The sequence below is a fragment of the Dipodomys spectabilis genome, unplaced genomic scaffold, assembly GCF_019054845.1.
Source record: "Dipodomys spectabilis isolate Male_0828 unplaced genomic scaffold, ASM1905484v1 ptg000054l, whole genome shotgun sequence".
Classification (NCBI taxonomy): domain Eukaryota; kingdom Metazoa; phylum Chordata; class Mammalia; order Rodentia; family Heteromyidae; genus Dipodomys; species Dipodomys spectabilis.
This window is the reverse complement of record NW_024870731.1, coordinates 6071080-6182512: the sequence shown is the minus strand read 5'-3', so window position 1 is coordinate 6182512 and position 111433 is coordinate 6071080. Positions and strand designations below refer to the sequence as shown.

Genomic DNA, 111433 nt, shown 5'->3' with positions numbered 1-111433 from the left:
TTCTGTTCTTCCTCAACATGCCTCAAGTGGTAGCCCTCCCCTTTATCAATAACTTACCAAAAAAGGTAAGGGGAACCATCAAGGTCCTGAGCCAAAGCCTCACTACTAGCACAAAAGGAAAGAAAGAGTGAAGGGGGGAGGGAGAGAGAGGGAGAGAGAGAAAGAGAGGAAGAAAGAAAGAGAGAGAGAAAGAAAGAAAGAAAGCGCAGCAGCCAAATTTAATCATGGTGGTGTCCCAGCTCCTGAAATCATCCCTCACCCACTAGACTTGCTTCATACTAGTATAGGAAAATAAACAGAGCTTCAGATATATAGTGTCATGTTGCTTCATCTACCAGAAAGGCCAGAAAACAGGTCAGAAGGTTATCCTGGACTAGGGACAATAAACCCTTTCCCAGAAGCTGCTCTGTGCGACAAAGTCCAGGACAAGCAAACAGAGATTAGTGAGGTCTCCTCAGCTCTTCAGGAACACAACAACCAGCATGTTCCTTACTAGGCCACACTGGACTCACCAAGGGGCTGTGTTTGCCCAGTGTGTTGTGGTTTGTAGGGAACAGGAAAGGTTGATCCTAAAAGTTAAAAAGCCATGCCAGGCACTAATGGCTCATGCGGTAATTCGAGCTACTAAGGAGATTGAGATCTGAGGGTCACAAAGACAGATTTGGCAAATTTGTGAGAGACTCTTGTCTCCAATTAACCACCAAAAAGTCAGAAGCAGAGCTGTGGCTCAAGTGGTAGAGTGCCAGCCTTGAAAGACAAAACTAAGGCACAGCCCCTAGGCCCTAAGTTCCAGTATCAGCACATAAAAAAGGAGGGGGGGGGGAGGAAGGAAGAAAGGGAGGGAAAGGAGGAAAGGAGGAAAGGAGAGAGGAAGGAAGGGGGGAGGGAGGGAAAGAGGGACGATGGATGCACCTGTATTAGAACGTGTATGAGAGGGCTTTCTTCCTCTGGAAACTTTGACTCTCCTCTTTCCTCCTTCATAAGGCAGAGAGTACTGTCATCACACAATGGGCTTTGGCGTCTGAGTTGCCTGGATTTGAGTCTTTGTTCTGTTACTTAGTGTGGAACCAATTTCTAGTTATGAGAATAGAAATTAAATATTAAAGGACTTAGAGAGACATGTGAGGTACATTTGGGTCATTCACCATTGTCTCCCCTTCTTTTGTCCAGGTATAATCATAATGAAGCTACTTTCTGTCCTTTCCCTATCTGGGTAAGAATGTCCAAGGAGATGAAGCAACTGGCAAAAGCCTGCCTCACCCCTTATACCTTCCTCAGACTTCCCAGATAAAACTATTGCCTGGGTTGACACCATTAGAACCCTGGGTGCTGTTACAAGTCATAGTACTTTCTAAACCACCATGTCTGCCTCACTGGCCAGAGTATGACCAAAAGGCTTAAAGAGTCTTGAAAGTAAAGCTTAATGGTTTACAAATCTACTTTTAACTGATTTCTTCCAAATGTGCACTGTATGACTGGTGCTAGACCCAGGATAGGATGAGCTGTTGGGAGTCTTCATAAAGTGCAGTTCTATATTTAAGGGCATAGTTTGGAGGGTAGTATAAACCTAGTACAGCCCAGACTCAGGAGGTCCAGAGCCCTGCCCCGCACCCCCCCTTCCCCGCTCCAGGAAGAAAACTTTTCTTGCCATTTTTTGTATGTGTGTGACATTCTTGGGGCTTGAACTCAGGGCTTGGGGACTGTCCCTGAGCTTTTTTGCCCAAGGCTGGTCCTCTACTACTTGTGCCACAGCTCTATTTCCAACTTTTAGGGGTGGTTAATTGGAGATAAAAGTCTCACCGACGTTCCTGCCCAGGCTGGCTTAAAACTATAGTCAGCCTCCTGAGTAGCTAGGACTATAGGTGTGAGCCACCAGTGCCTGGCTTCTTGCCCACTTTTTGATTCTCCTAATTGTGCTGTTTGCCTTCACTGTGTCTAATGTTTAATCCATGTTTTTCCAGCACAGTATTGACTAATGGTCAGAGGGAAGTGACAGGACAGTGGGAGTCTGAAGACCATGGATGGTGCCATGGGGCTTCGAGTGCTGTTGTGCGTGTACCTGATGTCCCTCCTTGCCCTGCAAGCCATTCCCACTCTGGGCCTGGAGACTCGCAGGCCCAAGGGCAGTGAGGTACGTGGCTAAGTCCTCAGGGAAGAGACAGGAAGCTGTGCCTTGACAGGGCCCTGGAGAGACACAAGGCCTCTACTTCAGGGTCTTGGGCTATCTCCCATTGGCCAGACCACCCTTGGAAGAGGTGACCTCCAAGCAGCAGGGAGTGAGATTGGGGGGGCAGAGGACTGAGACTGTACCTCCTCCCTTAATAGACGGGCCACGGTCCCCAGCATTCCCACTCTCACTTAGTCCTGGCTTTGTTTTGCAGAAACGGCAGGCTGTGGACACAGTGAGTAAGATCTTGGCAAAAGGGTCTGTATGGGGCCCCAATTACAGGTTTGTTCTCTATCACCCCTCAGGAGTAAAAACCCTCTTGTCAGTGCTGGTGGAGGTGGGCAGCTTCCAGCTCCCCGAAATGGGAGATCGTTTCCACCTTACCGTGTGTTCGACTGCACAATCTCAAGAAAATATATCCTTCTAGCAGGAGGTCTGTTCTGTTCTTTCTGCCTCTGGACATCCTGTGTCAGAGCTGGGTGCAATGAGGTCTCTCACTGGTTTAGAGGCTCCTGTCCCAGGTTATATCACCTCTCTTTCTCCCCCTCTTATTTCAGACAGTCAATGGTGTGATCATCCGGAGTTTGAAAGTCAACTGTAAAGTCACCTCTCGCTTTGCCCACTATGTCATCACCAGCCAGGTGATCAACACTGCTAATGAAGCCAGAGAAGTGGCCTTCGATGTGGAAATCCCCAAGACCGCCTTCATCAGTGACTTTGCCATGTGTGTGTCCTGTGTGACTCCCAACACCTCATTCCAGTGGTGTTCATTCACTAGAACCAGCCTAAGGCCAGAGAGGGCAGGCAGTGCAGGCCATTTCCTCACTTCTGGAAGGGCTATGGCCAGCCCTTGCTCTGAGGGGAGAGGGGAAAAAGCCCTTTAGGGCCAATCTTAGCTTCCACCTTAGAACGCAAAGTGAGGACTCTTGGGATCTTAGGCTCCAAGGAGCAAAGGCTAGCATCTGAGCTGGCCTCTGTGACTGTGGCTTTCCACTACACTGCTATGGGTCTCCTGGACAGTGGGCAGTGGAAGGTGAGTTGGGAGACACTCCTACAAGGGTTCACATGGACAGGGCCTTCTCAGGCTCTAGGCTCAGTACATCGCCAATATAATGGACCTATGTGGTCAAGGATTGGTCCCTCCCCTCCTGAGGAACTACTTCTTTCCCTGCAGCACAACAGATGGGAAGGCATTCATTGGGGACATAAAGGACAAAGTGACTGCATGGAAGCAGTACCGGAAAGCAGCCATCTTGGGAGAGAATGCTGGTCTTGTCAGGTAAACTCTGAGCCCTGCTGGGCTAGCTCCTGGTTGGCAAGGACAGCCAGGGCAGAGCAGAGGACTACCAGGTAGAAGGAAGAGTGAGGAAAACACCTAATATGGGCACACTGGGCGAGGCTAGGTTGCCCTTGCTCTTTTCCCAGATCTGCCTCCAGGAAGAAGTGAGAAGTCATCTTTGATCCTTGACCCTGGGTGGCCAAGCTAAGCCAAGTGTGAGAGTTAAGGAACCTTGGGATCAGAATGGAAAAAAGAGAAATTGATTCTAAAGTCTATGTTTTGGTTGACAATGATTTGTATATCACTTGTTCTCTGTCTGCTTATGGTTGCCTGTTGCCTATTATGGCATGTCCAGGGCCTTAGGGAGAAACATGGAGCAGTTCACCATCCACATCACCATCGGTCCCCAGAGCAAGGCCATATTTCGGCTGACATATGAGGAAGTGCTGAAGAGAACACTTACACAGTACAACATTGACATCAAAGTCAAGCCCAAGCAGCTGGTGCAGCATTTTGAGGTGGGTTGCAGGCCCAATGCGGAGCTTCTCTTTCTCTCTTTCTCTTTCTTTCCTTCTCTTTTTTTCTCCCCCTCCCTTCCTCCCCCTCCCTCCCCCCTCCCTTCCCCTCCTCACCAGGTCTACCAACACTGGCTCAACATACACTATCTGCCAACCTAGGCCTGAGAACATAAGCAAGGGGACTGACACTCCAATATGGGCCCCATTGGAGCGCCCCAGATCTTGTAGGGGAGGGTGCGCCCTAGATCCTATCACTCCTTCCTTGTTTCGGAGCCTTTGCTTACCTGCTAAATAGGGGTTCCTGCATTTCTCAGGACTAACAGACAGATCACCAAAGATATTAAATATTCAGGTCACTGGTAAGCCAAAAATTCCTGGGAATCCCTAAGGGCTGCAGCTATTGCTGGCACCTAAATAGTAGCAGAGTTGAGGGGTTTGGGTCTGCACATCTTCATTTGATAGACATTTTTGGACTGCCTATGATGATGTTCCAGGCCTCATGTTAAGGTCTGGATGGGCAATGCACACAGTAGGTAGTCAGATCACACGTTGGCTCTTGGCTGAATCTTGATGCTGTCCTAAATGAGGATTTGGTACCTAACTGGCTTCAATGGTGCAGATTGAGGTGGACATCTTTGAGCCCCAAGGGATCAGTAAGCTGGACGCTCAGGCCCCTTTCCTCTCCACGGAACTGGCAACTCAAACTATCAAGAAGTCTTTCTCCGGGAAAAAGGTAGGTGAGATGGCTGGGGATGGGGACGTCCCTCAGGGATCAATCACTCATTAGGAATATTCAGGCTTAGCACCCTCACAATGGCTGCATGCTTCCCTCAGAATGAGAGTATTAGACTTTTCATCATTGTGACAAATCCCTGAGAGGAACAAGTTAAAGGAGGAAGAATTCATTTTAGCCCAAAGTTTCAGAGGTCTCAGTATACCATCATGGAGCTCTAGTGTTTATGTGCTATGATGAGACAGAACCCCAGGAAGGAACAAAGTTGCTCCCCTCCTGGCAGCCATGCAGCAGAGAGAAGACAGATGAAGGGAGTTGAAGAAAAATACTTTTTTTTGGTTGTGGGATTTGAACTCAGGGCCTGGGCACTTGAGCCACAACACCACTTCCAGTTTTTGAGTGATTAATTGGATATAAGAGTCTTATGGAGGCTTTTCTGCCAGGGCTGGCTTTGAATTGCAATCCTCAGATCTCAGCCTCTTGTGTAGCTAGGATTTCAGATTTAAGTCACTGTCGCCTGGCTAGGGAAAAATACTATTCAAAAATGCATGCCCATGATCAACTTCCTCCAACTAGGTCCCACCTTTCATAGTTCTACCACCTTCCAATAGCCTATTCAATCAATTTTGAATTCATCAGTATATTAATCTTGTTTGAGCCAATCATCTTCCCACACCCTCTGAATACAGCCTACATTAGGGAATATGCCTTCACTGCACAGAACCATATAAGATATAACAGCAAAAGAGTAATTTAAAGGAAGAAGACTTTATTTTGGCTGAAAGTTTTGGAAGGGTTGGGATCCCAGAGTAGTACAATTTCCTACTTCACACAGCAATTTAGTAAAGTCTGTGTCCTGGGGTGAAGAGCTCCAGATCCACCATTCATGAGCTGCCCGATCTAGGTTGAATTACTGGCTTGCTTGAGCCTCAATTTCCTCCTTGCCTACCTCATACTTTCTATGGCTCTAGGGTCACGTACTCTTCCGCCCCACTGTGGGCCAGCAGCAGACCTGTCCCACATGTTCTACATCCTTGCTGAATGGGGACTTCAAGGTGACCTATGATGTCAATAGGGGCAAACTCTGTGACCTCCTGGTAAGCCTAAGGTTCCTGGCCCAAGCCCCAGAACACAGGCAAGGAGTACTCAAGAAGATTCACTTGTTCTCTTCTGTTTCAGGTGGCCAATAACTACTTTGCCCACTTCTTTGCCCCACAAAATCTGACAAGCCTGAGCAAGAACCTGGTTTTTGTGATTGACATCAGTGACTCCATGGAAGGCCAGAAAGTGAAGCAGGTATATTACAGCCTTGAGCAGCTCATCTAGCAGAAGCTTTTTGTCCTCCAGTGCTGGGGTTGAACTAACCACCTAGTGCATGATAGGCAAACACAATAGCACTGAGCTACATCCTCAGGCCCAGAAGAAGCTTCTTCTACCCCTTTAATTTTCTTAGAAACATAATTAATTTGGAGCCAGGCTGTCCTGTGAAGTGGCGATCTCCTTGTTACTGGAGGTGGTTGACACTGGAATCCTAACCATTGGAAATGCTATTGGGGGCAGAAAGACTCAAGGTGAAAGACCGGTCTAAACAGCCTATTTGTCTGCCATAGTAGTTAGAACTTATGCTCTTCATTGAAAGCAGGGTGATTTGTCTGGGAATCTCAATGGTTAGAGACTGTGGGATCAGCCATCACTTCCTCACTGTGAAACATGACTGAGTACATTCACTTCTCTACAGTGTGAAAACTAAGCCTAATCATAGCCAAGGGCTCATGGAATTTCCTGACAGAGAAGAAGAAACCTAGGCATAGCCAGGGTGCCAGTAGCTCACATCTGTAATCCTAGCTACTCAGGGAGCTGAGATCTGAGGGTTGTATTTCAAAGGCAGCCCAGTCAGGAGACTCTTTGAAATTCTTATCTCCAATTAACCAGCAAAATGCCAGAACTAGAGCTGTGACTCAAGTGGTAGAGCATTAGCCCTGAGCAAAAACATTCAGAGAATTCAAGCCCTGAGTTCAAGCCCCGATAATGGCAAAGAAACAACAAGAAGCAGCAGCAACTTAAGCATGACAAGTAGTGCTGGGAGTAATTAAAGTTAGTCTGTGGGGAAGTGACTTGTAGCAGGGCCCAGCCTTCAGCATGTTCTCGGAGTGTAGTGAAACCATGGCCTCTAACCACTGAGATTCCCAGCTAGATCACCCTGCCTCCAACCAAAAATATAAGTAATAAACCACTATAGCAGATAAACAGGATGTTTAGACCAGTGTTGGACTTCACCTTGAGTCGTTCTGTCCCCAATGGTATCTCCAGTGTCACCTTCAATGTCAACTTAGCCTCCAGTAACATTTAGTCATTTCTCCCATGCTGGGTCCCTTTACTATCATGCCCTTCATCCGCCAGGGCCAGCAGGATGCTCCTCTCTTAGGGTCTTCTGGATGTTCAGACTGTCCCTCTGCTTGTCCACTTTGTGGATCTCTGAAATGGCTATCTGAAGTCGGCAGGAAGCACTATCCTGCAGTTATTCTGAAGTCATGCTGCTCTACTAACTGCCCTGTCCTTACAGACCAAAGAGGCACTCCTTAAAATCCTAGAGGACATACGGCCAGAAGACTACTTTGACCTGGTTCTCTTTGGGTCTCAAGTGAAATCATGGAAAGGTTCACTGGTGCAAGCATCGGAGGCCAATCTGCAAGCAGCTCGAGAATTTGTGAAGCGCTTCTTCCTGGCTGGGGGTAAGGATGAGTATCGTAAGACACTGACATCACCTCTTTTTCCTTGGAACATGAGCATACATTGGTTTGATTAATTTCCTACACAGCTACCAACCTGAATGGAGGTTTGCTTCGGGGAATTGAGATTTTGAACAAAGCTCAGGAAAGCCTCCCAGAAGTCAGCAACCATGCCTTGATTCTCATCATGTTGACAGATGGGGAGCCCACTGAAGGTAAGCACCTCGTAGGCTGCCCTGGGAGGTGATGATGTGTTACTGGAGTGGTTAAGTTGACATTGGAAACTCAACCACTGCAGATGCCAGTAGGGCGAAAAGACTCAAGCTGAAGTCAAACACTGATCTAAAAATACAATTCAGATCATAAAATCCATGGGAGTTTTAAAGTGTACCTCTGTCTTATGAGTTGGGAACTGGGGTTGTTTCTGCATGACATAGGGCTGAACAGGCTCCTGGAGGATCCACAGGATCTGTAAGTCAAGTTTAATCAACTATTTTCTTTTCTTTTTTTGGGGGGGGGGGGTCTGGTTGTGGGCCTGAACTCTGGGCCTGGGCCCTGTCCCTCAGCTCTTCAGCTCAAGGCTAGCGGTCTACCACTTGAGCTACAGTGCCACTTCCGGCCTTTTTTTTCTGCTTATGTGGTGCTGAGGAATCGAACCCAGGGCCTCAGGCATGCAAGGCAAGCGCTCTACCACTGAGCCAACTTTCCAGCCCACCCAACTATTTTTTTAGTATCTACTTCATGCCAAACCTAGGATGAGGGATTGAGAAAAAAAATACCAAGAGAATGAGATGTTTCTCTGCCCTCAAGAAGCACAGTGTTCAACAGAGGCTCTGGCAAGGGCCCAGAAGGAAAAACATGCTACTGGGTTGTAAGACACCAAACAAGGGGCACTTCCCAGGTGAGATCTGGGAGGAGGTAAGACAGTATCTCTGACAGAGGGGACAGCTAGAGAAAAAAAAAAGTGCTGCAGAGCCTGCCCTGGAATTATAGGGGCATGTATAGAATTGGGTAAAATGAGGATGGAAAGGTTGGCAGGGCCCCTCACAGGCCACAACAAAGAGCCAGAATCAGATCTGTCTAGAATGAAGCCATATGGATGGGCGGGGTCTCTGAGGAGGTCTATTTCCAGCTGTTGCCATGGACAATGTGAATAAGGGCTGGAGGAGGTCTGAGATGGGAGACTTGACCTTCCCCAGACAGTGTTCTGCAAAGTCTCCAGTCCCTTGTCTGGATGTGTGGCTGCAGGGGAAACGGATCGTTCCCAGATCCTCAAGAACGTTCGCAACGCCATTCGGGGCAGGTTCCCGCTGTATAACCTGGGCTTTGGTCACAACCTGGACTTTAGCTTCCTGGAGGTCATGTCCAGGGAGAACAACGGATGGGCCCAGAGAATCTATGAAGACCATGATGCCAGCCAGCAGCTACAGGTTTCTCCTTACCTCCCTTTATCTCTTACAGCAAGCCACAGGGAGGGCGGTATTCCTGGCCATTTGGCCACTCACTTAGAGGAGAAGATAAAGCTCTGATACAGAGTTCAAATCAGTTTTATGGCCTTGAGCCAGTTACTGACACTCTCTGGGCCTCTGAGTGAACTCCTCTAAAATGGGGACCACAATACTCCATTTTGTTAGCCACCTTCCTAAGATACCAGGTACTCAGTACTGAGGCTTCTACCCCTTATTCCTGCAGGGTTTCTACAAGCAGGTAGCCAGCCCCCTGCTGACAGATGTGGAGTTGCAGTACCCTCAGGATGCCGTCGTGGCTCTGACCCAGCACCGACATAAGCAGTACTATGATGGCTCAGAGATTGTGGTAGCTGGACGTATTGCTGACAACAAACTGGGCAGTTTCAAGGCTGATGTGCGGGCCCATGGGGTAAGTGATGGGCAGAGTAGGGTGGGACAGGACAGAAAGCATTACAACTGTACTATTCTCCACTATATCCATTCCCAGGATCCTGGTTTTTTTCCCCCAGAATAATGTCCCCACCCCCACCATGCTACAACAGGTTAAGCCTGGAGCTGCATGGGCTGGAATGGGACCAACATAACCTTAGTTAGTAGCGATCCCTTGGTCTTAAATGGATCATGTGTTACTCCTCATATCATTCCCCTCAGGAAAACAAGAGATCAAACTCTTGTTCTTACTTGACACCCACTTCCTGGACACCTCGTGTGTGCCAAGCTTGGTGCCATAGTGCAGTGTGTGCACATATGTTGTACAGTGTGTGTATAGACTCAAGACCACAGTGGAGTTAAGGGCTCAGAACCAGGACTTTGAGTGAGGAGAGCTGAGCCAGATCTTGTCTCTGGCTTGACCAAATGACTGGCCTCGGGCAAACAGGTCCTGCTCTCTGCATTTCTGTACCATGTGGCTAACTCTGCCCTCAAGTGTTGAGTGAGGTACATGCAATAATCCATATGATGCCCTGATAGTTCCTGGTGCATAGAATGAATACCTTGGGGGAAAAGGACCCATTCATGTGCTATGGCAAGCTAAACGGCACCTGGTAGAACTTGGTGGGCATTTGGACAAATAGATAACAGTAGAAACAGCTGGGTGATTGATGGCTTTCCTAGAGACAGTAATTCCATGAAGGCAGGGCCTGGTCCTCCATTCCAAAAGATCTGGATCTTCCAGGATTTAGGAGCCCAGCTCACAGGGCATACTGGGCCAGCATCTGAATGAATGAATGAGGATGAGGAAAATGGGCTTGGAAAAGAAGTGATGCTGAAAATGCACTACAAAGACCAAGTAACACTGGGGCTCCTTAGAGCCTCGGACACAAGCCAAAATTATGCTCTTCATGGGGCATAGCCTTTTCTCCTTATCTCCAACCTCAGGGGGGACAAGAATTCAAGGCAACCTGCCTTGTGGATGAGGAAGAGATGAAGAAGCTGCTCAAAGAACGTGGCCACATGTTGGAGAACCATGTGGAACGCCTCTGGGCATACCTCACCATCCAGGAGCTGCTGGCCAAACGGTAGGGTGCTGCCTATAGATGCCAGGAATGAGCACCTCAGAGTCCCTTATCTATGGGAGATGAACAGAAAGGGGTGATGATTCTTGGCCTTTGTGGTTGTGAGGGAATCGATTCTTCTGCTTTGCTCACAGAGTTCATAGGAACCAGTTGGTCAACAGCATGGATGGCATCCGTTGGGGAGAGGGCCCCTCTGAGCATCCATGGCAGAAGCTGCCATTTGCTGTAGGGATACTGCATCTTTTTTTTTTTTTTTTTTTGACTAGTCCTGGGGCTTGAACTCAGGGCCTAGGCACTGTCCCTGAGCTTCTTTTTTTGTTCAAGGCTAGCACTCTACCACTTGAGCCAGCACCATTTCTAGCCCTTTATGTTTATGTGGTACTGAGGACTCGAACCCAGGGCTTCATGCATGCTGGGAAAGCACTCTACCACTAAGCCACATTCCCAGCCTGAGGAATACTCCATCTTAACATATTCATTTAGTTCTCCCAATGTGTGGGAAGATTCCTTATTGTCTCCCATTTAACGGAGAGCAATCTGCGGTTCAGAAAAGTTAGACTACTTATCCTAGATCTCACAGTTGTTATTTTTGCTGTGTATCTCTAAGATATACCCTCTCAACCCTGCCAAATCTCTGCAAACATTCATGAAAACTTGAGGACTCTGAGACTATTGCTGTTGAGCAGGGTACCTGGTTCAGTGTGTATCGAATGAGCAAGTGAGTAAGAATTGCATTGGTGGCTCATGCCTGTAATCCTAGCTATTCAGCAGGCTAGGATATGAGGATCACAGTTCAAAGCCAGCCGAGGCAGGAAAGTCCATGAGACTCTTATCTCCAATTATCCACCAAAAAGCCAGAAGTGGAGAAGTGCTCAAGTGGTAGAGTCCCAGCCTTGAGTACAAAAGCTAAGGAGCAGCACTCAGGCTCTGAGTTCAAGCCCCAGTTCTGGCACACACAAAAAAAATAGAGAAAAAGAATTGATTAGAAGATGAGGGAAAATAAATTCATCTCCACCTGAGTTAAAGTCTTAGAGCAGTATCTGTCACACACACACAGGATGAACATGGAGGGGGAGGAGAAGGCCAACCTGTCGTCCCAGATCCTGAAGATGTCTCTTGCCTATCAGTTCGTGACCCCCTTGACCTCCATGACCATCAGGGGCATGACAGATGAGGATGGGCTGGAGCCTACCATTGACAAGCCCCCAGAGGGTATGGGCAGCAGGGGTCTGCCGAGGGGAAGGATGTGGATCAAAACCTTCTGGGCTTTAATTCTCTTCCTCTTTTCTCCCTTCCAGATTCTCAGCCCTTGGGTGAGTTTAAATTATGCTGATTTAATATGGGGCTTCTGGTGGTCGTGCAGATAGCACATGCTCCAGAACCTAGGCACACAACTCCTCATTTCCATATCTGCCCTAACTCCTGTCCTTCCCACATTTCTTCCTTTCCGACTTCAAACTACAAAGCATTGCTTTGTGCTATGAGAGTCTTTGCACATCCTGACCCCTCCACCCTCTCCTTGGGCTTGGCTGGGTCCAAATGTGTCAGTGAGGGGGTCAGAGGCCCCCTGTGGAGACCCTCCAGGAACCAGTATATGGATGGGGCCATATGCCTTGTGGGTAAGAGAGGTGGGCAGGGAAGGTGCCATGGTAACACTGTGCTTTGTCTTCTACAGAGATGGTGGGACCCAGAAGGAGTAAGTGGCAGCCATCCTGGGAGCTCTCATGTCCGCTCCTCTCTACTCCGAGCCCTCAGCCCTAACCCAAGCCCTGGATCACCACCAGTTCCAGCCCTCTTCCTTGCCTCCCTAGAAGTGTTTAGAACCATTCCCTGACCAGGGCTTGTTCATCTGAACTTGGATCTCCATGGCAGGAGGCAGAGGGGACCAGTCAACCACACAGAACCAGATCTAAGTCCCACTCTCCTGAGGGGAAATTGAGAGCGTGTGATCTTCTATAGACCTTGACCCCTACTCCTGCAGCCGCAGGCCAGCTTACTGGGTACAAGGGCATTCCAGAAAGGCCTAGCCATCTCCCTCTTCAATGCCATTCACTCTTACCCACAGCGTTCGTGCTGTCTGCATCACAGCCTTCTCCTACTAGTAACAGCCTCATTAGTTCTCATCTGCCAAACCAAGTGACAGGTGGTAAGTCCTTGGGAAGGGTTGAGGATGCCCCTGCTTGGCACCCACCTTGCCTGTCTCACTTGTCTCTGGGATCTGCCTCATTGAACACTTGCCCCAGCTGCACAATGCCTAATCTAATGGATTCCATGTTGTGCTCCCAGTGGACACTGATCCCCACTTCATCATCCATGTGCCCCAGAAAGAGGATGCCCTGTGCTTCAACATCAACGAGAAGCCTGGTGCGATCTTGAACTTAGTCCAGGACCCTGACACAGGTATGATGGTATCATGCCCTGAGCCAGACAGAGCAGGATAAGGCCTCTTTCACCTTCTAGGTGCAGCCAAGGTCAGGACTATGGTGTAGTCTCCATTGCCCACTGTTCACTTTGCTGGGGTCCCCTTGCCTTCTTCTCTGTGACCCAGGCTGCCCTATTCAAGGTCCATCTAGTCTCACGAATGTGTGACTCACAGACGTATCGGACCTACATTTAAGGGCCTCATAATTAGTTTAAAGCTCAGCTCTTGCTTTTTTTTTTTTTTTTGGTACTGATTATGAGACTTGAACTCAGTGCCTGAGCACTATCCTTGAGCTTTTGTGCTCAAGTCTACCACTCTGCCACTTGAGCCACAGCTCTGCTTCTGGCTTTTTTAGTGATTAATTGAAGACAGACTTTCTGCCTGGGTGGACTTCAAACTATATTCCTCAGATCTCAGCCTCCTAAGTAGCTAGGGTTGCAGGCATGAATCACCAGTGGCTGGCTTACCATTTTAAAAGTGATTCTTATTTCCATCTATTAGAATGTAGTATTCTATGGGGGTCCTGCCCCATCTTCCCTACTGCATGGCTGTGCAGAGCCTCCAAGTACAGCTCTTTAGGAGAGACTGGGGCAAGGAACACATCTCCTGCTCTCTCTAGCCCATGTGAGACATGTCATGTTGGGAAAGTGAGGCTATGGATGTGGCTCTTGGTTGTTCCATGAAGAGACTTCAAACAAACACTTCTAGCACTGTGAGTCTGCCCTGTGAGAAGGAGCAAGTCCTCTGTCCTGGCCTCAAAAAGTCTAGACCGCTGTCAAAGCTCAGAAGGGAGAGCTAAGTAGGGAATGTCTAGCATATCCAGGAGAGGTAGATAGGGAGGCAGGAAGGAAAGAGAGGTGCTCTTGTGAGCAGGACCAGTTTTGAAGGTCAGGTACCCAGTAGGGGCCTCCCAGAAAATTGGCACAGCATGAGCAAAGTATTTCGGCTCCCTCCCCATCCCCCAACTGGATGGATCTTCATCCTATCACAGGCTTCTCAGTGAATGGGCAGCTCATCAGCAGCAAGGCCAAAAACGCTGGGCAGCATGAGAGCACCTACTTGGGACGGCTAGGGATTGCAAACCCTGCAACAGATTTCCAGCTGGAAGTTACTCCTCAGAACATTACACTGAACCCCAGCTCTGGTGGGCCTGTGTTTTCCTGGAAGGACCAGGCTGCTCTGCGACAAGATGGGTAACTAGGCCCAAGCAGGGAAGGGAGGTGGGAGAGGTGTGGCCTTGGTTAAAGCCCAAAGCTCCTAGTGCCAGCTCTGCTGTCTGAACCTATAAAATTCACATCCCCCGAGCAATGTCAGGGGGGTGATGCCCACGGGGCCTGTGCACACAAGTCGGAATCAGGAACCATCCCATCTCATTTTCCATGTTGATGGGCCTGCGTGCGCTCCCAGGACACCCTCACCCTGAATTCCACTGCATCCCTGCCACTCTTTTGCTCTTTTGGCATCTGTCCCCGTTTACCCTGTCCCCTGCTGTTCCTTCCTTTGTTCATTCATTTATTCAACAAATGCTGCTGAGCACCACTGCATGATTCTGAGCAGCAGAGCCATGTGAAAGGGGTATAGATAAGTAACACTCAGCCCTATGGAGGTGAAGGCCTTCGAGGCAAGGTCGTAAGAGCTGTGTTGAGAGGATGAGCTGAACGGACAGGGATGCAGTGCAGTTACTCATACATAATAACCACTTGGCCTTGCAGAATTGTGGTGACCATCAACAAGAAGAGAAACTTGATGGTGGCTGTGGATGACAGGGCCACCTTTGAGGTTGTCCTGCACCAGACGTGGAAGGGGAGTGCAGTCCATCAAGACTTCCTGGGCTTCTACGTGTTGGATAGTCACGGGATGTCAGCTCGGACACATGGGCTGCTGGGTATGGCGGGCCAGGAGGGCAGAGCTATGGGTTTGAGTATTCATGAGTCTTGAGACAGTTATACAAGCCAATCTTTAACATAGTCTCCAAGACTCAGACCTCTGAAGATGAGCTGTCTTGATCTGAATCTTGCCCTCTACAAAACTGTGATCAAACATGCAATAGAACAAAACCTCAGTGAGCTTGCAGTGTGATGTGAGGAAAGGCTTGATTAGCAAGCAGAAGGGTTTGGTCGCTCCAGCACCTCGTGAGTGGTATCGGCCTCTCTGTTCCTGTGTGACCTCTCTGTTGGTCCTGCTCTCTAAGGGCACATGTACCTCTAACCTCTCTCCCAGCCAGATCCCTTTGGAACTGGATTAAAAAAAAAAACAGGAGTCAGGACCACCTGGGACTATACCTGTTTCTCTACAGAAAGAATTAAGGTTGCTTTTGATGGATAGCAAGACTTCTCAGAAATAAGCCCTTGAGAAAAATTCAAACAATTCGCTCAGCTCCTCCAGGACAAGTACAAGGTAAGAAAAAGTCTCTAGCAGTAACTGTTGCCTGTGATCTCTCTTTTCAGGACAATTCTTCCATCCCTTTGAATTTGAAGTAACTGACATCCACCCGGGTTCTGACTCTACAAAGCCAAAGGCCACGCTGGTATTGAAGAACCGCTGGTTAACAGTTACCAAGTAAGTGGGCTATTCTCCAGCACTTCTGCCCCTGGCTGCTTTTTTGTTTCCTGTCATTGGTTTGGGCCTTCCTGCAGGTATTACTATGGTGGGGGTGAGTTTAGTGGGAGTTGCAGCCTTACCAGGCCCAAGGAGTGATTCTAGCTGACTTGTTTGTTCCAGGGGCTTGCAAAAAGACTACAGCAGGGACTCCCGACATGGAGCAGAGGTGTCCTGTTGGTTTGTCCACAACAATGGAGCTGGACTGATAGATGGCATTTACACTGACTATATCGTCCCCGATATCTTCTGAGCATCAGCTGGCATCCAGGAGCTCTCTTGAGACATTGCAGAGAAGGACACCATCCTGACCCACTATACCTCCCTGTCTGCACTGGTCCCTTGTGTTAAAGCATTCTGTAACTTCCATTAAAGAGAAGCTGTGTCTATCCCAGAGCTGGGTGGGTACTTTAGGGGAGGGAGGATGTCAGAGAACAATCCAACACGTTGCCCTTCTGGGTTACTCCGGGATCAGGAGACCCAGAAGTGAGAGGGCAACTCATTAGTCCTGCCCCACGGTCCCTGAAGCTGCCTGGTCTCCATGTCCTCTGTATAAAGCCCCCCTTGAAGGCCAGGGACCTGTGGGGTATCTGGCAATGGTGAAAGTCACAACTGATCCAGACTTTCCTAAAGGCAGGTACAAAATGCTTTCCTTGTATCCCCTAAATGTATGCTCCTTGCAGCCCTTTGGTACACTCTTACCAAGGCTATTCACAGTGGAGGTATCCAAAGCCACTCAGCTTACCAGTGGCAGAACTGGGATTTGGTCCCTTGCTGCTTGTCAAACTTCAATAATATGTGAATATTCCACTCTGCTGAAGGCGAATGGTTCAAGCTTGTTGGAACTCAGTTTTACATAACTTAAAATATGAAAACGCCTATTTCCAGGTAGACTTAGGGTCCAGAAAAGGTTCTACCAAAAACAGGACGCTGTCCTGTTGAAGTCAAGGCCTCTACTTCAGTCTCATTTCCCAACATTCAGGCTGGTACTTCCCAAAAGCAGAGAGACAGCCATTGCTCAAGCCTGGGATTTCAGGTGTCCAGGTTTCGTCACCCTGTGTCTCTTTACACTGATGTCTAGAACTGTTGGCCTTTGGACCTGGTGGAAACGCAATATCACAAAGTACAAGGCAATGGAGCCGATGGTTTTAGAAGCCATTGACACTTCATGTAAAAGGGGATGGGTCTCTAACCACAAAGAGTTTCTGCTTTTTCCTCTGCTGGCTTCTGTCCAGTATCCACTACAACTAAGGCCTCTGAGGACCCAGATAGGACAAGAACTGGTTTTGAAGGCCCAGATGAATAACATAAACACTGAGCTCAAAGGTTGTCCTGGGTCTAGGAACACAAAGCCCCTTAGCAGCAGGCAGTGGGAAGCCTCACCATCTAAAGCATCCCGGCCTTCTCCAGGAAGAATGTGGGCTACCAGATGGCTAAGCTGGTCTGGGCAATGCTTTGTCCAACTTGGGCCTCATTTTCTCCTCCTGTAGAATAAGTTCACCCTGAAGATATTTGAGTCCATGTAGTTCTAATTCTGCACAATGACTATAGTTTGTTCCACATTCCTGAGCATCCCTCATAAGTAGCCACAGAATCCATATTTCAAGTTATTCCTAAGTCTCCAAGTGTCTGGGAATGAAGCAATGGTTCAGATAAAAGAGGCAGGAAAAGCTCCACAGGCAGCCATGAGGCCATGAGGAGGAGCCATTGGACCACATGGCAGAATCAAAGCCCTTTTCTTGCCCCAGCCATCTAATAGTAATCACAAGTAGGAAAAATGGCCATGTGAACCAGATGTCTCCAGAGATAGCAAAGAGGCCCAGCTGTAGTTCTGAGGGGTCTTCCCCCCACTCCAGGTATTAGCACATCCTGGGCTTGGTCTCTGTTAGTATCTATTGGTAGCTACTGCTACCAACGAACTCAGAACTCAGGAGGCCTTAGAACAGGTCCCATCCAGCTGGGCCTAGACAGTTGCTTATCAACAGTGATATCTATCACTTCATTTTTGCTGACTTATCAACTCTATTATTGCCGTGTGCCTCTTGCCACTTCCAGCCATTAGGCCAAATCCTGTGGAAATACTGCCTTACATGTTCTGCTTTCTACAGCCAACTTTCTGAACATCTCAAGAGTTGGGCTGAGAGTTTTCAGCCCCACACACGGCACCATCCACAACCATGGGCATATCACAGCTGCCCAGAAGCCACCAAGAATTGACAGGGTCCAGATATGGCTCAGGAAGCCTCAATCCCTATTGGGAGGTACTTTTAATCATTAAGGTTTAGGTCCTTCTCTAAAGTTGCCACTGCCCTGGGCACTGGAGCACCATTGTTATTAGAAACATTTAGGGGAATTACTCCCCAGAGGCCAAAGCCTGGGAGCACAGAGGGAGCCCTGGGAGTGATGTGGTATTGCCTCCAGGAGCTCTAGGTCTAGAAGAGTCCATCAGACCTGAGGACAGAAAGCTCAACATAAAGTATTGACCAGGTAGGCTGACAGAGGAAGGACGAGGTGCCACATGTAGCCAGAGGAGAATAAACCCAGAAAAAAAGCAAGTTGGAGCCAAAACCCAGAGAGAGCTGGGCTGCAGGACTTGCTCATGGAGCCCTGCCAGCTCTAGCAGGGTAATGAGTATGAGGCTCAACTATGAGCAAAAGATCCAACCTGAAGATGAGGGTCTAACTCTGTGCCCTGGATACCTTTAGTAGGCAGGGGCGGGGCTGTGATCTAAGGGCAAGAGGCAATGATGCAGAGATGCCTTTCACTCTAAATGCAAGTCACCTCCAACTCACAACCCCTACCCCCACCAGGGAGGCCCAGGGTCCACTTGTTGGCATAGTTTCTACTTTCCTCCATGTCCCTGGCCTGTCAGGAGTGAAGCCTCAACATTGTTAATACTCACAGGGTCTTCTCCATACAGACATACCCAGTCTGTTGTTCTACCTCTACTCAGCTTCCCACCTCCACTGCTCCAGCCCCATGCTGCAGGTCATTGACCCTGCTTGGAAAACACTGGGCTGGCTCATATAAGGAGAGTGAGCCAGGCCTCTGTGTTCAGCAATGGCGTTAGCTTTGTGGTCCTGTCTTGCGTTGGCTCTGCTACCTAATTTGGCAGCCTCCAGCTTTCCAAGAAGTCCCTTCCGGCTACTTGGGGTAAGTCTGTCCCCCACTTTGCTATCAAGAACCTGGGGGTAAATGGGCAGAAGGCACCAATCTGGGCAAGTCCTCTGAGTGGGGTGAAAGGAGACTAGGACCTATACTATACCTTCTAAGCCCTCCTGGACCCCAGTTTTCCCCATCTAGCCAGTTGCTTCACCATGCATTTCTTGCCTCACTGAGGACTATGAAGGTTCAAGTCTCAGACAGGTGCAGAGGCCTCTATAAAATGTGGAGCTGAGTCATTATGGTAGTGGGGGGTAGGGGTATTCTAAAAGTCTAAAGGTACAAGGAAATTCAGAAGGAGAAGGGGTTTGTAAGTCATAGAGAGAGCTCTGAGTCCTATTTTTCCTGCCTTAATTCCTGGATAACCTGGAGACCTGACCAACTGGACCACAGTGTCCCCAATTATTCAGTCTTTCCTACTCTGACATGTATCTGGAGACCCCTAGAAGCGTGTACATGGCAAGGCCCCTCACTCTGGGTTCTGGCCGCAGCCCAGAACCCGCTCTCAGGTTACACTGGCCTTGCTCGCCGCTTGAACTCTGTTTTTCTTTGTTTTTGCAGAAACGGAGCCTCCCGGAAGGGGTGAGAACTTTCACTGGAGTCCGGGCCAAGGGAGTAGGGAAAAATGAAGATGGTTACCTAATCACTAAACATGGGAGCCATAATGGCAGGTGTCCTACAGCTGCCAGGCCCCATAGCCTGCCAGACTCTCCTATGACACAAGATCCACAGGAAAGAGCACCATGAAATCACGTAGGAAGTAGCTCAGGAGTGCTCCGGTCAGTCATCCTTACTTTCCACAACACTGGCCAAGTACCAGCAGGTATTTGGCCCTGTGTGCGAAGCTAAGAACACAATGAAGTGCCCCCTGCACTACCCCTGCTTAACCTAGTTGTCTCTATTATCCCTGTTGGATACAGACTCCAGAGGTGTCCAAAGACTCCCTTTGGCTCAAGAAGTACTTGTCTCTTGTAGGACAGTGACAAAGGACAAAGGAAGTAGCCGAGTAGGTAGGGAAAGAGGTTGTGGCAAGAACGATGCCCAGGAAGAGCTGGGCAAGACCTTGGGCCTGGCTAGAGCTCAGGCTGAAGAAACAGGACTTTCCTGGAAGATCCTGGAGCTGAGGAAGATTGCTCTGGGGGCTATGTGGGAATGGTGGGAGGGCTTTACTTGGGAGAGGGGTCAGGTTCAGATCCAGGCTTTTTATGATATGTCATTGGCTGCAGCTATGTATAAACATATTCATGTTAAGGAGGCAGAATAAACATCAGGAGCAATGTTGGAGATCATTAGAATGTGGGAACTGGGGACATTGCCCAGACTTCTAATATAAGTGATCAGGAGGTCTAAGGGACCCTGATTTCAGAACCTGTCAGGTTGGAGAGCTGGCTGTCCAGGATCAGAGTCTAGCTGGTCACTACCCAATGATCCCTGCTCACCTCTCTCACAGGTGGTTGATGACATTGAGATCTACAGTACTACGATCAGTTGCAAGGTGACCTCTCGCTTTGCTCACAATGTTGTCACCACAAGGGCTGTGAACCGTGCAGATAAAGCCAAAGAAGTTTCCTTTGATGTGGAGCTGCCCAAGACAGCCTTTATTACCAATTTCACCTTGTAGGTACCACCATAGCTACTGGCTCTGAGCTTGGGAGAGGAGGTCTGGCCCAATGTGACAAGTCTTTCCTCACAGGACCATTGATGGTGTCACCTACCCTGGGAATGTCAAGGAGAAGGAAGCAGCCAAGAAGCAGTATGAAAAGGCTGTGTCCCAGGGAAAGACCGCTGGTTTGGTGAAGTAAGTGTAGACCTCAGGTCCGGTGGAGAACTCTGGGATGCAAAGATCTTCAGAGAGGCAAACAATAGCTGTTATGATTAACATAGCAAAATGGTTGCATTTTCTCATTTGGAAGTTGAGGCAACTGAGACTCAGAATGCTGAGGGAGCTCCCTAACTATAGAACTAGAACTTGAACCCAGGGTTGAAGAAGGGTGAGTTCCTGCAGTCTTTGGGGGCAGACACTGATTTAAACACCATCCAGGGCCTCGGGGCGGAAGCTGGAGAAATTCACGGTCTCCGTTAATGTGGCAGCGGGCAGCAAAGTCACCTTTGAGCTAACCTATGAGGAGCTGCTGAAGAGGCGCAAGGGCAAGTACGAGATGTTCCTCCAGATCCAGCCCAAGCAACTAGTCAAGCACTTTGAGGTAACCAGTCACTCCTGCCACTACTGCAGCCTCTGCTGAAACTGTAGAGGGGCCCAGGGAAGGACCTATGTCGCAGAGCTCAGAGCAAGGCCTGGGATCTAAAAGTTCTGGCCTTACCACTTCTTTGAGGAGGCTTGGGGGTGATTACAATGCCTTTAGCCACAGCATCTGGGGGCCAGGGACAGGAGGCTGAACTGGACCCAGCCGACCACATTTGGTACTGGGCCCTTAGGGCAATACCATTAAAGTACCTCTAATGTTTTATAACTAAGTCATAGGCATTTTACCTCTGCCAAAGCTGCAAGGCAAAGGGAATGTTGTAATGGTTGAACTTAGGACACGTGGCAGATGGTGGAAACACTTTGGGAAGAATGTCTCTGTGATCACTTTCCTAGTGGGTGGCAGCAGGGTTGGCCCCCAGCATTGTTCAAGGGGGTCCCTGAGTAATCATGAGCCCACATAGGTCTTTGTCCCAGAGCCTCTGTACTCTCAGAGTGACAAAAACCTTCTCCTTATTTTGATCCTTTCAGATTGATGCACACATCTTTGAACCTCAGGGTATTAGCACGCTGGATGCCACGGCCTCGTTCATCACCAATGACCTCCTGGGCAGTGCCCTCACCAAGTCTTTCTCAGGGAAAAAGGTGGTATAGACGCCTCAGGGACCTGGGGGTATGGGGCAAGGGCATTGGCTGCAACAGGACAGGCTTACAGGTATGGGGCTGAGGGACTCAGGTTCCACCTGACACTTTTGAGTTTGGCCACCAGGGTCAGCAGTGAGGATGATGAAGACAGGGAATGCTGATGGCCTGGCAAAGGATTTAAAGGTCTTATATACTGCATAGGAAGGGACAGATAGAGCCCAGTAGACAGGGCAGAGGTTGCTGCTCCTGTTCATAAAGGAGACTGAACTCAGATCCAGACTGAGCTCCAGCATGGAGCACACACTACAAGCTACTGACTTCTACAGGGCAGCAACCCTACACTAGGGTCCCTACCACTCCCACTCTTCTCCCTTCTGACACCAGTACTCCAGTTTGCAAAAGCCCAATGTGAAGTTTGCTTACATGAGGCAAGGATCGCTTCTCTAAGTAGCTTCCAGTGCTGAGCTAGAAGATCCTGATCATGCAGGATAAAAGATGTTCAGAAAGAGAGAACATGATGAGCAGCTATGTCCACCAGGCTCTGACATCGTACGGCATAGTGGGCCTCCAGCTTCTGCCAGACTCTGTGTACTTAAGCGCTCCTCAATGTGAGGACTCTCCAGGACTGTCTGCCAGTGGGCAGCCAAACTGAACAAGGTCTCCAATCTCCATTCCTCAGGGCCATGTATCCTTCAAACCCAGCTTAGACCAACAACGCTCATGCCCATCTTGTACAGATTCCCTTCTCGATGGAGATTTCACCATCACCTATGATGTGAACAGAGAGTCTCCAGCCAATGTGCAGGTAACCACCAATGGTAAAGATAGCCAAATCACCACCATTAGTGGGAAGCAGGATGGTGTCTGAAGGAGCTACAGCTGTACCTTGTACTACCCTCCTCAATCTTCAACCCCAGCTGTTTCTCTACTTTTGCACAGCACCTCCTTGTGTGTTAAGTAAATGTCTAAGTCAGGCGCTGGTGGCTCCTACCTGTAATCCTAGCTACTCAGGAGGCTCAGCTCTGAGGATCATGGTTTGAAACCAGTGAAGACAGAAAAGTCATGAGATGCTTATATCCAATTAACCAGCCAAAAGCCAGATGTGAAGGGTGGCTCAAGTGGTAGAAAGTCACTTGAGTGGAAAAAGCCAAGTGAGAGACATAAAGCCCTGGGTTCAAGTCTCAGTATGGCACAAAATGAATGAATGAATGAATGTGTGGCTTCTCCCTGAAAGAGAAGCCCACCTGGTGTTGCTAAAGAGACCATGGTCCCCATCTCTCTCCTCCCTTTGCAGGTGGTCAATGGCTACTTTGTGCACTTCTTTGCACCTGAAGGCCTTCCAGTGGTGCCAAAGAATGTGATCTTTGTGATTGATGTCAGTGGCTCCATGCATGGTCGAAAATTAACACAGGTAGCTTTGTGGGGGTTGGGGACTGTGAGGAGGAGGGGATTTTCTTTTTTTGTCAGTTGTGGGGCTTGAACTCTGGGCCTGGGTGCTGTCCCTCAGCTCTTCAGCTCAAGGCTAGCACTCTACCACTTGAGCCAAAGTGCCACTTCCAGTTTTCTGAGTGGCTAATTGGAGATGAGAGTCTCACGGCCTTTCCTGCCTGGGCCGGCTTTGAACCTCGACCCTTAGATCTCAGCCTCCTGAGTAGCTAGGATTGCAGACGTGAGCCACCATGCCTGGCATGGATTTTTTTCCCCCCACACTGAAAATGCTGGTACTTCTGGTGAAAGAGGAGGAAGCAAACAAGGCATCAGAAGGATCAAAGTTTCTTCCCACTTTTGTAGAGAGTCTCAGGCAGCACTGGTCTGCTTGAGGAGACCAGCAGAGCCCCTGTTGCCAGCGTAGGTGGAAAGAGACTTTACCTGCTGCTGCTTTGACTCTCAGGTTCTTGTCCATATTATCCTTAGACCAAGGATGCCCTTCTCAAAATCTTAGAGGATATGAGAGAGGAAGACTTCTTGAATTTCATCCTGTTCAGTGGAGATGTGACCACTTGGAAAGACCACTTGATCCAAGCCACTCCAGAGAACCTGAAGGAGGCCAAGACATTTGTGAAGAACATTCGTGACCAGGGAAGTAAGAACAGAGGGAAGAGCAGACACTACCCTCCAGTCGCCCCCTCTCCACAGGCAGCCTGTCTCCCTCCTTCCTTGAGGCAGAGTGTACATCATTCAATTATGTGCCAGTTCTATACATATGTACATACTAGTAAATACAGGCAGATGGGGTCTTAGGCACAAGAGCAAGACCTGTTGTCTACTCTGACATCCTTATATCCTGAGGACCCCCTCCCACAGTGCTGCCTTTCTGTCTCTGTCACAGTGACCAACATCAATGATGGACTGCTGAGAGGTATCAGTATGCTGAACACAGCCCAGGAAGAACACCTTGTCCCTGAGCGGAGTACCTCCATTCTCATCATGTTGACTGATGGTGATGCTAATGTCGGTGAGTGGGGAGGCAGTTCTGAACCACGCTGAGGGTCTGGTTGCTACCCTGGCTGCCTTCCTAGCTCTGAAGCTGGCTCACTGCAAGATTTCAAGCAGTTCTTCCCAGAGGGTCCTACTTCCTGTGAGCCCCTTCAGGACAGGGTCCTGCCCTCTGCCTCCACTAACAATCTGTACTATCTGCCCTGGCAAGAGCTTGGTGCCAACTCCACCAGCTGTGCATGTGCAGGAGTTGGACTTCCTTAGACAGTCCCCAGCACAAATACTCCCTGCTCTTCTGTAGGAGAGAGCAGACCTGAAAAGATCCAGGAGAATGTACGGAACGCTATTGGAGGCAAATTCCCCTTGTATAACCTGGGCTTTGGCAACAACTTGAACTATAATTTCCTGGAGAGTATGGCCCTGGAGAACCGTGGACTTGCTCGGCGTATTTATGAAGACTCTGATGCCCACTTGCAGTTGCAGGTACACCTTGCCCTGTGCACTTCCAGGAATGAGGAGCTCACTGCTTCTTCAGGCAGCTATACCACTGTGTAATAGCTTGAGGCATTAGAAAGATTTGGGGTTTCGAAAGACTTAGAGTGGAAATCTACCTCTGGCTGCCTCTTGTTATGATTTAGTCCTTGTACTACACAGAACAGACTTGTTTCCTCGGTAGGGTTGCCAGGGTTAAGTACATGACAGTTAGATAAATATGAAATCCTTATAAGCAATATTGCATAAGACATTGAATTAGTTTACGAATTCTGCCACATTACCAGGGACTGGGTGGGTTAAATAACAGGAATCACTGTCTCACAATTCTGGAGGTTGCAAGTCCAAGTTCAAGATCAAGATGTTGGTGGGTTGCTTCTCCTCTGAGGGTGGGGACCTTCTTGGCTTGTCCATGGCATCTTCACCCTGTGCCGGCTGTCATTCCTCATTGTGTGACTGTATTCGGTTTCTCTCTTATATAAGGCTACAAGTCATACTGGATCAGGGCCCACCTTAATGACCTCACTGGATTATCTTTGTAAAAATTCTACCTCCAAATACGGTCACATTTGGAGGATCTGAGGATTAGGACAACAACAGACACTTTAGGAATGCAGTACACAATTCAACCCATAACAGACATATTTATACTTAAAAAAATTTGTTTGGGGGGGGGTGCCAGTGGCTCATGCTGTAATACTAGCTACTCAGGAGGCTGAGATCTGAGGACCACGGTTCAAAGCCAGCCCAGGCAGGAAAGTCTATGAGACTCTTATCTCTAATTAACCACAGCTCAAGGGGTAGAGTGCTAGTCTTGAGCAAAAAGGAGCGCAGGATCAGCACCCAGGTCCAGATTCAAGCCTCAGGCCAAAAAAAAAAAAAAAGCTTTTTTAAAAGCTGATATTAAAACTTAAATATGCCTGTTCTTTTGATCTTTTTGGGGGGGAGGGGGGAGTTCGTGGGGCCTGAATTCTGGGCCTGGGCGCTGTCCCTCAGCTCTTCAGCTCAAGGCTAGAGCTCTACCACTTGAGCCACGGCACCACTTCCAGCTTTTTTCTTTTTTTTGCTTATGTGGTGCTGAGGAATCGAACCCAGGGCCTCATGCATGCAAGGCAAGAGCTCTACCACTGAGCTACCTTCCCAGCCCCTTCTTTTGATCTGTTTCCCTAGACAGGAAACAGTATCTCCACCTCTGCAAGTGGGCCCTTATGCCTTCCTCCTCTCTGTCCAACTCAGATCCCCAGGATTTTTATCCCTTTCTTTTCTTCTTCTTGTTACTTCAACAATCATTTCTCAAATATTTTTATAGAACTCTGCCAAGAACTCTGTCTTATTATAGTCTTCCTACAGGGATAGGTCAGGAAAAACTTCCCTAGAATGAAGGGCACAGTTAGGGCTGTGCTGAAGAGTCAGGAGGCAGTGCTACCCAGACCTGAGGGCTTTGACTGAGATGACCAGATTTCTAATCTGAACTCTAGGGCTTCTATGATGAGGTGGCTAACCCGCTGCTGACAGGCGTGGAGGTGGAATATCCTGAGAATGCCATACTGGACCTCACCCAGAACAGTTACCATCACTTCTATGATGGCTCTGAAATCGTGGTAGCTGGACGTCTGGTGGATGAGAATATTAACAGCTTTAAGGCAGATGTGAAGGGCCATGGGGTAAGAGAACTGGGCCTGGGGAATGAAAAGTCAGCCTAATAAGCCCTAACTTTCAGGCATCATGATGGTCCAGTAGTGGCAGCCCCTGATTCTGGCCCACCGAGACCCAGACTCTAACCATTGTCTGTCCCCACTCCTGCCTAGGCTATCAATGACCTGACCTTCACAGAGGAGGTGGATATGAAGGAGACAGAGGAGGCCTTGAAGGAACAAGACTACATTTTTGGGAACTACATCGAAAGGCTCTGGGCCTATCTCACCATTGAGCAGCTACTGGAGAAAAGGTGACCTGGCCCACCTCTCACATTGCAGGGCCTTACCCTGGGTACCTGGCTCTGCCAGCACCACACCTGTACCTGCCTTTGTGCTGGTGTGCTCTGAGGGAAGCCAAGGGGAATAAGGCTTGGCCACACCCAAGGGAAGGGAACCTCCACACCCATCCTTACTGCTCTACTATGTTCTTAGCTCAGCCAAAGAAATGTTTATCTGTATCCCAATACAGAAAAGCTCCCAGCATAGAATCTGGCACATGCTGGGCACCAGGCACATAGATACTATCATGAACAATTGTTGAATGTCTATTTCAAGCTCTTTATATTCTAGAGGTGGGGAAATAAGGCCAGAGAGGAAACAGAGTTTATCTATATGTCCCAGGGAGCTGGTGGTGATCCAGTGGAGCCCCAGCAACAAGGAGCTACCTCTAGGGATCTTGTATTGTTTGAGAAGCTAGTACAGGGAGGGCAGGGCAGGGATGTTTGTGTAAACTCTCTTTGAGCAGTCTATCCTCACAGCAAGAAGGCCCATGGTGATGAGAAGGAGAACCTCACAGCTCAGGCCCTGGAACTGTCTCTCAAGTACCACTTTGTGACTCCACTGACATCGATGGTGGTGACCAAGCCTGAGGACAATGAGGACCAGACAGCCATTGCAGACAAGCCTGGGGAAGGTGGGAATAGAGACACTGAGCCTTGGGTGCCTAGCAGAGCAGGTGGCCAGGCTGGGGAGACCACACCTCGGGAAGTGGGACATGTCCAAGAGCATTAGAAGGAAAGTTGGCCAAAGGATAGGGAAGGGAGCGTGCCAGCAGTGAAACAGTCAGCAATGATTGGGGTGTAGGGTGAACAGGAACCTCTGGAGTCTCTCAGGGAAGATGGGCTCATATGGTACACTCTTGAAGGTCATTTTAAGGAAGTGATTTTAGTTGCAGTATCAGAAGGGTTTTGTTAGGCAAGAAGAAGCACTTCCAACTGAAAGTTATGCCTGGAGAAGTCTACTGGGTATCTTGAGAGCTGGACACAGAGACCAAGTCTGTATAACCAGGCCTCCAGATTGTACTCAGCAAGGGGAGAGGGTCTCAATGCTTGGTTGTGCAGGGGGGTAGGGGGAGTTGGACACAAAGAGGCATGGGAGGTGAAGAACTAGGCCAGGCAGCAGGCTCCGAGCCCTGCTTGGGCCACTCTCATTGGCTACAATATTCCTGACTAGTGACCTATGTCTTCTAACATACTTTTCCTCTTCCTTCCTTCCTTCCAGGTACAGAAGTTAAGCTGCAGAGAAAGGCCAACTGGGCATTGTGGGAGAACGATGGAACAGAACTGAGGGGGCATTTCCAAGCCTGCAGGGGTCACCAAAGTGGGGGCAAGGGGAGCTCAACACATCTGGACTTGGGTCTAGCTCTGTTACTGCCAAAAATGGGCTACATGACTCTCTGAGCCTGAGTACTCATCAGTTGCTTGGAAGAAGGCTTTCCCTGTCCAAGGAGGGACAATCAGTATGACAGTATCTTTTGGCCTGCAAAAAGAAATGATTATCTGTGAGGCCCTTATTTTAAACCCCACAGCATCCATCCAAGAGAGTCTTTTATGATTCCCATTTTACAGTGAGGGAACTGAGGCAGGAACAAGCTAAATCCATTTACTTAAGGACTCAGCAGGTAGTTGATTTGCGCTTAGGCCTAGGCAGCCTGGGCTAAGTACCTATCCTGGAAATCACTGGGATCAAAATGTTTGACACCAATCACCATGAAATTGTATCATTACTCACTGTCATCCAACTGCCACCAGGCAGGCTTCCCTGGCACCTGCCAGCCCATCCCACCTCCACCTACATGAGAAGCACATGTGAATTGGGCCAACCCTTTCCCCTCAGAACACCCCTTTCAAACGCAGTCAGTGATGTGGGGTGTGTGTGTGTGTATGCACATATGTATTATATATGGGTTATGGGTGTTAGGTGTCTTACTACCAAAGAACAACAGGCAACTGTGGGCCTCACTCTAGCCTAAGTAAGGGGCTGGTGAGTCCAGAGGTCTGAACATGTCTGCTGTGATCAATTCCCATGAAGGAGAAGCTAGTGACTGGATGGCTTAGTCACATCAAAATGTTGGGCTCCTAGCATTAACTATATACACCGATTACCACCAGCCTTATAATGGAGTTTCTGGGGCATGTCCCTAAAGACTGAATCTTGGAGTCCCATCCCAATATTTTGTGTCTCCAGTGTGAGAGCCCTCCTAGGACCAATGGCCTCAGGGCAAGCAGAAGGCACAAGGGGTAGAGGGACCTCCTAGACTCTCTAACCATAGCACTTTGATTTCTTTTTAGACACTTCAGTGACCTCCTCCAAGGCCTACCTGAGTAAGTACACAATGATTGCCACAACTCTCTTTGCCTACTCTCTGGAGCTCAGTCCAGTCCCACCCTAGTTTGTGGTTGTTCCTGTGTCAGGCAGATGGATCTGGTGTCCTGAGAAGACGGGGGGTGGGGGTGGGTTCTGGAGGCAGTATAAGGGTATGAGAGTAGTAGGAAGCAAGAAGGATCATGAGTCAAATCTGGGTGGAGGTCTCAGCCATCCTCAGAAGGGCTTGCTGGCTGAATTCTTCTTCCTTTACTCCACAGCCAGCTACCAGCCTCCTCAAAACACATACCACTATGGTAAGTCCATGGCTCCTCCCAGTTCAGGACTCAGGGCCCCAGGAACAGCACTGCCTGTCCAAGAGTTCCTCCTGGAGGGCCAGGAGGCCAGGGGAAGTCCTTGGTACAGAAGCAGCTCTGAGTACCACCCCCTTCCCTGATGTGCCCTCAGTGGATGGCGATCCCCACTTCATCATCCAAGTTCCAGAGAAAGGGGATGCCATCTGCTTCAACATTGACGAAGATCCAGGCACAGTGTTGCGCATCATTCAGGACCCAGTAACAGGTGTGAGCTGTGGCTAGGGGGCATTCTTGGGGGAACAGAGGTCCCTGGGAGGGTTCAGGGGTCTGGTGCTCCTCACTCTGTCCAGAAACAGATTCATCTTCATATGCAGAGCACTATGTGGGTGGTGGGGTGGGGCACTGAGAGCCAGACTCACTATGTCCTGAGTGTTAGGAGAGGAGGGGAAGACTCAGAGGGCAGAGAGGAGGACCTAGCCTGTGTATGGAGCACTTTGTCTTCTGAGCGACACTCCTTGGCACAGGCAGGGGACAGGTCTACCATGCCCTAACATAACCTAACCATATCTAGGCCTGAAGTGTCTACAGCCAACAGGGCTGACACCTGGCTCTTTCCTTGGGGCCCCATTTTGCTCCATACGGCAGGTGTGGATAAAAGGAAGGCAGATCTCTCAAGGGAAGCCTAGATTCAGAGGACTTCATTGGTCTCTCTCCCCGCTCATCCCTCTGGCAGGTCTCACAGTTAATGGGCAGATCATCGGAGACAAGGGAAGCAGCACTGATTCCAAGACCAGGAAGACTTACTTTGGGAAACTGGGCATTACCAATACTCAGATGGACTTCCGGATGGAGGTGACCACAGAGAAGATTACTCTGTGGAATGGGGTGGCAGCAAGTATTTTCAGCTGGCTGGACACAGTCATGGTCACACAGGATGGGTAAGGTCCTTTGTGTCTCTAAAGGACATACAAACTAGAAGGGTTTGAACTAATCCCAGCACAGAATATCTGCAGGGTTATAGGAGAGACTGGGAGTTTAATACCAGGGGAGGGTGATCATAGTAGGCCCCAGTCAAACTGGATCCCATTTCAAGAGCCAGACTTTAAACTGGGTGCTGGTGGCTCATGCCTATAAATCTAGCTACTCAGGAGGCTGAGATCTGAGGCTCAAAGTTCAAGCCAGTCAGGGTAGACATGCTTGAGAGAGTCATCTCTAATTAGCCAGCAAAAAGGCAGAACTGGAGGCAGTGTGGCTCAGGTGATAGAGCTGTGAGTGAAAAAGCTGAAGCATAAAGCTTTTGAGTTCAAGCCCCAGTATTCACACACACACACACACACACACACACACACACACACACACACACACACACACACACACACACACACACACACACACACACACACACACACAGCCAGAATCTAAATGGGGATAAGGGATGGATGATTCCATCCTATAATCTGTCCATTTGTGTTACTCAGCTTTCTGGACAGTTAATAAAAATCACTTTGAGGAGAGAGCTGAAAGCAGTAGATTGAAGCCAGATATGGTGGCATCAAGCTGAACTCCCAGTACTCAGGAGGCCGAGGAGATCCCATAAATTGAAGGCTAACCTGGGAAATGAAGCAAGAAAGCATTCAGTGACAATAACAACTATCTCTCTGTCTATTGGTTTCAGAACCTGTTGGTTCTGAAACATCCTAGCTCCTAGCTTTTCCTTTGTCTTTGAACCCAAGAGGCAGGACAGGACTACTACTCCCACTGAGGTCCAAAACCTATCCGAGGTCATACAAAGTTAATGTCTTGGCCCCATGCCGTTAGTTTCACAAGATAGCCCTCTTTCCTTCTTACAGAGGCAATTAGGTCCACTCAGTGGAGGGCATAGACAACCTACATGAGATGCCTTGTTTCCAACACTATTCCTCAGAAATCTGTATGCTCTCAGGTGCCATATACCCAGTAGGCTTTGCTGGAAGCCCTTGATCACAGTCCCTGGGACCCTACAGCCAATACCTTCTCTTTTCTTCTAGGCTGTCTGTATCAATCAACAGGAAGAAGGACATGGTAGTCTCCTTTGGAGATGGAGTTACCTTTGTAGTCATCCTACACCAAGTATGGAAGAAACATCCAGCTCACCAAGACTTTCTAGGATTCTACATGGTGGACAGTCACCGGATGTCAGCACAGACGCATGGACTACTGGGTATGCAATGTTCAGACTGCAGACTGTTTAGCCACAAAGCAGCACAGGAAACACACTCCTGCTCACATACTCAATGCAGCCTGTGCACAAACCCTGAAATCCTAGTGACCATGCTACTCATGGCAATAGACAGGGGCTGACAGTGTGGATATTTTCATTCCCAGGGCAATTCTTTCACCCCCTTGACTTTGAAGTGTCTGACATCCGCCCAGGCTCTGACCCTACGAAGCCAGATGCCACAATGTTGGTGAAGAACCATAGGCTGACAGTCACAAGGTGAGCATGCACCTTTGTCCAGCAATGAGGCAGGGGAAAACAAAGCCCTCTCTGTTCTGGTACACTGCCTGGTGAGCTCTTCTTTTCTGTGAGGTATCCTTGTTTCCCTTTGAGGTTTTGCCCCCCCTGATCAAGGAAAAGCCCATACTTGGCTCTTTATAAGGAACAATCATGTCACTTTATTCTTGACCTAAGAATTCTAGGCTTTTGAAATTTCCTGTTTCAGTAGCTGGGGATACTGCTTAGTTAGGTTTTTATTCTTAGCACAAAAAGGAGAAAAGACAAGAATTTTCACTGGGTGCTGGTGGCTCATGCTTGTAATCCAAGCTACTCAGGAGGCTGTTTTGAGGATCATAGTTTGAAGCCACTGTGGGCAGGAGAGTCCATCAGACTCTTACTTCCAGTAAACTACTCAGAAAAAGCTGGAAGTGATAGAGCATGAGCCTTGGGCATAAGCTCAGGGACAGGTCCCAGGCCCAGAGTTCAAGAATTTCCAACTTCACCCTTCTTCAACCTTAAGCCCATGGCCACCGTAGCCATTCCCCCACCTTGATATTGGGGGATTAAACTCAAGGCCTAGCACCTGCTAGGCACTCTGCCAGTTACCCAGTCCCATTACAGTCATCTTGCTTGCCATGCACATTATAGTTTCTCTCTCTCTCTTTTTCTTAGGGGTTCCCAGAAAGACTACAGAATGGATGCCAGTGTTGGTACCAAGGTTATGTGCTGGTTTGTCCACAACAATGGGGAAGGATTGATTGATGGTGTCCACACTGACTATATTGTCCCCAGTCTGTTCTAAGCAAATATATCAGCTCCTGTTGAGACAAAAGGCCCAGTCCATGGGGCATCTGGAATAGGGGCACAGAATGGGGCCTATGGGAGGGACTGGGACAATAAAGCCTAATATGGAAACCAGATAGCTACTAGCCTCTGCATGCCTTCATGAGCCACTGCTCCAAAGAACAGGCACAGTTTGGCAGCACTTCAAATGAGTGACAGCTGATAGGAAGGCAACTTCATAGGCTGATACAGCTGATACACCTGAGAGTCTGAGTTGGTTGGAGCAACACTTCAGAGTAAAATATATGACTTTTGAAAGGAAAAAAAATCTACTATCAGCTCTGGAACAAGAAGCTCTGGAAAGTCAAGAAGGGTTGAGTGCATTTCAGAGTCCAGTAATGTCTTTTTTTTTTTAAGTCAGGGGGCATAGCTCCTATCAGGACTGTCACAAGTAGAAAGTACTCCCTGGCAAACATAGTGGCACCTATCCCATGTGAGTAAGCTTTTTGTTCCATAACAAGAAACAAGAAATATCAACTTAGAAAAGAGATTTATTTTGACTCATGATTTTAGGTTTAGTCTTAAACCTAAAATGGCTTGGTGCCATCACTTTAGGCTTATGGTCGCACAGTACATCATGTTGAGACTGCATTGTGGAGGTTTGCTCCTGTTATTGTAGTGACCAAAAAGAAGCAAAAAGAATAAAAGGAAGGGCATGGTCTCCAGTGACTAACATCCTTCCTCTAGATCCTACCTCCTAAAGGACCAATCACTTCTCAGTAGTGCCATAGTCTGGCAACCATGCTTTGAACACATGGATTTTGAGGGCCATTCCAGATCCAAATTATCCATTCACTATCCTTCCAGCCATACATCTATTACCCATTCATCTATTCTACCACCAATCTGTGCCTCTTATCATTCCCCCCATTTACCACCTACCCAGCCACCCATCTATCCTTCCCTTGGGTTACCAAATTAACACAATATTGTAGGCCAAGATATGGGACACACAAATAGTAATCCAGTCCTTTTTTCATGACTCCCTGCCTTCAGCTGGGCCAGGTCTTCCTGGGATCCTCCCATCACTTCATGATGACCATTGGCTTCCCTACCAGTGAGCCTGGGGTGAGATAACAAGGCAGAGAGAGGTTCCTGGAGAAGCATTCTAGCTTGGATGGCTGCAGTTGCCTTACCTGGGTCTCACTGCCTCCTCTCCTGCCTCTCAGCGAGCTGCCCACAGAGCACCCTACAGGTGTCATCTCCTATTTATTGATCTTGGGATCAAGTCAAAAGGCCTTCTTTGACCTCTCCAGCTTCTTCTCATTCCTTTCCAGATGTTCCTCCTTGTTTTCTAGTCTCCAGACACACTGGCTGTTTCCAACTTCAAATGTGATATATTCTTTGCCTCTGCAAAGAGTATTCTTTGCCCAATCCTTTGCCTCTGCAGCACTCTGCCTGAGGGGCTAGGAGCATGCTGGGGGGAGACCCTACTGGAGGAGCAGTGGATTATTTGCTAAATCACAGAACATGGGGCACACAAAGGATGGAAGAGAATGGAATCAAATTGTAGAGCCCTCAATGTCAATAGGGGTGGTCTCTATCAGTATCTCCCACTGCAAAGGGCTCACAGCCACTTCCTTCTGCTGGAGCCCAAACTAGGCTTTTCTAGAGCTCACACTGGTCTGGGACATGGAGAGGGGACTAAAGGGAAAGGAACTCCCAGGAGGCTGTGGGGCACTCTTGCAGTCTGATGGCTGTTTATGATCTAGAGAGGGGGCACTAGAATGGCCCTCCCAATCTGATGGCCTTTCCTGGCTCTAGGATGAATGTAGCAGAGGTCTGGGTTAAATTGGCTAATAGGTCCAAACCTATGAAGGGATCCCTTAGAGAGAGCAGGCTGTGCAGCTCCATCTGGTCCTGAGTGGGTTGAGGAGCCATGTGCTGTAAGCTGTCAGCATTCAGCATGAGGTCCACATTTACATGTGTGCAATGGAGAGTTGTCCTGCCTAAGTGTGAAAAGGCATCTCCTAGCAGCAGAGCTGAGTGGGACTAAGAAAGGAGGAGGTGATCCCCAAACAAAATTCTGCCCAGAAGCCAGGTGCTGGTGGTTCATGCCTGTAATCCTAGCTACTCAGGAGGCTGAGATCTGAGGATCACAGTTCAAAGCCAGCCTTGGCAGGAAAGTCCATGAAACTTTTTTTTTTTGGTCGATCATGGGGCTTGAACTGTGGGCCTGGGCGCTGTCCCTCAGCTCTTCGGCTCAAGGCGAGCACTCTACCACTTGAGCCACAGCACCACTTTTGGTTTCTGGTGGTTTATCAGAGGTAAGAGTCTCACAGGCTCTTCTAGAGATTTTTGCCTGATGTTTTCTTGATTTTGATTGTTTTCTTCAGATTGTATTCTTCCCTTTAGTATTCTTTGTATGAATTCCATTAATTTTTGTTTGTCATGGAAGGCTTTAGTTTCACCACCAAATTTAAGTGATAGCTTCACTGGGTACACCAATTTGGATTGGCAGTTGTTGATCTTCATGGCTTGGATTGGGGATTTGTGTGGAGAGGAGGACTGCAGAGATTCTGCCTTCTTTGAATTTTTTTTTTTTTTTTTTTTTGGTCAGTCGTGGAGCCTGAACTCTGGGCCTGGGCGCTGTCCCTCAGCTCTTCAGCTCAAGTCTAGTGCTCTACCACTTGAGCCATAGCACCACTTCCGGCTTTTTTCTTCTTATTTGGTGCTGAGGAATTGAACCCAGGGCCTCATGCATGCAAGGCAAGCACTCTACCACTGAGCCACCTTCCCAGCCCGCCTTCTTTGATTTTGTAGCGTTTAAAATTAATTCCTTGCTATTCATGTCTAATGTTTTTACTGTGGTGTGTCTAGAATTGTTTCTTCTTGGATCCTGTCTACTAGGAGTTCAATATGCTTCTGTTGGGTGAGTAAGATTTTTCCTTCTTAAGATGGGGGAAATTTTCTGTTATTATTTTTTTGGGTCCGGTCATGGAGCCTGAACTCTGGGCCTGGGCGCTGTCCCTCAGCTCTTCAGCTCAAGGCTAGCGCTCTACTACTTGAGCCACAGCGCCACTTCCGGCTTTTTTTTTTTTTTATGTGGTGCTGAGGAATCGAACCCAGGGCCTTGAGCATGCAAGGCAAGCGCTCTACCACTGAGCCACCTTCCCAGCCCTTCTGTTATTATTTTACTGAATAGGTTTTTCATGCCTCTACTATTAAATCCTTCCCCCCTCACGGATCCCAATTATGTTTAGATTGATTTCTTGGCTGAGCCTGTCAATTCTTGAATTTCCTTTGGTAAGTTCTGAGGGTTTTTTCCATACCTTGACTCTGTTCTAGACCCTCTGTTTTATCCTCAACTCTTGATATTATATTTTCCATTTCACTTGTTCTGTTACCTATGACTACCACTGTGGGTTGCAAAAATTGTGGAAATTAAGCCTTTTATGCTTCTGATATCAGTTCTCAAAGTATTAATTTCATCTTTTTATGAAGTGTACAGTATGTCTATTTTTGTCTGTATCTCTCTTTTGGTATTGGATTTCCTTTGTCATTTCTTCGTTTTTGTTTTTTTTTTGGGTCTGGTCGTGCAAGGCAAGCGCTCTACCACTGAGCCACCTTCCCAGCCTCTGTCATTTCTTCTTTGTACTCTTGAAGTTGCTTTTGCATTTCCTCTTTTTTCACTGGGGTTCTTCCCTGGGCTGTTGTTGACTTTTTTATTTGGTTTGTTAACTTGTTAACTTGTAATCTTTCGTTGTGAGTTGTCCATTTGGGTTCGGGATTGTCAGGATCATGGCCCGAGGTTGGCCTGTTTGCACCTGACTAGTGGCAGCCCTTCTTGGTCTGGGCTAGTTTACACACTGATTGGCTAGCCCACACTGGTTCCCAGGGCCAGCAAGTACCTGTGTACATGCCTAGCCCTGAGCTAGCTGAAAGCAGCTCAGTCTAGTCTGCAGTAGGGGCTGGGAAAGTTAGATTTGGGCCTCCAGGATAGGCAAGGGCTTTGGAGGGTTGGGCTCCCCATGGGTGCACAGGATTTTATTTGCACCTTGGCCCTGGGTTGATTCTTTCCCAAAAGTGACTAGTGGTTGGCCCACCACAGCTTGTGCGCACGTGTGTGTATGCTTGGCAGCTCCAGGGATGCAGTCCACCAGCAGCTGTTTGATTGGAATGTCTGCTGTACAGTGCTGGGAGGAGCAGCTTCAGGTCTCTAGGATATAGCCATGAGGTTTCTGAAACAGCAGGCTCTGCCAACAGCTGGTGTGTGCAAATGATTTTTGGCTCATACTCATTTCTATGCTATTTATTTGTAAGCCATTGATTGTGTACTTTTTTCCAGAAGCAGGTAAAGACCAGTGGCACTTGGTATATTTTTACAATTGGTTTCAGGAACTTTGAGGCTATCAAACCCCACAGATGCTCAAGTCCCTCCTATAAAATGGCATATTAAGCCGGGCTGTAATCCTAGCTACTCAGGAGGCTGAGATCTGAGGATCATGGTTCAAAGCCAGCCCGGGAAGGAAAGTTCGTGAAATTCTTATCTCCAATAAACCACCAGAAAACCGGAAGTGGAGCAGTGGCTCAAGTGGTAGAGAGCTAGCCTTGAGCTGAAGAGCTTAGGACAGTGCTAAGGCCCAGTGTTCAAGCTCCATGCCTGACAAAAAAAAAAGGAACAGTAGCACATGTAACCTGTTCCTGTCCTCCTGTGTACTTCAAATTGTCTCTAGACTATTTGGCTGACCTTGGCAAAAAAAAAAACAACAAAAAAACAAAAAGAAAAACAAAAAAACAAGACTCTCTTTAAAAATAATGAAAGCAAAAGGGCTCAGGACATGGCTCAGGTGGTAGAATGCCTATACATCAGTGCCTATAGGGTCCTAAGTTCAAACATTAGTACCAACAACAAAAAAAAGTTCGAGAGTTGATCTATAAAGAACAAGCCAGAAAGGGGTGGGGTGGAGTCAAGGGAAAGGGTAGATGAATGAAGAGAAAAGGGGAAAAATAAAGTCAAGAACCCAAGATATATCCTACAAGATTAAGAAGAATGAGGGAAGGGAGGAGGAGGAAAGGGACGGGAGAGGATGTTGAAAAGGGTGACACTGATCAAGATATATTGTATTTATAAACTCCTTTGTTAAAAGGCAACTCCTTTGAATCGCTACGCAAATAAAAAACAAAAAAACCCCAGGCCAAACAAGAGCACTGGTGTTTCATGTTTGTAACAACATCTACCTAATGGCCTTCTCATCAACCTCTGCCTCCTGCTCAGACCTCATAGAAACCCAGCTCCTGTCCACCTCTTTACAGTCTCCACGTTACAAGGGAAGGCTGTGCCCCTCCCTGCTATATCTCAATAAACAGTCCTTGCTTGTGGAAGATGAATCTGGCCTATTTCCTTCCTTTCTCCTCCATTTTCCAGACATAAGAAAAGAAAGACAGAAAAGGTTAATCCCCACTTTTGGAGTCAAAACTGGTTTCTACCATCCAGGTAACAGTAAAGCAACCACAGTCTCTGTTCTAGGTGTAGGCCCCTGAGTGAAGGCTACATGAGTTTTACACTCCTATTTCAAATGAGTGGTTTAGTCTTCATTTTCTTACTTAAAAAAATAAAGAAATAATGCTAAAAGTTCTTCATGGGCCTTCCTGGCCAAAGGAGACGAATAGTGAAAATGTCTAAAGTTCCACAAGGGTAGGTATTCAGGATGGGATCCTGAGTTTACTCATATAAACCACAGACACATTCCCTGGGCTTATAGTTCCTTTCTTTATTCAATGATAGGATGCCCTCTCCCCATCATATCCAGGCCCTACCAGTGCCCCTCAGCCATAGATTGGAAGCTATCTTCCCATCACAAGATGTCATAGAGGGTACAGATACTCCCATGTGCACTACAGCTCCACCAACCAGCAGGAAATCTCTGTCCCTGGGGTCCCCTCTTGATAATCCAACTTGACCTCTCTGGCATGGAGAAAGAACAGACAGACAGAGATAGATAGTCAGCAAATCCGCAGGTGGGTGGGAAGAGGTGGGATAGCTAGGGACAGGAGGTTTGGGAGTATCCAAGTCCCTCCAAAATTCCCTCTACACAGGCAAAGGAGGCCCAGTCATCACTGGGTTACCAAAGTGACCCAGTGTCTGTGGTCTCTATGGTCTAGGGCTCCGAGAATTGGTAATAGAGACAAGACTTTCCTACTGTCCCCAACCAATCCTAGTACTCTTGGGCCTGAGCTGATTGTCCTTTGTGGGGACATGGAGAGCTGGCTCAGGTATGTACCTAAGCTATTGGCCTCCCAAGTTTCTAGTTCCTGAGCCAGGAAAGAAAGAATGGGGTTCTGCAAGAGCCTAGCTGCTAGCCTCCGAGATACCACCTGTCCCTGGCTGGGCTCTGGCTTGCTTTTACTGCATCACCTGGTAGCAGAATAGTCTGTTCCCTGGACCCTCAATGTCCTTCTGCTGTCATCTTCTGTTTCTGGTGGGCTCCAAACTGGGTCCTTATAAAACTGGCCTGAGATATAGAGAGCAAATCATCAAGGAGAGACACTGTGTGAGAGACTAGAAGAGGAGAGGGCGCTGCCTGTTCCCAGGCAGAGTAGTGTTTTAGGGCAGGTGGAATACCAAGGGTCCCGCTGATGAGGCTGGAGAAGCGGTCAGTGTCACGAAGAAGGAGCAGGAGCCCCTTCTCAGGGCCATGCCAGGACAATACACCAATGGTCGCTTTGTCTGGGCCACTGAGCAGTAGGAGGCCTTTCTTGTCCATGGTCATCTTCAGGCTGTGGAGAAACCCAATCACCTGAGCAGGAAGGCAGAGAAATCTGCATGGAGCCTCAGATGGCCACATGGAATTGACTGGGGCTCCTCTCTTGTCTGGGAAGTCATAATGTGGCGGTGGGCAGGAAGTTACTTAAATCTGAGCTCAGCTTTCTTATTGGTAGAAAAGGACCAACATTAGATTAATGATATCGTTTCCTTGGCACTGACTGAAGCAGGATAAATTGAGGGAAATGAGGCCTGATGAAGGTGACTCAGAAAAACAGAAGCAGTATCTTTGCTTCAGAGAGACAACAGGGTGCATTTCTCACCCCAAGAATTAATATCTTTTGGGGAGCATATATGCCTTCCTGAGAGAAAGGCTCCTCCCAAACCTACCATCTTACCCAAAATGTAGACAACAAGATGCCTTCCTTATCTCAAGAATAAGCATCTGTTTTTTGACCGGATGCATTCTTACATAAAAGAAATGCCCCCCAAACACCGAGGAACTGAGAAAGTATAAAACCAGGAATAATTAGAGCAAAGAGAAAACATCTACCTTTGCATAACTTAAAGGCAGACCCCCTGCCTTTACAAAATTCCCTAACAGCCAAAGAGCCGTGTGTCTCTCTGTGTCTCTCCGTAACCCACACCATTAGTGTGTCTGCCTTTCTGTTTGCTCATTTGTCTGCATGCCTACTTGCTTAGTAAAGTTCTGCCAAGTTTTCTTCCTGTTAGCCCAGAAGAGGCTTCTGGGTTAACATGCTTAACATGCTCTTTTCCTAGGCAACACTAGGCCCATGTAGTAAAGGCAGCAAATGATTAGTCCTACCCCTCCCTGAGAGATCACCCCTTTGGGATAGCTATGACCATAGAAGGCAGCCAAATTCCCCAAATCCCAGAGGTTATAAAAAGTCACCTGAGACAGTAGCTGGCACTTCTCACTTCCTCTCACCTGGTGAGAAGGGGTCTTGCCAGTCTCTTTACTAGCATAAACCTTTCCTTTGTTCTTCGTACCTGGATGTCCGTGTGGTTTTCTGGCAGTCTAATTTACTCTAACACTTACCATCATGACTTATCTAGAGATTCTTATTCTGTGATAAAAGTCAAGAACCCTAAGTGAAGAGTCCCTACTTTTAGAGGGAAAGTCACAAGACTTCACCTGCATTAAGTGACAGCACTACTTAAAAATCTTCTGTTTTTAAACTTAGTTTGTCATGATTTTTTTTTCCAGTCCTGGGGCTTGAACTCAGGGCCTGGTTCTGTCCCTGAGCCTCTTTGCGCTCAAGGCTAGTGCTCTACCACTTGAACCACAGCACTACTTCTAGCCTTTTCTGTTTATGTGGTACTGAGGAATCGAACCCAGGACTTCATGCAGGCTAGGCAGGCACTCTACCACTGAGCCATATTCCCAGTCCCTAGTTTGTCATGAATTATGAGAGTATATGCTTTAGGAGCTGTAATAGTTAATGCTGATTATTAACTTGATTAGATTGGGAAGCACCCAGGACCTTATTACTAAAGCACATCTCTAGGTAAATCTGGGAGGTTATTTCTGAAAAAGATTAGGGGAAGGAAGGAAGATTAAAGGGGGAAGGCCTACCCTGAATGTGGGTGTTACCATACCTCAGGCAGCAGGCTGGATGGAATAAAAAAGGAGAAAAAAGCTGGGCATAGGGACCCAAGCCTGTAATCCCAGCGACTAGGGTGGATCAGGGTTTGAGGCTAGCTCTGGCAAAATGTTATTTGCATCTCAACAAACTAACTAGGAGTAGTGAGTCACACTAGCAATCCCATCTACTTAGGAAGCATAGATAAGAGGATTGAGATCTGAAGATAGTCCCAGAAAAATGTGACAGACCTTATCTTAAAAAAAAAAAAAAAAAAAAGCTGGGCACCTGGTAGCTCATGCCTGTAATCCTAGCTACTCAGGAGGCTGAGATCTGAAGATCATGGTTCAAAGGCAGCCCAGGCAGGAAAGTCTGTGAGACTCTTATCTCCAATAAACCACTAGAAAACCGGAAGCGGCACTATGGCTCAAGCAGTAGAGTGCTTGCCTTGAGCTGAAATGCTCAGGGACAGCGCTCAAGCCCAGAGTTCAAGCCCCATGACCGACCAAAAAAACCCTTCAGCTAAAGGATTGGTTTGGCTCTACTGGTAAAGTACTTGTGTATCAAATACGAGGCCCTGAGTTAACAGTAAAATTCTATTTTTTAAAAAGTGGGGAGGAGGGAGGGTAAAGAGAAAGCCAGAGTGCTGAGGCATTCTCTCTCCTTGCTTCCTGGCTATCATGATTGAGCTACTCTGTTCCACCATATCGACATCATGTTGACTAAAAACTCTGAAACTGATTCAAAATAAATCTTCCTTCCCTTAAGTTGTTTCTCTCAGTATTTGGTCACAGAAATGAAAAAGTCTGATGAACAGTTTCTCTGATACACCTACTCTGTACCTTCTGTTTTTGTGTCTCATGCCACTTTCTTTTGATGATTAGTATTTAACAATGTGTTTTAATGGCTAGAGGGTAAGTCTCTTTTAAGTCCCTATCTTCCTTTTTTTACTTAAAATAATCTTGAAATCCTTGTCCCTTTGTTTCTTTATGAATGTTAGGTTCCCTTAAACTTGTGGAGTAAAACCCTGTTACTGTGAGGTGATGATGATGATGATGATGATGGTGATGATTTTGTGCCAGTATTGGGGCTTGAGTTCAGGGCCTTGGTGCTGTCCCTTTGCTTTTTCACCCTATCACTTCAGCCATAGCCCTACTTCCAGAGTTGGAGTGGTGAATTAGAGATAAGACTCCCATGGGTTTTCTTGTCTGAACTAGCTTTGAATTGTGATCCTTAGCTCTCAGCCTCCTGAGTAGCTAGGAGTACAAGTGTGAGCCACTGGTGCCCAGTACCTTGAGGTTATTTCAAGTACAGTTGCTCCACATTTATATTACCCAGTGATTTAATCTAAAAGATGTACCTTAGGAATGTGTCTTAGTGCTAGAGTGTTTGCCTAGCATGTATGAAGCCCTCGATTTGATTCCACAATACCACATAAAAAGAAAAAGCAGGAAGTGGCACTGTGGCTCAAGTGGTAGAGTGTTGGCTTTGAGCAAAAGAAGTTCAGGGACAGTGACCAAGCCCCAGGACTGGCAAAAATAAAATAAAATATGTATCTTGACTTCTTTATGTGTATTTGGGCTATCATTACTACAACTGAACAGAAATTCTTGATTTCATTTTCTAGTGTGGGTTTGCAAGACACAGAAATGCAACTTATCTTTGTGTATCTATCAGATAACAAAAAACTTGGAGATCTTCTATGAAATTGGAGGGTTTTCAAATGAAACTCCCCAATTTGTTGGGTCTGCATTCATTTATCTGTGGGAATGAGACAAAATAAACCTTGCTTTCTTTTAGTTGTTTCTCTCAAGTGTTTGTCACACGGACAAAACTGTGACTAACATGGCACACTAAGGATAACATTCACATCCCCCATCCCAGAAGACAGTGATCTTGTATTTGCATGATCATCATCAGGACCTCACAGGCAGACAGTGTTCGTCTCTGGTGTGCCTGGGAGGTGCAGCACCATCTGATGGCACATTTCTCCAAGACTTCCTCTCACTGAATCCTCTAGCTCTCTGGCTCAGGGATAGAATAATTAATTATCTGTAGTTTTTGCAGTGAAGAAACAGAGGCTCCAGTGGGACTAAATGGCTTATGCAGAGTCACACAGGATTAGTACATAGTTAGCTTCAAACCACACTGTACTGTCTGCACATGGGAAAGTGGCCTGAGTTAGGTTTGAGAGGAAGTAGAACCCAGAATGACTCCTGGGCAACCTCCAGAGTTACAGGGGCTCAGGGCTAGGCTCTGAATCTCTATCCCTATGGGAGTGTAGCCCACTAGCCCACTGCAGAAGATACCTGACCATTCCATTCCTAGGTCTGTGGTTACTGTCAGCCAGTGCAACTGAAGGTCATCGGTTTGGGACCCCAACCCAGGTCTTACCCAGGCAGCACCAAGTACAATGTCTCCTTCCACTTGTATGCAGAGTTTTTTCGGTTCTGAGTCACCACCACATGTTCAGGGGTTGCATGAACCCGCAGCTGGGGGTTCTTGAAGATCACCTTGATCCATGAGAATCCAGCCTTCTCTATTTCATACTGGCCAGTAACCTCAAGTCCTGAGAAGGTAGACTGAACAAGTCAGAACCAAGTCTGATCACTGACCTGAATCTGATTCCATGACCCTAGAATTGTTTTTCATCAACTAGTCTCCTAAGGAGGGTCATTACTTTCCCCATTAACTCTTTTTTTTTGTCAGTTGTGGGGCTTGAACTCTGGGCCTGGGCACTGTCCCTGAGCTCTTTCGGCTCAAGGCTATCACTCTTCCACTTGTCATAGCTGCCACTTCCAGTTTTCTGAGTGGTTTATTGGAGATAAGACTTTCCTGCCTGGGCTGCCTTTGAACTGTGATCCTCAGATCTCAGCGTCCTGATTAGCTAGAATTATAGGCGTGAGCCACCTGCATCGGGCTTCCTCAGTAACTCTTTACATAGCAGGCCTAGCTCTTATGATCTCTTTACTCATCTCTTGTCATATATAGTTCTGAAGGGGCTCCTGAATCCTTGGCAATGGCCATCCTTGGTAAGACTTCTGAGGAGCCTTGTCTCAAGTTCATAAACCTTTGTCTAGTCCCTGAATCTGAACTAGCTGGATGGCCCAGGGTGAGATGGAAATTTCTGCTTCAGGGAGCAGACAGCAACTATATCTCAGTGATGAAGCAGGGGACCATGTAGTCCTGAGAGGAATGAGGTTGCTGTGAATGTCCCTTAGCTCTTGGTATTTCTACTTGAATGTCCCTGAGAAGTGTTCATCCTCAGGGTCTGCCTTGCTACTTCCACTGGACCAGGCTCTTCTAGGACTAGAAAGTAGAATTTGGCTGGCACGCCCACTACTCCCACTATATCCCTCCCTCCATGCCACTTGGGGCCCATGGAGAGACAGGGGATCTGTACCCTGCAGCCATGATTCCTCCATCTTAGAACAAACACCCCCACTCTTTCCTCTGCTTGTCTGTCAAGGCCCAGCCTTCTGGGATGGCTCCAGGAAGCTCCCCTGGATCCTCAGGCTCTGGTCCCTCACTCTGTGATCTGATGCTAGCATACACAGATCTTGCAGACCTGCATGTGATGCCCAGAGAGAGACCCAAGTTGCTGTGGGAGTGTCATGTTTGGACACATGGTATCTGCATATGCAGTGTGTATATCTCTGTGAGTATATGGTAAATGGATGTGAGTGATATCTGGGTCTCTCTCTAGGTCAATGACTGGGGCACCTCTCACCTTGGCCTTGGTCTGAGAGGAGGTTCAAGGGTCCTTGAGAGTGCTTGATGTCCACACAGAGCCGGTCCACTGTGGGCCCAGGCAGCGACATGGTGACAGCAGGAGCCTGAAAGGGGACTGGGACAGCAAGGACACAGTTCCTAGGGCAGGTAAAGAGTTCTAGGGGGAGCAAGACACTGGTGGCTTGTGCCTGTAATCCTAGCTACTTAGGAGGCTGAGATCTGAGGATCACGTTCAAAGCCAGCCTGGGCAGGAAAGTCCGAGAGACTCTTATCTCCAATAAACCACCAGAAGACCGGAAGTGGTACTGTGGCTCAAGTGGCAGAGTGCTGCCTTGAGCTGAGAGCTCAAGGACAGTGCCAGGCCCAGAGTTCAGCCCCATGACTGGGAAAAAAAAAAGTTCTAGGGGGAAAGGATAGGGATGGGTATTGAGAGGATTAGCAACTTACCTTGGGAAGGGTGTATTTGGGTGGTTTCTAAAAGAAGAAAGAAAGATCTGGATTCATTCGGCCCTTTCCTGAGGAATAGGGCATTGTAGGATGGAGTACTAAACAAGTGTGGCCAGAACTCTCTTTCATTGAAAGCCTCAGAGTTCTCTCTTCCCTGGATCTTCCAGTTAGGACAAGAAGTTACTCCAGGGGTTCTGGCCTGGGAGTACCTTTGATTTGAACTTCCACACCATGTAATACAGTCTGATGGGGATCTGAGGGAGCCATCTGTGCAACAGTGGGGCTGGCTGCAAAAACTTTGGAAACAAAAAGGGAGCAGTCCGTCAGGACTCAGGGTTATCAGCACATCTTTCAGGCACCCCTCCCTTTTGCTACCCAGCAAATTCTAGTATACTCTGCCCCCCAGCAGTCATATCTGAGTCTAGACTACGGGGATAAAAAACTACAAGGGAGGATGTTAGCTTTAGGAATAGGGAAAGCATTCCCTTCCTAAAAAGCGTTATCATGAGGAATGAATTTCACCCAGTGGGAACAATAGGTATAAAGCAACCTAAGGACAGTAAGAAAGCCACGAGAGCTTACATCAAAGGAGATAAAATGCAGAGGACAAGGCAAAGGGGAAGCTGGTGGACAACTGGCAAGGGCAATCACAGAAAATTCTATGCTCCAACCGTTTAGGGCAGAAAGCTAGAAGAGAGGATTCCTGGATAGGCTGGACCCACACAGAATGGGTAACTTTCCCTTTCTGGCCTATGCTTAGTGTTTTTTTCTTTTTGCCAGTCTTGGGGCTTGAACTCTGGGCCTGGGCTTTGCCCCTAAGATTCTCTTGCTCAGGGCTGGGAAGGTGGCTCAGTGGTAGAGTGCTTGCCTTGCATGCATGAGGCCCTGGGTTAGATTCCTCAGCACCACATAAGCAGAAAAAGCTGAAAGTGGCACTGTGGCTCAAGTGGTAGAGTGCTAGCCTGAGCTGAAGAGCTGAGGGGCAGTGCCCAGGCCCAGAGTTCAATCTAAGGACTGGCAAAAAAAGAGATTCTTTTGCTCAAGGCTAGTGTTCTACCACTTATGCCACAGTGCTACTTCCAGCTTTTTCTGAGTAGTTTATTGGAGATAAAAGTCTCAGAGACTTTCTTGCCCTGGTTGGCTTCGAACCATGAGCCTCAGATCTCAGCCTCCTGAGTTACTAGGATTACAGGTGTGAGCCACTGGCACCTGGCATACTTAAGTGTTTTTTCTTACCCAACTCTATGGGGCAGGTTTAGTGACCTTCCTAGAAAAACTGAAGCCCACCAGGAGTCAGAAAGTAGCTTACGGAATGGCAAATCTACTGGGTCTCTCCAGGTCTTTGTTGGGAGTCTGAGACGTTTAGAAGGAAGAAGAAGAGGTCCAGGCTGTCCATTCATTTTAGAGAGACCTCTAGCTGCATCTTTGGAAACAGAAGAGACACTGTAAACTCCTAGTTTGGAAAGGTTGACACATAATAGCTTTCTCTGAGCTGGTAACATAGATCCTCATTGGGATCAGAGACCTTGTGCCATCAGTGAGATATAGAGAAGGCAGGTGGACCACTCCCAGCCTACCACTTTGTAGTGGGAATCATTCACTGCTAGAACTCCTCCCCAGACAGCACTTTTCAAATTACCTGGTCTAGTGATTCTTCTTAGGAGAGAGGGAGCATATTCATAGCTGCTGCCTAATCAAACACATCCACGTTCAACTTCAGGCCTGTTACCAGCCATGTTAGCCAGGCAAACAATTTCCCCTCCACAACGGCAGAACCTAGTCTATAGCCAGGGTCATAATTCCATTCACCATCCCTCCCCACAACAAGCCTCCTGTGCTACCTGTTAGTCTGGACAGTCTGGCTCCTTTGGCACGAAATCTGGAAGCATTATAACCTGGAAGTCAGTGAGACTTGGGTCTGTTCCTTGGACTTACCTTTCTGGGGTCCCAGATAGATGGGAACTATGTCCCCAGGACAAGGCCTAAGGGACAGCCAGTATTTCAATGAGCAGGTGACTAAATGCACCAGCATGTTTGGTCAGACACACTGTTTCTAGGAAGTGGCAGGGTAAGGACCTTTGCCACCCTAGTGAGCTTTTTGCCACACTAGGAACCCTACCCAGGCCAGCCTTTGGGCCCATTAGGTCTTACCTCCTGAGACGACTCTCTTCTGTTTGTTCTCTGGACGGTGGGGGAAGGAGGAAAGAAGGAAGAGGGAAAAGGAGAGGGGAGAGGGAAAAAGCAGTGATTTTGATCAATTTGAAATGTTTATGCTTAAATTTGCTTCTCAACACTGAAACTACATAGGCACATGCAATTAATCTGGGGAGCCAGGAAACCTAGCCTCAGTTTCCCTGCCAATAAAACAAGTTGGGGCTGCTCCTGAGCTCATGGGAATCTGTCGGGGGAGGGGACAGGACTTGGTCTTGGCCAGAATACAGAGGAGGCTGGAGTCTTAGCCTCACCCTCACTGTTTTCCACAGGCTTCTCAGCAACAGACTCTTTTTGGCCTTCAGGCCTGGTGACCACCATAGATGTGAGAGGAGTGACAAAGTTGTACTTGAGTGACAAGTTCAGAGCTTGGGTCTGGAGGGCCTGTGATTCGGTATCTGGTGCAGAAATACTGTGGATAGAGGATATCAAAGCTCAGGAGGTATTTGGGTACCTGGACAGTCTCCCTTCCAGTGGTCCCTTCTGGGGGAGTCTCACTAGGAGGAAGTGGAGTTGACATGATCCTTCTCTCCACACCCAGGAGAATCCCATGCCAGCTATGCCTGCTTCACCAGAAAATGGTTTGGGTAACACTGATACTAGGTGTACTCTACCCCAGTGGTCTGCAGTCAGGGCCACTCACATCTGCTCTAGCTGCTGCTGGATGGTCAGGTATGCCCAAAGTCTCTCCATGAAGTTGTGGAAGATGTACTTGGGGCTCCGGAACTCCTCCTCCTGCTGGGTCACGTTGGACTCAGTTTGGAAGGTGATGTTCTGCATGTGCTGGAAAAAGAAGCCCAACCAGGGCAGAAGCAGTAAGGGCCTGAGGACCATACCACCCTGCATGTACTTCTGAACCCTGATTGGAAGTAGGGCCATTGGTGCATTGACCAACTTTCAAGGGCTGCTGTAGGGAACTCTGAAACTGAGCTGTAAAACCTGGAAAAGGTTTGAGAGGTTGGAATGCTGCCTCAGTAGTACTCAGAACGCTGAGAACTGGTCATGGAAGGATTAAAACAGACAGCTCTGGAGAGGGTTAAGAGACTGAAATGCCACCCCACTTCCTTAGTGCTGGAAGAGCTAAGACAAAGATCTGAGAGCTTGACTATAAAGGCTAAAGTGAAATTCATGTCTGGATCTTGCCTGGGGTTATAGTCTCCTTTCTCAAAACAATAAGGGAACCAGTGTTTCTCACAAACTGTTTTGGCTCTGATTGTAATATTAGTACAGATGTTTTATTTTTTGCATGTATCCATGGTAACCTTCCCTGTTTGAACTCACATAAATATACCTGCTTGTGAGAACTCAGGGCCCAAGTGCCAGTGAGCCTTGGGACCCCTGGAGCCCTGCTATCTCTCTATGTCTCTGTGTTCTAATTTCTTCAGCTCTGGCATTCCCATCGTGCTGCCTTGGATTTCAGCTAGCAACAGGCTACCACAGGCCTCATTTCTTTTGAATTGAGATGAAATATAAAAGGGGCTTAGGGGTAAGGTCTCTAAAGACAGGGAGATGGAGATAAAGGATAGCAGCAACTAACTGTCCAGGAGCAGCAAGATAGATACACAGTCAAAAGTTCAGTGTTAGCTGACCCTTTAGGGGAAAAGGAAATAAAGATAGGACCTGAATCCCAGGCTAGCATCAGGAAGGACTTGCAAATTCAGTGAGGAGCAGAAAGAAACACAGCATATAGCACCCTCGCCTCTACAGATGGGGAAAAAAAACAGGAAGGAAAGGGCCTTCCATGGAAGTCAATGGAAGAGTTGAGAACAAAATGTGTGGCTCCAAATTTGGGGCTTCATCTATTCTAACAAACTGTCCCTAAACAAATTGGTCTCCATGTTGAGGCTCTGCATGGGGGAACAATGACAGAAAAGCATGCACCTAGGCTTTAGATGGACTAGCTACTTTCTTCTGTGAGAAGTGCAGGGAGTTATCGCCCCAAGCTGGCTCAGCTAGCAGCTTGGAAAATAGGGGATGAGGGCAAAAGAGCCCAGGTCTCCTTCACAGAGGTCTCTCCAGAAGCCAAGAGGCTCTTTACAATGCGACTCACTTCCTGCCTGCCCTGATGGCACTGGTCTCTCTGTTTCTCATCCAGAGCTTTGGCATATATAGATCACCTGCACAAAATTTCCCCTATCTACATGTTCAGGTATATATTTGGTGTTTTCCTTCCCTTAAATGAGCACTGAATAGACAAACATTGTTTTACTTGGACTTATCTCATACAATAATATTTTCAAAAACATAAGGTCTGGGCTTAGAAGGTGGCTTAGTGGTAGAGTACTTGCCTAGCATGCATGAAGCCCTGGGTTCGATTCCTCAGTACCACATAAACAGAACAAGCTGGAAGTGGTGCTGTGGCTCAAGTGGTACAGCGCTATCCTTGAGCAAAAAAGCAGCTCAGAGACAGTGCCCAAGGCCCTGAGTTCAAGTCCTAGGACTGGGGAAAAAAACAAACAAAAGCTAAGGTCTGAGATAGTACTACTGAAGTAACTACTAAAACAAAGACATATCTGTCCATGAACAACCTTAAATTACCTTGGGTTCCATGCTTTGGCACCTTTAGCCTACAGGCTATTATCAGCTATTGACATGTATGGAGGGTTTATGCTTGGCTAGACACTGATTCCACAGTAACTTTATGAAGTGGGCCATGAGTTATTCTCATTTTTACACAGAAGAAAACTGTGGCATAAGGAAGTTAAGGTAACTTTGTTATTTATCACCTCTGGGAGGTGGCAGAGATAACTTTGATGCCAAGGAAGCTGGTCTTACAGTCTACATGAATAGTCACCATACTTGGCTATGTATCCTGAGTCTAGGCTTAAGCCCCCCTTGACCACTGCCATTCTCTATAGACATGCTGCCCTTCTGCTACTCAAGTCTGGAATGCCTCTCTTTCCCATCTGGGTTTTGCCTGCTTCTTACTTATCCATCACTCTTAGCAAGCCTCCATTTCTAAGAAGACCATTCTGATCCTCAGCCAGCCTAGAAATCATGGAGGCCCTGGGTTTGTCAAGACCATCCCAGCTGAAACTCCATGTTTCTGCATAAGCTGTCTCTCTCAGAAATTCAAGGATAGGTTAGTCTCTTTCATAGAAACATTCCAGTACCTAAAGAAGGACCTGATTCAGAGCAGGTGTTGTTTTTCTGTGATATCACAGGGATGTACTGAGAGGAGGTAGCACAGGCTGAGCCTCTTGGGACGCAGAAGCAGAGGTAGTTGAGCAAGACTGGTCTCCTGATGCAGATGCAATGGAGCCCAGTGCATGTTGCTTCTCCTGCCTGGAGCTCAGTCTGGTCATCTGTGAACTGGGAATAGCCCTATCTGGCCTATAGCAATGCCAGCAGCTGGTATAAAGACTGGTGGGGATGACAATTAGGAAGGAGCCCCTGCTATGATCTCAATGGCTAGGCAATGGAAGGGCAGACTGACTGCCCAATGTCTACCTGTGCCAGGCACACACAGGTGCTCCCAGAAGCAACAATGATTCATTGAGGCAGAGTCTGGTGTCATCCATAGGTAGCTGAAGGGAAACCTAAAACCCAGGGCACTTTGAGTCTCACTCTAGATCAAACAGCTGGTGCTTGGCAGGGTTGAGACTTGAACCTAGGCCCTCTAGCTGAAAAGGCGAAGGGAGTTACCAATCTATTCTCCACTTTAGTATGATTTAATCACACTCACCATCTGCCCACTGACTTTGGCTGAGAGAACATCAAGATCCTTGTCCTGGAGTTTCCCAGCCACCACCATCTCTGAGCCTTTGAAGAAGAGCCGGAAATTGTCCTTTGTGATGGCTTCCACAGAATTGCTTGAGTACTCGAAGGCCACGGCTGACAGCAGTGGGCTGGACACTTCCTGGTAGAAGTCCTACGAGATGGCAGGGACATGGGTCACAAAGATTAGTCTGGAACTGGCTAGCTCCACACTCCACTTGGGGTGTACAGACACCTGGAGTTGTAGGGCAGAGTCTGAATCCTCGTATATGCGTCGTGCCAGACCATTGTTTTCCAGTGCCATCTTCTCCAGGAAGGTGTAGCTGACATCAAATCCAAAGCCCAGGCAGAAGAGGCTGTACTGGCCTCCTATGGCTTCTTGTACGTTCTTCTGTATCCTTGTGGGATCTGTCACACCTGAACTCACAAGTTTGAATGAGAAAAAAAAAATTGTTCAATGGGTAATTCTGTAACCCCAAAGCCTGAAGAGGTCTAAGTAACCCCCCCCCCCTCCTAGCTCCAGGCCCCACAGCAAGCCCAGACATAGCCCCAGCTGTGTCCCTCAGCAGGGTGACCTGCAGTAATTGCATTCTCCTCACCCACAGTGGGGTCACCATCAGTGAGCAGAATGATGATGGAGATGCTCCTTGCAGGCAGCAGCTCAGCCTTGTTGCTGCTCTCCAGAAGCTTCACGGCCATCAGCATGGCATCATTGATGTTGGTCCCTGAAGGGCACACACTTGAAGTAGCTCCCAGCTGAATATCCCAAAAGCTCCCTAGGCTTTGGGGCTACATAGGCACCCACCTCCCAGGGCATGGATGCTGGCTACATGGCTTGTGGCCTCCTTCACATTCTCAGCTGAGGCTGGTACCAGTGATGACTTCCACTGGGTTGCTTCCCCATTGAAGACAATGAGGTTGAACTGATCTTTGGGGCTGAGGTCATTCAGGATCTGGATTAGGGCTTCCCGGGTCTGGTTAGAGGGAGAAGAGAAAAGGGCTCAGAGGTGCTTCCTGAGGGTTCGTGACACTTGAGCTGGCATCCTGGACAGATGTCTAGAGTGGTGACATGGTATATATTTTGTGAACAATGTCAGAAGCCCAACCCCACCTCCGAGGTGATGGACCAGGCAGACAACAGATGGTGGCATAAGGGAACTAGAGTTTTCAAGGGCAACTTCCAGCCCTTGGGACCCACCTGCTGGATTTTCCTGCCACTCATGGAGCCGCTCTTATCAATGACAAAGATCACATTCTTGGGCATCGTGGGCAAGTCCTCAGGAGCGAAGTAGTGCACAAAGTATCCATTCTCAATCTGTGACCAGAGAGAGATCACACTGAGGTGATAAGAGATGCAGACTTGCTCTACCCTGGAAACCGTACCTTCATTTCAAATCTTATGAGCTCCTGTGTTCTATGCCCTCTTTTCCATCCCATTGCTAACAATCCCATTTCTCCTCTCCTTTGCCATCTTCATGGCTCAGCCTTTCTCTATGAGAAACCTTTTTTTTTTCTCACATGTGAGCAATAGAACTCTCCCCAGCTTTGCCTCCTATTTAATTCAGCACTGGACTCAGCTATACTAAAAGGTTCAGGCATAATAAGCCTAACAGCTATCAAACAGAGGAAAGACTTAAAAAAACATGGGGCAAAAGGAAGCATAATGATGTCGGAAACTTGTGTGATAGAAGCTCTTATAGTTGAGTACAAAAATGAGCGATGAGCCTCCTGGCATCAAAGGCAGACAGGGAACCCTCACAGCAGCTCTTCACAGAGAAAATCTTTTTGTGCTTTGAAAGACAATGTTTCAAGGATGACTCTGTGCTCACCCCAGGTGCACACTAAGGATGGCCTATCAGATTTTTCTTCTAAACATTCATGCTCAGGAAATTTGTCATGGCAGACAGATTTCTAGGTTGCTTGTTCTTGTCTAAAGTATACCCACCTGAATGGAACCCCCAGAAAGAGTCCGGTTCACATCATAGCGGATGATCAAGCTGCCATCTAAGACTGTGTCCTCTTGATCTGGAAACTTTTGTTGCTGGGACAGTGTTGGCTTAAACCGGATGTGAGCCTAGAGGAATAATCTGGGCTGAAGTGGGGAGCAGGTCATGCCAATACTATCTGCCACCTCTGTAGGTACACTAGGAATCAGGATTCCAGCTACGGCTGTAGGTCAGTGTTCCAGGGGTTTTTTAAGCTGTGCTGTTTTCGTGTGTGTGTGTGTGTGTGTGTGTGTGTATGTATAGTAGGTCAGTGTTCCAGGGGTTTTTTAAGCTGTGCTGTTTTCGTGTGTGTGTGTGTGTGTGTGTGTGTGTGTGTGTGTGTGTGTAGCTGGAAGAGGCCGTGTGTGTGTGTGTGTGTGTGTGTGTGTGTGTGTGTGTGTGTGTGTGTGTGTGTGTGTGTGTGTGTGTGTGTGTGTGTGTGTGTGTGTGTGTGTGTGTGTGTGTGTGTGTGTGTGTGTGTGTGTGTGTGTGTGTGTGTGTGTGTGTGTGTAGCTGGAAGAGGCCAGGCTCAGAACACTGAAATCTAACTATCTCCTCATCTTTGCCTGACTGGAGGACTTGGTCATTAGTCTGCTTCTCAAGTCCATCAATCACAGATCTCAGATTTTGCACAAGTGCCCACTGTTGGTGTCTAGGCCTTGCTCTAAGTGCCCAGTAGTGGCATAGATGGAGATCTCAGAAGCTCCTCCAGCTAAGAGTCCCAATTGTCATGGATTGTGCACCAGTCCCAAAATGCTCTTGCCCTCCACCCTCCATTACCTTGGTCTTATTCTGTGAGGTCATGAGGGCATCTTCCAGCTCATTGGTCATGAAAGTGCTCTCTGTCTCCAGGAAGCTGATTCCCTGAGGCTCAAAGATGTGAATGTCCATCTGGAGGCAAGATAGTGGTCACCAGGGTAGCCAAGAGCCTGAGCTGAGCTCATGGGAGGCCAAGCAGCAAGGAGGACCAGGTACCTGCAGGTGCTTGACCAGCTGCTGGGGCTGCACTTTTAGCAGTAGCTCATATGCTCCCAGATGCCGCCTAAGTAGCTCTTCATACACCAGCTCAAACGTGACCTTGGCAGAAGGAGCCACGTTGACTGATACCTGGAACTGCTCCGTCTTTCTCCCAGTGGCCCTGAGGGTGGGGTGGGGGGTAAGGACATCAGGCCTGCCCCTCCAGGTCAGGTAGGCTATGTTTGCTGGAGGAGAGCAAGGGAAATAAACAAGAGGTCTCTCTGTCTATAGCCCCCTCCCAATCAACTCACTTGATAAGGCCTGCACTCTCTCCCCGCCTCACTGCAGTGCTGTACTCTTCCTGGGCTTTGGCCTTCTCCTTGATGTTTCCTGGGTAGGTCACGCCATCAATGATCCTGAAGAAATGGAGTGAGAGCTGTTGAGAGCCTGATTATCTAGGACTCGATGTGTTAAAATTTTTTTTTTTTTTACTTGGAGATACTGGGTTTTAAACTTAGGGCTTCATATTTGTTAGAGCTCTACCACTGTTCTTAGTTATTTTTCAGACGGGGGTCTTGTGTTTTGGCCTGGGCTAGCCTTGAGCCATAATCCTTCTACCTATACCTCCTGCATAGCTGGTATTACAGGCATGAACCATCATGCTGAAGCTGTTGATTGAGATAGGGTCTAACTAACTTGCAAGAGTTAGTCTCAAACCACAAGCCTCCCAAAGGCATGTGGCCTTTTGGTATGCTTTTCAATACAGTGACATCTATCTTTCCCAGAGCCTATGGCCATTTATTATTTATGTACTGTGTAGGAATACCGTGTAGGAGGTCCTGGATAGGGGGTTAGGTGGGGCGTCTACCTCCAGGAGGCAGGTATAGTTAGTCCACATGGGTTTAATTAAAGGGACATCCGGAAGGTAGCAGAGGAGACAAGGCTGGCTGTCTTTAGTTAGCCCTCTCTTCACCCTTGCAACCTGGCTCCATATTCCAATGTGCCTCTTCCCTCATGGGCTGTTCCCAGAGGCAGTGGGCAATCACCATCAGGAGCTTTCTGAACCACATCTTGTCCAGCCCTGTATCCAGCCTTAAAGTTGAGAATCTGGGCAGAAAACAGACCCAGGACTAAAGGGTGCCATCTGATCCTATTCCCTGAAGCTCTCTCCTTTCCCTCCTGCTCAGGGAAGGTACTCTGCATGGAGCTTGGAATCTCTGGAAATAGAAATGGAACAACTAGACAAGACTCCAAGGTGTGGAACTGCTCCTAGCAGGCGTAATTTGGGTTGAGAAAGAAGAGTCCAGGCCATTACACTGGAAGGAAAATACTCCAAGAGGGGTGAATAGGGACATGTCAGGTAAATGGATGCCTGCTCTGTCTGGCTGTGGTGTAAAAGGGTAGCAGCATATGGGGTAAGGAGCAGGACTAGCTCCTCCTCCACCTCCCTGGTCTAATGTAACTCTGGGCCAGGAAGCAGCTATGACGCCAACAGTCTGATGCCTCCTCCCAGATACAGTTCTCTCTTCGGATGTCTTTCTGGGCTACTGACCAGGTCAAGGAGCAGAGAACCTTGCCCTTGTGTCCCTATCTCATAGAGAAGCAAAGTGTGGGGGCAGAGGATGGTGCCAGACCTGGGCTATCAGCAGAGGCATGGCCTTGGCTCCTAGTGGAGGCTGGAAGGTTCCAGCCCAGGCTTAAGACTAGGAAAACAGAAGCTACTGTCTGGTATGGGGGGGATGATGAAGAGAAAAGGTGTCAACTACACGGACTCCAACCCCCAATGCAGTTCTTCAGAGACACCCTCTCTGTCAAGCGGCAGAGGCCAGGGACAGGTTGCTGAATTCAGCAAACATTGCAAAACTCTGTGTGTGTGCAGGGGCGGGGGAGGGGGGAGGAGGAAAGAAGAGATGAGGGCACATCAGAGGACTGAGGACTGGCACCAGTTCCCAGAAGCATCCTAGGCATCTCCTGAAGTGACAGAGCAGATGTGTCTCCTGCCAAGGCAGCTCTCCACTATGGGAGTAAAGGGGTTCATAAGTCCTGTTTTTCAATCTGAGATGATTTGCCTTTGGTGACTACTTCCTGCCTGGCTCTGGCATTAGTAAACCCCAACTTTGTGATCCTTGAAGACACACAAGTGCCATGGACCTCTGCCTGCCATCTGGTAGCACTTTTTCTTTTGTCAGTTGTGGGGCCTGAACTCTGGGCCTGGGAACTGTCCCTGAGCTCTTCAGCTCAAGGCTGGCGCTCTATCACTTGAGCCACAGCACCACTTCTGGCTTTTTCTGCTTATGTGGTGCTGAGGAATTGAACCCAGGGCCTCATGCATGCAAGGCAAGCACTCTACCACTGAGCCACCTTCCCAACCCTGGTAGCACTTTTTGACAGCCTGGATGGCAGGAAGGATGAAGACATCTTTGAGCTCCTTAGTAACATTCCTGTCTCTGTAAGGCCAACAGGTAGAACACAGCTTCCTGTGTGTCTACCTTCTGGAAGAATCTTAAGGGGCCCAGGGGACATGGAGTTGCAGGACTGGTGTGGGATGAGGAGGGGTTAGGAAGGTACTTACATGGAGAAATTGGTGATAAAGGCTTTCTTGGGCAGTTCCATCTGGAAGGTGGCCTCCCGCACGGTATCGGCTCTGTTGACCACTCGGCTGGTGATAACCGTATGTGCAAACCGGGATGAAACCTTGGAGTCCACAGTAAGGCTGTAGATGTCAATGTCATTCTGGACCAGCAAAGGGGAAGAGGGTTAGATAGTTTCAGTGCCACCAGAGCTCTTCAAGAGTGGGCCATGACTCACACCTCAGACCAGTCTCCCAGACCTGATCTAGTCTCTGACTAGGCCTCAGGCTGGACCCAGAGAAGCATTTCCCATATGAACATTCATTTGAATTTAGAGGCAGCTTTGTGGTTCATTTCCCCATCCTATAGCAAACAAGGAAGGGGCCATATCCATCTTATTCTATGGGGGCCTCCAGTGCCCCCTGGAGAACAGCTAGTATATAGGTATAGGGGGATCCGAAGTCCTCTTTTCAGATCCCTTGGTGGGATCAGGAGTTTTGTGTCTAGGCTCCAGCATCAGTGAAAGGGCAGTAAACTAGTTCTTTGATTTTCTGGTGACTTTGATCTTCATGAAAATGGGAGAAAATCCTCCTACTAGTCTTCTCTGAGGAGGGGCCCACAGGAGGTGGGAGAAATTTGGCAGTAGAGCAGGATCTAAAAGTTGAGAATCTTTGCCCATTTTTCCTATCTCTCCAAAAGTTACTTGTCCACACAGATGTTCTTTGACCCAGAGGTGTACAATCTGCTAGGAAAGATCACAGATAACATGTGCGTATACTGTTTGTTGCTTACAGTGTGCCAGGCTTGTGTCTACACTAAGTTTGTTCATATGCTAACGGCTGCCAGCATATAGAGTTCAGCACAGAGCAGCCCAGTGGTTTTTAAGTTTAGCTTTGTGCCATATACTGCACAAAGCACTAAGCTTTTATCTAGTACTTTGTGCTTGTATTTCACATATCTGCATTATTACTCCTTTTTCATTCAGGGCTGGCACTCTACCACTTGAGCCACAGCTCCACTTCTGATTCTTTGGTGGTTGGCTGGTGATAAGTCTTGTGGACTTTTCTGCCCTGACTGGTTTAAACCCAGATCCTCAGATCTCAGCCTCCTGAGTAACTAGATTTACAAAGGGTGAGCTGCTAGCACCTGGTGATTACCATCTTTTACAGATGAGGAAATAGAATTGTAGAAAGAAAAGACAACTTCCTGGAAGTCACTCAGTCAGGGAGTGGAAGAGCTAGATTCATAAAGCCATATTCTTATCTATTCCATTCCATTTCTAGCGTCAAAGGGCAAGTGGCTAAGTGCATGACCCATTCTAGTAAGTGGGGGAATACTTACCTGTAAGGACCTCAGGGTGGTGTCTGGTGGATAGTCAATACCATTTCTTTATACATACTGAGTTTCACACACTCTTAAACACTTTCATACCTAGAGGTTCCCTCCAGTTTCCCAGACACCTGCTCTGTTTTGCTAGTTCACATCACACACACACAAGGGCTCACACAGGCATCCAGAGGTACCTGATACCTTTTGTGCAGTAGCAGTATGGAGGACAGACAGCAGTAAAGGAAAGACCAGCACAATGCTGCAGCTGTGGACAGCAGCTGGGTTCTTCATTTTGGTTCTGGTGCCTGCCAGGCTGCTTCTGAACCTGAGAACAAGTAGAGAATGAATTAGTAACTTGCTTGCTGTCCCGCCCCTATGGGGGCAGGTTCTGGGAAATTGAGATCTCTAAGCCAAAAACTCCAGGTGCCTCAGACAAATGACCAATGTTCAGTGAACTATGGCTGGGGGCCAGGAACATATCTCAAAGAAAGGCAGGTTCTAGCTAGAGTTGGGTATTGGCATCCCTTCTGAAAGGTCATTTCTGGGTATTATCCCTCATACCCCAAAAACCTCCACCAGTGAAGATGTTCTTGAAGCCTAGCTTGGGGAAAAAGAAGGCTGGCCAGGAAGACAAGGGCTAGAAGGCACTCCAGGGAGACTTCTGGGGAAAGGGGGATCTTGGCAGCCTAGGTAAATGTGGGCAGCAGAGGGACAGTGGGGTGAAGGCATCAAGTACCCTTTGGAAGTATCTAAGGGAAGCCAGGAAGAACAGATATGCTTTATTTCTGAGTGAGAGTTGTTGGGCCTAAGAGCCCCTCTTTGCTCTCCTAGGTCTTAGGCTGCTGTTTGGGCCCCATTAATCTAGCTGGGGTCTAGGTTCAACCCCAGCGGGGCCAAAAAAGGCATGTAAATTGATGGTGCACACCAAGTCACAAACATGAACATGCTATGGCCAGAGGTATGATGCTAGGAGTCTACTCATAAGAAAGCAAGGCAAAAGGGAGTGATGGGTTCAGTCAGGTAGCAGAGAGGGCATTATGGGTGGCCTGATGCTATCACACCAGGCATGTGGGGGTGCTGTTCAAAGGCCTTGGTAAGGTTTCTATTAGCTTTTCTCAATTTGCCCTCATTACAGTTGAAGTGGGTTTTTTTGGCTTTTTTTTTTTTGTGCCAGTCCTGGGGTTTGAACTTAGGGCCTGGGCACTTTGCTACCACTTGAGCCACAGCTCCACTTCTCGTTGTGATACAAGTCTCATGGACTTTCCTTCCTAGGCTGCTTCGAACCATGATCCTCATATCTCAGCCTCCTTAGTAGTTAGGGTTACAGGGATGAGCCACCAGCACCTGGTGAAGTACTACTTTTATAACAATAAGGTGAACAAATATTAGGCACTCAATGCAGCTGATACTTAGGTTTCCTGGTGATTTTGGGGAAGCCAGCTCTTGATCTGTGGACATACAAGGCTAAAGGTGAGTCAGTGTGGCTAGGAACCAAGTCCTGGGTCAGGGAAGGAGAAAGGCTCAGAGATAGCAGTGTGGGGCTGTGAGGATCCACATAGGACCCTAGGCCAATAAGTTACTTCCAGAGGGCTGGGACACTATGCCCCTCATCAGCCCTAACACCCTCAAAGCTGGCAGCATCTGGCTATAGGGATCATAGACTTAAAAGAAATTTCTATAGCTCCAAGTAAAATCATGCCTCTTCCTTAGCATGACTACAGCTAAAAGCCCATATGCATGTGTTTACAGCTCACTCTTGGCTCTAGGAAGGCCTGGGGTTACACAGGGGGACATATCTTCAGTATTTCTGGCAAGAGCCTCCCAAAGGGGCCCAGTAAACAAACCCAAGTTCTGTCCCCACAGTAGGTTTGCTCCCTTGGGTTACAGAGTATTTGCCAAGACTAAGCTACTTAAGGAGGCCAGGCTGGCTGGGAATGTGGGAAAGGCTGATAGCCAGCTCCCTCTGCCAAGGGGATGGAAAGGTTTGTCAGCAGGCATCATCCTTGAGCCCAGGCCCTACCAGTCTAGCCCCAGGAGTTAATAATCAGCCTGTATATGGTCTTTCCCTCTCAGCTGGATAGGCCTCAATAGTATCCTGAACCTGAAGGTTCAATGTTCATAGGTCTGAAGAGGGAAGAACTGAATCGCGCACAGCTGAGAAGCTGGTATTCCCAGGCATTGGGCAGCATGATAGGAGCAGAAAATGGGCTCGTCCAGCTGTCTGGAAGAGACAGTGTTTAAGAAACTGCCACCTGGCTGGGAAGGTGGCTCAGTGGTATGCATGAGGCCCTGGGTTTGATTCCTCAGTACCACATAAGCAGAAAAGGCCGGAAGTGGCGCTGTCACTCAAGTGATAGCGCACTAGTCTTGAGCTGAAGAGCTGAGGAACAGTGCCCAGGCCCAGAGTTCAGGCCCCATGACCAACAACAACAACAAAAAAATCAAAACAACAACAACAAAAACTGCCACCAGCCAGAGAGGATTCTGGACCTGGCTTTATCTTTTCAGGGACCATAAACTGCCAAGAAGTCAGTGTAGACAAGGCTGCAGGAAGTATGGGCTTTGAGGGCCATGGCCCCACAGGGTCTTAAATTCTTAGAAGTATCTAATATGGCAGGGAGAGGTAAACCTAAGCCTCTACTGGCTTCATTCTGAGCAGCACCACTGTGTCCTGTTTTTTTGTTTTTTGTTGTTGGTTGTGGGGCTTGAACTCTGGACCTGGGTGCTGTCCTTCAGCTCTTCAGTTCAAGGTGAATGTTCTACCACTTAAGCCATAGTGCCACTTGCAGTTTTCTGGTGGTTAATTGGACAGTCTCTTGCCCAGGCTGGCTTTAAACCACAATCTCAGATCTCAGCCTCCTGAGTAGCTAGGATTACAGACGTGAGCCACTGGTACCCAGCTTGTGGCCTGCTTTTAAAAAATGGAATAGGCTACAGCACAATTCAACTCTCCTAAGAAGACAATGAAACTTAGAAGAGAGTCTACAGTCATATAGGTCAGCACCAGGTCTCCATGCATCTCAGTGCCTTAAATGTACCTCTATTATCCTTTGTGACTTTTCAAAAGTCCAGATAGGGCATCGAACATCCCCTCATCACACCCTGTTCTCCCCTTCACCTTCAGTTAGTATTCATGACAATGACTAACTGACACCTTCCCAATGCTGGGGCCACAGGCATCCTCTTTATTGGTGTTTCTTAGGCACTCGTACAGAGGGCTAGGGCTTTAGGGAAAGGTGGCAGTCTCAGAGATAGCAGGGATGAAGGGGTGATCTGGCATTAAAAAAAGAGTCCGTGGGAAAGGCTCCTGTGTCGAGGTGTTCAGGGTGGTACAGGGCGTGACATGCACTTCTCAGCCAAAGACGCTCTTCGCAGGTCCAGCTTTGGGCTTCTCAAAAACTGTCTCAGTGCCTGTGCGGTTGCGGCTGAATACTGATGGGGCAGCTGAGCCAGCTTGCTCTGTGTGGGTAAGAGGTATAGAAGATACTGTCAAATCTGTCCTGTTCTGGCTTCTTTGGAGGTAAGGCCCCAAGCGCTAGGGCAATCCCACCTAGACTGTGGAGTTCTGGACTCAGAAAAGAACCCTTGACATCCCCCCACCAAACACCACCAGCAGATTATCTGTGTCCCAAACCCCATCTCATGTGGAAGACACTTACCACATTCCTGCATGACCTGGTACGTCTTGGACTTGATCTGCTGGTTCTTGGCCAGGTTCCCTCGGGCCCCCTTCAGATCCTCCTCTTTTACAGGAGGACGTTTCTTCTTAATGGGGGCTTCTGGAATGCCAGCCTTGGGGAATCCAAAGCCTTATATTACAACCCAAGGCTTCAAGGTAGCCGTTCTACCTTCATGCCTTAGCTGACACTCCGCTTCTTGGCTCATTGAACTGAAGCCAATTCTAGGCCCATTCCTCTTCCAGGCCTTCCTGACAACATTCCAACTCTGAGCCTCAGATCTCTTGATCTGACCTGTACATTTGCCCTTCTCCTAAAGTCTAGGGAATGGGTCGGGGGAGTGTCGGGGGGGGGGGGGGCGGGGGGGAGGAACAGTGAATACTCTAAGACTTGGATAAGTTTAGAGTAGACACAATGGGGAAAGGGACTGGCTTGAGGCTGAGTTGCCTTACAGAATCTGTTAAAAAATTGGTGGGATCTGCTGGCTCATGTCTGTAACCCTAGCTACTCAGGAGGCTGAGATTGGAGGATTGCAGTTCAAAGCCAGCCTGGGCAGCAAAGTCTGTGAAACTCTTACCTCCAATAAACCACCAGAAACTGGGAAGTGGTACTGTGGCTTGGTAAGAGTGCTAGCCTTGAGCTGAAGAGCTGAGGGACAGTGCCCAGGCCCAGAGTTCAAGCCCCATGACCGACCAACCCCTCCCCCAAGAAAAACCTCCCACCTCATCACTGGGTGCCTGGGAGTCCCTTAGGAATTGCTCTCCTCTGAAAAAGTACTTGTATTTTTAGTGTTTGGGAGGGGAATGGATAGACAATTTAGATGCCCATACAGTTAGTCCCAACTTGGCACTCACCCATAGAGCAGGCGGTTAAGGTAACCCCTTGGCAGGCTAGTCTGTTGGTCCCTCCAGTGCTGGGATAGCCAGACCAGAGCTTAGCCTATCCTCAACCCCAGGCGCCTGTATGTCTGAGGTCTTATTCCTTTCTAAGCCTTGAGAACAGGTGCAGGGATTTCCTACCTCAGCCTGGGCTAGGCTCCTCAGGCAGTATTTCCCCATCCCCAGACACATCCTGCTGGGATACAGGGGACAGAACTGTGCACCTAGAGGCACAGCCTCGTATATACAAATATACATTCACACTGCACAGCCTCAGAGATCACAACTACAGTAAGTTATACAGTTCCATCATATACAAGGGCACAAGAAGAGTGATATAAGTACCAGACATTAAAGCTGACCTCTCCTAAGAAGCCAGGAAATAACAAGGCTAAGCAGTACAAGGATTCATCAGGGTGACTGGGTGTCCTGGAGCTCAGCCTTCTAGGAGCTGCCTCCTGTTTATGCTTGGATCTTAGCCCAAGACAGATGCCAAAGATGATAGAATCCAGGCTCCCACCCCTAATCCCTTGGCCCCAACCTGGACTATGTTGGACCCTCCTACCTGGGACATGTTGAGCGCTGAGCAAGAACTGGATCTCCACAGGCACCTCTCTGGAAGGCAGTAGCAGAGGAAAGAGATCTGAAGAGATCCGAGTGGAGCTCAGCCCTCTGGAGCTTATATAGTCTGCTTGGCAGTCCTAGGAAGTCACTCCTCCTCCTCCAACAGGCTCCCTGATGATTCATATCCACACAGTCTGTTGTCCACACAGTTTATTCTTGGAGATGATGGGGCAGCAGCCCTTGTGAAAGCAGACAGCTGAGGAGACCCTGCACCCTTGGAAACAGCTGTTCTATCTGGAGTGGGAGGCTCTGGCACTGCTGGTAACTGGCTGTGTGTTTATGAATGTGGGTCCTGGAATGTGACAGTCTGAGCTAACAATCTGCACAGGCCCATCTGAATGAGTATGTATGTGTGTGGGGGGGGGGGGCGGGGGGAGAGGCCTGTACCCGAGGAAAGGGAAGTTTTGAGGCAGTTGGTTGCTCTTTTTTCTTGTGGATTTCAATGGGAAAACTTTCTATCTAAGTAGCAGGGCAGAAACTGTGCCTGTCAAATGGAAGCACTTCCTCATGGTAAGCTCCCTAGGCTGTAGCAGTAGACTCAGAGTAAGAGGTCACCATTGGTTCATAGGTGAAGAAACTAAGGTTGAGGGCTGAAAGGAGCCAAGGGAGCTGTTTATCTTATTTTTGCTGATGTCCTCATCCTTTATGAAGCAATACCAGGATAAGGAGCCCAGGAAGGACTGGAAGGAGATGATGCATACTTGTGAGAGCCCTAAGGAAAACCTCTGCCTGAAATAGGTTATGGAGAGTGAGAGTTCTAGAGCCCAAGAGCAATTTAAATGCTGCAGCAGGGCAAGTGAAGCCACTCCAGATACTGGTCTGTGGAGAGAAGAAGCCCAAGGGAACTCCTGGAAGGTTGCTTAGCTGTCCCCTCTGGGAGCTCCCAACATCCTTTCCTTTGCAGGGGAAATTCCTGTGTGTCACATGACAAGATCCTAAACTTGAGGTGTGTGTGTGTGGGGGGGGGAAGGTGGGAGTGGATGTGAATAGGAAGTCAGAGTTGTCCCCATAAGATCAGACATATCTCAACTCCTTCCCAGTTTGTGATGGAGTTTATTTTAATCCTTGTCAGTTCTAGGCACATGGAATTCAGTCAAGCACTGATATCTGGTTATCCCAAATGCCAGTCTGTGGCTGGCATAGCTCAAAGCTCATCCCAGTCTCTCCTCTGATCCTGGTCCCAGTGAGCACTGCCACGACTGGGTAGAGATAGGTGCTGATCTAGGAATGCCTTGGACTCAGAGGGGCCAGGAGGAGGTGAAGGGCAGGCCAGGCCTTGAGCAGGCCTTTCCATTGTGCCAAGGGGGTTACTGCAAGAGGTCCTTGCAACTTCAGCACTACCTACTGCTGGTTCTGCTCACCTTGAGGACAAGAATGTGGATGTTTACTTCTTACTCTATTTCCCAACAACTTATTCCTTGGGAGGAAACTGGCTTAATTTTTTTCTTAGTAAGGCAGTGGAAATGGCCAGAGTACATTTGGCTTCTTTCCTTGGCAATCTGGTTTCACTGCTAACACGAGGTGATACAAGGTTCATTCTCACTCTGCTTCTTGTTCTCTCACTGGGCAATATTTTTCCCCCTACTAAGCTTTTCCACTCCAGAGAACATACAACCAATGACCACAAAAGTGATGCTTTCTTTAAAAAAAAACTGTAGTAAGATGTGAAACTTTATTGTAAACCATTTTACAATGTAGGTACATCGGTCTTCCCTTTCATTTAAAAAAATGTGTTGCCGTGATGCATAATACTCCCACCGACAAACATCCCCACTTGGATGGCAGCTAATGTGGGCATGGTTTTGCTCACACAACTTGCTTCTAATAAACTCCATGGAAAGAGAAATCAAATGTAAACCAACCAAACCAACCAATGAGTTAACCAACCAGCCAACCTTCCCACCCACCCAGAACTCAAGATGCTCAAAGCAAGTCAGACCACAAGTTCCTCACTGAACACAAAGACCCTCAAGGATTACCAACATCTCACAAGGACCCCTCAGGCCACCTATCTTAGCTTAGCTGGAAAAAAGAAAGCCAATGAACTGCAGTCTGGAGGACTGTCCTGAAGCAGTCTTCAAATGAGGATTCTAGACTCAGCATACAGTCTATACTATTGAAGGAAAGTTACAACTTGCATTTGAGACACTGTACATTTTCCCTGAAGAAAGAGGCATAAGAGGTGACATTATATCCTAACACTTGTTGTGATAGAGGGCATGAGTTAAAGGTTGAGGCAGGAGGCCACCAGTGTGCTTAGAAGTTGAGGCGCTCATGAACCTTCACCTCACACATCTTCAGGCTGAACAGACTGAGAAGCCACTGCCCCCTTGACATTATCCATGTCCTACCGAGAGTTGAAGGAATGAAAACTATCATCTCTTCCAATCAAATGAAAGCTCATTTGACTCATTAGTTTATTTTTACTGATAATAAGAAATTCCTTTATGACCTTGATTTTCAAGTTTCTACCATGAGTGCCTTGGCCAAGGTCCAGACTTAGAAAAATCAAATTGACAGCATATAATAGTATTCATTCTGTCATTTTTCAAGCATAGTGCTGCTTGACATTGGCCAGTGAAGGGCTGTAACCTCATAAGGCACTGTGGAGCAGGTGGTGAGGAAACTCAACCCAGGGAGGAAAGACAGTTCAGGAGAAAGCCCTGACCACAGTTCTCTGCATCCACTCTCATGGGACAGTGATCACCAGAGGCTCTCCCAGGGATGTGTATGTATAACCATCCACACAGAAAGGTAAGGCAAAACATGTGATGGATGCCAAACTGCCCAAACCTGCAAACCAGGAGCCCACTGGTTTGATGAGACATCTGTTAGAATTCCATTCTTATTGTGCCACTAATTAGATGCAGGTCAGAGACTAAAGCCTATTTATTGAAGATCACAAAAACCCACAGGAGAATACCTGTGTTCACTGTCCTCCAAGCCACTGCTCAGCAGGAGTTGGGATGAGCCTGAAGATGCGGTCATCTGAAACCTATACAATCTGGAGTTGCCATGCTTCATAGTGTGGATCCCTTATTTCTATGCCTGGTTTAGAGACACAAAGAGTCTCTAAAGTCAAAGCCCTGACTCTGAAAGTGAAGTGAAGCCCTGACTCTGAGCTCCAGGAAGGTGTCAACAAAGGTGGCAGAAACAGCTATGTTACAGGTTGGCCAATGTATAATGGAACAGAAAGGGAGAACAAGCACTGCACCAGCAAAGCCACCAGGAACTGTCTCTCCAGACATGCCAGTCCTCTTCCCAAATACAACTTAGTAAGGTCTCACTAGAGATGGGGTGGGGAAAGACCACAGCCATAGGATAATAGTAGGTAGAGGGAAGACCTGAGAACTGGAGTAATGCAGGCCCCAGACAGATGCCATCTTACTAGCTGAGTGGCAGAAGATAGTCCCAAGTGCCTCATCTAACCACTTGGCTCACACAGAAGCATATCCAGATTCATGCTTAAGTAAAACATATTTTTACATAGGGCTTAAGGAGAGGGCTCTGATTAGAGTAATCTCCCTGTATACTAGTCTCATCTAAAGCCTGGGTCATCTCACTTCTAGCTAGCACTGTAGCAAAGCACTTTTCTGTTCCTAAATGTCCATGGCTGCTTCTTGGCTTGAACAAACAGTGGGCAGTTCCACCTTGTTGCTTCTATAGCAGGGACAGTTGCAGGGTTGCCCTGTTCCACCCTAAAGCAAACTAAGAGTACCAGTGGCCATATTGAGGAGTGGATGTCAACCCAAGGGGGAGAATGGGAGCACAGTCTAGAAGTACTTCATGTTCTCGTGAATTTAGACAGCTGGCTCTCTTGCCTCTTCAGCTACCTCACAGCTTTGGAGTGTGCGAAAGCAAGCTCATCTAGCCAAATGGATGTTCTTCAGTTGTTGTACAAGCAAGCAGATGGCAGCAGGTGACAGGTAGGGCAGAGGCTGGCTCTGTAACTCCCACAATGGTGGCAAAGAGGTTGAGACTATGAAGAGAGACAGGGAACAAGCAAGGGTAGCCTGGTGGTTGTGATTCCTTGCTACACAAAGTTCTAACTCCTGAACTTCTTTCTCAGTCACATGTAACCAAGGTCTATAACCTGCCAGCAGAAATGCCAATGAGCTCATGGGCCCTAGAAGAAGCCTTCCTGATCCACACACTGGGGCACCCAGATCACCTTCAGAAAAGCTGCCTCATGCTCATGCTTCACCTTCACACATCACCAGCCTTCTATTTCCAGATAAAGGCTATCATTTATCATTTATCTCTCCTACAGGATCATTTACCTCATCTTATTACCAGACATTACTTAACAACAGTGCCAACAAAAAAACTCCTGACTTTTTTCTCTCTCCAGCTCATACCCCATGAAAGGCAAACAAATCCACTTCTTTGGGGTTTAAAAAGTTTTTAAATACAATAGTATAAAAATATAACTTAAAAGTATAAAAGTCAATAGCATACGGAAGACTTAAAAATCTATGTTTTGCCCATTAGTGCGTAGGTATTTTGTAGGAAATAAACACATACTCAAAAAACAGTAACACTGTCATAGCTCGTAAAACAGGCTTTAGAAATCAAGAGTTACAAAAAGCCACTTGGAGTAAGAAAGCATTCTAATTCCAACTTGGTCAATGAATGACTGTCAACCCCAAGCACAACATAAGTCCATAGAGTCAGCAGCCTCGGTGTGAAGACCCACCAAGGTCTGTATGTGCTATGGTTTCTTCCACCATGCCACTCAGTCAGACATAGGGTCCCTCACAACACTGTTCAGGACAACAACAAACAAACAAAGCTCTTAGCTTGCATATTTGGTCAGTGTTTGTAGTGCAACTGAGCAGGGGCCCTCCAGCTGCCCACAGCATCCCTGGCTGCTGGTTCCTCTTTCCTCTTTTAAGTCACAGTAGTCTGGGGTAGGCAGAGAGCAGGAGACAGCAAGAGGAATGGAGGTAGAAGAGGAGAGGCAGAGAGGAAGGAAGGGATAATGCTGTGGGGTGACCATCTGCTGATCCAGCAGCCAGGTTGGCCCCAAACCTGTCATCTCCTGCAAGGGAATGTGTCATACAGGCAGCCCAAAGCGATGCTTCTTTTTCTTCACAGGCTTAAGTGGGGTTAGTCTGCGGAGGTCCTCCTCTGCATCTGACTCCTCCATTTCATCATCTGCCGAGATCAGGATCTGAGCAACAGAGAAACATGGCCTGAGTTACTGTCAGCAGTGACTTCTGGGCTTATTCTCCTAGGACCCTGGGCACCCCTGGAAGGTGTCAAGTCTTATAATTCCTTAGAAAAGGGCAATAGGAAGGCCCCTCACCTTATACAATGAGACATGCTGGTCTACAGAAACCCTCAGGCTCTGCTAGAATTCCTCACTTCTCCATTCAACCTTCAGCTGGACCCAAACAAATCAGAGCTAACTCAGCAGGCAAAATACCTTTCTTTTTTTTTGGGAGGGGGTCTGGTCGTGGGGTCTGAACTCTGGAACTGGGCACTGTCCCTCAGCTCTTCAGCTCAAGGCTAGCGCTCTACCACTTGAGCCACAGCATCACTTCCAGCTTTTTTCTTTTTGCTTATGTGGTGCTGAGGAACCAAACCCAGGGCCTCATGCATACAAGGCAAGCGCTCTACTGCTGAGCCACCTTCCCAGCCCCGATACCTTTCATCTTGATGTATGGAGTCCCAGGGCTTTGCAGCAGAAATAAACTGACAAGCCCCTTTTAAAAGGAAAAGAAATCATCAAGAGGGCACACACAGTACAGCAGGATTTCAGAGGGTCTGTCTCCAACCAATCTACAACATTTGAAGGCAAAGGCTGACATTTACTTTTCTGAGACCCTGGAACAACTCAATCATGAAGCTAGGACATTCAGGACAACATACTTGTTCAATTCCTACCAAATGGCCTCAGTCTTTGAGTACCACAGAAATACTGGACAGTCTACATTAGGTAGAGAGGCCCAAAGCCCACTTGTACAGGGGAACACAAACTCCTACTTTGGAACAAGGGCAAACAACTTACCACATCTCTCCTGGACTGATCTCTTAAGGGCTTTCCCAACTAAACCTTTACTGGCTCCTTACTGCCTAGACAAGCATGTCCCAGTTCCTTAGCCTGGACCACAGAGCACCTTGCCATCTACTTCAGACTCTGGCTAAATCTCATTTCTTTCATCCATCCTACACTCTGGAATAAACGCTGCTCTGGTCATCATGAATTTCACATTATTACCTAGATGTCACATCACATGATCTATTTATTGTTTTTGCCTTTAAGGCTGTCATTCACTGGATGTTCACCAAGTTCTTACAATGAGGCAAACTTGTGCAAGATCATAGAAATACTAAACTACAGAAGAAAAGGGCTTTCTCCATCTTATCTGTGCATCTCCTAAAACTTTCTCTGGATTTCCCAGGGTCTTTATGGGGTTGTTTATGCTTAATTCTCAGAATGCACTATGAACATGACAATGAATGAGCTGTTTACCTATCTACCTTTACATCAACCTCATTCGTGAGCCTGAGGACCTCTCAGGGAGGCATCAATCTCCATCATTTCTGTGGCTGCTCTCAAGAACACAGAGCCAGCATACTATAAGAGCTTCCTCAGACTCCTCTGAGCCAGCCTGCTGCATGCTAAGGTGTAGAAGTACAGAAAGTACAGAGGGCCACCAGGACACATATCCTGGCCTCTTATGTTAATGCTTATCAATACCATTTTTTCTGAAGTCCAAATCTTTGGACTTAAGAGACTAAGAGATGAGGAGAAATGAGGCTATTCCTTCAAGGTCTGCCTATTCCTACATTTTAGAAGTTTCCTGCTGGTTTAGCCAACAGATCAATTGTCTGCTGATGGTGGGCAGGGCACCTTAGTGCTTAAAGATCAACCATGAAGCCCAAGGTCTTTGTAGCTTCCTAGAAATGAGACAGCTCCCCTCTTGCCATTCTCTGCTGGCAGAGGTCCCAGAGGCAAGCTGCCTCCATTATGTGTTCCATGTTCCTCTTGGCTCATTTTTTTTCCCTCCTTCTGCCTCGTATTGTGATGCAATAGTCAGGTAACCAAATGAAGCACAAGACAAGTAGGGGCTGGTGGAATGACAGACAGAATTTGGGAAGCCCCTACCTCAGATTCAGACTCTTCATGGGATGCTGCCCTTCGGTAGCGGACCTTGCTCCCATTCCTTGAGTCCTGGTTGGCTCCCCTTTCTTCTAGTTTAGCTTTCGTCTTCCCCTTTCTCATGAGGAAATTGTCTACTACCCAAAACATCAATGCCTGATGAAAGAGGAAGTGCAGGTTACTCTGGGATAGTCCACTTCAAAGCAAAGCAGAATGGCCCTTGTATAAACTTTTACCCAGATCTATTCAGTTTATAAAATGCAGAACTAGTGAAAGAGAAACCTTATCCAGTTCCCTGAAATCTTCCAGAAGCTTTGAGGGAGATTGCTAATCTCTATTTCCTTTGTTGAAGTTTAATTGTTATAGAAGAGGCAAGAAAACTTCTGCCCTATTCACTAATGAGTTTTTAAGTAACAGGCAGCCTGTCTTTGACTCAGACAAGCGTGTCCCAAATCCTTAGCCTGGATCACAGAACACCTAGCTCAGACTCTGCCTAAATCTTATTTCTTGCCATCCATCCATAACCAAAGTCTCTGGATACCTGCTCTGGATTCCCACAGGCCCAGAGCATATGGCTGCACTTTCTGCCACATCTGCATGCCCTGGTTCCTTTACCACTATTATCACTGGTTCCTCACCTAAAAAAGAAAAAAAAAGGCCATTGTGCTCTTGAGTTTCCCTAAAGTCTGAGGTCAGAAATAAATGATTAGGGAATGTTTGAAATGGTCCTGACCTAAAAGTTGCATTGTACATTGGGTGTGATGCTTCAGTGGGAGATCTCCCAGTGGGGAGAACAAGACAAAGTTTCCAGGACCTTTCATCCTGATAGGGGAGCTGGAGTGGGAACCTGTCTTTTGAGGAATTAATCCCACAATCTCTAGGTATAGGAGTGAGACTGAGGAGCTGGCAAGTAGTTTGCCAAACTCAGAACTATGAACAGGAACCTGGCAAGGCAAAGCATAATCTGGGGTAAAACAGGCAATATGGCACTGACATTGACAAAGAAGGGTACAATCAGCATAACGATGGCGAGTTTCAGGTCTGGGTTTTCAATAGGATTCAGTAGTGCCACCTGTAAAGAGAAGCAGACTCAGTGAGGTGGGAGGCCATGGATAAGGTGCAAGAATCCCCGAGGGGGGCTTAGTTTAGATACTCTCCTAGAGCACAGAGGGAACAGACCTAAGGGTCCATGGCCATAGAGTGCCCTATATGTAACTGCTAACAAGGGACTCATCCTGAAGCCATTCTGAGTTGTTATTTGGTGTGAACTTGCAAAGCACAGTGGACTTACAATCACTGGCCCAGAGCCAAACAGTGCTCAAACCAAGTGGGAAGGGGCCTGAAGCCCCAAGGGCCAGTAGCTCTGAAACACCTTGGCTTATTTACTTAAAAAGAATAACCCAGTCACAGATATAAAACCAAAGGGAAGGGGCTGGGAAGGTGGCTCAACAGTAGAGCGCTTGCCTTGCATGCATGAGGCCCTGGGTTCGATTCTCCAGCACCACATAAGCAAAAAGAAAAAACCCAGAAGTGGCACTGTGACTCAAGTGGTAGCCTTGAGCTGAAGAGCTGAGGGACAGCGCCCAGGCCCAGAGTTCAGGCCCCACAACTGGACCCAAAAAAAAAACCCAAAGGGAAGCCAAGCTTTGTGATGTTCCAGAAAGCTCTTCAGTGATTTCACTGTGGGAACAAGAATTGCAGGTCTTACATACATAGCACTGGGAGCAGATGGCAGAGGCTAGGCCAGGTATCAGCTTGTAGGTGGTCACAGACTGGCAGCTGCCTGTGATACCAAATGACTTAAATCTGGTCAAGACAGGTACATGAGGAAATCTACAAACCCAGAGACATTGACAGTTGCAAAGTCTGAGGATTAATCAGATCATAGGCAACTCACAGACAGAGACTATATTTCTATTAGTCTATGCATCACAAAGTGTAGACATTTTTTTAAATGAAGCTGGTGGATGCCAAGTAAGAGAACAAGAAGTTAATGCTCTTGTAAATAACTGCCTGTCAGACCAAATCCAGGGTGCATTCATGCAGTTAAAACAAAAACAATGTTGGTTTTCCAACCAGGCTGGACTGTGAGGGTGATTGGGCGGAAGGTCCTGTTTGCTTAGCTTATCAGGGAGCTGCAGAATCAGGGATGAGAGGCAAACCTTTTTCCACTGGAGTATGAGGAGAACGATGAAGACGACCGACTTTTCAAAGATCATGATCACAATGTAAAGGGCACACTGCCCAACCCAGGCCCCACACTGCAGAGGATCTCCTGCAGGGACAAGAAGATGCTTAGTTACATGGGCCCAGGCATCCAAGTGGGACATGCCCTCACCCAACTCTCCACAGCTTCCCACCAGCCCTCACATCTGCAGCCACTCTCCAGGACCCTGGCTCTATTAGTACTTCATGAGACCTAAAAGCTATTTTATCCCTAGCAGATTTTGAATAGAATCAGAGAATTCCTAATTTGGACATACCAGAATGGCCTGCCTTTTAAGAGATTCTACGACAGAATTAAGAGATACTAATGTTAGTAAGTGCTCGTTGCTGGGGCTCAGAAAGGCTGGCTCTCTCTGTCCTTTGGCAGCAAAAGCCATGTGAAGTAAGACTACTATTATTATCCACTGTTGAATTTTTCAATGACTAGTGAGCAATATCCTTCCTTTCCTCTGTGAATCAATAGACTGAAGAGTTTTATGATGAAGGCAGCTGATTTATGAAGGTAGTAGTCAAGCCCTTTGGTCATCTCCCTCTTGTCCATCCCTCACTACTACCCTACTCCCCAGCCATCTCTGTTGCCCTGATTGCAGAAATCTGACCTGGAGAAATTCAGATCCATACTGTCTAGTATGGGTGATCCCCAAACACCCTGGGGCTAGGGACAGGAAGAAGACAGAGAAGCCTTCCTATCAAGGAAGTGGGAGGTATAAGCTAAGGTATGCCACTGTGACAAGAGGCCCATCTGTGATCTCATTAGTCACTATGCTTGAGAAATGGAAAAGTCTAAAAGTCCATTCTGGAGAACCTTCCCTGGGCCCTGGAGTGCTCCAGAACACTGAAAAGAGACTCAAAGAAGGGTGGAGGAGCAGCCGTTCCAGGCAATGATCTTGCAAGGTGATGAACCTGTGGCAGGCACATACACCTACCCAAAGTGGGAAATTTGGAAACAGTTGGCGCTGTGTGTGTGTGTGTGTGTGTGTGAGAGAGACAGACAGACAGAGACAGAGAGAGACAGAGACAGAGAGAGACAGAGAGAGAGACAGAGAGAGAACAGGGGGCTTACTCTGAAGCTGCCTGAACTTTGCTGCCCAGAACGGAAGCAGAGTAACAGTTTAGGGGCGGCAAAGGCCCCAATTCAGGCTATGAGCATATAAGACCCAAAGAGAAGTCTCCAGCTTCTCATGGATTCTTTTGTTTTCATAGTAACCTCTGTCTAGTCACCCATGCTACAGCCTTGCCCAGGCCTGTCATCTATGCACAGTGGAAATACAAGTGAATGCCTTTACCCAAATATAGTGGGAAACACACTGGACTAGGCTGTTCCCTTTTCTGAAAACCACTGGGCGACAGGTGATAAAAAAAAGCATGCAGAAACACACCAGCTGCCTTTCTGGAGGTCTTCCTATTTCCTTCACCTCTAGGGTAGGGAATGTGAACCAGAGGCAAACCATTTCAGAAGCACAATGCACCTTTGCAAAGTTGTTCAAGGAATTTTGTAATGCTTTCAGTAAATCATGACGCTATTGAGAAAAGTTCTCAAAACAAGTAAACAAAGCTATTTGCTAAAATTATTAAGCAAGACTTAGGATAGCCTGACAGGAAGCACCACTGGGAAAGATCTGAAGTGGGACGGGTGTGCCTACAGGTCAGAAGAGCAAGTGAGCATACTTGTTCCATTTGCTCTTAAACTGTGACTGATTAGTAAAAGAGGAAATGGATTTTCTTTCCATCTGCTTTCTGAGGTTCAGCTGCACAAATGACCTGTTACTACTGCCTTTTTTGGGGGGTGTGGCCTCCGGTTGTGGGAACTCTGGGGCTGGGTGCTATCCCTCAGCTCTTCAGCTCAAGGCTAGCGCTCTACCACTTGAGCCACAGTGCCACTTCCGGCTTTTTCTTCTGCTTATGTGGTGCTGAGGAATTGAACCCAGGGCCTCAGGCATGCAAGGCAAGCGCTCTACCACTGAGCCACCTTCCCAGCCCCCACTACTGCCTTTTGTTTCATTTTGATGCAGAAATAAGAAAGTCCAGTTTGGTTTGGTGCCTCAGACCTGCTTTGGAGGTAGAAACTGTAAGGATAGTGGCTCAAGGCCAGACGAAGCAAAAAAGTTCACAAGCCACTATCTCAGTCAATGAAAAGCTGGGCATCAAAAAAGCATACCTGTAATCCTAGAGTAATCCCAGCTATGTGGAAAATGCAAATAGGAGGATTGTGTTCTAGGCCAGTTTGAGAATAAATGGGAGACACTATTTGTAAAGTAGTTAAATCAGAAAAGGGCATGGCAGGATGGCTCAAGTGGTAGAGTGCCTGCCAGGCCCTAAGTTAAAACCCCAGTACACTCCTTCTCCTCAACATACAAAGTTCAAAACGATGGGGGGGAAAAAGAGAAACACAGTCTATGATCTAGCTTTGACACATCCTCTCCTGTGAGTCCAGGCTACATGTCATCACAGCTGGACTATGCCCATGTATAGCTTTTTTCATTTCTGTTTCTTTGAGTCTTTCAAATATACCTCATAAATCTCATTTCTAACTGACAAATGTTCCAGGTATGGTTGCTGTCTCCTGCTCCTTTCTGTTCTAGACAAGCTCAAGGTGATGAGTATTTGGTTTTGGTGAATCATTCCCTCAGAAAGTAAGTTGTAGGGAAAAAGGGCCCAAGAAACACATCTGTGTTAAAAGGCTTCTGGGAGGGAGTGTTTAGATGGGGTGAGTAGCAAAGCAAATGAAGCAGTGCCATGGACAATGACTTTATTTTCAGAGAAGGAGTAGCCTGGCTATCAGCCTGCAGATACTACATAATACCCCAGAACTACTCCTTAGGTCACACAAGTGTGGCATAAATGTCCTAAGTCCTGTGAAACTAAGCTCCTCTTCTTCATTTACCTCAGAAGAAGGCTTTGGTTATTGTTTTCTACTGAGGCAGGAATACATGGGTATTATTCTTGCCTCTAATTTACAGATAGGCTCACAGATACAGTGGACAGAATAATGGTACTGCAAAGATGTTCACATCCTATTTCCTGGAACTTGTAGATACGTGATACTTCCTAGCAAAGAGAGGAATCACAACTACCAAATGGGATCAAGATTGCTAATCAGCTGACTTAAAGATAGGGAGAGTAAATGAAGTGTCTAGATACACTCAAGTTATCTTATGGCACTGTAGAAGACAGCAGTGGAAGGTCAGAGCAAGGACAGAGCAGTGTGATGTGAGAAGAACCTGATCTATTGCTGGCTTTGAAGACAGAAGAAGGGAGCCAAGAGCCAAGGAATGCAGACAGCCTTTAGAGGCTGCAAAGGGCAACAGAATTAATTTTCCTAACACCTCCAGAGGATCTACTCCTAGTGATACCTTGATTTTAGTCAAGAGAACCACACACTGGACTTCTAAAGATCTGTAAGATAATCTGGATTATGTCAAGTCTGTGCTAATTTGTTTCAGCAGCAATAGAAAACAATAGATATTAACAAGTAGAAAACAGATAACTGAGGAGTCAGTCTGGGGAAAGAATAGGCAACTTTCTCTGGAGATGCTATGTCTTGAAGACTGGTTCCCAATAGCAATGACTTAGGCAAGACAGGGGCCAAAGTAGGCAATATGGGAGGAGAAGGAGGTGCAAACACAGCCACTGCCTTCTTCCTTTTGTGGGGACATATAAAATATGTCTGTGAACAGTTGGTACTTTAATTCATAGTGTATCAGGATCAGACCTGACCTTCACTCCCAGGTCACACAGCTAACTATGGGGAACCATGTTAGCGCTGGTCAATATAGCCTTCCAGAAAGGATCTTGGCAGCAAAGGAGTATGGTGAATACTGTTCATGGAGGTGGGAGGGCTTAAGAATCTTGCTGCAGAAGGTAAACATTGGCTAGGTGTGTCACTTAACTCCTCTGGGTGGTCCACTGTGTGGACCATTTTTATCCTGCAAGCTGAGGAACTGATGGCTCAGAGCACCTCAGAAGCCTTCCCTGGAGTCCGAGGAGGCACATGTTGGTGGTGGACACTATCTTAAGTTAGTGACTCATTAGCATCAAGTAACTGGCTAAGAAAAGCCCTCCCCTGAACTCATCTCCCCCCAGTGGAAATAAATAATTACTTGTTCTTACAAATTCCCCAAACACTCACAGCTAGCACTGTGAGTCAGCTGTCCTTTTACACCTCAGTCCCTTGAGGATCTTCAGCCATTTAGGAGTGAGTGGCCACTGCTCCCAGAGCCATGAGTTGAGAGGCCTAACCAGGAAAGAGGATTGGGATCCAGAGTTCCATTCCCACTTCCCCACCTCTTGTCCTGGGTGGCTGTGATTATAAAACTCCAGCTGAGAAAAGAGCTCTTGCCTACAGACAACAGGGCTCACAGGGAAGGTACGATAGAGCTCTGACTCCTCAAACTTGTCCTGAAACACAAGTGAGGACCCAAAGAGGGTGGCTGACCAGCAGCCCCATGAAGGCCACACCAGTTGTTTCTCATGCTCAGAGTCAGCATACAGACAGCTTCCTACTCAAGCTGTGTCTCAGAGAGTCTGATAAGACAAGCCATCACCCACAAGTCGTCTGTTTTAAGCCTTGATTGACATCACATCTCTGATGATGTGACTGGTACATCCAGATACCAACTGGAGGAAAACTGTAGGGGCACATACTTGGAAGAAAGCAAGGCAGCTTGACTACAGGTTGCCTTAGAGATGAACCCCCATGCCTGGCTGTGTGAGCTCTGCTCTATCAGCAGAATAGTCTAGCATGGGACAAGCACAAGTGTATAGCATTAAGGGGGGAAAAAGAGCTTTAGCAAAATGAGAATTCCCAACAGTTAGGCAGGTAGGGTGAGCTCTATGGGAAATTTGACCCAAGGAGGTGGCTGTGGAGTCCTGAAGGTGATTCTGCCAGTACCCTCTGGCAGAAGGAGCAAGTGTTTAGCCTCTCCCTGAGTTTAGGGTGTCTCTTGGCTCCTGCCACAAAGGTGAGGAGGAGGAGGATGTTCAGTTCTCAAAACCAGCTACCTCCTCCACATGCCAGAGATAGCCACCAGCTTCCAAAACCTGGATTCATTTACTTGGTGGGTTGCACGAAGCATGCTGCCCCTACCACGCCCCATCAGATATATATGGTATGTTACCATATTCGCCAAAACGCAGGGATTCCCACTGCTGCCACTCCACCAAGACGCTGACAGCACGCACTCCCACATAGATAAGCAGCATGCCCACAGTGGCGTCCAGAAGAAAGTTGATGAGGTACCTAGGAGGAGAGGGTACTGGCATGGTCAGTGGGCAAGAACCATTGGGCTGAGACCTCAGTACAATGCTCACCATGGTAAGCCTTGACCTAGACTTGCTCTGGGAGCTGGCAGCCTTAAATGTACCCATACAAGAAGTTGCAGAGGTCATGGATGTCACTTCCAGGTGCCTGACAACAAGATGCTAATATTCAACAATTTGAGGGAACAATGGGAGGACTAAAGCTTGAAGAACTTCAAGTGGTCTTGACAAAGCCAAGATTCAAAAGAGGAAATGTACCTTGGAACAGCCAAGGAAATCAACAAGGAAATAAAACTTAATTAACAACAAAAATCCGCTCACTGAATTTGCTCTCTCCCTAATGGTCCAACCCATGAGGCCCCACAACAGTGTTGCTGTCCCAAGATAGTCAGCAAACTAGTCCCTGAAGTCTCTTACACAAAAAGGGCAGGCCATGTGGCCCTTGCTTATTTCCATCAGCAATCATGTGCTAACAACACTTTCATACTTCTTTTTTGTAGTGCTAGGTACAGAATCCAGGGCCTTGTACACTTAGGGAAGTGTGCTCTCACAAAGCTTCCTCATAAGCTGTTACTTTAAAGAGAACTTTACTGATTTGGGAAAGGCCCAACGATTGGAGGGAGGGCTAGAAGTCACGCCCACAGTGACCGCTCTCTCATAAGGCCCATTTCCACTTTCCTTCACCAAGGAGAGGCCCCTTGTCCATCTGTCCTCCCTTGAAGGCCCTGTAACCAGGTATGGATGAGCACTGCTGGCCACAAACACCAGCAATCTGGAGGAGATAAAATGGCAAACAAGGTCATGACCTTAAAAACAAGCTCTAGGACATTGAGAGGGACTGCAGGGAGATTCCAAGCAGTTGAGACCTTTACAAAGGCTGCCATAGCCATATAAGCACAGCTCTCCAACATCAGAGAGCACATGCTATACTTAGTTCCCAGCAGGCCAGAAAACCAGCCTAAAGGGAGGATGACAGATTTTTCCTGCCTGCCCTCCTCTTTAACGTCGCAAGGTGTCACTCTCAGACCAGATATAAAACAGCACTGGCTTCCACAGCAATTTCTCCTCTGCCCCAAGGCTATGGCTCTCAGATACTCACATCTAATTAATGCCAAGTGCTACTCACACCTGAGTTCTCACATCTGAAAGCCAGTCTGAAAACAACAAGGACAACAGATGTACCTGCTGGCATTACATTCATTCATTCACTTGCTAAATACTTGTTGAAACTGCTAGGCTGATGCCTTGGGAAATGAAGGCCAAGCTCTATACCATGTATTCAACCAATGGGAGATGGGCAGATAGCAGGGCACCATGTGGACTCTGAGCCCATCACACTATGACTTAAACTATAACTATTCTGTACCAACTATAATGTGAGGATATTAAAGGTATCTATAGGGTAGGCTGCTCCACATGTAAAAGGAGGCAGAAGAGAGCCCGGATGAAGGAAATACACCTCCTTTGCCACTCCACCTTCTAACAGAAGGACTGGCAACGAGGACAAAATTTCAGGGCCAATTAAGGTTTCAGACAGATTGCCCTGGGTGCTATGTGGCACTCTTCACTGACAAGGCTGAACGACATATATTCTTTAGGGTAAATTGTCAATAATGGCTTTGCCTCTGAATGGCTGAGTTGACAGGAAAGCTCTGTTCCAGCCACAGAAACATTCCTACAATGTTATCCTGTTTAGCCAGGAGCTGTTGGGAACTTTGGAGACATAGAAAAACCTGGGCACAAAGGACAGACTGAATGTCAGACAGTCAACGAATGGGGTAATTGTCAAAGCCCTGAGGCCCAACTGATCACTTAGTATGAGTTCATGGCAGCATGCAAAGGAACACAAAGGAGAAAGGGGGCATTCTCCCCAAGCTAGAAGGGGAGGGCTAGAAGAAGAAAGCATGCTGAGGACAGATCCTGACCACATGTGAATATATGGCACTTACAGTGAACAAGGGTCCTCTTCAGTAAGGTCTGCAAGGTACACATTTGCAAAGTGGATGAATAGCATCCCTATGGCTTGTTTGGAAGTGTCTAAAAACCTGCACAAAAGAACCATTAAAGTTATCAACTGGACAGGGGGGTAATAATTTGTGAAAAATGAACAGAACTAGAACCATCCAAACCAACTTTGTGACTGGGCCAGAATCCCTAAACTCAGTGGCAGAGGGGAGGGACTCAAGGACAAATGTGCATAAGACACAGGGGGAAGGGGTCCCCAGATCTGATCTTTAACAGGTCCCTGCCCCGTCCTAAGGCAAAAGTTAAATACCCAGAAAAAAGAGAACCAGTAAAGGGGAAAATAAGAGTAAGAATTATCTACATTCAACAGTATGTCTATAAGAACAAGTAAATTAAATAGATGCTTAACATTTTATAAAGGGATTTTTATCACAAGGATTTATCAAGGTCTCACTTGGAAGGAAATGACTATTCTGTCAGCACAGAAGTGAGCTTAAGGGCTGGGAAGGTGGCTCAGTGGTAGAGCGCTTGCCTTGCATGCCTGAGGCCCTAGGTTCGATTCCTCAGTACCACATAAGCAAAAAGAAAAAAGCCGGAAGTGGTGCTGTGGCTCAAGTGGTAGAGTGCTAGCCTTGAGCTGAAGAGCTGAGGGACAGCACCCAGGCCCAGAGTTCAGGCCCCACAACTGGACACCCCCCCCCCAAAAAAAAGAAGTGAGCTTAAGGCAGTTTACAAAGGTGGCTTACAGGCACCAGGCTATCCTGAGGGGTTGTTCTTCCAAGTGACTTACTATTTTAGACTTTTGTCCCTGGAATCTATTTCTTTTTTTTTTTAAACTGTATTTTTTGTCTTTTCTTTTATGGTCCTGGAGATGGAACCCAGGACGTTGCACTTGCTAGGCAAGCGCTTTGCCACTGAGCTACATCCCAGCCATGGAATCTATTTCTGAAGCTCAGTTTTGTTCATATTATGAATAAAAAACTGCCACTGTAGGGTCATTCTATGTGAAATAATGCTGACAAATATGTATTGAAGTATCTGTAAGGAGACCACACTTGGATTCTTTCCTTATTTCTGACCCAGAGCTCCCAAACCCATTGAAATTTCTCATATGCCAACGATGCTAGGGGCATCTTTTGTCTTTCATGCTTGCTAGGCAGATACCCTAACACTTGAGAACTGGTCCCTAACTCTTTTAGGCTTTATTTTTTCAGATTGGCTCCTAAACCTCTCAAACTTCTGCCTAGGGCTGGACTTAAACAGCTACTTCCTAACTTCTACTTCTCAGGATTACAAGTACAGACCATTAGGCCCAGCTTGTTCTTTGAGATAGGATCTAACTTTTTGCCCAAACTGGCTTCAAACATCTTTCTTTCTATCTCTCTTCCCCAAGTAGCTAGGATTACAGATATGAGCCACTGTACTTATTTTTTGTTTTGTTTTTTGACCTAGTTCCTGTTAAAGGGCTCCTACTCCTTTGAAATGTTCTGGATGATGGGAGTATCTCTGTTCTACTGAGGTGACTATGGTACCAGGAGGGCTTCAGAAAAGGGAAAATAACCAGAAAGACCAAGCCATAATTAGAAGCTTAAAACTTTCAGTGCCCCCATCCTCCAGGGAAAGGAGAAGGGCTGGAGTCTGAGTTAAAAAAAAAATCATAACTACATGATAAAGTTTCTATAAAAATCCTTAAATTCTGAGTGCTCTAGAGCTGGTGATGAAATATACATGCAGAGTATTTTACATCCCAAATCCACAGGCATGGAAGCACCTATGCTTAGCATCTATCAGGTTTTGTTTACTATATATACCTCTTCACTAGCTGTTCATCTTGTGGAAGATGATTGTATTGGAAAAAACCTTAGATTAGAAAGGTGTACTGTCTGGATATATGTGGAGGAATTTCCAGAGATTAGGTGAGGACTCTGACCTATTGATGAATTAATACTGTGATGGATTCATAATATGATGGCATTATTAAAGGTGGTGAACGGAAGTAGGCTATTGGAGACATGTCTGTTGTGGTTATATCCTGCATTTTCCCCTTCCTCTGTTTCCTGGCCACCATGATGTGAGCTGCTGTTATGCCATGTTCTCTGTACTATAATGGACTGGTGCCTCTGAAATGGTAAAAATTAATAACTCCTTTTTTAAAGTTGTGGATGTCAAACATTCTGTTACAGCCATGAGAATCACAATCTTTATTCTTCATAATGAACCAGTGTATGTGAATGTTTTCCTGAATTTTGAGCGCCTCCTCTGAGAGGGTTGTGGGGGACCCCCTGATTTTGTAAGTTAGGAATGTAGGTTCTGGAGGATCCCACCTTGTATGCTAACTCCAGATAGTGTTAGAATTAAATTAAAGTATGAGACACTTAGTCTGGTAGCTGGATTGTCAGAAAATCAGTTTGTGTAAGGAGAAAAGTCCCCACATATTTGTTTTAAAAATAGTTTTCTTTTATCCTAAAGTAGTTCTGAAGACAGAGGCATTTATATGATATATCTCACTAATTTCCAAACTTCAGATTACTTTTTTCCGTACACATTTAAACTACTGAATCTAAGAACTGAAGCATAATCTAACAATGGTAAACCAAAGCCTGAAACAGAGACCGATGTACTATTTTCCATCTTTCAAAATTGGAAACAGACAGATTAGTTGAGTGCTAATGGCTCACCTCTGTAATCCTTTCTATTCAGGAGACTAAGATTAGAATATTCAAGGTTTGAACAAGCCTGGGCAAAAAGTTTGCAAAACCCTCTCTCAATCTATGAGCTATACATATGGCTACTGGTATATGACAGTCATCCTAGCTAAGATCAGAAGGATTCCAATTCCAAGCATCATGAGATGCCCATCTCAACGGAAAATGCTGGGCATGGTAACACATGCATCATCGCAGCTACTGGGGAAACATAAATAAGGGATTGAAGTATAGGCTGGCTCAGGTAAAAAGTGAGATCCTATCTCAAAAATAACCAAAACAAAAAGGCTGGAGGCATGGTTCAAGTGTTAAAGTATCTCCCTAGCAACCGGAAGCCCTGGGCTCCAATCCTAATTACTACCAAAAAAAAAATTAAACAAATAAAGCTAAACTTAGTGCTTTGATATACATTGATTCTAATGATTAACTCAAAAGAATCAAATGTAACTTTTTGTTATATGTAATTTTCATATTCTATCCTCTAAGTACCCCTCTAAGTATCCTCCCCCTAAAACAAACAAAAACCCCCAACACAGTTAAAAGCCTTCTAGGAATGTGTTAACATTTTAATACATACCATATCCTCCATGGTCGTCTTTCATGCTTTGGTTCTCTGAAGCGTTTAACTGTAAGGACAGAAAGGCATTAGTTGTTTTCCAAAGCATGACAAAGCAAAATGCACATACAAGTTACTGAGTTATTAATTGGTTGTTAACATTACTATTTTTCTCCTCCCTCCCTCCCTCTATCCCTCCCTCCCTTCCCTCTCTCTCCGTCCTTCTGTCTCAGTGCTAGTACTGGGACTTGAACTCAGGGTTTTGTGATCTCATTCAGCTTGATTACTCATGGCTGTTGCTCGACAAATTGAGTATGCCTCCAGTCTTTTTTGCTGGCTAATTGGAGATACACAGACTTTTCTCTCTGGGCTGGCTTTCTCCAGGTCTCAGCCTCCTGAGCAGCTAGGATTTATAGGCCAAGGCCTTTGCTACTCATTGGCACGTTCTTTTAACATATAACAACATACAGTAAGCCCAGTGCAGCTCACAGAGGCCCTGTGTTGCTGAGGACTAGTACCATGGGTTATTCAGAAGTGGAAACTTATGAAGAATGACTCCTCACAGGTATGCAAACTTCTTGTGACAAGGCTTACTGAGATACTACTAGAAGCAACAAAATAGAATGTAGTTGCTTCTAACTTATGGGATATACTCCCACTTATCCAATCAGCAGTTTTACAACATGCCCACTCCAAGCCAGACACTGGGGATATAAAAGTGAAGTCAGCTGCCTAGCAACTAGAGATCAGACATATAGAAGTACTAAAGAAGAGGCAAGTCTAAGGTCAAAGAATGACCAGACCTGCCTGCCTGCAGGAAGGGCAAGCAGTTAGGACAGGCTTCTCTGATGGAAATAATCAAGCCAGGTCTTGAAGTCTGGGTAAGAATTTACCAAGCTAACTAGTGAGGAGATAGAAGATGTATTCTGGCAGAGCCAAAGGTAGGAATTCATAGGTACAGGTACAGAGCATGGAAGAGTATGTTTGTCATAATCTAATTTGGCTCAATACAGCAGATTAACAAGAAAACCTGCTGGAGAAAGAACAGCTAAGAGGGTGACAAAGGGAGTAGGGCCACTTGAAAAAGTGTCTTGAGTACTTAACCAAGGAGTCTGGAGTGAATTCTGTAGTAAAATAAGAGGCAGGGAAGATCCTAAGGAGATTCAGACTTGATGGAATTGATTTAGCAAGCCTCCTGAAGCTCTCAGCAAGTGTTTCTTCAATTCTGTTTACTGAAACAAACACTGAAAGTGCTGTTTACCTACGCAAAAGTATTGAAACAGACCCTAATGCAAGGGTTGAAGTATGCTTCTTAACAACTGGTAGCAGGTCAGAAGCAACTTCTGGTGGAGTCCCAAGCTGCCAATGAGGTTTCAAGAGGAGCAAGGTGACAGGGAAGGAGAAAATGGTGCCTAAATAAACTCAACTCTCAATACATATAGGCAGTCCACATCTGGCAGAGAAAGGTCTGTCTATACAAGGAATTGAAAAAACAAGTCTGATGTTTGGAGAGACATGATGATATACAGACCAGAAAGCTGATGGAATTTCAAGGAGGTCTGTCTTTTCTTGACACATCACAGATCCAAAACCTCAACAATGCCCAAGAATCGGAAGTGAGGCCCTGAGGTTCTGTTGGCCAGAATGGCACTCAAAAGCAGGAGGCTCCTTCCCACAAGTATACTAACTTTTAAATGAGGGACTGGGGGCTTGAGACAAAATGGTCCCTCCAGCCAGAATCAGAGCTACATCATGCTCATTTAGCTCTTTGGCCTCAAGGAGACTGCGAAACATCAACCAAAAGAGGATATTCTCTTTCCTAAAAGATATACCTGAAGTATGAGTGGCAGCAATTTCCTATCAAATAGTTTAAAAGAGAAATGACACATTATATATAATTATGTTTTAAATATACATCACAAATGATAAAATTATAACTACAAATAAATGGAAGTAACAATAAATCCACATTTACAATTATACTATACTACTACGACTACACTACTGGCTTCATCCTCTATTCATATACTAACACCCTAACTGCTGCTGCCCCAAAGTGTGACTATTTATATATGAGGCAATCAAGGTTAAATGAGACACTCACCCAATATGATTGGTATGCTTTTAAGAAATGATTAGGATACAAACATATGAGTATATAAAGAAAAGACCACACAAGGATTACAAGGAAAGGCCTCAGAAGAAATTAAACCTGCCAACTAATACCTCATCTAGGACTTCCAGCCTACAGAGAAAATGGACACCCAGTCTGATATTCTGTTGTGGCAGCCCAAGCAAACGAATTCATATGGAAACATAATAACCGACAGACTAAGTGAAGGATATTAGGGATTCATTATAACCATTACGTAAGACTTCCAATAGGTTTAACATTTTTCAAATAAAAAGTTACAGAGAAAACATATTCCAGAAGAGTAAACTAGTACAGCTATTCGAAGATCAATCTGGTAAGGTCTATCAAAATTTTAAGTGCTCTTTAGCCTGCAATGTACTTCAAGGGATGTATTCTAAAAGCGCTGGAGATATACCAAGATATTACCGCAATACTATCATAACAAAAACACTTAAAATTGAGGCTACAAGAGCATATTTGGATGTTTTGGCTGTACTTAGGATTGAACTCAGGGTAGGTACTCTACCACTTGAGACATGCCTCTAGTCATTTTTTGCTCGTTGTTTTTGTTTTATGGTCTTGCTGTTGCCTGGGTCAGCCGGGACAATGATCCTCTTGTTTATACTTCATATTATAGCTTCATATTTTACCTCATCCAGCCTTTCCTATTGGACACAGGATCTCATAAACATTTTCCTCAGGCTGGCCTCAAACCACAATCCTGACATTTTAGTCTCCTGAGTAGCTAGGATTACAGGCATGAGCTATCATGCCCAGCTCTTTTGGTACTGTTTACTTGCTTGAGACAGAATTTCAGTAAGTAGCACAAGGGGGCCTCAAACGTTTGATCCTTCTTCCTGTGGAATGTTAGGATTAGAGATGTGTGCTACTACGCCCAGCTGGAAGGCATGGTTTCTGAATAATTAGTGCCATTAAGATGCTACTATTTTCCACTGTGTTAATAGGAAAGAAGCCTTCAAAGTATCTCAAGAATTGGTTGGATTCCACTCATCTCAGGTTACAGGGTATAAAAGTATCAATTTAAGAACGGAATGTGGAGGTCAGTTAATTCCATAGAGGGCTATCTAGAAAGTTGTTTCTCCAAAATTCATTTCACAATGAATCTTCAGCCACCCATCACTCAAAGGCCAGTACAGCTGTGGTCCTTAGGAGCCCAGCTATCGCAGGCTGTTATCCACATAGTACTGGTTTTGCAAAAGTGCAAATAGAGACTTCCACTCAGATTTCAAAGGAAGGCTTGGGAAGTCAGGCAATCTATGACAAAGTTGAGTTGGAGTCCTTGAATGCAGTCTTGAGAGGGTAATATGTGAAATTGGGAGTGAAGCTGAAGATGCAATAGGGACCCCAAAAAGACCATAGATAGCAAGCAGAGCCAGCCCAAGAAAGAGGCATGTGGGCCTGTGGTCAGCAAGGCCATAGGGTGAGGTTGCCAAGCTCTTTGGAGCTTGATATCCTATGTATCAGTGGAAGTCTTCCTTTCTATACCCTATTCCTCCCTTTCTATAGCCCATTCCTCCTTTTTGGAATGGAAATACTCTGTGATACTATATCTTAGAATACATAACTTGCACTGGGCACCGGTGGCTCATGCCTGTAATCCTAGCTACACAGGAGGCTGAGATCTGAGGATCGTGGTTCAAAGCCAGCCCAGGCAGGAAACTCCCTGAAACTCTTATCTCTAATAAACCACTAGAAAACCGGAAGTGGCGCTGTAGCTCAAGTGGTAGAGCGCTAGCCTTTATCTGAAGAGTGCAGAGACAGCCCTCAGGGCCAGAGTTCAAGCCCCACGACCGACAAAAACAAAAAACAAAAAACAAAAAACAAAAAACCATAACTTGCTTTTTTATTTTGTGGGAACTTACAGCTAAGAATCTGTCCTGAGTCTTAGAGGAGACTTTGGACTTAAACTTTTGAGCAATGCTAGAACATTACAACTTTGGGGATTCTTGGACATGGACATTTTAATGATCTAAGTTAGAATGTTATAGCTCATTGTGTTGAAGGGTTGTTCTCCAGCTGGTGGCACTATTTTGGAAGTTGCTGAAGGAAGTAGGTCATTGAAGGTGTTTCCTTAGAGAGCTGTTTCTTACCATGGCCCCTCCCCATCTCATGCTTATTATCTGTCCTGAGGTAAGTAGCTCTGTGCCACAAACTTGTTCTGCTCCACAATGTTCTGCTTCCTGTTCCAGAAACAGTGGAGCCACCTGACCATGGACTGAAACCTCTGAAATGGAGTAAAATAAATCCTTCCTCCTTTAAATTGTTTCTCTCAGGTATTTGTCACAGTGATGAAAAACCAACCCCAAAATGTCTTTTTTTGGGGGGGAGGGGTGTATGTGCTGGTACTGGAGCTTGAACTCATGATCTCATACTCTTACCTGGCTTTTTTGCTCACTGCTGTAGTTCTACCACTTGAGCCACACTTCTATTTCTAGTTGTTTTTGCTGGATAGAAGTAAGAGTCTCTAAAGTTTGTTTGTCCAGGCTAGCTTCAAACTGTGATTTTCAATCTCAGCCTGTTCCTTTTTAAAAATTTATTAAGTAGTTGTACAAAAGTGTTTCAATTCAACGTGTCAATTTATGACTATGATGCAGCTTGAATCACCTTCTTGAGTTGCTATGCACCTAGCTATAAAAGGCTTTCTTCAATGAAAGAGATTATAGACCAGAAAGTTTATTTTATTTATGTGCTTACTTATGTATTTGTTTATATATTTGTTGTCAGATGTGGGGCTTGAATTCAGGACCTGAGTCTTTTTGCTCAAGGTTCAAAATGCAGTGCTAGAGCACTTTGAACCACAGTACCACACTGAGTCTCTACTAAGGTAAGTTTAAGATCATCATTACACTGTTATCCCTGTGTGAATAAGCTCCTCAGACCCACCAGACAGGCCAGGGCCCCCTCCCATGCTAACAGGCACAAGTTAGAATAAAGTGTTCATGATGAGTATGATGGTTCATGCCTGTAGTCCCAAATCTTGGGATATAAAGGTAGGAGAACTGTAGTCTGACACCAACTTGGCAAAATTAACTCCAGATCCTATCTAGAAAAACAAACTAAAAAGGCAAAGACTGTGTGTGTGGTTCAAGTGGTAGAGCATGTTCCTTATAATAAGTGGAAAGTGCTTTGTTTAATCCCTAACCCCCATAATTCATTACACATACACTTAAATCTTTCAGGATTCCTCAGTCTCCATGCCTATTAGTGGGATTCTAATAGGCCTGCTCACAAGATGACATCCAAATACTAAGTTCTTACATTTCCATTTGTAAGTAGATTAAAAAAAGGGGGATCAACCTTTGCCCATTCAGCACACAAGCCTAGGATAGTTGTTTGTTCAAGTAATCTGTTATCCTAAACAGACTGCAGTCTCTTGGAGAACAGTGATTAATTTTCTAACTTCAGCTTTACTATATATATATATATATATATATATATATATATATATATATATATACTATGACTCCAAAATTCACTGTCTTAGCTGCATAGTCTGACATGATTTCTTGTAAGTCTACAGGTTAATTATCAGCCAGGGCTGCATCATCTGAAGCCCTGCCTGAGGATCCATCCACTCCAGAGAAGGCTGTGGCCTGGAGTCCTTAGCTTCTCCCACATGGGGCTCTCCATTACACTGCTTGAGTGTCCTCAATCATGTCAGCTGGCTTTCCTCAAACAAGTGAGCTTATTGGGAACAAGCAAGAGGGCATACCCCAAGTTGGAAGTCCTATTAATAAGTTAATCTCAATGCCAAGCACTGCTTCTGACATTTGATTGATCACACAGGCTAACCTTGATACAATGTGAGAGGAGACTGGGGACCAGCACGGAGGCTTGCTGCCACATTTGCCACTCTAAGTTCTCAAGAAGTTTTTACTGATTATGGCATATGTATACTTTTCCTGGGTGAACTTGAAGCAAAAGTTCATGTTCTGAACTGCTTTCAATTTAAAAGTGAGATGATCTATTTGGCTAACAGACTTCAAAGGCAGAAAAAAAGAAGATAGGACTACAAGTACACATTTACAAGGTTTTTTCCATCCTTAAAGGAGACTTCCTTTGCCCTCTTCTTCCAAAACTAAACCTATGATTTAAGTTCAATTCTTTCTCTTATTCACCCAAACCAGGGAGCATCATATCAGTGAATTGAAGAAGCAGCTTACAAGGCTAGAGGGTATGGTAGTAGTACTTGCCTAGTTCCACAAGGCCCTGGGTTTGACCCTCAATACTTCAAAGAAAACAATACTAACAACCCCCCACCTCCCACCCTTGAAACATATGTTAACGGGGGCCGCTTGACCCAAATGATGCCATAGAGGGCTATCTAGATGGGCTTTGGACCTGACACAGCACATGGAGAAAGGGACTGGAGATTTCCCACATGGCTTCTCTAGGAGTTGAAAACTGCACTTTTTTTTTTTTTTTTTGCTATTGTGATAGCAGTAGTTTTCAATGTTAAGAAAGCAACTCAATCTTTCCCCACGCAGGTAATTTTCTATCACACTTAACTGCTATGACTATCTAAAGATACCAAATGTATAATCAGGCTTAGGAACTAGGCTGAAGTGGTCACTATAAGAACTAGAATCACACCAGGTGCTGGTAATCCTAGCTACTCAAGAGGCTCTGAAAATCAAGGTTCAAAGCCAGCCTTGACAAGCAAGTCTGTAAGACTCTAATCTCCAATTAACTACCAAAAAAGGGAGAAGTTTAGCTGTAGCTCATGTGGCAGAGCACTAGCCTTGAGCAAAAAGAGCTAAGGAACAGCACCCAGGTCCCAAGTTCAAGCCCCAGGACTGGCACAAAAAATAAAAAAAAATAGAATTACTTTGTATAAGGAAGGATTCAAGTGATTCTATCCATTAAAAAAATCTGCCTTCATTTCTCACTGGATACAGAAATAAACTTTGACAGGTTTTACTTTCTGCAGTTTAATGATGTTTCATTACATTCTGATTTGAGTAATTTCATAAAAATTCTACATTAACTCATTTATCTGCATATAATGCCTTTTTTCTTCTGGTTGCTTTTATAGTTTTTTTTCCTGTCATTGTGATTTTTGTTGTTGTTGTTGTTGTTGTTGGTCAGGGGGCTTGAGCTCAGGGCTTGGCCACTGTTCCTAAGCTCTTTTTGGTCAAGGCTAGTGCTCTACCACTTGGAGCCACAGCTCTGCTTCTGGTTTCCTGGTTGTTAATTGGAGATAAAAGTCTCATAGACTTTCCTGCCCTGACTACCTCTGAACTGTGATCCTCAGATTCCAGCATCCTGAGTAGCTAGGATTATAGGTGTGAGCCAACAGTACCTAGTTTTGTCATTATTTTTCAATACTTTCATTTCACTATGGCTCAGTGTGATTTTCTTTGTGCATATCCAACCTGGAGTTCATTAAGCTTCTTGGATTTCTGTTTATAGGTTTCGACAGCTTTGGAAAATGTGCAGTCATTACTTTTTCAAATACTTTTTTACTCTCTCTTCTCTTTTCTGGAAATCTAATTATATACTAGTCTTCTGAGATTTTTCCATGAGTCATTATTCTTTCAGTTTTTCATCTTTCTGTGCTTCAATCCGTAAAGTTCTGTTGTTAAATTGCAAAGTTCAATAATCTATTCTTCAACAGAGTTTAATTTTCTTTGAAATCTACCCAGTGAATTTCTCAAAAATTCCATGTCTCTTTCTAAAAGTCCCATTTGGTTCACTTTAATATCTTCCTCTAATGCTACTCATTATGATCTAGATTTTCTTTAAAACCTCAGTATACTTATTTTTAAAAGTCTCTTAGATAAATTGGACACCAGTGGCACATGTTTGTAATCTTAACTACTCATACTCAGGAGGCTAAAATCTGAAGATTGTGGTTCAAAGTAGAAGTGGTGCTGTGGCTCAAAGTAGAGTACTAGCCTTGAGTGAAAAAGTTCAGGGAGAGCACACAGGCTCTGAGTTCAGTCCCCCTGACTGACAAAAGAAAAAGAAAAAGGAGAGAAGTAGAGCTGTGGCTCACGTGGTAGAGTGTTGTCTAAAGCAAAAATGCTCAGGGACAATGCCCAAGCCCTGAATTCAAGCCCTAGAACTGGCACAAATATAAATGAATACATGAATAAATAATCTTAGCTCATTCTCTAATCTCTGTAATTTTTTGGTCTACTTATTGTGACTGACTTTTCTGACTACAGGTTAAATTTCCTGATTCCTTTTTTTTTTTTTTTTAATTGTGTAACACAGAGGGGTTACAATTACATGGGCAAGATAATGAGTACATTTCTTATCAAGCATTATCGTCTCCTCCTTTGTTTCCCCTTCCCATCCTTTCCCATTCTCCTCCCATCCCCCCACCCTTTTTTTTTTTTTGTCGGATGTGGGGCTTGAACTCTGGGCCTGGGCGCTGTCCCTGTGCTCTTCAGCTCAAGGCGAGTGTTCTACCGCTTGAGCCATAGCGCCACCTCCAGTTTTCTAGTGGTTCATTGGAGATAAGAGTCTCATGTTCCTGCCTAGGCTGGCTTTGAATCATGATCCTCAGATCTCAGCCTCCTGAGTAGCTAGGATTACAGATGTGAGCCACCAGCACCCAGCGAGAATTTCCTGATTTTTATGTCCAAAAAATTTTAATTGGAGTTATGTATTATGATTGTTAGTGACACTATTGTTTAGATTTTGTCATCTTCCTTTAATGAGTATTGAAATTTGAGCAAGAAGTTTGTAGAGCAGTTTATCTGCCTGAGGATTTGATTCTGCTTTTCTTTTAAATTTTGAAGTATAATTTACATATCCAAAAATATACCTACATAATAAATTAACTTGAATGAGTTGTAGTGACTTTATCTATAATAAAGCTACAGGAATTTCCATCACCTCAGAAAGTTCTTTCAAGTCCCTTTGCAGTCAGTCTATCTACTACTCCAAGATAACCACGAATTTGTTTTATTATGCATTAGAATTCCTTGTTCTAGAGTTTTATAAATGGAGTCATTTGCTCAGCACATTTAGTCATGGGATTCAATAATGTTGTTGCATGTAGCAGTAATTTATCCCTGACATTTATTATATGATATGAAGACTGTAATTTGCATATTGAATCATGTATTGATGAACATTTGGACTGTTTATAATTTGACTCAATTATGAATGAAGCTGCTATGAATATTCATACATGAATTTCTCAGTGGTCATGTGTTCTTTTCTCCTGGGTAACATAAAGGTGAAACTGCTGGGCTGTATGGAACCAGAAGTTTTCTAAGAAACTGTCAAATAGTTTTCCAAGGTGGTTGTGTCATTTTGTATTTCCAAGAGCAATGTATGACAGCTCCAAAGTTTGTATTTTCTTCTAAACTTGTTATTGTTCATCAGTCTTTTAAAATTTTAGCCATTATTGTGGGTGTATACTGGTATCTTCCTTATTTTAAATTCCATTTCCCTGATGACTAATGAAGACTGAACATCTTTACATATGCTTACTTACGATGTGTGTATCTTCTCTGGAGAAATGTCTATCCATATCCTATGCCTATTTTTGTTGTTGGTGGTCGTGGGTCTTGAACTCTGGGCTTGGGTACTGCCCCTGTGCTCTTCAGCTCAAGGCGAGTGCTCTACTGCTTGAGCCACAGCACCACTTCTGGTTTTCTAGTGGTTTATTGGAGATAAGAGTCTCACGGACTTTACTGCCAGGGCTGGCTTTGAACCTCGATCCTCAGATCTCAGCCTCCTGAGTAGCTAGGATTACAGGTGTGAGCCACTGGTGCCTGGCTTTCCTCTGCCTATTTTTTTTTTTTTTTTTGGTCGGCCGTGGGGCTTGAACTCTGGGCCTGGGCGCTGTCCTTCAGTTCTTCAGCTCAAGGCGAGCGCTCTACCACTTGAGCTACAGCGCCACTTCCGTTTTTTTTCTGGTGGTTTATTGGAGATAGGAGTCTCACGGTCTCTCCTGCCCAGGCTGGCTTTGAACCGCGATCCTCAGATCTCAGCCTCCTGAGTAGCTAGGATTACAGGTGTGAGCCACCAGCGCCCGGCTCCTCTGCCTATTTTTAAACTGCATTTTTGTCTTGTTAAATGTCTTTTCATTGCTTAAAGCAGGTGGTCACATACATTCATGTTGTAAATATTTTCACCTAGTTTGTAGCATGCTTTTTTCTTTAAAAATCAACATTATTTTTAATTGACAAGTCATAACTATTTATAGGGTACAGAATAATGCTTTATATACATATACAATGTGAAATGACTAAATGAGGCTAATTAGCATATCTGTAACCTCACCATTTTTTTGTTTGTTTTGTTTTTTTGCCAGTCATGGGGCCTGAACTCTGGGTCTGGGCACTGTCCCTCAGCTCTTCAGCTCAAGGCTAGTGCTCTACCACTGGAGCCACAGCGCCACTTCCGGCTTTTTCTGTTTATGTGGTGCTGAGGAATCGAACCCAGGGCCTCATGCTTGCAAGGCATGCACTCTATCGCTGAGCTACCTTCCCAGCCCCCTCACCATTTTTTGTAGTGAGACATCTGAAATTTACTATCGCTGCTATTCTGAAGTACAGGTTATGTATCCCTTATTGAAATGCTTGGGATCAGAAGTATTTCAGATTTTTATTTTTCAGATTTTGGAATACTTGCATAAACTTCACTGATTGAGCATCCCTAATCCAAAATCTGAAACTTTTTCAGTGTCATGTTGGATTTTGGATGTTCACTCTATATATGATAAATTATTCCTGACTATAGTCACTTGCAATGCAAGGGGTCTCAAAACATATCCTCCTGTTTGAAACTTTGTGCCCTCTGATAATAATTCTTCATTTCCCTCTCTTCCTTTTCCTACATTTTATTTCTTAATAGTGTATTTTTTTTTTTTTTTTTTTGGTCAGTAGTGGGGCCTGAACTCTGGGCCTAAATGCTGTCCCTTGGCCCTTCAGCTCAAGGCTAGCGCTCTACCACTTGAGCCACAGTGCCAGTTCCAGCTTTTTTTTTTTTCTGCTTATGTGATGCTGAGGAATCGAACCCAGGGCCTCATGCATGCAAGGCAAGCACTCTACCACTGAGCCACCTTCCCAGCTCCCTTAATAGTGTATTTTGAGAAATATGAATTCTTATGAAATCTAGTTTATGATTTTTTAATAGCTCAGGCTATTATGTCCTAAGAAATCTTTGCCCACGGTCAGAAAGATTGTTTTCTTTTTCATTCCCATTTCAACATGATCTGTGATGTATTCCTAGTCTATTTTTATAGTATACTGTGGTACGTACACACACACACACACACACACACACACACACACGCATCTGGTTCATAGTTCTTGGCTCATTACTTTCTTCTTCAAGATTGGCCAACTGGAATTTCTTTCTCCCAAGATGGGACAAAAAAATATAACTTTCTCCTACCTTCCTGTCTCTACTTGGTCATAAATAAATTCTTTTACCTACATTGTCTGCCTGTAGATTTTAAGACTCTCATTTTAGAAGGAATCCTACTGAAGAATCTGGAAAGGCCTTGTTGGCTTTTCCCTACTTGTGTATTAGGTCATAGTGTTTTTCTCAATCACATTTCAACATGGTCATTCACGTTTCAACCATGCCTATGCAAAATCTCCATAAAGCCCCAAAAGTAGATTTGGAGTTTCCAGGTAACTAAATACCTGGAGGTTCCTGGAGGCAGTACATCTGCAAAGATCATAAGCATTCTATCCTAAACATCTCTCATTGGTACCCTTTGCAATAAACCACCAGATCTAAGGATATGCTTTCCTGAATTCTGTGAGCTACTTGGGCAGCAAGTTAATTGAACCAAGGTTGATGGTTGAGGGAACCTTGATGTCTAGCCAGTGGGTCAGAACCTCAAATATAACCACCAGGAACTTAAAAGCAATAGGACATGCAGTCTGAGTCACAACTGACACTAACTCCAAGAAGATAATGTCAAACATAATGGGACTGAATTTGAGGACAGGTATCTACTGCTATGGAAACTGACTGCTTGCTAGAACTGACTAATTGGGGAAGGGAAATTAGTTTCTTTGGCCCATCTGTCACTATCTTCGGCCTGGCCATTATCATTACAAAGAATTGTGATGTCTCCTGGTCCTAGAAATTGCTCCGCTTATGGCTACCAGCAGTTCTCTCCTTTGCTTCACTGGTTTCACCCCAGCCACACAGATGAGTGAGTATTCACCAAAAATCTCAAGGAACCCCAGAGTAATGTCTAAAGCTTTTCCTCTGTGTAAAAGCCCAGTTGCTCCTCCTCACTACCATGAGAGTAGAAGTTGCCTCTAGGCAGAATGTTAGGGGAAGATCACAGGCTCACCTTCATATTTCCTTTCCCTCAGGAATTACTTGTATGAGCAGCTTGTCCAATGTTTAAAATATTTCATATATTTTTCTACAGTGGTTGTCCTCAAATGTTTCATATATTCTAGTCTCTGTCCTGGTTATTCTAAAAAAGGGCAAGTTTCATACCATTTATTCCTTCATGGGCAAAAGCTTCTTCATCCACTTGTGTACAAGTGCAAGTGTCAAATTTAGCTATACAGGAGCATTACTCTGGCTTCAATGGAAGCCCCACTGGATTCCAATTTCAAAATGACAAGTCTTTGGCTTTTCCCACTCCATCTACCATATCCAGAAAAGACAGCACTGGTATTCTCAATGAAAAATCCAAGCAGGTCAGGGTCAATGAGCAAACAGTGTTGAAGATGACTACTTGTAGAGGGAAACAGGAGGCCTGCAAGAGTTAGGAAGTAGTATCCTGTATTATGTAGTGCAAGGGTATACTACATACAACAAATAGTAGAGGAAAGCCCAGGGAAGCAATAAGATCCATCGGGTATGAATCTTGTTTTGCCATTTAAGGGGTTATCATAACCTTGGACAAGTCACTAAACTGCTTAGTGCCACAGTTTCTTAAAGTTTAAAATACAATAAAAGTATTTATCTTAGAGGACTAATATGAAGAGTAAAGGAGTTACCATATGCAAAAACTAGGCAATTAATAAGCCCTTTACAAATAAGTCTCAGTCATCAAAAGAGTTCCTAGACCCAACTGGCTACAGTACCTTCTCTCTGTTTATGCCATAACTTTCCAACCAGGGAGGGTTTACAAACAGCACTAAGAATATATTTTGTTTGCAGTTTCAAAAGAACACTCTGAGGCTGTAGCTTAGTAGCATGGATGCTTGTTGCCTAGTATGGGTGAGGACCAAGGTTCAATTTTCAGCATTGAAAGAAAAAGAAAGCATCTCCTCCCTGTAAGTTACTTTTTAGTTACAAAAGAAAAAAAAAAACAAACATAATTTCACTGAGGGACTTAAGGTTGGGATTCACTAGGCTGCATCAACATCTCTACCAAAAACATGTAAGCTGGACATAATCACAAGAAGACAGATATCAAATAAACTCAACAGCCCAATCTAGGAATTCTTTAAAATCTCTGGCATGCATGAAGCCCTGGGTTCGATACCTCAGCACCACATAAGCAAAAAGAAGAAAGCCGGAAGTGGCGCTGTGACTCAAGTGGTAGAGCGCTAGCCTTGAGCTGAAGAGCTGAGGGACAGCACCCAGGCCCAGAGTTTAGGCCCCAGGACCGGACCCGGGAAAAAAAAAAAAAGGACAAAGAAAGGCTGAAGAACTATTCAAGACTAAGAAAGACTAAACAGATGTGGCAACTAGATGTGAAGTATGACCCTGGACCAGGAAAAATTAGCTGTGCCAGTCTTTAGTTGGCTGATGAAATCTGAATATGGATATACATTAACATATTAATGTTACATTTTCTGAGTTCGTTTTTGCTTTTGTTTAGGTGGGGGGAGTACTGGGGTTTGAATTCAGAGCCTCATGCCTTGCTAGGCAGGTTCTCTACCACATGAGCCATGCTGAGTCCTTTGTGCTTTCAGTTATTTTTGAGATATGGTCTTTAATGTTTGTCTATGTCAGCCTAGATGGCAATTTTTCTATTTATACTTCCTGGGTAGGTGGAATCACAGACCTGAGCCACCATGTCCAGCTATTGGTTGACATAGGTTTCACGAACTTTTGTCAAAGCTGGCCTCAACCTTGATCCTCCCGATTGCTGCCTCCCAAATAGCTGGAATTACAGAAGTGACCCCTATACCTAGCTAAATTTCCTGAGTTTTGACAACTGTACTGTGCTATGTAAGAGAACACTCATGTCCTCAAAAAATGCACATTACTTAGTATGCAGTTAGGAGACAAACATCTTGGTCTCCTACTTCTCAATTGTTTCCTACTCAGGAGCATTTAAGAGGTAATCTAAAAGATGCTTTTGCTGGGCCTTGTGAATTAGCTAAAAGCTGAACACTCAGTCCCACGCTCCTCATATGTGCCCTTTTATCTGAGATATTCCCTACTGCAATCACTTTACCATCACCTTGGGCTCCTCAAAGAATAAGATTCACCAATTCACTGCTAAATAACTTGTGACAAAGGACGAATTGGTCCTCAAACAAACAATGCTATCTTATCATCTTAAAAAAAAAAACAAAACTCAAGACCACCTACTAGTAACTTGGCTCTATTCTGTTCCAATGGAAAAGTAATAACTTTTCCTGATCTGGTCGAAGGACAAAGATTGAGCTAATGGTCAGTGAGAGCACATTTGTGATTTTGGGAATGTTTTAACTATATAAACCTTTCTCACCCCCTGTCCCCAATTCTATTTAGACTATAACCAATGTCTATTGGTTGTAGACTGACTGAAGATGTTATTAAGTGCTGCCATGTGACAAATTTTTCTCTGCTTTTTATGTCTCTTTGTTTGGCAATATAGGGGTGATTTGCTGGACCCTGGAATTGGGCCTAGGGTAAAAACCAGTTTCAAGTAGACTTGTTCTGAAGCACTTTCCCAAGCATCACATGCTCTACCATGTGTTAGCAGAGGTCTGGCAGGCAGACCAGATAGATCAGGGAATGCAGAGGCAGATGAAGCAGGGTCCTGGATATATGTCTAATAGACTGGGAAGGTCCTACAGACTTTAAGGAGAAAGAGTAAAGGCTAATGTGGTTAGGAAGAGTTTCTTGGAAGATGACTAGGATGTGACTAGTGGGAAGGAAGATAAACATAGGAAAGAGAAAGAGAAAATACTTTTGACAGAAATAGAGGCTGTGAAAGGGACAGCATGGGGCATCTTGCTGCATCCTAGTATTTGGTAACAGGATACTTCTGTTTGGTCCAGGTTGTAGGGAAGACTATGATGAATGCAACACCTGCAGAGTAGGAAAAGCTTGCAAAGGATGTAGCAGTGGCCAAGGAACCTAGCTGTCCTGCAAGCTACCACATAACATCTCAGCAGCTTCAGCCAAAGGGAATTCCTTGGCATAAATTCCACGAGACAGAATAGGGGCTAGTATATACCTTAAATGATGCCCTTACTCATCCTCCACATCTTTATACCTCACACTACCCTCAACCAAATTTCAGCCTCAGGTATTGTCCACATGGGCCTGAACTAGGACTTCTATGATTCCATGCTATGATGGCTTGTCCCACACTTAGCAGTTACAGTAGAACTCAGCTCCACACTTTCACTTTCTGCATATTGCCCCAAAGATTTTTCTCTGCTTAGGATATTACTAAATTGCTTATTTAAATACACACTGAAAAAAGAATCAATATAATCTGCTAAATGGAATAATAGGTTAAAGCATCCCTGTTTACTCAAATTCAACAGAATTATATATATACATATTATAAATACTGACTGTAATATATAATATAAATATTAAACATATAAATAACATGAAATACTTAAATATAACATTAATATAAATGTCATCCATATCTTGTGTATTATAAATATATAATATATAAAATATATTTTATTATATTTAAATAATATGGAATTTTTATATAAATTATATATGTATATAGCTTATATGATATCATAACAGAGAAATCTAAGGATGGAATTATAAACTCAGGGTTCTTCAAAGAAAAAAATACCTCCTCTTACATTGTCTGTAGGATTCCAGCACTTATTCCTGTCTCTAACCTCTCCTGAGATTCTGCATCCTGGTTTGCTCCAAAGTTCAGACCAGAAATAGAAACAGCAACTTGGAATCTGTGGTCTGATGCCTCAGACACCCAATGGCAAAGCCAGCAAGTGTAAAAACCACATGTGCGGCACATACCTGTTCAAAGGAGCCTCCTGCACGCTCTATGCTCTGTCCACAAATGCCCCCCTTCCCCCCCACCGAGTTAGGGTTCTCACTATAATGGCCTCTAAGTATTTCAGACCAAATAAAGAGCATACTCAAAGGCAACAGGCCAATTTAGCCATGACACTTGTACTGTACAGTTTGTGCAGGAGGACACAGCATGTGTTGTGGCTCATTTTAACTAATTGTTTTTCTTTAATTTCCCCTTAATCTCCAGTTTTTAAATGCATTGTTAACTACTTTATATAACATTTCATTTTATTAATCAAATGTTTTCTTTGAAGACAGAAAAGTCCATGCAGCATATTTGCTTAAGAGGTCTAACAATACTCAAAGAAGCTGAGTACTGGTTGCTCATGCCTGTAATATAAGCTACTCAGGAAGCTGAGATCTGGGGATCTCAGCCAGCCCAGGCAGGAAAAATTCCATGAGACTCTTGATCTCTAATTAACGACCAGAAAATCAGAAGTACAGCTGTGCCTCAAAGTTGTCAAATGCTAGCCTTGAGTGAAAAAGCTCAGGGACAGTGCCCAGACCGAGTTCAAGCTCCACAACCAGTCAAAACAATAACAATAACAAAAACAAAACCACGGAAAGACTAGAACAAAAGCTAAGGGAAAAAAATGTAGGTTTGAGGCTAGGTGTGGCAATACATGCCTGTAATCCTAGCTATTAGGGAAGCAGAAGCAGGAGTATCATGAGTTCAAGACCAGCTCAAGCATTTTTAATGGGATTTCATCTTAAAAACCAAAATAATAATAATTTTAAAAAAGATTGTGTGTGGAAGGAGCTCAAATAGTAAAGTGCTTGCCTAGCATGAAGAAGGCCTTAGGCTCAAGGCTCCAGTGCTGCAAAAAACAAACGTGTTTGGCTTCAAAAGACTCCTGCCCTACTGTCTACAGCTTTGTTTAAATAGAAAGAAGGAAAGAAAAGAAAGAAAGAAAGAAAGAAAGAAAGAAAGAAAGAAAGAAAGAAAGAAAGAAAGAAAGAAAGAAAGAAAGAAAAAGAAAGAAAGAAAGAAAGAAGGAAGGAAGGAAGGAACACAGGCAGGCAGGCAAGCAAGCAAGCATGCAAGCATAACAGTATTTGACATCTACCAATGATTAGTGATAGTAAAGATACAAGAGTCTATATCAAGACTTTAAAAAGAAGTGTCAAATCTGAGAAAAACCCTGATTGGGTGTCCTAGTCTATTCCTTCTTTTGACCTCCTTTCTGTATATCACTTTATCTCACAGCTTCAATCTCACAGCCTCCATGTGACACTGCCTCGAATCCTGAAAGTCCCGAGCCTTGCCTCTTCATCTTTGAAGTGACCTGAGTAAAATCTGCCAATGGCACAAAATACTCTTTAGAATGAAGACACTTGAAACAGCAGGGAAGACATGTCTGCTGATAACATGGGACTGTAGTACCTCAAGTGAAAAGCTGTTTCTCAAAGGCACAAAGGTAATTTGAATGGTTCATAATTCTGCTACAATGGGTTCAGGATTTCTAAAATATGTTGACACTGGCATTCAGAGACATTTTCATAGCAAAGCCCAACTCTAGGAAGGCTAGGACCTCACACACTTATAGGGGAGGTGGCAGCAATTCCCAGGATTTGTGCAACCTGACATGACTCTCTGAGCCCACTCCTTGGGAGCGATATAGAATTGGGGATGAAATAAAGATGGAAGCATCTCTATTTTCCCAATATATCTGTTTAATGTGGTGGAGAATCAATAAGAGCTAGTTAACAGTAAGGAGGAACTTGATTTCTTACCTAAAAGCAGTTTCCAGAGCCAGCCTTTCTGGATCTACCATGTATTTGCTATATGACCTTGGGCAGGTTACATAACGTGTGACTCAATTTGCTCATCTATAAGACAAACAGGTATAGTAAGAGTATGTCTCAAGGTGGCAGTGAGGGATTAAATACATAGCACTGAGCACGTACAGCATGTTTGTCAAGATATCACCACTATTTAGCTCAGAAGGCACTGCCAACAGGAAGAGGGGCTAGAGAGCACTGGGTCCCTTTCTTCTTGGGTCCAAAATATAAAAACAAGCTAGGCACCAGTGGCTCATGCCTTTAATTTTAGCTATTCAAGATACTGAGTTCTGAGGATTGCAGTTCAAAGCCATCCCAGACAGACAAGTTCAAGACACCAATTGGAGAGCAAAAAGCCAGAACTAGAGGAGTGGCTCAAGTGGTAAAGTGCCAACTAGGAGGGAAAATGCTGAGAATGCAAGGATCTGAGTTAAAGTAACAGCACATGTGTACATGTACACACACACACAGAGTAAAACGATAAAAACAAGCACCATACCCTGGGTGACTCACACCTGTAATATTAGAAATTTAGACGGCTAAGATCTGAGGATCATGGTTTCAAGCCAGCCTGAGCAGAAAATGCCATGAGACTTATCTCATTAACCATCAAAAAGCTGGAAGTGGAGCAGTGGCTCAAGTGGTAAAGTGCTAGCCTTGAGCACATAAGCTCAGGAATAGCACACAGACCTGAGTTCAAGGCCCAGAATCAAGGCATCAAAAATTAAAGGTACAGTTTATGTACCTCAGAGGAACCACATGAGATCTAAAAGGGACATCCTGATAAAACTGTTTTACAAGAAAAGTTCTCATATAAGCACTCCAAATGGTACACAAGTTAAGTACAGACCTGACTTGACAGCCAATAATCTTACTCACCATCCTCTGAAGTGCATGCTGTAGAAGAGGCCTGAAATGTACTAAGAAAGGTTTTTCAGAGCCCCTCAGAAACACTGGCTGCTTTTTTGGATTTTCTGCTCACCACATGCTCCAGCCCACAATGAACTGCCATGCCCATTCCCTTTTCAAGGACCCTCCATGTGGAAAGCTTTCTTGTCTATCTTCGATGCTGGGCTCAAGTGTATATATCCATAAGCGTCCAGACAGGATCTGTCATCTCTCTTCTCAATGACCTGTCAGCTGGGACCCCCTCGAGGAAAGAGACAGTCTCAGCTCTTCTTTGTCAAGGCACTCCAGCACTCCACTCAACACCCAAGTACTTAGCAAATCCTACCAGTCCGTTCTCATATCCTGGGTCTTTTAGTCTAAAGCTAATGAGTTTCCTGACGAAGCACATACTGAACAGATGCAGTGATTCTAAACAGGTTTGACTTTGTCCAGAAGGATGTTTGACAATGTCTGGAGACATTTTTGGTTGTCACCATGGGTGGCTGCTACTGGTGTCTAGTGGGTAGAAGCCAGGAGCTCCTCAAAACAAAGAATAATCTGGCCCAAAATCTAACAGTAATCTAAGAGAGATTCACTGACTACGTCTACGTATAGAATAATTCATAGGAAAAGAACAACCCTTACAGGATTATTAATGATTCTCCTTATAGTTAGTTTACATTAGGCAAACTGGGTGAAAATCACCCAGTTAGTAAACAAACTACTGTCCTCCCTTCCTCTGAAGCTCAGATACAAGACCTCAACCCTAGGGCAGGACCATCTTTTACACAGCTAAGGAAACTTTACAAACCCAACTGTAACTCGTATTTGCAAGAAGTCATTTCAAACATACATATGTGTTGAAATAACACACATACATACATATGTATACATACCATATATATGTATGTGTATACACACACACACACACACACACACACACACACACACACACACACACATATAGTTTTTGTTTTGTCTTGTTTTCATGGTGATAGGGATCAAACCCAGAGTTGTGTGCATGATAGGCAAGTATTCTACTGCCTATCTAAATGCTATATTCTAAATGCTATCAATAGGCATAAGATGATATGGAGCTCCAGATAATACTTTAGACACAAAAAATAATTAGGAAAGAAAATCAGCTTTGTTTATATAGTCAAAAATGAGATGAAGAAGCTACATACACAACTGTGTGAAGAGGAGGGATAAGGCAGGCAGGATCAGAGGAGGGGCCTACAAGAGCTTGGAGTCTGAAGGACTGGCTTACATTTTAGCTCTGTATCTACTTACAGGGTGACTTTATGCTGGTACTTCATGGGCTTACTCTCCTTTCTTATAAAATGATAACCCTTCCATGAGAACAAGTGCTGAGCACCAAAGTGGATATACTGTGGAATCAAGAGCAGCAAGCTACAAGAAAAAGCCCAGCTCTATTGACCAGAAGCACTACCCAAAATAAAAGTAGGAACATGAAGGCAGGTTCACTGCCTCAAAGTTGCAAAGCCTCAGTCCACCTACTGCCCTGTGAATGCCCACATGAGGTACTCAAGGTGAAAAACACAAGAAAGGGTTAGGTAAAGGAAGGGAGTTATGATGTCTCCTAAAGGCATCTGGTTTGGTTATATCTTTTTTTTTTTTTTTGGCCAGTGACCAAGACTCAAACTCTGTATCACACACTCACTCATTAGCTGGCACTTTTGCTGGTTGGGATTAAGCTTCTTCCACTATGCACTCTATAAAGGAAGTTAAAGTAAAGCCATTATGCAAACAAAAGAAAAGGGAAATATTTAACCTAATTCAGAAGACAAGTTAGTACTTACTTGGAAAATGCTTTTCCACAGACCACCTGAATGCACATACTATAAAAATGAGTATTATGCTATCACATCCTCTCCATACATACGAAGGGCCTAACAGGTGCCAGACACTAATCCAGACATGCTTACAGACATTCTTTCTAGCCTCCTCAATCCTAAAAGAATGAAACGGTTCTCCTGTGCTACTGGGAAAGAAAACTGAAGCTCTGAGAAATATATTAGCTGCTCACTGGCACTATGTGTCAGAAGCAGAAATGGAAGCCTAGACTGGATCCATAGCCAGGTTTCCTGATACTTTTAACCTATAGTGAAACTCCTTCAACAAGACTTCTTCTTCATGCGAATATTATACCAATTGTAAAACATTTAAAAAGACCATTAAAGGTACAGAAGTCTGATAGGTGCTCCCTAAGGCAACACTTGGCTAACAGAAATAATTAACCATCTAAAAATTATATTTGCAAAAACTCCAAACTTGTGAAGGTAATAGAGCAATATATCTATCATTATGGATAAATGCCATCATATAAATCAGGGTCTAGAAAATATGAAAACTTTCTAAAAATAAAGACCCCAAACCAGCCAGTATATTGATACCATCTATACTTCTCTCCTCCACAGGCAACACACTAGCCTGGGACAGAAAATGGAAGGCTTTTCCTTTGTCAGAGGAGTAACTGCATAGGAGGAAAGGACATGGTACATACAGTGTGTGTCAGGTGCAGGATTCAGAGACAGATAACTTTACTGCTGACTTCCAGCCCTGAGACTGGTTTCCTTCTTTATCAGGGGAAGGTGATCACTGGGTGAAAGGTTATCACAAGGTAATGAAAGGACCTCAAAACACTACCAATGTACAGATCAGTCATTAACAAGGGGAAATGTACCTTTACTGGGAGAGATGAAGTCATCTTTTCTCCATCACCAACAAGTAACCCACCTTATTCTTTCTAATAGTGGGACAATCTCCTGAGGAGAGGGGTGAAATGGAACCAGAAACATATAATACAACTTATTAGGAATGTTACTCTACCTCTTTTCCTCCTCCTCCTCCTCTTCCTCCTTGTCTTCTCTTCCTCCTCTTCCTCTCCTGCTCCTCCTCATCCTCTTCCTCCTCCTTCCCTCTTTTCCCTCCCTCTGTCTCATACTGGGATTTGAACTCAGGGCCTCATCAGTTGAGCTGCACCTCCAGCCCTTATAGAGTGTTCTTGTACAGAAAATTACCTGTATCTAGTTCCTCCAGACCAAACTGAGGAAAAGCAGAGGTCTAAATACCACAAGGAAACACTCAGATATCTCTAAGATTTGGACATTTATACAACCACTGGCTGTGACACTTCCAAGAGATATAAAGTCATTAAAAACTTTAAAAAGGTGTGTGTGTGTGTGTGTTTGTGTGTGTGTGTGTGTGTGTGTGTGTGAGAGAGAGAGAGAGAGAGAGAGGAGATTCTTTTAGAATGACTGAAAAACATAAGCAATGGCACTAGAGATGTAGCTCAGTAGTAGAATGCTTGCCTAGTATGAGTGAGGCCCCAAGTTCAATCCTCAGCACTAAAAAAAAAATTTTTTTAAAGCAGGAAGAGACAAATAATGTAACAAAATTTGAACAACTGCTTAATCCAGGTAGAAGGCAGATAGGTACTGGCTATATTTTTCTCATCTTTTCTATGTAAGCCTGACATTTTAAAATATAAAAACTGGGATGGGAGTGAAAAGGTAACCAGAGAAAAGGTTATACAAGCTAGCAGGAGAGAAAAACACCAGATTTGTAAGCTAGCAAAGATGAGGCCAAGCATGATAGTGCATACCTATATGCCCAGCTATATGAGAGGCCTTTTTGTTAAATTCTGTCCACATTTCAGCCCAGAACCCTAACTCTACATAGTGAAGGAGGCTTGAATTTACTTTGCACTCAGTAAGTACTGAGAGTAAACACCCTCAAATGCCAACACACACATGTGGGCCAATGCTGACCTTTGGCTGACAGCTGGGTGACTTTTCTGAACTGGAACAGCGCGCTGAGCTCCAAGACTGCTCAGGTCTGGTCTGCTGTGACTCCAGTCTGAAGCGACTTTGAGGCAGGATAGATCAGAGAAAATGCATGGAAAAGAAGCCAGAAATTCAGGAACAAAAGCATTAATAAATAGCTTGAGGCTGGGAAAGTGGCTTACTGGTAGAATGTTTGCCTAGCATGCATGAAGTCCTGGGTTTGATTCCTCAGTACCACATAAACGCTAGCTCAAGTGGTAGAGTGCAAGCCTTGAGCAAAAGCAGATCAGGGACAGAGCCCAGGCATAAGTTCAAGTCCCAGGACTGTCCAAAAATAAATAAATAAATAGCTTGATTAAAAGCATACAGGCACTATTTGCTTTAAGCTTTACACTCCCTCTACAAGCTAAAATATTTAGTAAAAATTGGGAGGGAGAAGGAGAAAGAGCAGCTGCCTCCTTCTGACCTTGCCCACTTGCCCAAATAATTAGTGGGCTCTCAGAACTGAGCAAGGATTATCTTAAAAGATATTTATCCTGGGAATAAACCTTTGGAAAAATGACCCTCCTGAGCACAAAATCATTTGCAAAGAAAAATATTTATCTTAAGAATGGGCACTTGAAAATCTAGCAAAACTCAACCTTAAAAGATGGTTAAACTTCTACAACATAAAGACCCAAAATTTAATTTGCACTTGTTATCAGACATGCCCATAATTATGTGTGGGTCATGTACTATTTTGCTATTTTTCCTTTCCTTTGCTAATAAACTTTCTCAGTCTCTGTGTCCTCAAAGTCTTTTTAGGAACATTACAACTTCAGTATCCAAGGGTCTTCTCTTCCTTGGAGTTTCACCAGTTCCTTTAACGTGCTGACACTGGACAAGTTGTAACATGGCAAAATCTAAATGTTCATACCTACAGGACCAGCCTATGTACTCTCATCTGTTTGGAATGAGTCAGTCTCCAAATATTCCACATAAGGCAAGAATTCTATTAGAGCAACACGGTGAGAAATCCTGAGAACCCAAATCGTCCCTAGGAAATTAAGATAATTGAGAAAACTTCCTCCAGAACAAACCCTTCCCCCACATTAAAAAAAAAAATCACAGCAACTGGTAAGTAGTGAAGCATATGTGGTGGACTGAGTAGTCACTGAAATGAGGGATGTGAGATGAGAAAAAAAATGATCTTATATTTGGCAGAGAAGTGGTCTACTGTGTTAGAGAGCTGGCTCAGAAGGAAAACCAAACAGTCCTGGTCATCAGAACTGAGGAAGCACCCAAGAGTGAGACACTGAGTCCACTGCCATAGAGAACAAAAGTAATGGAAAGGGGAAAGACTGTAATCTCAAAGAGGTTAGGGATTGTTAGTTCCAATTGCTCAGAACAGTCTGGTATTTAAAATGGAGCAGACAGCTGGGCTGGTGGCTCACGCCTGTAATCCTAGCTACTCAGGAGGCTGAGACCTGAGGATCATGGTTCAAAGCCAGCCCAAGCAGGAAAGTCTGTGAGACTCTTATCTCCAATAAACCACTAGAAAACCAGAAGTGGTGCTGTGGCTCAAGAGGTAGGGTGCTTGCCTTGAGCTGAAGAGGTGAGGGAAAGTGCCCAGGCCCAGAGTTCCAAGCCCCACGACCAAAAAAAAAAAGGAGCAGACGAAGATTACAATGGGAATGATGGAGAAAGGAGCCTCATTTGAACAAACCAAGTCTTCCTTCCAAGAGCTGCCAGGTACTACACTGTGGTCTGGGAGCCCAGGTACTACACTGTAGCTCTGTCACCAATGACAAGTAGGCTCCATGAAAGACAAAATCCAGGGCTGGGAAGGTGGCTTAGTGGTAGAGCGCTTGCCTTGCATGCATGAGGCCCTGGGTTTGATTCCTCAGCACTATATAAGCAGAAAAAGCCAGAAGTGGCCCTGTGGCTCAAGTGGTAGAGTGGTAGCCTTGAGCTGAAGAGCTAAGGGCAGTGCCCAGGCTCAGAGTGCAAGCCCCACGACCGACAAAAAAAAAAGACAAAATCCAACTGCAGGCAGAAGCTGACCCTCTCATTCCCTTTTCTGTTTTCTAGCAAAGTCAATTCCAGAGCTCCTTTAGTTTCCTCCTCTTCCCACTAGTTCAAAAAGGAAAAGACCCCTGGTTTTGTCAACAAGACCAAAGAACCTGAGTCCTAAGAAAGGCACTTCTTTGGTTCTAGCTACTAGGATCTTCTCATGCAGTTCCATAGTTCCATCACCTTGACCTTGCTGTCTACTTCTAGGGAGAGGGATGAAGCTCTTGCTCTCATCTCTTTTCTGTGTCTAGGACAATCCCAGCTCTGGCCTTCCAAGAGCTCCTCCCCGTAACCTAGTGCTACTGTCACAAACCCCTTCTCCATCAAGTCTTTCACTTAGTAAGCTACTTTCTTATCCAGTCTTTCTTTGCACACAGAAAATATCAGCTGGAGTGGGATTTGCACCTGTTCTCATACTGGAGTAAAGAGGTAAGAGTGTCCCTGATGACTCACAGGCCAGCATAACCACTCTGAACACATTCAATCCAGCATACTTCCCAGCTGGGAGCAACTCTGTTCTGTTATACTCACACTTAACTCTCTGAATGATAAGTGCCAACCCCTAGGGGATTTGTGGGCTATCACCACCAATCATACTCATGAAAATGCCCAGAGCCAGGCTCTAAAATCTCAGGTTAGAGAACAAAATAAAAATGAAACCTAGATTTTGTTGAGAGTAAAGAACAGTGGCTGGAAGGCAGAGAAGTGGGAGGGGGAAGTGGGAAGGAAGAAGTGGGATGAGATGGAGGCCAAATTCACAACGTCTTGAAAACATAGACATTCGGTCCATGCACCCAAGTTGACAACTGATTTTGGCATAGTTATCATCAATTATTATTATGGGAACAAGTAAGAATATAACAAAGCAAATTGGGACTAAAAAGGATTGTAAAAAGTGGCATATACTGACATTTGTACACTTGTTGCAGGATTTATCAAGGCCAGGCAACCAGAAGCAAGCAGTCCCACACCCCTCAAGGGCCACCAGAAGCCAGAGAGAATGCACCCAAAGAAACCACAAACAAGCATAAGCAGGGGAGTCACTCCATCAATAGGACCCTACAAGACATCTGCACACAGTTGCAGAGCCCTCTCAGAGACCATCCACCAGAACCCCCTGTTCTGCCCACAGAACACAGTGGGAAATATTGGGAACAAGTCATTTTTGGAATACCTCTTTACTGGTAGTTACAACCTTTCCTTCCCCAAAACACAATCACAGGAGTACTTCTATGTGCCACACAAAGTTTCTCCTTACTTTCACAGGGGGAAGTATATGCACTTTTAAGAAAACAACGTAAGGGCTGGGAAGGTGGCTCAGTGGTAGAGCTCTTGCCTTGCATGCCTGAGGCCCTGGGTTCGATTCCTCAGCACCACATAAGCAAAAAGTAAAAAGCCGGAAGTGGCGCTGTGGCTCAAGTGGTAGAGCGCTAGCCTTGAGCTGAAGAGCTGAGGGACAGCGCCCAGGCCCAGAGTTCAGGCCCCACGACCGGACCTCCTCCTGCCCCCCCAAAAAGAAAACAACATAAAGCTGGGTGTTGGTGGCTCACGCCTGTAATCCTAGCTTCTCAGAAGGCTGAGATCTGAGGATTGCGGCTCAAAGCCAGTCGGGGCAGGAAAGTCCGTGAGACTCTTATCTCCAATAAACCACTAGAAAACCAGAAGTGGCACTGTAGCTCAAGCGGTAGAGTGCTCACCTTGAGCTGAAGAGCGCAGGGACAGCGCCCATGCCCAGCGTTCAAGCCCCGCGACCGACAAAAAAAAAAAAGAAAGAAAGAAAGAAAAAAAGAAAACAACATAAGCCCCCAGGATCATGTACACATGATCCTGCCACCCCACAGAATACAGGACAATAATATGGGCCACCTGGCTCTTCTTTTATTACAAAACTCTCAAGGAAGTGCCCCAGGTGACTTAGCACAGAGATTCTGGACCTCATCCCTAGGTTGAAGGAGTTTTGTAAAAGAGAAAAAAAAAGAAAAAGAAAAAAAGAAAAACTGAAAGTGTGAATAATAAAAAGTGGGTTAGGAAAGGAAACATCAGGGGAAGCTTGAGACATCACTCAATTAGGAAAGCTTGGGACAGTCAAGAGATGAACAGGTGGGTCTGTTGAGGAAGAAACGAGAGGAAGGAGATGCGGGCAAGAAGGCAGTCTGTAGAGGCCTTGCCCTGACTAAGCAAGGGAAAATAAAGCTGGAAAGGGCCACTGGGGTGGTAGAGGTCTTGGGAAAAGAAATGCACACTCAAGACACAAAAAGGGTTTTATATAAAAGTGTAAGGTTTTTATATGCTAATGAGACGACAAATTCTTGAGGTGAAGTGCACCTGCATCAGACCAGGGGTTTAGAGGTGCGGGTCTAAAAATCTGAAGGAGAAAACTGCTCCCTTTGAGGGTCACGACTTCAGGCTAGAAAGTGTGGTAACCTTAATTTGGAATGGGGAAGTGGGAAGGGGAGAATTGTAGGCGAGACACACGAAGGTGGCAAGGGGCAGGGCCACTTCTGACTAGAATCTACGGTGGTAGGGCGAGGGCTCAGGACTCTGGGGTCGGTGCTCGGGGTCCCTTTATCTGGGAATGGAAAGGAGACAGCTCTGGCGAGGGGCTCCCCTCCCCGTTGGAGCTCTTCCGGCGGGAGGGTCCCGGGACGGGGCGCGATTGGGCTGGGACTGGGCCGAGGGAGCGGGGCCCAGGGAAGCGGGGCCTGGGGAAGGGTTGGGGTCCGGGACTCACGCATCAACGTGCTGAAGGCCACGACGCCGAGCAGCCCCTGCAGGAAGATGCCGAAACTGTGCATGAGCGCGCCGCTCTCGCAGCGGCCCGCCCCGGACGCGTCCGTGGAAGGCGGCCCGCCTGGCAGTCCGCGGCTCGCGTTCCCGGCGGGCCCCTGCATAGCGGCCTGGCGGGAGGGCGCGGCGACGCCCCGCCTCGTCTCACTGCGGCCGGGGCCGCGCCGCCGAGCCCAGGGCCGGGAGCCCGAGCCAGGAGCCCGAGCCGTAAGCCCGCGCCGGGAACTCGAGTCCGGAGCCTGAGCCGGGAGCCGGTACCTCAGCCGGCGGCCCACTCGGTGCCGCGCGTAACCCGACGTCCGAGATCGCAGCTCCTGATTGGTTCGGCCTGGCGTGGGGGCGGGCCTCCGCGCCCGTGCGCTCCAGGGGCGGGGCTCCGGTTCTGGCGAGAGGGCTCGTGGGTCGGGACCTGCAGGTAGACCAGGTGAGCCCAGCTGGATCCAAGAGAGAGCCAGAGTCGGGGCGGGGCTTCGAAGACAGCAGCAGCAACAGTCTTTGTTTAAATCATCTTCCCTTGCAAGGTAAATCCCTTATTCCCTGGAGAATGTATTTAAAATACTCTTGGTTACTACCCTCAGAGAAAGTCCAAAAATCTGTAACTGGATTATTATGAAGCAAGTGGTTTTGTTGGGGAAAAGAATCTGAGACACGCACAGGCATCTTTTTCCAAAACAGACATTGGTCGTCCCTCTAGTTTCCTGACCAAAACCAGGGAATTCAATTTATTAATCAAGGCGCCAAATGTATTTTCCCCCATAACTTTAAAATATTAAAAAATATTGACAGGGTCTTGCGAACTAGTGCAGGCTCAAGCCTCAGCTTCCCCTAGTACCTTGCCAGCATACCACACTCTCAATGTTTCAACTTCAAAAACGTAATTTAAATGGTCACTTCAATTGCTTTTAATGAGAAATATCCTGACTTTAGACTGAAAAGTCAATGGGCCTTCTTCACTTAATACATAATAATGTGATACGTTTTTTAAGCTGAATGACTTGTATTTTTCAATCTCCAGCCTCCAGCATCCCATGTTCACACGAGAGAGAGAGACAGAGAGAAAGAGAGAGAAAGAGAAGGAGAGGGGGGAGAGAGCGGGGAGAGGAGGGAGAGAGGGAGAGGAGCAAGGGAGGAAGGGAGGGAGGGAGAGAGGGAGAGAGGGAGGGAGGGAGGGAGGGAGGGAGGGAGGGAGGGAGGGAGGGAGAGAGAGAGAGAGAGTCTTATCGTTTGACTCCTAGCAACATGCCTT

General features: G+C 46.0%; 5 protein-coding genes across 13 annotated transcripts; 2 read left to right on the top strand and 3 right to left on the bottom strand.

Moving 5' to 3' along the window:
• Positions 1-1990: 1990 nt before the first annotated feature.
• Positions 1991-15818, top strand: Itih1 (inter-alpha-trypsin inhibitor heavy chain 1). 2 transcript variants are annotated; one of them, XM_042679927.1, is made up of 22 exons: positions 1991-2131; positions 2382-2402; positions 2725-2891; positions 3342-3446; positions 3802-3964; positions 4584-4697; positions 5669-5794; positions 5877-5993; positions 7261-7429; positions 7516-7641; positions 8675-8856; positions 9119-9304; positions 10273-10412; positions 11467-11621; positions 11708-11722; positions 12085-12105; positions 12475-12555; positions 12696-12809; positions 13823-14024; positions 14544-14716; positions 15279-15390; positions 15553-15818. In XM_042679927.1, the coding sequence occupies exons 1-22, from the start codon at positions 2018-2020 to the stop codon at positions 15680-15682; spliced, it is 2733 nt and encodes a 910-aa protein (XP_042535861.1). In that variant the 5' UTR covers positions 1991-2017; the 3' UTR covers positions 15683-15818. The 2 variants fall into 2 exon arrangements, with proteins under 2 accessions (XP_042535861.1, XP_042535862.1); XM_042679928.1 differs by lacking the exon at positions 2382-2402.
• Positions 15819-18489: 2671 nt separating this feature from the next.
• Itih3 (inter-alpha-trypsin inhibitor heavy chain 3) lies at positions 18490-32242 on the top strand. Of its 7 annotated transcripts, none has more exons than XM_042679990.1 (21): positions 18490-18582; positions 19153-19173; positions 20042-20208; positions 20285-20389; positions 20633-20795; positions 21326-21439; positions 22119-22244; positions 22734-22850; positions 23354-23522; positions 23769-23894; positions 24177-24358; positions 25846-26031; positions 26176-26315; positions 26823-26977; positions 28635-28667; positions 28929-28964; positions 29116-29229; positions 29698-29902; positions 30992-31164; positions 31329-31440; positions 32113-32242. In XM_042679990.1, exons 1-21 carry the CDS (start codon positions 18490-18492, stop codon positions 32240-32242), a joined length of 2667 nt encoding a protein of 888 aa, XP_042535924.1. The 7 variants fall into 7 exon arrangements, with proteins under 7 accessions (XP_042535924.1, XP_042535922.1, XP_042535923.1 ...); XM_042679988.1 differs by having other exon boundaries at positions 30968-31164; XM_042679989.1 differs by having other exon boundaries at positions 26823-27003; positions 28658-28667.
• A 5735-nt stretch (positions 32243-37977) lies between these two features.
• Itih4 (inter-alpha-trypsin inhibitor heavy chain 4) lies at positions 37978-57872 on the bottom strand. Of its 2 annotated transcripts, XM_042679962.1 has the most exons (23): positions 57743-57872; positions 56215-56375; positions 53954-54058; positions 53661-53823; positions 53466-53576; positions 52646-52774; positions 51899-52015; positions 51506-51674; positions 51300-51425; positions 50936-51117; positions 50669-50854; positions 47627-47766; positions 47238-47395; positions 46924-46953; positions 46614-46667; positions 46082-46195; positions 44982-45068; positions 44773-44799; positions 44324-44440; positions 42988-43162; positions 38849-39003; positions 38642-38738; positions 37978-38191 (listed from the first exon to the last, which is right to left on the bottom strand). In XM_042679962.1, the coding sequence occupies exons 1-23, from the start codon at positions 57830-57832 to the stop codon at positions 38122-38124; spliced, it is 2763 nt and encodes a 920-aa protein (XP_042535896.1). In that variant the 5' UTR covers positions 57833-57872; the 3' UTR covers positions 37978-38121. The 2 variants fall into 2 exon arrangements, with proteins under 2 accessions (XP_042535896.1, XP_042535897.1); XM_042679963.1 differs by lacking the exon at positions 46614-46667.
• Positions 57873-60703: 2831 nt separating this feature from the next.
• Mustn1 (musculoskeletal, embryonic nuclear protein 1) lies at positions 60704-62982 on the bottom strand. Its single transcript, XM_042679695.1, has 3 exons — positions 62662-62982; positions 61201-61333; positions 60704-61000 (listed from the first exon to the last, which is right to left on the bottom strand). The coding sequence occupies exons 1-3, from the start codon at positions 62668-62670 to the stop codon at positions 60894-60896; spliced, it is 249 nt and encodes an 82-aa protein (XP_042535629.1). The 5' UTR covers positions 62671-62982; the 3' UTR covers positions 60704-60893.
• A 1396-nt stretch (positions 62983-64378) lies between these two features.
• Positions 64379-110352, bottom strand: LOC122107851 (store-operated calcium entry regulator STIMATE). Its single transcript, XM_042679693.1, has 8 exons — positions 110132-110352; positions 82561-82609; positions 79263-79358; positions 77172-77293; positions 71991-72103; positions 70823-70900; positions 69835-69984; positions 64379-67893 (listed from the first exon to the last, which is right to left on the bottom strand). Exons 1-8 carry the CDS (start codon positions 110289-110291, stop codon positions 67777-67779), a joined length of 885 nt encoding a protein of 294 aa, XP_042535627.1. The 5' UTR covers positions 110292-110352; the 3' UTR covers positions 64379-67776.
• Positions 110353-111433: the final 1081 nt, after the last annotated feature.

Coding starts and splice junctions, on each gene's coding strand:
- Itih3 (XM_042679988.1), top strand. CDS start 18,490: ATGGCGTTAGCTTTGTGGTCCTGTCTTGCGTTGGCTCTGCTACCTAAT. Junction 22,245..22,733: donor AGTCTCCAGCCAATGTGCAG/GTAACCACCAAT, acceptor CTCCCTTTGCAG/GTGGTCAATGGCTACTTTGT. Junction 31,165..31,328: donor ACAGACGCATGGACTACTGG/GTATGCAATGTT, acceptor TTTCATTCCCAG/GGCAATTCTTTCACCCCCTT.
- LOC122107851 (XM_042679693.1), bottom strand. CDS start 110,291: ATGCAGGGGCCCGCCGGGAACGCGAGCCGCGGACTGCCAGGCGGGCCG. Junction 77,294..79,262: donor GAAGAGGACCCTTGTTCACT/GTAAGTGCCATA, acceptor CTCTCCTCCTAG/GTACCTCATCAACTTTCTTC. Junction 70,901..71,990: donor TCATACTCCAGTGGAAAAAG/GTTTGCCTCTCA, acceptor TTCTCTTTACAG/GTGGCACTACTGAATCCTAT.
- Itih1 (XM_042679927.1), top strand. CDS start 2,018: ATGGATGGTGCCATGGGGCTTCGAGTGCTGTTGTGCGTGTACCTGATG. Junction 2,132..2,381: donor GCAGGCCCAAGGGCAGTGAG/GTACGTGGCTAA, acceptor TTTGTTTTGCAG/AAACGGCAGGCTGTGGACAC. Junction 5,795..5,876: donor GCAAACTCTGTGACCTCCTG/GTAAGCCTAAGG, acceptor CTTCTGTTTCAG/GTGGCCAATAACTACTTTGC.
- Itih4 (XM_042679962.1), bottom strand. CDS start 57,832: ATGAAGAACCCAGCTGCTGTCCACAGCTGCAGCATTGTGCTGGTCTTT. Junction 56,376..57,742: donor ATACTGCTACTGCACAAAAG/GTATCAGGTACC, acceptor TTGCTGGTCCAG/AATGACATTGACATCTACAG. Junction 46,196..46,613: donor CAGACTGTCCAGACTAACAG/GTAGCACAGGAG, acceptor CTGTTTCCAAAG/ATGCAGCTAGAGGTCTCTCT.
- Mustn1 (XM_042679695.1), bottom strand. Junction 61,001..61,200: donor CCAGGTCATGCAGGAATGTG/GTAAGTGTCTTC, acceptor TTACCCACACAG/AGCAAGCTGGCTCAGCTGCC.